At 34.9% G+C, this 144,179-nt stretch overlaps 2 protein-coding genes, 1 long non-coding RNA gene, 2 other non-coding genes and 3 pseudogenes across 7 annotated transcripts; 6 read left to right on the top strand and 2 right to left on the bottom strand.

Annotated features, from left to right (window-relative positions):
- Nucleotides 1–5,133: 5,133 nt before the first annotated feature.
- Nucleotides 5,134–5,241, top strand: LOC148575152 (small nucleolar RNA R71). The gene has a single exon (XR_015905743.1). It is a non-coding gene; the product is annotated as a small nucleolar RNA R71 (small nucleolar RNA).
- A 13,108-nt stretch (nt 5,242–18,349) lies between these two features.
- On the bottom strand, nt 18,350–18,457 carry LOC148575151 (small nucleolar RNA R71). The gene has a single exon (XR_015906874.1). It is a non-coding gene; the product is annotated as a small nucleolar RNA R71 (small nucleolar RNA).
- A 10,434-nt stretch (nt 18,458–28,891) lies between these two features.
- LOC107628459 (uncharacterized) lies at nt 28,892–52,536 on the top strand. Its single transcript, XR_015904840.1, has 4 exons — nt 28,892–30,612; nt 30,710–30,872; nt 31,096–31,217; nt 52,222–52,536. It is a non-coding gene; the product is annotated as an uncharacterized LOC107628459 (long non-coding RNA).
- An 866-nt stretch (nt 52,537–53,402) lies between these two features.
- On the bottom strand, nt 53,403–55,891 carry LOC148575150 (proline-rich receptor-like protein kinase PERK3). Its single transcript, XM_088506080.1, has 4 exons — nt 55,825–55,891; nt 54,656–54,768; nt 53,987–54,295; nt 53,403–53,630 (listed from the first exon to the last, which is right to left on the bottom strand). The coding sequence occupies exons 1-4, from the start codon at nt 55,889–55,891 to the stop codon at nt 53,403–53,405; spliced, it is 717 nt and encodes a 238-aa protein (XP_088362206.1).
- Nucleotides 55,892–65,779: 9,888 nt separating this feature from the next.
- Nucleotides 65,780–77,430, top strand: LOC107625711 (disease resistance protein RPP2A-like; annotated as a pseudogene). The gene is made up of 13 exons (XR_015904837.1): nt 65,780–66,435; nt 66,757–67,798; nt 68,033–68,502; nt 69,314–70,409; nt 70,793–71,085; nt 71,167–71,850; nt 72,083–72,159; nt 72,254–72,338; nt 72,433–72,519; nt 72,598–72,711; nt 72,793–72,927; nt 73,152–73,255; nt 77,034–77,430. The product of XR_015904837.1 is annotated as a disease resistance protein RPP2A-like (transcript).
- LOC110268975 (uncharacterized) lies at nt 77,057–81,906 on the top strand. 2 transcript variants are annotated; one of them, XM_088503724.1, is made up of 5 exons: nt 77,057–77,171; nt 77,988–78,171; nt 80,408–80,434; nt 80,780–80,890; nt 80,989–81,906. In XM_088503724.1, exons 4-5 carry the CDS (start codon nt 80,792–80,794, stop codon nt 81,760–81,762), a joined length of 873 nt encoding a protein of 290 aa, XP_088359850.1. In that variant the 5' UTR covers nt 77,057–77,171; nt 77,988–78,171; nt 80,408–80,434; nt 80,780–80,791; the 3' UTR covers nt 81,763–81,906. The 2 variants fall into 2 exon arrangements, with proteins under 2 accessions (XP_088359850.1, XP_020971828.1); XM_021116169.2 differs by lacking the exon at nt 77,057–77,171 and having other exon boundaries at nt 77,564–78,171.
- Nucleotides 81,907–89,541: 7,635 nt separating this feature from the next.
- On the top strand, nt 89,542–103,234 carry LOC107627635 (protein NRT1/ PTR FAMILY 8.2-like; annotated as a pseudogene).
- Nucleotides 103,235–107,778: 4,544 nt separating this feature from the next.
- On the top strand, nt 107,779–108,442 carry LOC148575149 (uncharacterized; annotated as a pseudogene).
- The last annotated feature ends 35,737 nt before the right edge of the window (nt 108,443–144,179 follow it).

The raw sequence follows: 144,179 nt of genomic DNA, 5'->3' as shown, positions 1-144,179 counted from the left end.
GCTCCAGAAATTCCACTTTGAGTGCAGGGAGGTCAGAATCCAACAGCATCAGCAGTCCTTCTTCAACCTCTGAATCTGATTTCTGCTCAAGTCCCTCAATTTCAGCCAGAAAATACCTGAAATCACAGAAAAACACACAAACTCATAGTAAAGTCCAGAAATGTGAATTTAATATAAAAAATAATGAAAACATCCCTAAAAGTAACTAGATCCTACTAAAAATATACTAAAAACAATGTCAAAAAGCGTATAAATTATCCGCTCATCACAACACCAAACTTAAATTGTTGCTTGTCCCCAAGCAACTGAAAATCAAATAGGATAAAAAGAAGAGAATATACTATAAATTCCAAACTATCAATGAAACATAGCTCCAATCAAATGAGCGGGACTTATAGCTTTTTGCCTCTTGAATAGTTTTGGCATCTCACTTTATTCATTGAGGTTCAGAATGATTGGCATCTATAGGAACTTCAGATTTCGAATAGTGTTATTGACTCTCCTAGTTCAGTATGATGATTCTTGAACACAGCTTCTTTATGAGTCTTGGCCGTGGCCCTAAGCACTTTGTTTTCCAGTATTACCACCGGATATATAAATGCCACAGACACATAATTGGGTGAACCTTTTCAGATTGTGACTCAGCTTTGCTAAAGTCCCCAATTAGAGGTGTCCAGGGTTCTTAAGCACACTCTCTTTTTTGTTTTTTTTGCTTTGGACCTTGACTTTAACCGCTCAGTCTCAAGTTTTCACTTGACACCTACATGCCACAAGCACATGGTTAGGGACAGCTTGGTTTAGCCGCTTAGACCAGGATTTTATTCCTTTAGGCCCTCCTATCCACTGATGCTCAAAGCCTTGGGATCCTTTTTATTTGTCCTTGCCTTTTGGTTTTAAGGGTTATTGGCTTTTTCTGCTTGCCTTTTCTTTCTATTTTTTTTCTAAATTTTTTTTCGCCTATTTTTTTTTTCTGCAAGCTTTGTTCTTTGCTGCTTTTTCTTGCTTCAAGAATCATTTTTATGATTTTTCATATTATCAAATAACATGTCTCCTAGTCATCATTCTTTCAAGAGCCAACATATTTAACATTCTTAAACAACAACTTCAAAAGACATATGCACTGTTCAAGCATACATTCAAAAAACAAGAAGCATTGTCACCACATCAATATAATTAAACTAAGTTCAAGGATAAATTCGAAACTCATGTACTTCTTGTTCTTTTGAATTAAAACATTTTTCATTTAAGAGAGGTGATGGATTCATAGGACATTCATAACTTTAAGACATAGTTACTACTACTAATGATCATGTAATGAAGACACAAACATAGATAAGCACATAACATAGAAAACAAAAAACAGAAGAAATAAGAACAAGGAATGAATCCACCTTAGTGATGGTGGCGTTTCTTTCTTGAGGAACCAATGATGTCCTTGAGCTCTTCTATGTCTCTTCCTTGTCTTTGTTGCTCCTCCCTCATTGCTTTTTGATCTTCTCTTATTTCATGAAGCATGATGGAGTGCTCTTGATGTTCCACCCTTAGTTGTCCCATATTGTAACTCAATTCTCCTAGGGAGGTGTTGATTTGCTCCCAGTAGTTTTGTGGAGGAGAGTGCATTTGAGGCATCTCTGGGATCTCATGGTGATGAGCTTCATACGCCTCTTGAGCTCCATGAATGGGCTCTCTTGCTTGCTCCATCTTTTTCTTAGTGATGGGCTTCTCTTCCTTAATAGGAATGTCTCCTTCTATGAAAGCTCCAGCTGAGTAACATAGATGGCAAATGAGGTGAGGGAAGGCTAACCTTGCCATAGTGGAGGACTTGTCAACCACCTTGTAGAGTTCTTGAGGTATAATCTCATGAACTTCCACCTCTTCTCCAATCATGATGCTATGGATCATGATGGCCCGGTCTATAGTAACTTCAGACCGGTTGCTAGTGGGAATGATTGAGCATTGAATGAACTCCAACCATCCTCTAGCTACAGGCTTGAGGTCCAATCTTCTTAGTTGAACCGGGTTGCCTTTGGAGTCAATCTTCCATTGAGCTCCTTCTACACATATGTCCATAAGGACTTGGTCCAACCTTTGATCAAAGTTGACTCTCCTTGTGTAGGGGCGTGCGTTCTCTTCCATGTTTGGCAAGTTGAACGCCAACCTCATATTTTCCGGACTAAAATCTAAGTATTTCCCCCGAACCATTGTAACATAGTTCTTTGGATCCGGGTTCTTACTTTGATCATGGTTCTTGGTGATCCATGCATTAGCATAGAACTCTTGAACCATTAGGATGCCGACTTGTTGGATGGGATTTGTTAGAACTTCCCAACCTCTTCTTTGAATTTCATGTCGGATCTCCGGATACTCATTTCTTTTGAGTTTGAAAGGGACCTCAGGGATCACCTTCTTCTTGGCCACAACATCATAGAAGTGGTCTTGATGGGCTTTGGAGATGAACCTTTCCATCTCCCATGACTCGGAGGTGGAAGCTTTTGTCTTCCCCTTCCCCTTTCTAGAGGATTCTCCGGTCTTAGGTGCCATCAATGGTAATGGAAAAACAAAAAGCTTATGCTTTTACCACACCAAACTTAGAATTTTGCTCGCCCTCGAGCAAGAGAAGAAAGAATAGATGAAGAAGAAGAAGAAATGGAGGAGAGGGAGAAGGTGATGTGGTTCGGCCAAGAAGGGTATAGAGGGGTTGTGTTGTGTGAATTTGAGGAAGAATGGAGGGCTTTATATAGGGAAAGGAGGGGGGTTAAGGTTTCGGCCATATGGGTGGGTTTGGGTGGGAAATTGGTTTTGAATTTTGAAGGTAGGTGGAGTTTATGAGGTAGGTTTATGGGGAAGAGTGGATGGATGTGAGTGGTGAAGAGGTGATGGGGAAGAGAGATTGAGGTGATTGGTGAAGGGTTTTTGGGGAAGAGTGTTTATGGGGTTGTGTGAAAGAGAGTGGTGAGAAGAAGTGAGTGGAGGTAGGTGGGATCCTGTGGGGTCCACAGATCCTGAGGTGTTCAAGGATTTACATCCCTGCACCCATTAGGCATGTAAAAATGCCTTTGCACACAACTCTGGGTGTTCAGCGCCAGGTCGGTGGCCATTTTGGGCGTTCAACGCCCATTTGTGTGCCATTTCTGGCGTTGAACGCCAGAACCATGCCTGTTCTGGCGTTCAGCGCCCAGAAGCTGCCCATTTTGGGCGTTCAGTGCCAGAACCATGCTCTGTTCTGGCGCTGAACGCCAGACAGATGCTCCTCCAGGGTGAGATTTTTCTTCTACTGTTTTTGATTCTGTTTTCAATTTTTCTATTTATTTTGTGACTCCACATGATTATGAACCTATAAAGACATGAAAAATAATGAAAATAAAAATTAGATAAATAAACATTGGGTTGCCTCCCAACAAGCGCTTCTTTAATGTCAGTAGCTTGACAGTGGGCTCTCATGGAGCCTCACAGATGTTTAGAGCATTGTTGAAACTCTCCAACACCAAACTTAGAGTTTGGATATGGGAGTTCAACACCAAACTTAGAGTTTGGTTGTGGCCTCCCAACACCAAACTTAGAGTTTGACTGTGGGGGCTAGGGTTGACTCTGCTTTGAGAGAAGCTTTTCATGCTTCCTCTCCATGGTTGCAGAGGGAGATCCTTGAGTTTTAAACACAAGGGAGTCCTTATTCCATTGAAGGACTAGTTCACCTCTGTCAACATCAATCACAGCTCTTGCTGTGGCCAGGAAAGGTCTTCCTAGGATGATGGATTCATCCTCTTCCTTTCCAGTATCCAGGACTATGAAATCAGCAGGGATGTAAAGGCCTTCAACCTTTACTAATACGTCCTCTACTTGTCCATACGCCTGTTTTCTTGAATTATCTGCTATCTCTAATGAGATTCTAGCAGCTTGCACCCCATAGATTCCCAGTTTCTCTATTACAGAGAGGGGCATGAGGTTTATTCCTGAACCAAGGTCACACAGAGCCTTAAAGATCATGGTGCCTATGGTACAAGGTATTATGAACTTCCCAGGATCCTGTCTCTTCTGAGGCAATATCAATTGATCCAGATCACTTAGTTCATTGATGAACAAGGGAGGTTCAACTTCCCAAGTATCAATGCCAAATAATTTGGCATTTAGCTTCATGATTGCACCAAGAAACTTGGCAGTTTGCTCTTCAGTAACATCCTCATTCTCTTCAGAAGAGGAATACTCATCAGAGCTCATGAAGGGCATAAGGAGGTTCAATGGAATCTCTATGGTCTCTAGATGAGTCTCAGATTCCTTTGGTTCCTCAGAGGGAAGCTCCTTATTGGTCACTGGACGTCCCAGGAGGTCTTCCTCCTTGGGATTCACGTCCTCCTCTCCCTCATTGGGTTCGGCCATTTTGCTTATGTCAATGGCCTTGCACTCTCCTTTTGGATTCTCTTCTGTATTGCTTGGGAGAGTACTAGGAGGGATTTCAGTGATCCTTTTACTCAGCTGGCCCACTTGTGCTTCCAAATTTCTAATGGAAGACCTTGTTTCATTCATGAAGCTCACAGTGGCCTTGGATAGATCAGAGACTAGATTAGCTAAATTAGAAGCATTTTTATCAGAGTTCTCTGTCTGTTGCTGAGTGGATGATGGAAAAGGTTTATTATTGTTAAATTTGTTTCTTCCACCATTATTAAAGCCTTGTTGAGGCTTTTGATCCTTCCATGAGAAATTTGGATGATTTCTCCATGATGAGTTATAGGTGTTTCCATAAGGTTCACCTAAGCAATTCACCTCTGCTATTGCAGGGTTCTCAGGATCATAAGCTTCTTCTTCATAAGAAGCCTCTTGAGTACTGTTGGATGCAGCTTGCATTCCATTCAGACTCTGAGAGATCATATTGACTTGCTGAGTCAATATTTTGTTCTGAGCCAATATGGCATTCAGAGTATCAACTTCAAGAACTCCCTTCTTCATAGGCGTCCCATTATTCACAGGATTCCTTTCAGAAGTGTACATGAACTGGTTATTAGCAACCATGTCAATGAGTTCTTGAGCTTCTGCAGGCGTTTTCTTTAGGTGAATGGATCCACCTGCAGAAGTGTCCAGTGACATTTTTGATAGCTCAGATAAACCATCATAGAATATATCCAGGATGGTCCATTCTGAAAGCATGTCAGAAGGACACTTTTTGGTCAACTGTTTGTATCTTTCCCAAGCTTCATAGAGGGATTCACCTTCTTTCTGTCTGAAGGTTTGAACATCAGCTCTAAGCTTGCTCAGCTTTTGAGGAGGAAAGTACTTGGCTAAGAAAGCCGTGACCAGCTTATCCCAAGAGTTCATGCTATCCTTAGGTTGAGAGTCCAACCATATTCTAGCTCTGTCTCTTACAGCAAAAGGGAAAAGCATGAGCCTGTAGACTTCAGGATCTACTCCATTAGTCTTAACAATATCACATATCTGCAAGAATTCAGTTAAGAACTGAAAAGGATCTTCAGATGGAAGTCCATGAAACTTGCAGTTCTGCTGCATCAGAGAAACTAATTGAGGTTTCAGCTCAAAGTTGTTTGCTCCAATGGCAGGAATGGAGATGCTTCTTCCATGTAAATTGGAATTAGGTGCAGTAAAGTCACCAAGCATTCTCCTTGCATTATTATTATTTTCGGCTGCCATCTCCTCTTCCTGTTCAAAAATTTCTGAAAGGTTATCTCTGGATTGTTGTATTTTAGCTTCTCTTAGTTTCCTTTTCAGAGTCCTTTCAGGTTCTGGATCTGCTTCCACAAGAATGTTCTTATCCTTGCTCCTGCTCATATGACAAAGAAGAAGGCACAGAAAAATAATAATAATAATAGAGATCCTTTATACCACAGTATAGGGATCCCTGCGTGAGTAGAAGAAGAGGGGGAGATAAAGAATGTAATGTAATGGAAGAAACACAACTGTGAGGAGGGTTGAGATGTGAGATGAGATGTTAGTAAATGAATAAATAAATAGAATAAGATGGGAGAGGGAGAATTTTCGAAAAATATTTTTTTGAAAAACAGTTAGTGATTTTCGAAAATGGTTTTTGAAAAATGTTAGTATTTTTCGAAAATTTTTAAAATCAAAAAATAAAAATAAAAATAATTAGTTAATTAAAAAGAAATTTTTGAAAAAGAGGGAAGATATTTTCGAAAATGAGAGAGAGAGAGTTAGTTAGGTAATTTTGAAAAAGTTAAGAAACAAACAAAAAGTTAGTTAGTTAGTTGAAACAAATTTTGAAAAGATAAGGAGTTGGGAAGTCAGAGAAGATATTTTGAAATCAAGTTTTTTTGAAAAAGATATGACAAGAAGATATTTTGAAAAGATATGATTGAAATTAGTTTTTGAAAAAGATTTGATTTTTAAAATCACAATTAATGACTTGATTCACAAGAAATCACAAGATATGATTCTAGAACTCAAAGTTTGAATCTTTCTTAACAAGCAAGTAACAAACTTAAAATTTTTGAATCAAAACATTAATTGTTATTGTTATTTTCGAAAATTTGTGATAAAAATAGGAAAAAGATTTTTGAAAAATATTTTTAGAATTTTCGAAAATAACTAAGAAAAATGAAAAAGGTTTGATTTTTGAAAAAGATTTTGAAAAAGATGAGAATTTCAAATTGAAAACTTGATTTGACTCATAAGAAACAACTTGATTTTTAAAAATTTTTGAAAAAGTCAATCCAAATTTTCGAATTTGATGAGAGAAAAATGGAAAGATATTTTTTTTTTTTTTTTTTGAAATTTTTATGATGAGAGAGAAAAACACTAAAAAGATGCAATGCATGAAATTTTTAGATCAAAACATGTGATGCATGCAAGAATGCTATGAATCTCAAGATGAACACCAAGAACACTATGAATGTCAAGATGAACATCATAGACACAATTTTGAAAAAACTTTTAATGCAAAGAAAACATGCAAGACACCAAACTTAGAATTCTTTAATGTTTAGACACTAAGAATTCAAGAATGCATATGAAAAACAATAAAAGACACAAAACAAAAAATCATCAAGATCAAACAAGAAGACTTACCAAGATCAACTTGAAGATCATGAAGAACACTATGAATGCATGAATTTTCGAAAAAAAATGCAAGATGCATATGCAATTGACACCAAACTTATAACATGACTCAAGACTTAAACAAGAAACAGAAAAATATTTTTGCTTTTTATGATTTTCTAATTTTTTTGGATTTTTTTTTCGAAAAATTAATTGAAAAAAAGAAAATAAAGATTTCAAAATTTTTAATATGAATTCCAGGAATCTTGCATTCTTAGTCTAAAGCTTCAGTCCAGGAATTAGACATGGCTCACTAGCCAGCCAAGCTTTCAAAGAAAGCTCCAGTCCAAAACACTAGACATGGCCAATGGCCAGCCAAGCTTCAGCATGTAAATCAGGAACAGTAGCAGGTGGATTAACAACAACTAGCTTGCTCTTGATAACAAATTGCTGCCTCAGTCCAAATAATTTTAGACATGGCTTTACAGCCAGCCAGGCTTCACATGCTTCATGAAACATTAGAATTCATTCTTAAAAATTTTGAATCTAAAATTTTTTTCGAAAACAGGTGAGAAAATTTTGAAATATTTTTGAAAATTTTTGAAAAGAAAACAAAAAAGAAAATTACCTAATCTGAGCAACAGGATGAACCGTTAGTTGTCCAAACTCAAACAATCCCCGGCAACGGCGCCAAAAACTTGGTACGCGGAATCGTGATTACACTTTAATTATGTAAAATTCATTGTTCTTTCTTTCCCTGGAAATGGCGCCAAAAACATGATGCCAAGACCATGGTTCAAAACTCCGTGTAACTGACCAGCAAGTGCACTGGGTCGTCCAAGTAATATCTTACGTGAGTAAGGGTCGAATCCCACGGAGATTGTTGGTATGAAGCAAGCTATGGTCACCTTGTAAATCTCAGTCAGGCGGATATCAAATGGTTATGTGGTTTTCGAAATTAATATATAAAAGAAGGGATAGAAATACTTATGTAATTCATTGGTGAGAATTTCAGATAAGCGAATGGAGATGCTTTCGTTCCTCTGAACCTCTGCTTTCCTGCTATCTTTATCCAATCAGTCTTACTCCTTTCCATGGCTGGCTTTATGTGACACATCACCACTGTTAATGGCTACTTTCGGTCATCTCTCGGGAAAATGATCCAATGCCCTGTCACGGCACGGCTAATCGTCTGGAGGCATCACCCTTGTCAATGGCTTCATCTTATCCTCTCAGTGAAAATGGTCAACGCACCCTGTCACGGCACGGCTATTCATCTGTTGGTTCTCGATCATGCTGGAATAGGATTTACTATCCTTTTGCGTCTGTCACTAACGCCCTGCAATCGCGAGTTTGGAGCTCATCACAGTCATTCATTCATTGAATCCTACTCGGAATACCACAGACAAGGTTTAGACTTTCCGGATTCTCTTGAATGCCGCCATCATTCTAGCTTACACCACGAAGATTCTGGTTAGGAGATCTAAGAGATACTCATTCAGTCGAAGGTAGAACGGAAGTGGTTGTCAGGCACGCGTTCATAGGGAATGATGATGATTGTCACGTTCATCACATTCAGATTGAAGTACGAATGAATATCTTAGAAGCGAAACAAGATGAATTGAATAGAAAACAGTAGTACTTTGCATTAATCTTTGAGGAACAGCAGAGCTCCACACCTTAATCTATGGAGTGTAGAAACTCTACCGTTAAAAATACATAAGTGAAAGGTCCAGGCATGGCCGAATGGCCAGCCCCTCTGATCTAAGAACCAGGCATCCAAAGATGATCAACAGATTCAAAGATGGTCAAAAAGACGTCTAATACAATAGTGAAAGGTCCTATTTATAATAAACTAGCTACTAGGGTTTACAGAAGTAAGTAATTGATGCATAAATCCACTTCCGGGGCCCACTTGGTGTGTGCTTGGGCTGAGCTTGAGTGTTGCACGTGTAGAGGTCCTTCTTGGAGTTGAACGCCAGCTTTTGTGCCAGTTTGGGCGTTCAACTCTGGTTTTGGCTCCTTTTCTGGCGCTGGACGCTAGATTTGTGCAGAAAGCTGGCGTTGAACGCCAGTTTACGTCATCTATTCTTGGCCAAAGTATAGACTATTATATATTTCTGGAAAGCCCTGGATGTCTACTTTCCAACGCAATTGGAAGCGCGCCATTTCGAGTTCTGTAGCTCCATAAATTCCACTTTGAGTGCAGGGAGGTCAGAATCCAACAGCATCAGCAGTCCTTCTTCAACCTCTGAATCTGATTTCTGCTCAAGTCCCTCAATTTCAGCCAGAAAATACCTGAAATCACAGAAAAACACACAAACTCATAGTAAAGTCCAGAAATGTGAATTTAACATAAAAACTAATGAAAACATCCCTAAAAGTAACTAGATCCTACTAAAAATATACTAAAAACAATGTCAAAAAGCGTATAAATTATCCGCTCATCAACGACCCAGTACACTTGCTGGTTAGTTGTGCGAAGTTGTGACAAAGAACTAAGATTATGACGTGCATATTAAGTTTTTAGCGCCGTTACCAAGGAATGAACGATCACGATTTCGTGCCCCAAGTTTTTGGCGCCGTTGCCGGGGATTGTTCGAGTTTGGACAACTGACGGTTCATCTTGTTGCTCATATTAGGTAATTTTATTTTAATTTTAAGTTTTTGTATTTACTCTTTTTATTTTCGAAAAATTTTCAAAAAAAAATTTCAAAAAAAAAATATTTTCAAAAAAAAAATTAAATTATTCTATGACTTCAGAATTTTTCAGAATGAATTCTAGAGTTTCTTTATGATCTGTTGAAGCTTGGCTGGCTGTCAAGCCATGTCTAAATTTTTGGACTGAGGCTTCCACTTATCATGGCAAGAGTCCTTGAACTCTCATCTAATCAGTTGTTATATGCCTGATTTGTATCTGCTGAAGCTTGGCTGACCATTGACCATGTCTAGTGTCTTGGACCGGAGCTTTCACTGAAAGCTTGGCTGGCTAGTGATCCATGTCTAATTCCTGGACCGGAGCTTTAGACTAACATTGCATGATTCCTAGAATTCTCATTAAAAAAATCCTTATTTTTCTTTTTCCAATTAATTTTCGAAAAATACAAAATTTTTTTTAATAAAATCATAAAAACAAAAAAATTTGATATTTCTTGTTTGAGTCTAGTGTCAATTTTTAAGTTTGGTGTCAATTGCATGCTTTTAATTTTCACTACAAGAAAAAAGGCATATGGCCACGCTTTTTTCTTGCCACGCTTTAAAAGTGTGGCCAAAAGTGGTCAATGGCCACGCTTTTATGAGGGTGGCGATTGAATAGAGATTTGGCCACGTTTTTTCTTGCCATGCTTCAAAAACGTGGCGAAAAGGGTCAACGGCCACGCTTTTTGAAGGGTGGCAATTGATTAGAGAAACGGCCACGTTTTTTTCTGCCACGCTTCAAAAGCATGGCCATAGAGAAAAGAGGGACGTTTTAAAAACGTGGCGACAGGGTTTCATTACGGCCACGCTTCAAAAGCGTGGCCATATCCTGGTACTCTTTTGGCACGCTTTAAAAGCGTGGCCAAAAGGTTTTTAAAAGAAAACCCTAATAACCCGGCCCCCAACCCAGTAACTCCTGAATCCTCCTAATCACCCTCAAACTTGGCCAAAAGCTTCGATCGGGACTCTCCCACTCTCAACTCTCACCGTCACTCTCATGAATGGCAACCCTGGAAGAGCTGAGATCTCCGCCATCACCAGCACCGCCCTCGCTGCGCCGTTAGCCTCCCCTCCGCCTTGTCTCTTGTCGCCTCTGCCCTAGCATCCAACAGCGTCAGCGTCATTAGCCTCTCACTGTCTCCTCGTCGTCTCCTTGTCGTTTACGCGCCAGCGTCGTCGTTTCGCCGCTCTCCTGCAATCTTCCTGCTCTGGCCACCATTGCCTTCCTTGTCGTTCGTGTTTGGACAGAATGAAAACGGTAATGGAAGAAAGCGAAGAGAAGGACGGTGCTTCAGTGTGTGTGTGGCGGTAGCTCCTCACTCTTCAACCTTGTTTCTCTTTTCAATTTCTCTCAGGTAACGCTTCTTCTTCCTCTTCGCCACGTTTTCATGTGAATTCTCGTCTTTAATTGTAACTGCAATCCCTCACAGTCTCTCATATCATACTTGCAATAGCTTAGCTGGTTTCCGCATCTTTCTAGGGTTTTCAGAAACGATTCCCGATCTGAATGTTTTCCATTATTAATATTAAAAAAGGACGATTTTGTGTGCTCTCTCAGCAATGGTAGCTGCAAGTAAGTGTCTTTACTTATGAGCTTCGAGATTGAACCTATTATCTAAATTTATCGGTTGAAAAGTTCTTTAATGATTTATCTCAATTTTGCATTTCATAGTTGCAGTTGCTGTCACTTTCAATAATCTCATAATCAGAATTCCGATACCTTATATCAATTTACCATACTATTTTGATGGTTTCTTGTTCTAGTTTCCTTGGAGTAGGGGAATGCTTGACAATAGCCATAGTTGCTTCTTAAGCATGATTAGCTTATATTTCACTTTTACTTAACTGAGAAATCAAATATAAGTCGACGTATTTCTATGTGCTCATGCAGATTGTTTGAGCTGTATGGTAATGAAACAAAAATGAAGCTATTGGCCAAAGAACTGGCCCCTCTGCAGAATATCGGTTCTCAAAACTGCATTACTTTTAGTGTTGATAGATCTAAATTTGCCACCGGTGGTTCAGTAAGTATCGCTTTGAAATCCATTCGATTCAATTGTGTTTCTTTGTTGTGTGGCATTTCTAGCGTTCGTTTCTAGAGTTTGATCTTGTATGTTTGAATTCTGTCTGGAACAAGTATAGGACGGGCATATCAGAATTATGGAGTGGCCTAGCATGAACAACATTTTGGATGAACCAAGAGCACACAAATCTGTGCAGGATATGGATTTCAGGTAGATATACTCAACGAGTCAAATGGATGCATTAACCCTTGCAACCAGTAGAATAGCAATTAAAACTTAATTAGTAGCTAGTGAAATCTTATTTGGAGTTCATCCCGTGTGGTTCATTTTTTGTGCATGTTCATCCTTACCATTGATAATTTGATTATGTAGAGATATTTTTTTAACAAGTCTTATATAGTTTCATAATAAATATCTTATTCCCAATACTGATAGTAAAGCCAATTACTGACACTAATTACAAGATATATTTCCCAGTTTAATTTGCACTTTAATACATTACTTTCAGCATTGGAAAAATGTTTTTGAGATTTACGAAACTATTATTCATTTGTGCGTGGAATATTCGTGGATGAGTCCAATATTTACGCTCTCATTTGAATGACTCTACCATGTGGTTGAGAAAAGTTCTGACCAATTATATATATAGCACACACAAAAAAAAAGTACACTAGAATTACAATTTACAACTAAAAAGATTGGGTCGTGACAATACTCTGCAAAAGGTATTCAAGCTACTAAAATAGGAAAATAAACTAACTTGACTTTGGTGAAAATGAAATGAATAATGCACATGATATACATCAGCCGCAGAAAATTGCTAACTTGACTTTTAGCATTTTCTTTGCATGGAACCTTGCAGGAAATAGTTGATCATGAAACCTCCAAGATGACAAGTTAGATATATTTTGCTAGTTGCTACACATTTTCAAGTTAGTTGCAAGTTGCACTAGATTATTAAATGATTAACTAAATGTCAATCTTCATAATGTATTTTAATGAATAGATTATGCTCATACAACACTATAAAAGATTCTGCAACCTACTTTATGTTTAATTGGCAGCATGCTTACAAAAACCACATCTTCAACCAAACCAAGAGATGTATCAAGTATCATGGCAAATGAGCAGAAAATAGTAGCACCTGATTTGTGGTCATTAATGGCTGCCCTTCAATTCTCTTAAGTTGAAATTTGTAGACTGTAAATCCAGATATTCCCTTCTCTGCCCAATACTTGATCACCTGACACAACAGGGCAGAAATTTTAAATTTCACCTATAAAATAGAATGCTAATTGATCTCCATCTTTCATGTCTCACTAGTTAAAATAATCAATTAATAGGCATATGTAAATGCCATTTAATTTAATACAATCATAAAGGTAAAGCATACAAGACATAAATTAGAAACTTTGAAATATGGCAAATATCAGAAGGAATTTTAAAAAGGATGCACTCCTCTTGAAACTAAAGTTGCTTACAGATTAACTTAAAAATAAATTATGTAAAGAAAACAATTTTAAGAGATTTTCTTGGTAGGTGACTATTTAAATCTTATAGTATATAATTTATTTATCCAGTTGTTATATGGATCTTTCCTAAAGTATGGGCAATACAACAAATCATGTATATTATATGCACCTTATGATTTTACTCAATCTCAAATATAGTCTCTTTCCAACATGGCAAACCTGATTGGAACTAAAGTTTGTAGGTTCAAAGACCATATAAAGTTATCTCCCCTGATATGCATGTTAGGAGTGGGGCAAAATAAAAATCAAATCCAAATCAACTTACATTGTCATTTGTTTGTGTTTCTATTTAAAACCTCTTGTATATTTTGAAGAATGTTAGGCCTGTCCTACAACCATGGTTAACTTCATCCTCTTGACTAGGTGTGATTATTTTTTGAAGTAGGAAACAGGAAAATTCATTCTGGCACTATGCAACATACATTATTTGAACTATTTGGTTGATGCACATTGCACACACCTTCAATGGCAAATTTTCTAACAACCAAGTTTTATTGGATACGACTAGGCATCTAACATCTACTTTGGATAAAGCTCATGATCATTATAAAGGACTTGACCATTAAAATTTGTTAAGAAATCAGAAAGCTACGATTTATAAATTACTCTGTTAGTTGCCTTTTGCTCCCGTATAACAAAAACTCACCTCCTTCCTATACATTATTCTCTCCATCTTAACAAAATTCTTCGTTTATAAAAAATAAAGGAATTTTTTGTGGTAAGTGGTAAGATGTGAAATTTAACTGTTTTTCGAAATTTCATTGCTGTGTGCGGACTCATAAAATATATGAAACTGGTGCCCCCTAGATGTCCAATTATAGTTAAGTATATGGTTTTAAAAAATTATTTAAAACAACTTGATTTTGGATAAACCAAATTGATTCTACCCTTATTAACACTTACAATTAGTAGTGGGGGGGAAAAAGGCATTCAAGAAGCTGCAATTCTGGATGTCTTAGCGCTGGGTTATGTGGCTGTTGGACACCTAAAAACTGTTGCTTCTCTGTTGAATGTGGTATGTTTTCCTTTTTATCCAATTTTCCCATTTCTAAGTATTTGTTTTTACTTTCGATTTTGTCAAATTTATCATGGTTTTAGTCAATGAATCTTTCTCTAAGTGTTGTTTATGTATGTTCAACTTTAATTTGTGGGAATTGGGAATTGTTTCTTTCATTAACTGTTCTGTTTCTTTGTTTATCAGTGCCTTGTATTAACTCCATCTTGTGAAGGCAGAGAAAGCTAGAAGATACATTCCAAGAGAATTCAAATTGGCTGAAGCTTTTGGGTAGGTCAAATATTGTAATTTCTCTCTTTAGATTATAAATGCAGCAATTCTTTTATGGGTTTGAGTCTTTAGGCAATTTGTAAATATTGAATCCAAGAAATGTCGTCAGTTTAGAAGACTAACTGTTGCTGACGTGAACTCAGGGATATTTTTGTTTGGTTAATTTTCAAGACTGGTAAAATCATTCTAAAATCTTTTGAATTTTGATAGGACTTGTAAATTATGTTAAACTTTGAAATTAAACAGAGGCTGCATTAATTATTACTTGATACAGAAACATTTTGGTTGCTTCTTTCTAGCTAGCTATGAGGACAGTCCCGCCGGTGTCTTTGATGAGGTACGGTTCTGTTTTCATTCTTGCTCTTTTATCTTTTTATTTAAACGAAAATGTTAGAAAACCAATATTTTTAATAAAAAAAATTGAAAATTTGGTTTATAGTGACTCAAACTCGAGACAAATTTGCTAAGGTTTGGACTTAAATTCACATCTTCTGATATCGAAGTGGCTAAACCTTATAAAATTTTCAGGATTTTACATTATGATAGGTATACTTGAAGAAAATTCAAATTTGTTTATCATAGATTTAAGGTTTCCTAATGACTATTCTTTTTTAAAAGACCATGGAAACTAGTTTGGAGGGCCAAAGCTATCTAGATGTTCCTGCAACACAAATGCCAAATCTTGCATGCAGCTTTTGAGTTTTTTTTAATATATATATATATATATATATATATATATATATATATATATATATCTTACATTACAGGCTCAACCAGTGAATGTTCCAACTAGTTTTAAGCAGAGGGCAATGCTGGTGGATGAGATTTGGCATGCTGCAGGTGACAATGCTTCTGATATTGATTGGTATACCAAGCGCACTGTCCTGCAGGTGACAATGCTTCTGATATTGATTGGTTAGATTCCTTTCTCCCTTTTGCATGGTAATTCAATGGTTCCTTTTGCCTTTTTTTTGTTTCTTTTTTGCAAAAGAAAAAAAAGCACTGAGCTTGCTTGCCAATGGGGTTATTCCTTGTTTCTTCATTGTTATGTCTTTGGTCGGTGATTGTCAGCATTTTCATTATTATGTTATGTGAAAAGGAAATGAAATCATTTTGTTGATGTTGGTGTTATTTTTTTCAGCTCCACCAAACATTGCTGGGAATCATTCTGATAGGGGGATATTGAGCTTGGTTATGTACTTGTTGGACACAAGGTTGTAAGAAAAATATAAAATACAGAAAATGAGGGACCCTGACGTGATTTTGAGACCCCAGACCTACTATTAATTTTCCATTGCTTTTGTAATTATACATGCGTTTTGCTTAGTTAGTGAATTTCGGCTGGATAGGAGGTTGAAGGGTTTTTTGTTACTGAAAAAACCTGGAAAGTTTTGTATAAGGATTAATGTATAAAATAATTATACCAAAAATTGTCACTAATTACTGTTTAATTTATCTTGTAATAAAAATTGCATATTATATTTATAGGTTTGGTAATACAAAAGGATTGAAAATAAAAAAAAAAATTTTTTTTTTAAATTTGACAAGGCTATCGCCACGCTTTTAAAGCGTTGCTGTATCTCTCTATCGCCACGCTTTTAAAGGGTGGCCGTATCTCTCGCTATCGCCAGGCTTTAAAAGCGTGGCCATATCTCCTGCTATCGCCACGCTTTAAAAGCGTGGCCGTATCTCCTGCTATCGTCACGCTTTAAAAGTGTGGCTGTATCTCTCTATGGCCACGCTTTAAAAGCGTGGCCGTGTCTCTCGCATATGGCCACGCTTTTTAAGCGGGGCAATCTGCAAAAGCGTGGCAAAAAATAAAGCGTGGCGATAGGTCACCAAAAGCGTGGCGATAGAACAACCGCCACCCTTTGATAGGCCACCCTTTCAAAAGCGTGGCAGTAGCTCAAAAAGCGTGGCGAAAAGCTATCGCCACGTTTTTTCAGCTTTTCGCCACGCTTTAAAAGCGTGGCAATAGAGCTGTTTTCTTGTAGTGTTTCCTTTAAAAATTTCGAAAACTCATGCATGTGTTCTTCATGATCTTCAAGTTGTTCTTGATGATCTTCTTTGTTTGATCTTTAATTTTTTATGTTTTGTGTCTTTTCTTATTTTTCATATGCATTTTTAATTTGTTAGTGTCTAAACATTGAAAATTTCTAAGTTTGGTGTCTTGTATGTTTTTCTTTTCTTAAAAATTTTTAAAAAACATGTTCTTGATGTTCATCTTGATCTTCAAAGTGTTCTTGGTGTTCATCTTGACATTCATAGTGTTCTTGCATGCATCTTTTGTTTTAATCCAAAAGTTTCATGTTTTGAGTCATTTAGTTGTTTTTCTCTTTCATCATTAAAAACTCAAAAAAATCAAAAAAATATCTTTCCCTTTTTATTTCATAAATTTTTGAAAATTTGATTTGACTTTTTTAAAAATTTTTAAAATCTAGTTGTTTCTTATGAGTCAAATCAAATTTTCAATTTAAAAATTCTATCTTTTTCAAATCTTTTTCAAAAAAATCAAATCTTTTTCATTTTTCCTTTCATAATTTCGAAAATTTCAAAATTTATTTTCAAAATCTTTTTCTTATTTCTATTTCATATTTTCGAAATTAATGCTAACAATTAATGTGATTGATTAAAAAAATTTTTTTAGGTTTGTTACTTGCCTAGTAAGAAAGGTTCAATCTTTAAACTCTAGAATCATATCTTTTTAGTTTCTTGTTAGTCAAGTAATTAACTTTAATTTTCAAAATCAAATCTTTTTAAATTTCTTTTTCAAATCTTTTTCAAAATAAATTTCAATCACATCTTTTTCAAATTCAATTTCAAAATCTTTTCTAACTTATTGTCTTTTCAAAATTGATTTTCAAATCCTTTTCAATTAATCTTATCTTTTTGTTTGATTCTTATCTTTTTCAAAACTACCTAACTAATTTTCTCTCTTTAATTTTCGAAAATCACTAACCTCTTTTTCAAAATTCATTTTTAATTAACTAATTGTTTTAAATTTTAATTTAATTTAATTTCAATTTTTAATTTTCGAATTTTAACTTTAATTTTTTTTATTTTACTTACTTTTCGAATTCTTCTCTTTCTCATCTCCTTCTATTTATTTATTCATCTACTAACACTTCTCTCCCACCCAAAATTCGAACCCACTCTTCTCCTCTGTGTTCGAATGCTTATCTTTCCTTCTTCCATTCTTCACTTCTTATACTTACATAAGGAATTTCTATACTGTGACATAGAGGATTCAATATTTTCTTTTGTGTTCTCTTCTTTTTCATATGAGCAGGAACAAGGATAAGAACATTCTTGTTGAAGCTAACCCTGAACCTGAAAGGAATCTGAAGAGGAAGCTAAGGGAAGCTAAAGCACAACTCTCTGGAGAAAATTTGACAGAAAATTTCGAAAAAGAAGGAGACATGGCCGAAAATAATAACAATGCAAGGAAGATGCTTGGTGACTTTACTACATCAAATTCTAATTTACATGGAAGAAGCATCTCAATCCCTGCCATTGGAGCAAACAATTTTGAGCTTAAACCTCAATTAGTTTCTCTGATGTAACAGAACTGCAAGTTTCATGGACTTCCATCAGAAGATCCTTTTCAGTTCTTAATTGAATTCTTGTAGATCTGTGATACTGTTAAGACCAATGGGGTTGATCCCAAGGTCTACAGGCTTATGCTTTTCCCGTTTACTATAAAAGACAGAGCTAGAATATGGTTGGACTCTCAACCTAAAGATAGCCCGAACTCTTGGGATAAGCTGGTCACGGCTTTCTTAGCCAAGTTCTTTCCTCCTCAAAAGCTTAGCAAGCTTTGAGTGGATGTTTAAACCTTCAAACAGAAAGAAGGTGAATCCCTCTATGAAGCTTGGGAGAGGTACAAGCAACTGACCAAAAAGTGTCCTTCTGACATGCTTTCAGAATGGACCATCCTGGATATATTCTATGATGGTCTGTTTGAATTATCTAAGATGTCATTGGACCATTCTGCAGGTGGATCCATTCACCTAAAGAAAACACCTGCAGAAGCTCAGGAACTCATTGACATGGTTGCAAATAACCATTTCATGTACACTTCTGAAAGGAATCCTGTGAGTAATGGGATGCCTCAGAGGAAGGGAGTTCTTGAAATTGATGCTCTGAATGCCATATTGGCTCAGAACAAAATATTGACTCAGCAAGTCAATATGATTTCTCAGAGTCTGAATGGATTGCAAGCTGCATCCAACAGTACTAAAGAGGCATCTTCTGAAGAAGAAGCTTATGATCCTGAGAACCCTGCAATAGTAGAGGTGAATTACATGGGAGAACCCTATGGAAACACCTATAATCCCTCATGGAGAAATCATCCAAATTTCTCATGGAAGGATCAACAAAAGCCTCAACAAGGCTTTAATAATGGTGGAAGGAACAGGTTTAGCAATAGCAAGCCTTTTCCATCATCCACTCAGCAACAGACAGAGAATTCTGAGCAGAACCCATCTAGCTTAGCAAATGTAGTCTCTGATCTATCTAAGGCCACTTTAAGTTTCATGAATGAAACAAGATCCTCCATTAGAAATTTGGAGGCACAAGTGGGCCAGCTGAGTAAAAGAGTCATTGAGACTCCTCCTAGTACTCTCCCAAGCAATACAGAAGAAAATCCAAAGAGAGAGTGCAAGGCCATAACCTTACTTGGTGTGGCCGAACCCAGAGAGGAGGAGGAGGACGTGAATCCTAGTGAGGAAGACCTCCTGGGACGTTCAATGACCAATAAGGAGTTTCTCTTTGAGGAACCAAAGGAATCTGAGGCTCATCTAGAGACCATAAAGATTCCATTGAACCTCCTTTTACCATTCATGAGATCTGATGACTATTCATCTTCTGAAGAAGATGAAGACATTGCTGAAGAGCAAGTTGCTCAATATTTAGGAGCAATCATGAAGCTGAATGCCAAATCATTTGGTAATGAGACTTGGGAGGATGAACCTCCATTGCTCATCAAGGAACTAAATGCCTTGGTTCAGCAAACTCTACCTCAAAAGAAACAGGATCCTGGTAAATTCTTAATTCCCTGTAACATAGGCACCATGACCTTTGAGAAGGCTCTGTGTGACCTGGGGTTAGGAATAAACTTAATGTCACTCTCTGTAATGGAGAAACTAGGAATCTTTGAGGTACAGGTTGCCAAGTTCTCATTAGAGATGGCAGACAAATTCACGAAACAAGCTTATGGACTAGTAGAGGACGTGTTAGTAAAGGTTGAAGGCCTTTACATCCCTGCTGATTTCATAATCCTAGACACTGGGAAGGATGAGGATGAATCCATCATCCTTGGAAGACCCTTCCTAGCCACAGCAAAAGCTGTGATTGATGTGGACAGAGGAGGGTTGGTCCTTCAATTGAATGAGGACAACCTTGTGTTTAAAACTCAAGGATCTCCTTCTGTAACCATGGAGAGGAAGCATGAAAAGCTTCTCTCACTGTAGAGTCACCCAAAGCCCCCACAGTCAAACTCTAAGTTTGGTGTTGGGAGGTCCCAACAATGCTTTGAACATCTGTGAGGCTCCATGAGAGCTCACTGTCAAGCTATTGACATTAAAGAAGCGCTTGTTGGGAGGCAACCCAATGTTATTTAACTATATCTATTTATTTTCTATTGTTATTTTATGTTTTTTAGGTTGATGATCATGTGGAGTCACAAAAACTACTGAAAAATAAAAAACAGAATGAAAAACAGCATTAAAAATAGCACACCCTGGAGGAAGAGCATTCTGGCGTTTAAACGCCAGAAACAAGCATTTGTCTGGCGTTTAACGCCAGAAACAAGCACCAAGCTGGCGTTTAACGCCAGAAACAAGCATCAATCTGGCGTTAAACGCCAGAAACAGGCTACATTTGGGCGTTTAACGCCAAAAACAGGCAGCAGTCTGGCGTTAAACGCCAGGATTGCACACTAAAGGCGTTTTACACGCCTAATTGGAGCAGGGATGCTAAATCCTTGACCCCACTGGATCTGTGGACCCCATAGGATCCCCACCTACCCCACCTCTTCTTCTTTTCTCTTCACACCTTTTCATAAACCTCTTCCCCAAATACCTTTAACCACTCACATCCATCCACTCTTTCCCATAAACCCCACCTACCTCCAAAATTCAAATTCTTTTCCCTCCCAAACCCAACCCTAATGGCCGATACCTACCACCCACCCCCACCCCTATATAAACCCCTCAACACTACTCCATTTTCACACATTACAATCACCACTTCTCCCCCTTGGCCGAATACATCTTCTCCCTCCATCTCATCCATTTTTTTTCTTCTACTACTTCCTTTCTTCTTTTGCTTGGGGACGAGCAAATCTCCTAAGTTTGGTGTGGTAAAAGTATTACTTTTTGTTTTTTCATAACCATTAATGGCACCTAAGGCCAGAGAAACCTCAAGAAAGAGGAAAGGGAAGGCAATTGCTTCCACCTCTGAGTCATGGGAGATGGAAAGATTCATCTCTAAGGTCCATCAAGACCACTTCTATGAAGTTGTGGCCAAGAAAAAGGTAATCCCTGAGGTCCCTTTTAAGCTAAAAAAGAGCGAATATCCGGAGATCCGACAAGAGATTAGAAGAAGATCAAAGAGCTATGAGGGAGGAGCAACAAAGACAAGGAAGAGACATAGAGGAGCTCAAGAGCACCATTGGTTCTTCAAGAAGAGGAAGATGCCACCCTCACTAAGGTGGACTCGTTCCTTAATCTCCTTGTTCTTATTTTCCTATTTTTCAGTTTTTGAGCCCTATGTTTTATTTGAGTTTGTGTCTTTACTATATGATCATTAGTATTTAAGTGTCTATGTCTTAAGGCCATGAATGTCCTATGAATCCATCACCTCTCTTAAATGAAAAATGCTTTTAATCACAAAAGAACAAGAAGTACATAATTTTGAATTCATCCTTGAAATTAGTTTAATTATTTTGATGTGGTGACAATACTTTTTGTTTTCTGAATGAATGCTTGAACAGTGCATATATCTTTTGAATTTGTTGTTTATGAATGTTAAAATTGTTGGCTCTTGAAGAATGATGAAAAAGGAGAAATGTTATTGATAATCTGAAAAATCATAAAATTTATTCTTGAAGCAAGAAAAAGCAGTGAATACAAAAGCTTGCGAAAAAAGAAAAGAAAAAAGAAAAGAAAAATGGCGAAAAAAAAAGAAGAGAAAGAAAAAGAAAAAGCAAGCAGAAAATCCAAAAGCTCTTTAAACCAAAAGGCAAGAGCAAAAAAGCCAATAGCCCTTAAAACCAAAAGGCAAGGGTAATAAAAAGGATCCAAGGCTTTGAGCATCAGTGGATAGGAGGGCCCAAAGGAATGAAATCCTAGCCTAAGCGGCTAAACCAAGCTGTCCCTAACCATGTGCTTGTGGCGTGAAGGTGTCAAGTGAAAACTTGAGACTGAGCGGTTAAAGTCAAGGTCCAAAGCAAAAAAAGAGTGTGCTTAAGAACCCTGGACACCTATAACTGGGGACTCTAGCAAAGCTGAGTCACAATCTGAATAGGTTCACCCAGTTATGTGTCTGTGGCATGTATGTATCCGGTGGTAATACTGGAAAATAGAGTGCTTAGGGCCACAACCAAGACTCATAAAGTAGCTGTGTTCAAGAATCAACATACTGAACTAAGAGAATCAATAACACTATCTAAATTGTAAGTTCCTATAGATGCCAATCATTCTGAACTTCAAAGGATAAAGTGAGATGCCAAAACTGTTCAAGAGGCAAAAAGCTACTAGTCCCGCTCATCTGATTGGAGCTAAGTTTTATTGATATTTTGGAATTTATAGTATATTCTCTTCTTTTTATCCTATTTGATTTTCAGTTGCTTGGGGACAAGCAACAATTTAAGTTTGGTGTTGTGATGAGCGGATAATTTATACGCTTTTTGGCATTGTTTTTACATAGTTTTTAGTATGATTTAGTTAATTTTTCGTATATTTTTATTAGTTTTTAATTAAAAATCATATTTCTGGACTTTACTATGAGTTTTTGTGTTTTTCTGTGATTTCAGATAATTTCTGACTGAAATTGAGGGACTTGAGCAAAAATTTGATTCAGAGGATGAAGAAGGACTGCAGATGCTGTTGGATTCTGACCTCTCTGTACTCGAAATGGATTTTCTGGAGCTACAGAAACCCAAATGATGAGCTCTCAATTGCGTTAGAAAGTAGACATCTAGGGCTTTCCAGAAATATATAATAGTCCATACTTTGCCCGAGTTTAGATGACGCAAACTGGCGTTTAACGCCAGCTTTTTGCCCTATTCTGGAGTTAAACGCTAGAAACAAGTTGCAAAGCAGAGTTAAACGCCAGAAACAAGTTACAAACTGGCATTCAACTCCAAAGAAGACCTCTACACGTGAAAGCTTCAATGCTCAGCCCAAGCACACACCAAGTGGGCCCGGAAGTGGATTTCTGCATCATTTACTTATTGCTGTAACCCTAGTAACTAGTTTAGTATAAATAGGACTTTTTACTATTGTATTAGACATCTTTGGATTATCTTTTGATCCTTTGATCACGTTCATGGAGGCTGGTCAGCCATGCCTGGACCTTCATCACTTATGTATTTTCAACGGTAGAGTTTCTACACACCATAGATTAAGGTGTGGAGCTCTGCTGTTCCTCATGAATTAATGCAAAGTACTATTATTTTTCCATTCAATTCAAGCCTATTTCTTCTCTAAGATATTCATTCGCACACAAGAACATGATGAATGTGATGATTATGTGACGCTCATCATCATTCTCACTTATGAACGCGTGCCTGACAACCACTTCCGTTCTACATGCAAACAAGCTTGAATGTGTATCTCTTGGCCTCCTGATCTACGATCAGAGTGTTCGTGGTATAGGCTAGCATTATTGGCGGCCATTCTTGAGATCCGAAAAGTATAAACCTTGTCTGTGGTATTTCGAGTAGGATCTGGGAAGGGATGACTGTGACGAGCTTCAAACTCGCGAGTGCTGGGCGTAGTGACAGACGCAAATGGATTACTGAATCCTATTCCAGCAGGATCGAGAACCGACAGATGATTAGCCGTGCGGTGACAGCGCATTTTGGACCATTTTCACTGAGAGGACAGGATGTAACCATTGACAACGGTGATGCCCAACATACAGCTTGTCATGGAAAGGAGTATGAGTGATTGGATGAAAGCAGTAGGAAAGCAGAGGTTCAGAAGGAATAAAAGCATCTCCATACGCTTATCTGAAATTTTCACCATTGAATTATATAAGTATCTCTATCCTATTTTATATTTTAATTATATTTCAATCATCAAATCTCCATAACCAATTGAATCTGCCTGACTGAGATTTACAAGGTGACCATAGCTTGCTTCAAGCCGACAATCTCCGTGATCGACCCTTACTCACGTAAGGTTTATTACTTGGACGACCTAGTGCACTTGCTGGTTAGTTGTGCGAAGTTGTGACAAAGAACTAAGATTATGAACGTGCGTATTAAGTTTTTAGCGCCGTTACCAAGGAATGAACGATCACAATTTCGTGCACCAAACGGCACTATCTTTCCTGTACCATCATCACCGAAAGTGGCAAATCCTCCATCATACTCATCAAGCTTTATGAAGAAGGTTTTCTTTCCGGTCATATGCCTAGAACACCCGCTGTCCATATACCACATATTCTCCTTCCGTTTGGATGCTAGGCACACCTGTTCAACGTGGTCAGCCATAAGACATGGTTGAGACTTGGTTTCGGATTCTTCATCATCTTTAGAATCATTTTCCAAGTCCTCCCAAGAAGCCATCAGACCTTTCTTCTTTCCCTTCTTTGGCTTCTCTTCTTTCTTCAACTTAGGGCAGTCTGACTTGAAATGCCCAGTTTCTTTGCAGTTGTAGCATGTCACCTTGCTGAAATCTTTCCTTTGTTTCCTAGAGCTGCTTCCCTTGCTTCTTTCCTTGAACTTCACCATTTTCCTTTTTGAATCCTTTTTCAAATAAGTGTTTTCAAAAGCAAGTAGGTTTCCTCTCAAGTCATCATATGTCATGGAATCTAGACCACTACTCTCAGATATGATTAAAGCTTTTGTTTCCCACTCTTTAGTAAGACATCTTAGAACTCTCCTCACAAGCACAGAATCAGAATACGTAATTCCCATAGCATCCAAGCCAACAATGATGATGTTGAATCTTTCAAACATTTCATCAATTGATTCTCCTTCCTTCATTGAGAACATTTCATATTCTCTGTTCAACATGTCTATCCTTGTCTTCTTTACTATGGTGGTTCCTTCATGAGTGATTTGAAGTTTGTCCCAGATTTCCTTTGCTGTTGTGCATCGTGATACCCGTCGGTACTCCTCGAAGCTGATAGCACAGTTGAGCAAGTTGATAGCTTTGGCATTGAGCTCTACCTTCTTTCTGTCTTCTTCGGTCCAGCTAGCTTCTGGTTTAAGTGAGATTACTCCTTCAGCACATGTAGTGGTTGGAAACTGAGGACCCTCCAAGATAATTTTCCAGAGTCTGTAATCTACTGCTTGCACAAAGATCTTCATTCTCTCCTTCCAATAGGTGTAGTTTTTCCCATTGAAAAGAAGAGGTCTGTTGCTTGACTGTCCCTTTGTCAGATTGTAGGACACCAGAGTTGAGCCACTGTTTTCTGCCATCTGGATCTTTTCTCTAAGTTGCAAAGCTTGATCTCTTTGAGACCAAGCTCTGATACCAATTGATGGTTTTAGTGGCTAATAGAAGGGAAGGTTGAATCTTAGCCCCTTTTTCACTTAATAACACTTTCTGGTCTTTAAAACAACTTCTGGAGACTTTTTGATTTTTGTCTCGTACCCAGCCACGAGACTTTTTCTTTTTATCTCGTGACCCGGCACGAGATATTTTTCAGTTTTATCTCCTGTGCAGTAGAAACAGAAATGGAGTAGAAGAGAGAGAAAATTACACCCAGATATATCCTGGTTCAGCTGCTAAGTGTAGTGCAGCCTACATCTAGTCTCCATCACAATGATGATGGAATTTCACTATAATCATCCTTGATTACAAACACCAATTCTCCCTAGGAACTACCCTTCCTATCCGGGACAACTCCAGAATTTAAACTCCAATCCTGAACTTGACTTGGTTACTGCCAAGCTTTCAACTGCTAAGTGCTAACTCGACTTGCAAAGGGATTTCCACAGAATCATGAAACACAACACAACACAGATGTACAAAGGACATCTATGGCTTTTTCTTTTAATTTTGCACTCTCTGTCTTTTTTCGCTCTATGGCTTTTTTATACAAACCTCACTGTTTGCCTTTTTCCATGAGACTCAAGACAGACAAAATAAAACAGAAAAATTACAAAATGAAAACATTGAAGGAGAAGAACTTCTGTTAGCTTAGGTAGCTATGAGAACTCTGTGCCTTGCACTCTCACTCCTTGCTTCAAGCCGTGGCTGTTCACCCTTGCTTATAGGGAGAAGCCTCCATGATTGAAACCAAACAAACCAAGCTAATCATCTTCTTCTTCATGCAAACCGGTTCAGCCAGAGAGAGAGGAGAAGTAACCGAATGCAATAACCAACATGCAATTACCTCTGGTTCTTCCTTGGTCACCAAAAATCATCAATCCGAGCCTTTCATCTTGCCTTGCACTCCAAGATGAACTCCTAGCCCTTGATGTATGCTTGATGATGATAGCTTCATCTGCTCCAATCTCTGCCTCTTCCATCACGTAGCCACTGTAGCTACCTCCTGTGGTGGTTGAGCAAAATCAGAGTCAAGCCATCCCTCCAAGGATCTTCTTCTTCTGACCGATATCTTCTTCTTTCACTTTTGGTATGGAGAAGCTAAGATCTCTTCACCAAATCTTACCATAAGTGATGAAAATCTTAGCCACATCATACATTTTGTTTTCTTTTTCTTGCCATCATTACAATGGTCTTGTAACTTGCTTCTCCTTCTTTTCGGTGGCTAGGCTTAGCTTCCATGGTTTCCTCTGTGATATGACCGAAGAGAAGGAGCAAGATGAGAAAGAGAGGAGAGAGAAATTTGAGTACTAACTAATGGGTTTTGATAAAGGATTTTGGATTCTCTAAATTTTAAATTTGTACTTTAGAGGGTAAAGTGTGATCTTCTACCCTTAAATAGTTTCTTTTTCATATTTATTCTTGGTCCCACCTATAAAATAAATGGTGAGAGGTCACACTTTATTCTCTAAAGTGAAATTCAAACTTTAGAGAATCCAAATCCTTGATAAAGTAAATTAAATTTCCACTTCCCTTGCATTAGGTAGCGTGTAGCATTGATGATGTCCATCAAATCAATAGCTAACTCTCTCTTATGTTTCCAATGTAAGTTTAATTCAAGTTAAATGAATTTGAAGTCCATCAGATGATGAAAATAGGATCCGTTGGAAGCAATGAAGCAAAGCATTTGTTTTCTCTTTCTCAATTGGTTTCGGACCAAGCATTGGATCTTTAGTTAAATATAGGCTAATAATAATGTGAATAGAATCTGGCCCAACTAAACAATTCAGCCAACATTCATATCATAATTTGCATGAGGCTGAATTTTTATTTCATACTGGGCTTTGGATCTTTTCTTTTTATTCGGCCCATGAAAAATCTGCACAAACAAAATTATCAATCAATACATATGAATTAAAATCAAATTGACAATTTTGTAATTTAATTAAATTAATAATATTTGTTCATCATCAAATTAAATTTAGAATTTTTCAAACTCATCAGATTTTTATTAAATTTATACTATTAAAATTTTATGAATAATAACAATATGTATTTTCAACAATATTATTATAATTAATGATATTAAAAAATATAAATTGTTGAAAGAAAAAAATGACATATAAATAACAAAGATATTATATAATTTATGAATATAATTACACAAAAAATAAAAAAATTAATGAATGTATACACATTTAGCAAATTAAAAAAAAACTGGTAATACGATCGGTTTTTCTTGTGGACATATTTAAATAAATATTTGATTAATGGTACCACTTGATATTTATATGATCTCCATATCTTAACAATAAAAATCTATTGTGTGCTACAATATAACGATTATCCAAATCAACTCCAGACACCTCAATTGTGTGACCATTATTGCAGCGTCTGTAAACCAGATACTTGTCTTGGTCGATCGTAGTGTTCTGAACAAACTTCTTCGGAAAATGATGTATCCAACGACCATCTTTTATGCATAGTGAATTTTTCTTTGCTGATCCACATGGCCCATGCATTATTGAACTCTTTATAGCTTGATAATATTCATAATCAATTGTTGGATCTAGAATCTCTGCAGAAATGATTTTATCAATGTTGTCCGAAGTAGGATACTTGTGCTTGGGACGAAGGTGTTTTGATTTTCTCTCGGCGGCTTTTCCAATAATTAATAATGGATGCATTTTCAATGGTCCATGATAGACTAAAATATGTGAAACAAAAACAATTTAGAGCACAAGCATCTTCACTTGGCAAGCGAATCGTTCTAGCAGTAAGCTTCACAAAAGGTCCAAGACACACAATTTAAAATTATCAAGATGCAATGGTAATCTCTACAACGATTGGTTATTCAAATTTATTGCAAAGAAAGCAAATTGAAACCAAAAAATCAACCTGATATAATTTGTAGAATGTTCAAACTGAAGTTGAAAATGCTCATTAGAGATATTGATAATAACAAAATATTTGGTAGATCAAGAGCAGATAATTTCTGAATTAGTAATTTATTTAACATTAATAAATTAGAGATAAAAAGTTATAAAAAGTTATTAAATTAAAAGAAGCGTGAAGTAGTAACAAAAAAAAGCGTGAAGTTGATGGGATAAAAGTATAAAACAGAGGCCATGAAGGCTCATTCTTTTGGATATGAGAAGTGTGTTGTGTATTATTGTGAAAAATGTGAGTGCTAGACATAGATGTGGTAACAGTTTTTTCTGAAACAGGGATGAAGAAATCGGACCATCCGATTTTTTTATAAAAAAAATTAAGCTTACTAATCGGACAGTCCGATTAGTGTGGAAGAGAAAATTTATATTTTGGTGAAGGTAATTGGACCCTCCGATTTGTATTTAAAAAATTAAAAAAATTTGGAGTACACAAATCGGACGGTCCAATTTTTGCTCCTGACACCACACTTGTGTAAAGCACCTATACACTCCATATCTGCGTCCTACACCATTTCCCCTCCCACATCTAAATTAAAAAGTGGGCCAGGGATTTCTTACTCCCACTTTTACATAGGAGTACCATTAACCCATCTAAAAATATTTACAAATTGAACCCTATTTTTTAATTTTTGAAAAAACTAATAATTAAAATTTTGCCTCTCTAATTTTATTTTTCACACTTTTTCCCTTTTCTTTTAACCATAGTTTCAGAGATGAAAGATGTCTCTGCTAGAGTTTTTTCACTAATGCTCATGTTCTTCTCCCATCTCTTCTACCATTGTCGCTATTGCTGCTTGCACTCAGCACTGCCACCACCACTTCTACTGCCGCCACACCACACTTTCCGATCTCTCTGCGTTGTTGTGCTTCGTCTCTGCCCCTGCAAACTACTCAGGTTTCATTTTATTTTATTTTGTTTTAATGCTTTTTCTATGGCAATTCTTGTGAATTTGGAGGTTTTTCTGTTGTCTTTTCACCACAGTTTTTATTTTATTTTATCCTTCTGCCCTGCTTTTTTCTTTTTCGAAAAAAATTGCGGTAAGTCGCTAAAACAATCTTAATTATGTGAGACATGAGTCCGAGAGATACATCATGCAGAATTGGTCTTTCTTTATCAATTAGAAGTTAAATCTTGTTGCCTATAGGATTGTTAGATTTAATAATTGATTAATTATTATTTTGTAATGTGTTTGCATAAAAAATTAATTGATCGAACATGTCCCATGAGAATTGAAAATCTTAATCTTTTCTAACAAAGAACTATCTTAATTAATTTTGGATTCGTTTCGTAGCATCTAATTTTAGTTATACATAATCAAATGTACTTCCTATCATCCTAATGTAGTAGAGTTATGTTCAATATTCAGTGTTAGTAAAGAAGAAAACAGGCTTTAGTTGTGAGCAAGGAGAATAGGCCCTGTTCATCCTCTGCATTCCTAATTCACTGTTTGTTATTTAACGGAATTTGAAAGTTCTTGTTCTGGTAGGATCCCACAATAATCTTTATAAAATTATTTGCCAGTGTATGCCTTTTGAGAATTGTGCAAATGTGTAATTTTGATTGGCAATAAATTTATTTGAGTTTAATAGTTTTACATGAAAGTTGTTTTGATTTCAAAAGAATTGTATAGTAAATCAGTTTTCAATTAAAAGTTTCTCGTCTTTATATGTCGGTGATGATATTTTGCATTTGTGAGAATCATGATAGTTTGCACTACCTTTGCCCATAGCCTTCCACATAGAATACATACCACAACCAAAAGAAAGCTGTAAATTTGATGACATGTAACATGGTTAGATTAGATGTATCCATATATCTAGAATGTGCACAATATAATAATCCATGTTTGTGTTTGTTGGTCATCAATCTTAAATTTTGTGCATAAAATGCAGTGTAGAGTGAAATAGATACCTGAGTGATTTCCTTACTATGGGTGAGACCATGATTTATGCCTCTCTCACTACTTTATAAGTCTTTCCTTCTCTTAATAGCTTCCTCATCTTGGTAGAATTGATAATCTTGATACTCAGGAAGCATTAGGAGTCACAATATCAAATCTATTAGTATAAAGTTGTGACGTATATAGTTTAAATTTCTTAACATTAACTTTCTGGTTTAATTATAGTCATGCTAATTGTGAAGTGCAAGTTTACAAAGTTTCTGATAAAAAACTTACCAAAATTTCCTTAATTTTTTTTTGTTCTTCAATCACCTAGCATTTTCATCTTTTGTGCAAGATTTGAAATTTTCTGCACATCTCAGTGTTCTTATCTTTCCCCCTTTAAATCATTGCTGCAGAGAAAGACATCAAAACTACTGCTTTTGATAATTCTCAATGACACAGTGGACTCTTTTATGGTGCTGATAACTCTAGTTATAATAGAACTTACTATCAGGTAGTGACTTTAATTAACTATGCTGTTTGGCATTTTATATTTTGTTCAAAGTAGATTCTTGACTTACTTGAAAATTGTGTCTTTTTTTATTCTTTAGGAGTCAATATATGCTCAAGCACCACATAAGATTTCTGGTGTTCAATATTCTGAAAACTATCAATACCAATTTGATCCTAGATATGGAAGAGGATATGGTGTTCCTACACCACACCAGCAATCTCAACAGCCTAATTTTATGTGTTCCACCACAGACTGCTCAGGTTCCCCAACCTCTCCAAATATTTTAACATATAACAACTTAAACCATTAAGAAACTAACAGTAGCAGCTTTTTGTGTCTTCCTTTGGAGTTGGTGTTCAATTGTTTCATGTTTTTGTCATTGTAAACAATCACCTCTAGATTGTTTTGGAAAACAGAATTATGAACTTGTGTATTATATATCATTTAAACGACATTTTTCTTCTGTTTATACATGCCGAATAGATTGTGATGGAGACCAAATGTTATTGAATGTATTTTTTACTTCTTTGGTACCACTATCTTTTGTCAAATTTGGTCTGAAGCATTAGAAGATTTCATAGAGTGATCATTGCCTCGGCATTGATGTTACAGATAACCTCTGATTTATTCCATCATTATTTTCTTTTTGTGCTTAATTTGTGACATGCTGTGATTTTTAGGATCATTTGGTTTTGAAGTATGGAAGTTGTTCTTGCCTGTAGAATAGGTCGGCTCCTTATATTGGATATCTGCCGAGCTATCTCTTCGAGAGGCTGAACTGCTAACTCGTCGATTCTGAGCTTTTCCCTTCGACTTGTGAAAGTGTGGACAACGGAAAGAAAAGGGGGGAGTGTACCTGCAAAGGCACTCCAATGCTTAAGTCAGTATAGTATTCAAATCGGAAGTGTCTAGAAAAGATACTTTTACCTTGCTTTTATATGGTCGGTTCTTTATCAGTAACGGTTTTCCTGCAACGTCGGTTTTGGCGAGGATTGATAATGTATCTGGTTATTATGTCGTCTTTAATCAGTAGTTTTGGTTCATAACGTCAGTTTGCCGAGTTATAACTCATAAAGACTGTGTTTGTAACGTATATTGCCGAGTTATGGCCGAGGTGTAACGTGTGATGCCGAGTTTTATAGGTGTTACGACCATATCACAGCCCCCAAGCTTAGCATGAGAAAACTTTTTAATGAAGCAGGTTGAGCTTCTTGATGAGTTATAACTCGGTTAGATTGATTAGTTATGGAGCCCCCAGTTCAACGTTCTTCATTAAAAAGAATGTTAGTGGGAAAAATGGGGAGTCGTGTCAGTCTATTAGTGAGGAGAGAGAAGGATGTTATGTTTATTAAATGCCTTTTTATGTTTTCAAAGCAAACTGCACCGTTTGATGTGATTGAGTTTTGAGGGTTAAGTTTCAATTTGTTTATCCCTGACCCTTGGTATTGCTTCTTTGGAAACAGTATGAGTAAAAGAGGTATGCATGTTTGGTGCACGAATTGTGAATCACACTTTTCACAACTCGTACCACTAACCAGCAAGTGCACTGGGTCGTCCAAGTAATACCTTACGTGAGTAAGGGTCGAATCCCACGGAGATTGTTGGTTTGAAGCAATCTATGGTTATCTTGCAATTCTTAGTCAGGAAGTCAATTGTATTTATCAGTTGAATTGCGAATAAACAAGGGAGCATGGGTTAAAGGTTACTTGTTATGCAGTAATGGAGAATATGTTGGAGTTTTGGAGATGCTTTGTCTTCTGAGTCTCTGCTTTTCTTTGTCCTCTGATTCACACGCACGTCCTTCTATGGCAAGCTGTGTGTTGGGGCATCACCGTTGTCAATGGTTACATCCCCTCCTCTTGTGAAAATGGTCCAAATGCTCTGTCACAGCACGGCTAATCATCTGAGGTTCCCGATCATGCTGGAATAGAATTCACCCTCCTTTTGCATCTGTCACTACGCCCAGCACTCGCGAGTTTGAAGCTCATCACAGCCATTCAATCCCTGAATCCTACTCGGAATACCACAGACAAGGTTTAGACTTTCCGGATTCTCATGAATGCCGCCATCAATCTAGCTTATACCACGGAGATTCTGATTAAGGAATCTAAGAGATATTCATTCAATCTGGTGTAGAACGGAGGTGATTGTCAGACACAAGTTCATGAATTGAGGAAGGTGATGAGTGTCACTGATCATCACCTTCTCCATAGTTAGGCGCGAATGGATATCTTAGATAGGAACACGCATGTTTGAATGGAAAACAGAAATACTTGCATTAATTCATCGAGATACAGCAGAGCTCCTCACCCCCAACAATGGAGTTTAGAGACTCATGCCGTCAAAGAGTACATAGTTCAGATCTAAAATGTCATAAGATACAAAATAAGTCTCTAAAAGTTGTTTAAATACTAAACTAGTAGCCTAGGTTTACAAAAAATGAGTAAACTATGATGGGTGGTGCAGAGATCCACTTCTGGGGCCCACTTGGTGTATGCTGGGGCTGAGACTTAAACAATTCACGTACATAAGGCTGTCTTGGGCGTTCAACGCCAGGTTTGGATCCATTTCTGGCATTGAACTCCAGCTTTTAATCCTTTTCTGGCGCTGGACGCCGGAATTTGGCAGAGAACTGGCGTTGAACACCAGTTTACGTCGTCTATCCTTGAGCAAAGTATGGACTATTATATATTTCTGGAAAGCCCTGGATGTCTACTTTCCAACGCAATTGGAAGAACGCCATTTTGAGTTTTGTAGCTCCAAAAAATCCACTTTGAGTGCAGGGAGGTCAGAATCCAACAGCATCAGCAGTCCTTTTTCAGCCTGAATCAGATTTTTGCTCAGCTCCCTCAATTTCAGCCAGAAAAATACCTGAAATCACAGAAAAATACACAACTCATAGTAAAGTCCATAAATATGAATTTTTCCTAAAAACTAATGGAAATAGACTAAAAACTAACTAGAATATACTAAAAACTATATGAAATTAACCCCAAAAAGCGTATAAAATATCCGCTCATCAATGTTCTTTGTATCCTTTACTGATTTCTCATTTCTTTCTTCTTCTTTTTGTTTTCATTTTCTGGGTTTTCCTATGGGTTTTGAGAAGGATAAAAAGAAGGATATTGATTGGTCTTATGACTGGGTTAGTGAAGATGTTAAGTCTCGGGTATCTTTGTTTTATGATGAAGCAGCTGTTAAAGAGATTGATGCTTGTAAGGTTGTAAGGGTTGGGTCTGGGGTGCAGGTGGAGTTGTTGCCGTGTAGTGTGGAAGATAGGATTTATCACAGGGGTCAGGGATTTGAATATTTCTATATGCATAGTTGCGTTTTAGAGGAACTAAGGGTTATATTATCTTTTACTGATTTTGAGTGCCAAATTCTGAAGCAACTAAATTGTGTTGCTTCACAGCTGCATCCTAATGGGTGGACGTTCTTGAGGTGCTTTGAGATATTAATAGAAATTCTTGAGGAAAAGCCTTCTGTGGATTTATTTTTTTCCTTGTTTCAAGCTAAAGGAGTTTGGAAAGGGGGTGGGTTAATCTGAACAGTACTCCTGGGTTTGGTATATTCAAGTTGTATAAATCTTCCTTTAAAGAATTCAAAGAGATGTATCTGAAAGTGAGGAGTGTGGAGAAACAATTTCCTTTTTATATGGATGAGTTTGTAGCTGAGAGATTTCCATTATGGTGGTGTTCGGAACCTCAAAATATTCTTGGACCCGAGGTGATAACTCTGAGGAATGTGTGTATCATTGAGTTCCTCGTGGAGCAAATTGATCGGAAAGATTTGATATCTATGTTTGAAATTTTAAAGTGGGAGGAAAATAGAGATGCGGTTATAGAGTATTTGGGTGAGTTTTGTTGTTTTGTTTGTTTTATTTTTGCTTGAAATATTGCTGATTTCGTTTTGTCTGTTCGTGCAGGGGGTAAGTATCCTGGTGTTTCAGCTGCTTCATTAAGGTCCAGGTTCAAAAATAAGAATCTGGAAAAAAAAGTGTCCTCGTCCAAAAAGGAGAAGACTACGGTTTCCGCTGAGGTCAGTAAGCCTATATCTGGTCGGAGGAAAGTCCTTGTGAAGAAGAGAAAGGGTGATGTTGTTGATCTGTCTGAGGAATCCAGTCAAAAGGGGGATGACATTTTGTTGGAAGAAATCCATGCATTTCTGATGAACCAGAAGAAACTTCATGAGGTTTCTGAACATAGTGATGGGTTATCGGTTTGGGGTGGCAATTTTCCGTACATGGCTGTGGCCGATGATATTTGCCAATCATCGGCCGATGTTTCATTGGCAAATGAGGTTGGGGAAATAGCCATCGGGAAGTATATGCATGTAATTGTTTTTCATGGTTAATTTTATTTTATTTTGGAATTGTATGTGGTGCCTATTTTGAATCAGATTTTGTTGAACCAATAGGTAGTTGGATTTCGTATGGCGAGCCTAGGTCGTAGTCGAGAGGTGAAATATAAGAGGTTGAGGCTTTGAAGGAGCAGTTAGGCCAGAGTAAAGGTATAGTTTCTGAGTTACAGACTAAATTGAGTGATGTTGAGAAGCGACTAAAAGAAAAAAAAGATAGCTATGCTAAGGATGTGGAGGACTTAAAGAAAAAGGAAGCCGACTTGGCGAGTGCGGAGACTCGGTTAATTGAAGTTACTGCTCAGTTGAAGGACATAGAACAAAAGAGAAAAAATGAAATTTTGGATTCGTTTGTTGAAGGATTTGAGAGGGCTTCAATTCAGGCAAAATTTATCGCTCCTGAAGTTGATTTTTCGGAGATGAATCCTGGGAAGATTGTCAGAGATGGTAAACTGGTTGATGACGATGGTGTTGCGGAGGATGAAGTTGAGAACACTTAGTGTTTGTTTGAAATGAACTATTGTTTTATTTTGTGATGTTTGTAGTTTGCTCTATTGTTTTGAATTTGTTTGTTATGTTTACACATTTTGTGTTATGGACTTGTTTGCTTTTAGACAAAAATGGCGCTGTATTTTGAGATGGATTAAGTGATAATTCCTATTTTGGTAATTTGCGCTCTGTAATTTGTATTCGTCTATTGTGTGGAATACAATATTAGATGTATTGATAGGAACATCTTTGTAAGATGTGAATTGATTTGCCGAGCTTTATTTCAGTAGTGTTAGCGAAAATGCTTGTTCCTTTTGGAATGAAAGCTTTTCAAATTTTAAACTCGGTTAATGATGGGCAAATAGTATTGGAGTAAATATCTGGAAAATACTTGATTGATTCCTGAACCTTTAGTTACAAAGGCGCAGGTAGGCTAGCTTCATTAAAACCTCTCCAAGCAAAACCCTTTGTTTGGGAAAAAATCTTGGTAGTAGGAAAAAGAGTACTAGCCTGGCCCTGACTTTTAACTATAGAATTTCTTTAAAGAAGAAATGTTCCAGGTATTAGGTAAACTAGTACCATCTATAGATTCCAGTTTGTATGCTCCTTTGTCGAGGACCTCGACAATTCGGTAGGGCCCGTCCTAATTTGTGGCGAGCTTCCCGTGGTTTGGTGGTTTCTGAGCAGTTTCTGTCTTCCGGAGAACTAAATCTCCTTGTTCAAATGATCGGCTTCTGACGAGCTTATTACGTCGCCGAGCTATTGCTTGTTGTACCGCATGGAGTCGGATAGTTGTCATATCCCTGACTTCTTCGATGATATCTAATTCGGCTCGCCCAGATTCTTCAAGGTCGGAAATTTGTGTTCGGACCGAGCCCTGTGAAATTTCTAAAGGGGATCATTGCCTCAGATCCATAGACAAGTCTGAATGGGATTTCTTTCGTTGATGATTGAGGTGTAGTGTTATACCCCCAAAGGACTTCAGGTATCAGCTCGGCCCAAAGGCCTTTGGCGTCATCTAACTTCTTTTTTAAAGTGTGTAATATTACCTTATTTGCTGCTTCAGCAAGTCCGTTAGTTTGTGGATGTTCAACAGACGAGAAGTGATGATTGATTTTGAGGTTCTGCAAGAAAGATGTGAATTTCTAATCGACAAGCTGGCGACCATTATCAGTAATGATATGTCTGGGAAGACCAAAACGACAAATAATGTTCTTCCAAATAAAAGATGTCATATGTTGTGAAGTAATCTTAACTAAAGGATGGGCTTCCACCCATTTTGAGAAATAGTCGATTGCAACAACAAGGAATTTTACCTGACCTGGTGCCATTGGGAATGGTCCAAGAATGTCGAGCCCCCAGTGGTTGAAGGGCCAACTGATGTTCGAGTAATGTAACTGTTCGACGGGAATGTGTATTAGTTGCGCATGCTTTTGGCAATTGTTGCATGTCTTGACTTTATGGTTGGTATCTTCTTTTATGGATGGCCAGAAGAGCCCTGCCCGGAGAATTTTGGAAGCCAAACTTCGAGCTCCTGTGTGGGTTCCGCAGATTCCCTCATGAGCTTCGGATAATGCTATTTCTGCCTCACTTCTGTTGAGGCATTTCAGGAGTGGTCGGGAGTATCCTCGGCGATATAAAGAGCCATTTATTAAAGTGAAAAAGGACGCTTGTCGTCGAAACCGTTTTGTATTCTCGATATTGTCTGGTGTGTTCCCTGTTTGCAAATAATGTATAAACGGAGTTTGCCAATCTATTTCCTATGTAACACTACCAACATCGGTTAGAGTAATACTTGGAGATGTTATTGTGGACTAGTGTAATATAGATAAGTCGGCTTGTGTGCTGCCGAGCTTAGAAATAATGTCTGCCCTGTGATTCTGTTCTCGTGGTATATGATTTATTTCAAATTCAGTGAATTTAGAACTTGAATTCTTTACGAGCTTTAGATATTTAGAAAGAAGGGGATCTTTTACTTGGAATAGATCGTTTACCTATTGTACTACCAGAAGCGAATCGCAATATACCTTAACGTTGGAAATTTGGAGATTTAAACAAAGTCGGAGTCCAGCAATGAAAGGCTTCGTATTCCGATTGGTTGTTGCTAGCTTTGAAGGATAGATGTATTGAATGTTCTAGGATAAAGCCATCACTGCCCTCAAGTCGGATGCCTGCGCCACACCCTTGAATGTTAGATGAACCATCAACGTATAATGTCCATTGTATTCTATGGTCGTCTTCGGTAGGTGTTCTGAGGGTTACCTGAAACTGTAGGTCGATCTCGGACGAGATCTTCTGTACTGGTCGGAGCTGACGTGTTCGGATGGTGAATGGCGGCCGGAGCTGTCGCGTCCGACTTGTTGGACTGGCTGTGCAGCTGGTCCTTTGTCACCGGAGGATGGGGGTACCTGCAAGAGACTCCGATGCTTAAGTTAACATGTGTATTAAACAGGTTTTTAGTGTAGATTAGAGTATGAGTTATAGCTGGGTGCTCCAGTGTATTTATAATGGTGTAGAGTGACCTTTTTAGATAAGATAAGTTAGTTATCTTATCTTATCTTATCTTTGAGCTGAGGTCTGCTTATCTTCAAGGGAAACTGCCTTTATCTCTACAAGCTTGGACTGCCTTTGAATTTGGGTCGTGTTCCTCTATTTGGGCCCTTTACTGGGTTTCCCTGTCGATTTGACCGATCTCTTTAAAAGAGGTCGGATAGTCTTACCTGAGGAGGTCGGTCGCTTTGTCGCTAATCATCCCGGGTCGGATAGCTTGACCTAGGGTATGAACAGTGCCCCTGCTTGAGATCGGTCTTCTGCTTTTGAGGTCGAGTCCCTGACTTCAATCTTTCTCTAGTGAAGCCGAACTCGAGCATTTTGTCGATTTCTTTCTTTGTAGAGCCTTTTTGAATGTGGAACATTTTCTTCTAAAAGCGCACGCTTTTATATCAGCGCTTTGTTTCTTGGGAATGTGCGAGGGTTTAATACCTTCATTAATTGGTATTAATTATCCCGTTTCCCTAGGCTTTATTTTGAATTTTGCAATTTAGAAACGGTTTCTCTCCTTCATTTTTCCTTGCAGCTTCTCCCTTCGTTCTCTCGCTTTCTGTTTTTTGCCTACACCTTGCCTTTTCTTTGCGTTGCGGCGTCATTCAGTGATCCAGCGATTCCGTCTTTCCATCTTCAACTCTTCTAAAGCTTTCCACTTTTTTCCAGGTTGGTTCTATTTACAGTTTCTTCACTTTTTCGTTTGCTTTGTCTTTGGTTTTCTGGTAAATCTTTGATATTTGACTGCATGTCGAAAAAGCTTGAACCTTTCTGTGATCTTGTGTTTACTTGTCGCTGTAATGTGTTTTTTCTTTTTTGTTTTTATGCATACTCCTGGTATTTCTGTTTGAGGTTTCCTAGGGCTTTGTATGTTCTTCTGTCGCTTTTGGCTGATCACAAAAAACTGTATCTTGCTCATAATTTCAAAATATTGCCCCTTGATTTCTGCTCTGTTTGGTGGCTTTCCTTGTTGATGTACCTATGTAGAAGATAATGATTCCCATAATTTGATTTTTACCTTTTGTTCGGAGTGTATTTTCTTGACTTCCTCTTGATGCTTTTGTTGCTTGTTAGTTCTGTCTGAGACCGTGGATTTTGGGAGGTAATTATTTTGATGATTTTGATTTGCTTTTCTTCTCAAAATGTTGTAGAGACGTAAACTTGAAGGTTTCCTCGAGTCCTCGCTCCCTAACTTGCCCCCAAAAGGATGCCCCTGGATCTTTAGTATGGGTCCTGGGGGTTTCCTTTTGTTTGTATTGCTCCGTGTCGTGCTTGTGCGAGCTATTCTGAGATGTTCTGTTTTTTATTCGAGATGTTTTTGGGTTAGTAATCTATTTTTCTTCTCTTCTTGCTGTAGGACTAGTTGACCTCATGTCTTCTTGCAAGAACATTGTTGAGACATCTTCCCAGGTCCCTGAGGGCATGGCTGATTGGGTGGATTCAATGGTCCTTTTGTGTGTTTCTTTGGTTGATTCTGAGTTTTGTCAGCAGCTTAGGCAGTTTTATAGGGTTTGTAGTAGTGTTGGTGAGGAAAAGAATTACGAACTTGTACCTCCCACTTCTGAAGAGAGAGTTTGTTTCTCTACTCGGGTTGCTGGAGATCGCCCTTTTTTCTATGCTTACGATTTCTTTTTTGGTCAAATGAGTATCACCCTTCCTTTTACTGATTTTGAAACTAACCTGTTATGGTCCTGTAATGTTGCTCCTTCCTAACTTCACCCCAATTTCTGGGATTTCATAAAAATCTTTCAATTGTTGTGTGATGGATTCGGTATTCCTGCTTAGCAATCTGTTTTCTTCTATCTCTTTGTTTTGACGAAGCCTGGGGTAGTAAAGAAGAAAGCAGCTTGGGTTTCTTTCCAAGCTTCCCAGGGGAAAGAAGGTCTTCTCCATGTTTGATGAATCTTTTCGTGATTTTAAAAATTACTTTTTCAAGGTCTGAGCTGTTGAAGGAGCTCGGCCCTTTTTTCTGGATGAAAATGACGAGCCCGCCTTTCCTTTGGAATGGCAAAAGGTTGTGAGAGTATCTAGATATACATGGGAAATGTTGGATGAAGCTGAGCAAGCTTTTGTGACTGTCTTGGAAGAACACTGGGGTCAGCCTCCCCATCTCGACACAAAGAAATTTTTAACCAATCCCTCTCTCCTCCAAACTGAGCTGGGTAGTTTATATTTTTGATTTTCCTCTATTGTCTGCAAATTCTTTTTCGATTTGTGACTTGATTCCTTACTGTTCTGTTTTTCTTGCAGAGATGATTAAGAATAAGGAATCTATGAAGGCCTTCAAAAGGTTGAGGAAAGCTACCGCCGCCCAAAACGTCTCGGCCAAGGCGGCCGGGGAGGGATCATCCCAGGCTCAGTCAAAGCCGGCCATTCCAAGCTCACCTGGGGTGAGGAAGGTAATCCCGACTCCCCGGGTTCGTTTGGTTGATCCTCCCCAAGCCTCTGTTGCCACTTCTAGTGCTCCTCCCAACAAAAAGCAAAAAACAATTGAGCCTTTTAATCTTGATGCCCCTGATTTCGACGCAGTCGAGTTCGTAGATCAGCAGATCGGTCCTTACGGTGTCCTCCCTATGGATGATGTATCACTCCTTCGCCATTTGGACTTTATAACTCGGAGTAGTGTTAAAATGGCTCATATGGGGCTGCCCTGTACCGAACTGCTCAAAATCTTCCTCTCCATGCCACCAAAGCCTTCATAGAGGAGGCTAAACAGGAGTTTGATTAGATGAAGAGCTTGAAGGAGGAACTTGAGGTGAAAGTGCCCAAACTGGAGACGGAGCTGAAAAATGAGAAGGCTAGCTCCCTTGCTTTGGCGGCTTCTTTGAGATTGGCCGAGGATACGGCATTGAGGCATAAAGACAGCTACATCACAACCTATCGAGAAGTGATGCATCTTAGGGAGGAATTAGCGTCGGCCCGGGTTGACTATTCCGAGCTCCAGGGTCACCTTGTGGGCAGCGTAAATGCTGCTTATGAGAACCTAAAGGAGCAGGTTCGAGTTCTTGCTCCTGAAGTCGACCTTGCTCTCTTCAGCCTAGACAATATTGTGAGGGATGGTAAGATTGTCCCTGACGACCAGGATGATGATGATGTCGAGCCTTCTCCTGCGCCTGCTGCCAAAGTGTCAACTCCTACAGTTCCTCCAGTTGAGGTCGATCATCCCGTATCCGATTCAAAGTGTCAAATCCTGAATCGGGATGATGGGACCGTGGATGCTGTGCCTATTCAGACTCGCCCTCCTTCACCCCGTACTGATGCTACTGAGAAGGCTTCTGATGTTTAGCTGATCTTTTTATCTTGATTGTGTAGACAGCCCGGCTTGTGGGCTTTTAAACTCTTTATTTTGTAAATTTTATTTTGCTGACTGTTGACACTTTTTAGTTGCTTGTTTAGCAACTTTTATTTTGAAAAACAAAAGTATCTTCCAAGCTTTTGGGGCAAATTTTGGTGGCCTCTGAAGCTTGTTAAAACTTTGTATTTTTATATCATGCTTATTTGCACTTGACTTGGTATCTTTCTGGGTTTTAAGAATGTTGGAGCCTTGCTGTTCGACCTCCTTTGTGCTTCTGGCTTTGATTCCTTTGAGGTGACAGGCAAAAATTCCTGTTTTGTGTGGACCTTTGTGAGGTCTCTGCCAAGCGTAGTTTTCACACTTTTGTGCGGGTCGACTTCGTCATGTCGGGTCCTTCCTCATGTGGACCGACTTCGTTATGTCGTATCAAGTTATTTTGTAATCCTCTTTCTTGGACCTTATTCAGGTCTCTTTCAGGGATTACTTTGATAACTTTTATGTTTTGGGCCGACTTCGTTACGTCGGGCCCTTCTAAGTTATTTTTGTAATCCTCTTTCTTGGACCTTGTTCAGGCCTCTTTCAGGGATTACTTTTATAAATTTTATGTTTTGGGCCGACTTCGTCATGTCGAGCCCTTCTAAGTTAAAGTAATCCTCTTTTATAGGATTGGCTAGACCTCTTTCCAGGGTTTACTTATAACTTGGTTTGACTTGGTCCGACTTCTTAACGTCGGTCAGTCTTTAAGTTATTATTTAGAAATCCATTAAGACCTCGTCAGGTCTTTTCTCCGGATTATTTTCGATAACTTCTTGCATTATTCTGTTTTCATCTTTGCCGATTTGTAGAAGGTGGGTTAAATCCTCGTTTCGTCGACCTTTAGATGAATCTGGTTTTCATCTCTGTTGGTCTTTTATTGTGATCGTGCAGTGAATTCGTTTTTCACTTTCTGCCGATCAGTTGCTTTATAATCGGACGATGAATGTTCAGATTAATGCATCTTGAAAACTTGTAGAATCGTCTCATATATTTTATTTAAAATAAAATGAAAATATGTACATATATATATTTTTTATCCTTTTGAATCGGATAATTTCTAGATCTCAACATGGTGCCTCATTAAAAAATCCTTTCAGAAAAAAGAGTGCGTCTCACGCTGAGATCCTTTATCATTTCTAGCTATAGTACCTTCTTAGGTTGCAGGCGTGCCACGATCTAGGAAGCTCTTGCCGGTCGAGTTCGGATAGTCTGTAGTATCCCTTCCCGAGTACTTCTATGACTCGGTAGGGTCCTTTCCAGTTTGCTGCTAGCTTTCCTTCTCCGGGTCGAGATGTTCCGATATCATTTCGAATTAGAATAAGATCATTCTTAGCAAAACCTCTTGGCACTATTCTTTGATTATATCTGGAAGCCATTCGTCGCTTTAGTGCTTCTTCCCTGATCCGAGCTCTTTCTTGGATTTCGGGAAGTAGGTCGAGTTCTTCCCTTTGAAGTTGGGAGTTGGCTTCTTCATTGTAATAGACTACTCTAAGCGACCCTTCCTTGATCTCTACTAGGATCATTGCCTCCATTCCGTATGCCAATCGGAAGGGTGATTCCTTTGTGGTGGAATGTGGCGTTGTTCGATATGCCCATAGGACTTGTGGGAGTTCTTTGGCCCAAGCTCCTTTTGCGTCTTGTAATCTTCGTTTTAGTCCAGCCAATATGACTTTGTTGGCCGCTTCGGCTTGTCCATTGGCTTGGGGATGTTCGACAGAGGTGAACTGGTGTTTTATGTTCAAGTCGGCCACTAACTTTCTGAAGCCTGCATCTGTGAATTGGGTGCCATTGTCTCTGGTGATGGATTATGAGACCCCGAACCTTGTGACAATGTTTCTATATAGGAATTTCCGGCTTCTTTGAGCAGTGGCGTTGGCTAGTGGCTCTGCCTCGATCCACTTTGTGAAATAGTCTACCCCTACTATGAGGAATTTAACTTGTCCCGATCCCTGGGGAAAGGGTCCGAGAAGATCAAGTCCCCATTTGGCAAATGGCCAAGGTGAGGTTACGCTGATGAGCTTTTCTGGCGGGGCGATGTGAAAGTTGGCATATTTCTGGCATGGTGGACATGTCTTTACAAATTCTGTAGCTTCCTTTTGTAGAGTTGGCCAATAAAATCCCGCCCGGAGTACTTTTTTGGTGAGAGCTTGTGCTCCGAGATAATTGCCATAAATGCCACCGTGTACTTCCTCTAAAACTTCCCTTGTGTTAGAGGTCGGCACACATTTTAATAATAATGGTATTGAAATCCCTCTTTTGTATAGGGTGTTGTTTATGATAGTGTAGTATTGTGCCTCCCGTTTTAACCTCTTTGCCTTCTTTTCATCTGTGGGGAGTGTTTCTATTTTGAGGTAATTAATTATGGGGGTCATCCATCCTTGATCCTGACCTGTTATGGCCAAGACTTTTTCCTCTTCCGAGATTGACGGGTTTTATAGCATTTCCTGGATGAGACTTCTATTGTTGCCCTCTGGTTTGGTGCTGGCTAGTTTTGAGAGTGCGTCAGCTCGGGCATTTTGTTCGCGGGGTATGTGGCGGATCTCATATTCCCTGAGTTATCCGAGTTGTTCCCAGGTTTTATCCAAATACTTTTTCATGGTGGGATCCTTGGCTTGATAGCTCCCTGTTATTTGTGAGGTGACTACTTGTGAGTCGCTGAAGATGATGAGTTTTTGGGCTCCAACCTCCTTAGCCAGCTTCAAACCAGCTAACAGTGCTTCATACTCCGCCTGGTTGTTGGAAGCAGGGAACCCGAACTTGAAGGAAAGCTCAATTTGGGTTCCTTGGTTGCTTTCAATTATCACACCTGCGCCACTTCCAGTTTTATTCGAGGAACCGTCCACGTAAATATTCCATTCTATGGGGGTCTCCAGGGTGTCTGTAAATTCCGCAATGAAGTCAGCTAAGTACTGTGATTTGATGGCTGTCCGAGCTTCCTATTGTAGGTCGAACTCAGACAACTCGACTGCCCATTGTAGAATTCTGCCTGCTAGATCTATTTTCTGCAATATCCCTTTTTATGGGCTGGTTGGTCCAAACCTTAATGGTGTGAGCTTGGAAGTATGGGCGAAGACGTCGAGATGTTAGTATGAGCGCATAGGCAAATTTTTCTATTTTTTGGTAGTTCAGCTCAAACCCCTGTAGTGCTTTACTAATGAAGTATACAGGTCGTTGCCCATTATCGTCTTCTTGAACTAGTGCTGAGGCCACTGCCCGACTCCCTACTGCGAGGTACAGTATGAGTGGTTCTCCTTCTCGTGGCCGAGTTAGGATAGGTGGTTGTCCCAGGAATCTTTTGAAATCTTGGAAGGCTTGCTCGCACTCCCTTGTCCATTCGAACTTTCTTCCTTTCCTTAGAGTGGCATAGAAGGGGAGGGATCTTATCGCTGATCCCGTTAGAAATATGGACAAGGCTGCCAACCTCCCGTTGAGTTGTTGTAACTCTTTGACACAAGTTGGGCTCTTCATGTTGAGTATGGCTTTGCATTTATCCAAATTTGCCTCAATTCCTCTTTGTGTGAGCATAAAACTCAAGAACTTGCCAGCTTCTACTGCAAAGGTGCACTTTGCAGGATTGAGTCGCATGCCATGCTTCCTTATAGTGTCGAATACTTGGACCAAGTCGGACAATAATGTCTCTTCACTTTGTGTCTTTATCAACATGTCGTCCACATAGACTTCCATGATTTTCCTGATATGGTCTGAAAAGACTTTGTTCATCAGCCTTTGATAAGTAGCTCCCGCATTTTTAAGACCAAAAGGCATTACGATGTAGCAATAATTTGCTTTTGGTGTTAGAAACGAGGTTTTTTCCTGATCAAGTGGATACATTGGGATTTGGTTGTATCCAGAATATGCGTCCATAAATGAGAGGTATTTATATCCGGATGAGGCATCCACTAGAGCGTCGATACTTGGGAGTGGATAAGGATCTTTTGGGTAGGCTTTGTTGAGATCGGTGTAGTCGGTGTACATTCGCCACTTCCCATTTGATTTTTTCACCAAGACGACATTAGCTAGCCACAGTGGGTACTTGACTTCTCTTATGAATCCTGCCTCTAGTAGTGCTTGTACCTGCTCTTCCACAGCTTTGGATCATTCTAGACCGCCAACTTGTGGCACATTAGTTTGGGGTCTATGCCTGGCATGTCTGCAGCTTTCCACGCGAAGAGATCGATGTTATCTCGTAAGAACTGTACTAGTGATTCTTTTGCGTCTCCACTTAGGATCGTGCCAATATTAGTTGTTTTGTCCGAGGTGTCTCCGATCTGAACTTTCTCTACTTCTCCTTCGGGTTGTGGATGGACTTCTTCATGTCTCTAAACTCCACCAAGCTCAATTGTATAGAATTCTTCTCCTTTGCATCTGAGATTTAGGCTTTCATTATAATAGCGGCGCACCATCTTTCGATCCGCTTTTATTGTAGCTACCCCTTCTGCAGTTGGAAATTTCATGCACAGATGTGGAGTTGAGACTATTGCGCCAAGTTGATTCAATGTTGTTCGACCTATTAAGGCATTGTAGGCTGAACTCACGTCGACCACAATGTAATCTATCTTGAGAGTTCTGGATTGGTTTCCCTTTCTGAACGTTGTGTGTAGCGAGATGTATCCAAGTGGTTGTACTGGGGTGTCTCCCAGTCCGAACAGGTTGTTTGGGTATGCTCTAAGATCTTTTTCTTTTAAGTCGAGCTTGTCGAAGGCAGTTTTGAATAAGATATCGACAGAGCTCCCTTGGTCTATTAATGTGCGGTGGAGATTGGCGTTTGCTAGTATGATGGTGATGACCATGGGATCGTCGTGTCCTGAGATGATACCGGATGCGTCTTCTTTGGTGAACGTAATTGCAGGGATGTCGGGCGCTTCCTCCTTTCCTTCGACATGATATGCTTCTTTGAGATATCTTTTGCGGGATGATTTGGAGATTTCCCCTCCTGCAAATCCTCCATGTATCATATGGACATGTCTTTCTGGCGTACGAGGTGATCGCTCGGTTTGTCCGACCTCCTCGTCTCTCCTCCTTTTTCTTTGCTCATCGTCTCGAGTGACCAAATACCGATCTAGTTTTCCTTCTCTCACTAACTTCTCTATGACATTTTTCAGATCGAAACATTCGTTGGTGGAATGTCCCCGGACGCGATGGTATTCGCAATATTTGTTTCGGTTTCTTCCTCCCCTTTTGCCTTTGAGTGGTTAAACTGGGGGTATTTTTTCTGTGTGGCAAACTTCCTTGTATACATCCACAAGAGATACCCGGAGGGGGGTGCAATTGTGATATTTTTTAATTTTTTTCCCTTGTCGATCTTCCTTCTTTTTGGGCTCTTTATCTTTATCCCGGTAGGTGAATCTGGGTTTTCAGGTTTCCCCTAGTCGAGAATTTTCCTCCATGTTGATGTATTTCTCTACTTGTTCTTGCACTTCGTCCAGGGATGTGGGGTACTTCTTTGATATGGATTGGCTAAAAGGTCCCTCTCGTAGGCCATTGATGAGGCCCATAATGGTGGCCTCTGTTGGCAAGCTTTGTATGTCTAGGCATGTTTTATTGAATCTTTCCATGTAGCTTCGAAGACTCTCCCGATCTCCTTGCTTGATTCCTAGTAGGCTGGGGGCGTGCTTAGCCTTGTCCTTTTGGATGGAGAATCTAGCCAGGAACTTTTTGGCTAGGTCATCAAAGCTTGTGATGGACTTCGGAGGTAGGTTGTCGAACCATCTGATTGCTATCTTCGTGAGAGTTGTTGGAAAGGCTTTGCAGCGAACTGCATTTGAGGCGTCGGTGAGGTACATTCTACTTCTGAAATTGCTGAGATGATGGTTGGGATCTGTAGTGCCATCGTACAAAGTCATATCCGGAAGTTTGAAGTCCTTAGGAATTTTGGTCTTCATGATTTCCCTAGTGAATGGATCTTGGTCTTTGCGTGAGTTGTCCTCTGAGGCGGTTCGAGTATCTTTTGCTTTGAGGTCGGCTTCGAGTTTTAGAAGTTTATCTTCTAATTCTCGACGTCGCCTTACTTCCCTTTGTAGATCCTTCCCGACTTCTCGTTGATGATGGGTTTCTTTTTCAAGTTGCTTTAAACGATTTTGAAGCGCTTTTATCACTCCCATATTTGATGAGTTTTTATCCCCGTTAGATTCCGGAGTATCTTTTAGCGTAGTGTCTGCGTTCTTGTGCGGCGTTCTATCTTCCAGACTTGAACCGTGGTCGTTGTCATGGTCGTCTGCCATGGTGACGGGATGACTTCCAGGTTCTCCGGCAACGGCGCCAATGTTCTGAAGGTTACCTGAAACTGTAGGTTGATCTCGGATGAGATCTTCTGTACTGGTCGGAGCTGACGTGTCCAGCTGGTGAATGGCGGCCGGAGCTGTCGCGTCTGACTTGTTGGACTGGCTATGCAGCTGGTCCTTCGTCACCGGAGGGTGGGGGTACCTGCAAGAGACTCCGATGCTTAAGTTAGCATGGGTATTAAACAGGTTTTTAGTGTAGATTAGAGTATGAGTTATACCTGGGTGCTCCAGTGTATTTATAATGGTGTAGAGTGACCCTTTTAGATAAGATAAGTTAGTTATCTTATCTTATCTTATCTTTGAGCTGAGGTCAGCTTATCTTCAAGGGAACCGCCTTTATCTCTACAGGCTTGGACTGCCTTTGGATTTGGGTCGTGTTCCTCTATTTGGGCCCTTTACTGGGCTTCCCTGTCGATTTGACCGAGCTCTTTAAAAAGAGGTCGGATAGTCTGACCTGAGGAGGTCGGTCGCTTTGTCGCTAATCATCCCGGGTCAGGCAGCTCGACCCAGGGTATGAACAGTAGGCATTGTTAATTCTGCTATGAAGTCGGCAAGGAATTGGGATTTGATCAGTCCTCTGGCTTGGTATCTGATATCAAATTCAGACAATTCTACTGACCACTTTACAAGCCTGCCAGCAATTTCTGGTTTGTGTAGCACCTGGCGTAATGGATGGTCGGTTCGAACATAGATGACATGGCTCTGAAAATAAGGTCGGAGTCGCCTTGCCAAAAATAGCAGTGCTAATGCTAATTTTTCAATCCTCGAATAGTTGATTTCAGCGTTTTGTAGTGTTTTGCTGACGAAGTATATTGGGTGTTGAGCTTTGTCCCTTTCTGTAACAAGAGCGGAGCTTATCACCCAGTCAGTAACTGATAAGTATAAGTATAAATCTTCCCCTTGTAAGGGTTTTTGTAGAATTGGCGGTTGTGAGAGAGTTGTTTTCAAATTAACGAAAGCTCGCTCACAATCGTCATTCCAGTGAAAAATAGTTTTCTTTTTAAAGGTTTAGAAAAAAAGGAATAGATCTTAGGGCCAAGCATGTGACGAATCTTGATAGGGCAGCAAGTCTTCCTGTTAAGCGTTGGACTTCTTTTAATGTCCTCGGGCTTGCCATCTCCAATACAGCTTGGCACTTGTCAGGGTTTGCTTCAATACCCCTACTTGTTAGTAAAAAGCCGAGGAATTTGCCACCTTAAACGGCGAAGGCACATTTTTCGGGATTCAAGCGCATGTTGTAGGATCGTATCTGACCGAAGATCTCAGTTAGGTCGTCGATGTGGTTGTGTCTGACTTTGGTTTTGGCGACCATGTCATCAACGTAGACTTCTATGTTGTGGCCGATCTGTTTAGCGAATACTTTATCCATGAGACACTGATAGGTTGCTCCTGCATTCTTTAGTCCAAAAGGCATAACTTTATAACAATAGTTACCAAATTCAGTGATGAATGCCGTTTTATTTTGGTCAGAAGGGTGCATAAGGATCTGATTATAGCCCAAATAAGCATCCATGAAACTTAAGGTGGCATAACCAGAGGCGTTGTCCACTAAAGAGTCAATGGATGGTAAAGGATAAGAATCCTTCGGGCATGCCTTGTTTAAGTCAGTAAAATTGACGCACATGCGCCACTTACCGTTTTGTTTCCTTACCATGACGACATTGGCGAGCCAAGTAGTAAATCTGATCTCCCTGATGAAGTCGGCATTAATCAGCTTTTGAGTTTCCTCTAATGATGCTCGTTTCTTTTCTTCGCCTAGGTTTCTCTTCTTCTGTTGAGTGAGTCAGACAGAAGGGTTGATAGCCAGTTTGTGGCTGATAATCTGGGGGTCGATGCCGGGCATATCAGAAGGCGTCCAGGCAAATAAATCGGCATTTGCTTGTAGGAATTTTTTTATCATAGCTAATTCTTCTTTGTTTATTGCTGTACCTACAAAGGTGTACTTGTTAGAATCTTCATTGAAATGTACTTTTTGTAGCTCACCTGTTGGTGTAGGTTGTTCAAGGAAGTCTGCTCTAGGATCTAGATCGGCAAACTCCGAGTTGCTAGCTGTGACGAGGACATTGTTGATTTGAAGTTGTTTTGGTCCGTTTTGAAACTTCATTCCGATGTTGTAGTACTGCCGTGCCTCTTTGTGGTCTCCATGAATGGTTACAATGTGTTCATCCTGCACAGAAAACTTGACACAGAGGTGAACTGTAGATACAATTGCGTCAAACTTGTTTAAGAAAGGTCGGCCAAGTATAAGGTTATATGGGCTGAAGCAATCTACTACTAAATATTGAATATCACATGTTTTGGATAGAATATTCAACCACACTGATCCTAGTATTGGGACTCGTTCACCTGAGAAGCCGACGAGGTCTCCCCTCGTTGGTTGCAGGTTGTTGTTGCTTAGCTTCATTTTCTGAAATGTAGAGTAAAATAGAACGTTGGCGCTGCTTCATGGATCTAGGAGTACCTTTTTTACTAATAAGTCTCCCAATTGAATTGTGATGACCACGGGGTCGTCTAAATTTTGAATATTGGAGTTGAAATCCGCCCGTGTGAACGTCATTTGGGGGAATTGAGGCGTTAGTTGGTGCTCGGGCTGTGCTCCTTCGACCGAGTATATTGCTCGGAAAGATCTTTTCCTAGCCGAATTTGATGAGCCCCCACTGGCACCTCCTCCTGAAATACAATTAATGATACCTCGTGGTTGTTCATATTGGGTCGAGGATGTCTTGTCCTTTCCTCGGCTTAGTTGTTCGGATGGAGCATTGCCTGTAGATGTTGGAGTACATCTCTGGATGTGGCCTCCAATATATTTGTCAAGGTGACCTTGCCGAGCCAACCGTTCCAAGAGGTCTTTTGCGACCACGCATTCATCAGTTGTATGGCCGTGCTTCTGATGGAAGGCGCAGTACTTGAATTTGTCGACGTTCTTTGTATCTTAATATGTGCCCGCCTTTCTTGGTAGTTTGATTAATTTTGAGTTCAGGATCTCTTTGATTATATCCTCCTGCTTGGCGTTAAACTGTGTGTAAGACTCAAAGGAAGGGGTTAGTTTAAAATTTTTCTCACTGTTAAGCACTTTTTCTTCGTCTCTGTAGTTTGTTTTGTCGGACTTCCGAGCTTGTCTAAGCTCCTCAATATCAATCTGGCCCTTGGCCTTCTCTTGGAACTCAGCGAGTGTTTTTGGTTTGGATACGGCGATCGTCTCCTGGAACTTCCCAGGTCGGAATCCGCTTTTGATGGCATGAAGGTGGACTTCAGGGTGGAGATCAGGTATGCTTATGGTGACCTTCGTGAAACGAGTCATATAGTCCTTCAGGCTCTCATTTTGTCCTTGCTTAATTGTATTCAGATAATCTGAGTCATGCAGATAAATTGTAGATCCAGCGAAGTGGTCCTCAAATAGCTTGGCCAGCTGTTGGAATCGCGAAATTAAACCTGCAGGAAAAGCACAAAGCCAATCAAGTGCAGGACCGTCTAAATAATTTGGAAAACAACGACACAAAACGGTATCAGATGCACCGTTGACGATCATTATTGATCGGAACTTCTTGATGAACTTTTTTGGGTCTCCGAGTCCGTCGTAAGGTGTGAGGGTCAATGGTAAAGTGAATCTTCGTGGTAATTCAAAATTCATCACTTCTGGTGTGAAGGGTCCCACGAGCTCGTCCGGTTCCTCATCCTCGTCCTCGACTCGAATGGTCTCAGACACATGAGTGGGGTCTGAATGATGTTCGGCATCCTCTGGTTGAGGCTGATGAGCGTTGTTATTTTCAATTCGGCCATTGTTCAACTCGGTGATTTGGGCGGCCATTCTCTGATTTTCTTCTGCCATACGTTGATTAGCCTATTGTAGCTCGGTCACCATCCAGAGAAGTTCGGACAGGGTAGGAGGTAGTACGTCAGCCATAGGTACAGGCAGAGGGATCGAGACCAAAAGAGGGAAAAATTTATCTCTTCGGCCCCACGGTGGGCGCCAATTGTTCTTGCTTATAGAATAGGTCGGCTCCTTATATTGGATATCTGCCGAGCTATCTCTTCGAGAGGCTGAACTGCTAACTCGTCGATTCCGAGCTTTTCCCTTCGACTTGTGAAAGTGTGGACAATGGAAAGAAAAGGGGGGGGAGTGTACCTGTAAAGGCACTCCAATGCTTAAGTTAGTATGGTATTCAAATCGGAAGTGTTTGGAAAAGATACTTTTACCTTGCTTTTATATGGTCGGTTCTTTATCAGTAACGGTTTTCCTTCAACGTCAGTTTTGACGAGGATTGATAACGTATCTGGTTATTATGTCGTCTTTAATTGGCGGTTTTGGTTCATAACGTCAGTTTGCCGAGTTATAACTCATAAAGGCCGTGTTTGTAACGTATATTGTTGACTTATGGCTGAGGTGTAACGTGTGATGCCAAGTTTTATAGGTGTGACGACCATATCAGAAGCAAAAAAAGTGATTCATTGGTGTAATAAAGATAGTCTCACAATCTGAATTATAAAACAAAATTTGTTTATCTGTTAGTGCTTTCTCATTTTAAATCCATTTATCTGGTGAATGAACTAAATATTACTTCACTGTATTGGCATTCATCTTACCCCTTTTGTTTGTTCTTTTGTTTGCAGAAAATAAGTTTTGCATCTTTACAAGTGCAAGATGAAAGCAGGAGTTATTATTGAACCAACAATAGATAATTGTATTCTAAATATAAAGCTCTAAAGTATTTCAAGTAGAATGGTCTTGAAAAATAAGTTTATTCATAATTGCTTTATGAACTTGAAGCTGACTGGCACACAATGACTTTTACTAGGGAAAGGTGCAATTGGTTCTCAAAAATTGGAATAATATTTTGGTGTAATAATTGTGTGACTTTATTTTATGATTGATGTTGTACTTTGTAGCTTTATAGAATTATTTGTAATAAGTCATATTGTATTATATAACTTAAAATAGATCAATTATATCTTATAAATTCAGGATATGTTTGAAATTTGCTATTATTCATTCTTTGGATTAAGTTATATTGTATCTATTATACCCAGCAATAATTAGTTACGATAATATAAAAATCACTAATAACTTATAAACCGAAGTTAAGTTCTTCTTTAAGAATTCAATGTTTTAGTTTAGAAGAGGTGGTTGCTCCCTCGGCAAAAGAGCATAAGGGAAAAAAATTTGCAGCAAACTGAATGGTTGTAAACCACTAAACCATTTACTTGCACAATTCCATACTACTAAACTATTATAATTAGTGGATACTTTCTGTAGGACTCTTCTATCATACAAAATATGGGAGAATGGATGATGCATATAAGGTGTTTGATGAAAATTGTCAACGGAGAATTTGTGGCTTATACCACTATGATTCGTATGCTTATAGTGCAGATTCTTGCCTCTATCTGACGTTGGTATATTCATGCTCTTATTTTGGAAACATTTAAATTGCTTCCACCGAGATTATTAACAATTTAATTCATTATTTGGAAGCTATTTGATTTTCAATAAAGGAACATCCTTCAACAATTTCAGTTGTGTGTAGAAATGAAGCAGCATGATTCCATTGAAGTTCACAACAATTTAGCAATGGATAATTCAGTGAATATGCTAAAGAAAACCATGGTCATGAATGAATTAAATGTGTTAGGAACTTATGAAACCCACTGAAAGTTCTAGATCATGAAGAATGAGAAGAATACATGCTTAGTTCCTGAATCACCTCTACCATGTTTGGCTTTTGCTCAGAAAGCTCATGAGTGCACATGACTGCAATCTTTGAAAGAATTGCTGCTTCTGATTTCAAATATTTTCACTTTATATTTGTGTCCACAAAATCATCAAATCTGAAAAACTCAACTGCCATTCTGATTGAACCCCCTACTGTTGTCTTCCCAGACAGGACTTGAAGAACAATGACACCGAATGCAGAAACATCGCTCTTCTCGGTGATGCGTCTAGTGGTAATGTATTCAGGAGCTAGGTATCCCATGGCAGCACCAACTTTCAGTGCTGAGTAAACAATGTCGTCTGCTAGAAACTTGGGGATCCCAGCATCCAGATCAATGGGTTAAACTGATTGTCAAGAAGAACTTTTTCGACTGAAATATTTTGGTGAACTATTGTAGGTTTGCTTGCTTCATTGCTATGCAGATATCCAAAACCTGGTTAGAAAGGATTAGCAAATACTCAATATCAACCAGATAGATACTTATGTTCATTCTGCATAATGATTATAGTTTAATCTTTACTATAGGTTCATAATAGTCGTCTTAATTCATGTAACCAATGTTAAACACTAAATAGTTGAAAAATACCTTGTTGTAAGAAAGAGGCAAATTTTCTAATATACAATGAGTTTCTTAGAAAATATTGGGTGTCAAAAAAAGAACTAACCTTTTGCATTGCCCTTGCTGATGGAAACCCTTTTAGACGACTCAAGCACATTTTCACTTCCATCTTCCATATCAAGATATATAGAGTGCCACCGATTACAAAATCGTAGACAATGTAACATTCACCTCTACTACTTGAGCAACAAAAACCTCTCATCTTTACAATGTTTTTATGTCTCAGTGAGGTTAGCAGGCTCAATCCCTTCAAGAATTCAACTTCCTCAGGTATGCAACATGTCACATTAATACTTCTGATGGCCACATGAAAACCATCTCTGAGAACTCCTTTGTAGACGGCGGAGAATTTGCTCTTACCCAATAAAGATAGAAGCAAGTGAGAAAGTATTCGTATGAAGCTGAACAAGATTATGCAAACACATTACAAAATAATAACTAATCAATTTTTAAGTCTAACAATTCTATAGACAACAAGATTTAACTTCTAATGATAGAGAAACACCAATTCTGCATGATATATCTCTCGGACTCATGTCTCACATAATTAAGATTGCTTCAGCGACTTACTGCAATTTCTTTTTGAAAAAGCAAAAAAGCAGGACAGAGGGATAAAATTAAATAAAAACTGTAGTGCAAAGACAGCAGAAAAATCTCCAAATTCACAAGAATTGCCATAAAAAAAGCATTAAAACAAAATAAAGTAAAATGAAACCTGAGTAGTTCGCAGGGGCAGAGACAAAGCACAACAACACAGAGGAACCAGAAAGTGTGGTGTGGCGGCAGTAGAAGTGGTGGTGGTAGTGCCGAGTGCAGGCAGCATGGTAGCTACAGAGATGGGAGAAGAACATGAGCATTAGTGGAAAAAGTGAGAAAAACCCTAGCAGAGACATCTCTCATCTCTGAAACTATGGTTAAAAGGGAAAAAAAGTGTGAAAAATAAAATTAGAGAGGCAAAATTTTAATTATTAATTTTTTCAAAAATAAAAAATAGAGTTCAATTTATAAATATTTTTAACTGGGTTAACAGTACTCCCACATAAAAGTAGAAGTAAGGAATCCATGGCCTAAAACAGAAAGTAGAAGAGATAACTGATTAAATTATTGAGAAAAAAAGTGGAAGAGATAATCGTTTAAATTGTGCCCATTTGCCATCAACTTCACGTTTCTTTTAATTTAATAACTTTTTATCTCGAATATTCTCTCATTTATTAAATATTAATTTTTTTTTCAAATGTAAATTCCCCCAATTCGAATGGATTATTTTTAGAAAAATAATGTATTGATTTTAAATTTTAATGGATTAATTTTTAAGAAAATAATATATGTTAGATTTTTTTATAAAACCAGTAATTTACGTACCTCCAGCCATTGCCAATAAATTCTTTGATTTAATTTGGAACTTCCAATTCTTGAATCACAGAGAGCCAGATGGAATCAAGGTGTATTTTTTTTTCTTATGATCAGAATTGGGGACCCAAATCTTATAAAGTTTATGATGAACAGTCGTGTTCTTTCCATCAAAGAACAGACCAACTGTCAATATAATAATGAATAATTACAACACCACCCAAACTAATTTCTATATTAACAAATTGGACCACAATTAGAATAAAAATTCTAACATTCTCCCACTTGGTCCAACATTTGTTACGTATAGTTTGTAATTACATACTATGCTTAAACAATTAAGACAAATTACACGAATCATAGCGGTAGTTTCTCATTAATCGAGTATTACCTTCTATGTATTACAATGTAATATCTCCTAACTGAATAAACTCTTCATGTGGTATTTCTGTAGGAATAAGCCCAATGCTTATTCTAGATCATTCACTGAATTTTATTTGTCATTCTCAATCATGTATGCGCATATATACTTACCAAATGAGAAACAAACAATAATAGGAATTTCATATCCAAATATGTCATAGAATATAACATAAGTCATATAAGTGATGTTACAGAATATAAATCCATACTAGTAACATGATCCTTAAACAATCCTGGTGGTATGCCTTTTGTCAAAGGATCAGCTATCATCTGTTTAGTACTAATATGCTCTATCTGTACCTCATTAGACCTAACTCGGTCTTTAATGGCTAAGTACTTAATATCGATGTGCTTACTTCGACTACTACTTCTATTATTCTTAGCCATAAATACAGCAGCCGAATTGTCATAATATATTCTCAATGGCCTAGAGATACAATCCATAATCTTAAGCCTAAAGATAAAATTCTTTAACCAAACACCTTGTGATGTAGCCTCAAAACGAGCAATAAACTCGGCTTCCATGGTAGAAGTGGCTACAAGTGATTGTTTTGCACTCTTCCAAGATACTGCTCCATCAGCAAGCATAAAGATGTATCCTGACGTTGACTTTCTAAAATCAACACATCCCGCCAAGTCTGAATCTGAGTATCCAACAATTTTCAAATTGTCGATTCGTCTATATGTAAGCATGAAGTCCTTGGTCCCTTGAAGGTACCTTAAGACCTTCTTTGTAGCTCTCCAATGGATAATTCCTGGATTACTTTGATATCTTCCCAACATGCTAAGAGCAAAAGCAATGTCAGGTCTTGTACAAACCTGAGCATACATTAGGCTTCCAACGGCTGAAGTATAAGGAATATTTTGCATTTGTTTCTTTTCAAGTTCATTTTTGGGACATTGATCTAAGCAGAATTTGTCACCTTTCACAATAGGTGCAACACTTGGTGAACAATTTTGCATTTTAAACCTCTCAAGAACTTTATTAATATAGGCTTTTTGAGATAAACCTAAAATTCCTTTATGTTTATCTCTATGAATCTTTATGCCAATGACATAAGATGCATCACCCATATCTTTCATATCAAAATGTCTAGAGAGAAATTGTTTCACTTCATGTAACAACCCTAAATCATTTGTTGCAAGCAAAATATCATCTACATATAAGATGAGAAATATGATCTTGCTCCCACTAACCTTGTGATATATACATTGATCAGAAATATTTTCAATGAATCCAAATGAAGAAATCACATTGTGAAACTTCAAATACCACTATCGGGAAGCCTGCTTAAGACCATACATTGCTCTCTTAAGCTTGCAAACTAACTCCTTACTAGCACTTGAGATAAACCCTTCGGGTTGTCTCATATAAACCTCTTCTTCCAAATCTCCATTAAGGAAGGCCATTTTCACATCTATTTGATGCAATTTCATGTTAAAGTGTGCTACCAATGCCATAATGATGCGGAAAGAGTCTTTCTTTGAAACAGGAGAAAAGATTTCCTTGTAGTCAACTCCTTCCCTTTGAGTAAATCCTTTAGCAACAAGTCAAGCCTTGTAGCGCTCAATATTGCCTGAGGAATCCTTCTTGGTCTTAAAGACCCATTTACAGCCAATGGCCTTTTCCCCATCAGGCAATTCTACAAGATCCCAAACTTGGTTATCTGCCATAGAATTCATTTCATCCTTCATAGCATCTAGCCATAAATTGGAATTACAACTTTTCATTGCTTGTGAAAACGTCGTTGGGTCATTTTCATCACAAACATCATAGTCAGACTCAGCAAGATATACTAAATAGTCACTAGAAATTGCAGGCTTTCTAATTCTTGTTGATCTTCTTAATGTTGCATCATCAACCTCTTGTAAAGGTAGTGGCATAACAGGTTCTCCCTCTTCTTGAAGTTGCTCTTGAGCAATATGTTCTTGAACAACATTTTCATTATGAAGAGTTTGATCCTCCACCATATGATCTACTTGAACATTATCTTCATGATGTGGAACATCAGTAATAGGTTGTTCTACATTGACCCTATCTGTATGGGCATTGTATTGAACAATCACTCTTGTACATGGAGAGGTTTGACAAACATTATCATTCTCAACAACCTTAAGAGGATGATTTCTCCCACTTTCTACATCATGCTCTAAAAACCTTGCATTTCTAGATTCAACTATTTTACTTGAATGGGAGGGACAATAAAATCTATAACCCTTAGACTTTTCTGCATAGCCGATAAAATAGGCACTTATCGTCCTTGGGTCCAACTTCCTTTCTTGTGGATTATAAACCCGAACTTCAGTAGGACAACCCCAAATGCGTATATGATTCAAACTAGGTTTCCAACCTTTCCATAGCTCAAATGGCGTTTTAGAAACTGCCTTTGTTGGAACTCTATTTAATATATACGCAGCTGTCTTAAGGGCTTCACTCCACAAGGATAAAGGAAGATTGGAGTTGCTAAGCATACTCCTCACCATATCCAGCAAAGTCCTATTTCTTCTTTCAGCTACACCATTTTGATCTGGTGTACCAGGCATGGTGTATTGTGCCACAATTCCATGCTCTTGAAGATACTTTGCATATGGACCAGGTGCTTGTCCACTTCCAGTATATCTCCCATAGAATTCTCCACCTTTATTTGATCTCACGATCTTAATTTTCTTTCCGCATTGTTTCTCTACTTCAACTTTATAAACTTTAAAAGCGTCCAATGCCTCATATTTATTATGAAGTATATAGAGATACATATATCGTGAATAATCATCAATAAAGGAGATGAAGTATTTCTGACCACTTAAGGACATATCAGGACAACATATGTCAGTGTGAATTATTTCTAATATGTCAGAACTCCTCTTAGCACCTTTTTGAGACTTTTTGGTTTGCTTTCCCTTAATGCAATCCACACAAGTATCAAAATCAGTAAAATCTAGAGTTTCAAGAACTCCATTACTTACTAATTTCTTTATTCTCTCAATGGAGATGTGTCCCAACCTTCGGTGCCACAACATGGAGGATTTTTCATTCATACTGTAACAGCCCAGACCACCCGCTAGCACGATATTGTCCGCTTTGGCACACAAGGCCCCACGATTTTGCCTTTGACGATAGGGATGATAGCCGAAGCCCCCACACTCACTCGTTAAAACGCGTCATACTAGGGAGAGGTATCCACACCCTTATAAGGCATACTTCGTTCCCCTCTCCAACCGATGTGGGACCTTACAATCCACCCCCCTAAGGAAGTCCAGCGCCCTCACTGGCACATCGATCCGTGCTCCGGCTCTGATACCATCTGTAACAGCCCAGACCACCCGCTAGCACAATATTGTCCGCTTTGGCACACAAGGCCTCACGGTTTTGTCTTTGACGATAGGGATGATAGCCGAAACCCCCACACTCACTCGTCAAAACGCGTCATGCTAGGGAGAGGTATCCACACCCTTATAAGGCATGCTTCGTTCCCCTCTCCAACCGATGTGGGACCTTACACATACCATTACCATGCATAACCATAAGATTAGATGGAACATTATTAGCTAAATGGACTTTAAATAAATCACCAATTAAATTATCACGTCTAATAATATTAGAATTTTTAATAATGTCAACAGAATCATCATAAAAATTTATACATAATCCTTGTTTTACAAGCTTAGATAAAGAAATCAAATTTTTAGAAAAATCAGGAATATAAAAGGTTCTTTCTAAATCTAAAATACAACCAGTACTTAATACAAGCCTAAATGTTCCAACAGCTTCCACACGTGAACGCATCCGATTGCCCATATAGATGCTCAGTTCACTTCCTATCGGTTTCCTTTTTCTTATGAAACCCTGCATGGTATTTGAAATATGAATTTCAGCACCAGAATCAATCCACCAAGTGTCATGACATATTTCAACAAAATTAGATTGAAAACACACTGAAGGAATAAGATCATAAAGGTTAGTACCTTTCTTTTCAAGCCAAACTTTAAATTTTGGGCACTCCTTCTTCATGTGTCCTTTCTTTTTACAAAAGAAACACCGTGCACCTTCTTTCTTCATAGGATGGGATACAATACCCTTTCCTTTCTTCTTATGAGCTTGCTTTTTACCACCGTCATTTGTCACTAATAGTGCACTTTCACCAAATTCCTAAATTAGCCTTCCTTCTTCTTGCACACACATCACCAGTAATTTGTTAATGGACCATTTTTCCTTATGTGTGTTATAAGAAATCTTAAATGGTCCGTACTGGGCAGGAAGAGAATTCAGAAAAAGATGCACCATAAATGAGTCAGAGATCTCAACCTCTAAAGCTTTCAGTTGTGCTGCAATGTCTCTCAACCTCATGATGTGTTCACGCACACCTCTTATGCCAGTAAGCCTCATAGATGACAATTGTGCCATTAGGGTGCTTGCAAGTGTCTTACTAGAAGACTCAAACTGTTCATCAATAGCCTTCATATAATCCTTGACATTCCTACAATCAGGAATTGAACCTCGGATACTAGCTGAAATACGAGACTTAATGAACATCATATTTAAACGATTGGATTTCTCCCACCGTTCGTATAATGCTACCTCAACTTGAGAACTAGCATCAGTAGGTGTCGGAGGCTCTTCCCTACGAAGAGCATAGTCAAGGTCTGCACACCCTAAGTGAAAGAGAATCTTATCTTTCCATTCTTTATAGTTGTCACCACTTAACAAATGAACTTCAGATACAGTTTCAGATATCATTACTGCTGCAAATAATAAATCATGCTAACATTATTCAACTTTAAATAGGCACATCAAAATCTATAATATATGATAATACATGCCAATGCAAGTCATATCAAAATAAATATGAATCATATTGATTGTCATTAAAATCTACCTGTGGGCAAAGATTTTAACACATAATATTCACTATACTAACTAAAGTATTGAAACTAGAAAATAAAATACTGCTTCTTAATACCTGTAGGCTAATTAAGAAGTAAGAAATATTTTCTATTTCAATCTAATTATATGTGAATAATATAATAAATTTCTGTGGGTAAGTTTATTATATAATTCACAATAATTACAAATATATCATATTAATATTTATGTGATCTCTTTAAATATAATTATTATCAAGGATGTTGTGGCTACTCCTCAATAAATCATATATTAATCACAATATGATATGCAGCAGGAGAATTTATATTGCATGCAAATATAATCATCAAATAAATAAATTGAGTAACATGAATAATATTAAAGGGGAGACGATCTAGTGGACAAATATTTTGGCAATATTTAGAAGATCCAAGTTCAAACCTCACTCCAACCAAAATTTGAATTTTTATAATAAAATTTAAATTTTGAAACACAACAACTTCAACGTGAAACAAGTTCATTCTGTCTTCTCTCTTCCACCGTCTTCCCTTTCTTCTTCTTCTCTTTTGTTTTTTTTTTTTATTCAAGAATAAGAAAACTTATGAAAATCATGAAAATTATACTATTATGAAGAACAACTACCACACAAATTTAGAAGATTCCTTCTGAGAATATTATTTATTATTCCCTCTTCTTATGGTACGTCAATTTTAATTTCAATAGTTTTTCTTACTTATTTCAAAATTCATACTATATATCCTTCTTTTGAAAATAATTTATCAAAATAATGCACAGTAATTAAATTTTGAAAATGGCAAGGCAGAGACAATTTTGCTCTGATACCACATGTTAGATTTCTTTATAAAACCAGTAATTTACGTACTTCCAGCCATTGCCAATAAATTCTTTGATTTAATTTGGAACTTCCAATTCTTGAATCACAGAGAGCCAGATGGAATTAAAGTGTATTTTTTTTCTTATGATCAGAATTGGGGACCCAAATCTTATAAAGTTTATGATGAACAGTCGTGTTCTTTCCATCAAAGAACAGACCAACTGTCAATATAATAATGAATAATTACAACACCACCCAAACTAATTTCTATATTAACAAATTGGACCACAATTAGAATAAATATTCTAACAATATATTGATCTTAAATGGACGGTTTCAAATTACTAGTTTTAGTCACCAAAAATTACTAGTTTTAGATTAAAAAAATTAAAATTAATATCATTGTATAAAATTAAATTGTATAAAATTAAATTATATTAGAGAGGCAATTTACAAAAAATTTTAATTTTTAAAAAATTGAATTAATTTAAAAATAAAAATTAAATTGATATTATTTTAATCGTAAATTTTTTAGTAATATATATATATATATATATATATCTCGTTTGTAAACGAGATACAACTAACTAAAATCGTATTATATTTCGTTTACAGTGTAAACGAGATATAAGTATAATAATTTTGTTTACATGGTAAATAAAATATGTAACGAGATCTAAAAACGTAAATAGTGTCCAAAATACCTATTTCAATTAAATATTTATTTAAAAAAATCCCACCAAAGGTTTATGTTGTATTCTAAATGCAAAAATACCTCTCATGCTAATGTATCCTAGTCCATTGGTCAAATTTTTGGGTAGTTTGTTCAATAAAATCTTTTCTCTCCAACTATTTTTCCCTTAAGAAAAAAGTAGTAGATATTATAGACCCAAGTAAGCTGGATTCAACTTAGATATATGTTTAAGTAATCTTAATTTTGTTTCAATGACAATATCTCTTTTTTGGGTTCATCCATCAAAATTCGTTACAAATAAACCTACAACTTTATTAACAGATGATAGATTGTACCGTCTTTTATCTCTGTCTCTTTTATCAAATAGTCGAAGTTGAATATTAGTTTGTGGATTACTTCTAATCAATTTTCTTACAATACAGAATGATTTTGTAACGACATTGTGCATATCTAGCATGTTAATTAGATCAGAAACAATCTCGACATTCAATTGATTGGACTTTTCATTTGAGCTGCAAATAATATAACAATTATTAATTAACATCGTAAATAGTTCAAGTAATAAATATCTGGTGAAAAAATATAATTTATGAATTAAATTTGAATACTAATTTTACAATTGAAGTTCAATTGTTTATCTCATTTTTTGTGTCGTAAATATAACAAATTTTGCAGTAATCTCTTTTGGTGATAGTAAACTACCCATGAGATGATAATTTTGACCGTATAATATGAATGTAGGAGGTGTTCGGCCTTGGTTAATAGATTTGCCTATTTTACCACTAAATGAATTAATGCAAACATGCTATTGTATGTTCCAGTATTTTTTAAAAAAGAGTTGCCATAACACTACCGCCAAAGAATAGATCACCAAGCATTTCGAGTGCTGGTTGCAAAAAAGGTAATTGAACCTAACCTTGTTGATAAGATAATGTAAATTTTGGATTTACAACATTAAAGTGTTTGTCAATATGCTCTTCGTACTTAAAAGGGTGTTACAATGCTGACATATTAGGTATCAGAATTAATAAGGACAAATAATGGAACTAAAATTTGTGGACGAGAAATAGATGGAATTAAACAGAAATTTAAACAATAGTAAAAATAATATGATAAAGTGATAAAATTACAATTTCTCACAATAAATAGAGAAGTCTATAATACTCTTTTAGATATTATAGAAATTTATACAAAGGAATTATACATATGAGAGACCTTATTATTTTTCTCTTACTCACTAATTCTAAGCAAAACATGACATACATTAACAAATGCCTTAATCCTATGTATAGTATTTTGTGAAGGTGCATTTGGTTTATAAGTTGATTAAGTTATGTACAAATTGCACATTATGAACCACTTACACAAATTACACAAGTGTGTTTAATAGAGTCTTCTTTTACATTCATATTTTCTAAGTTATATGAGAAGTTGATAAATATTAATTTATATAACTAATAACTCATTCTTTGAGTAAGTCAAAGATTGTAACTAAACTAACTTATCTTCAAGTCGCAATTTTTTACTAGAACTTTTGACTATGCAAGTTGAACAACTTACTAATAATTTCATGAGTCTTCTAACTTGATAAGAATCTACTTGATTCTAGATAAAGTTTAATTCTATAATATTCTTTAATCTTCTACAAATCTCAACTTGCTCCACTTGTATTACTTGTAACCTTTAGCCATTTTTGTTGATTTTGAATTAAAAGAAGTGTTCGTACCTAACTGATGATACGTAGATGAGTGAAAAACGAGATCCTAAAGTGAATTGATTTGACCAGGCTTAGTGGACAACCTACAAAAGCATTCCAAAACTTAAGTCAATAGTATACTTGCTAAGAAATTTAGAATGCCTTTACCTACTTTAGAACCCCTGTTTTTTATGTTAACCGTATATTCATTGAGTATTTATTGTCAGATATACATTTATATTATTTGCTAGTCGTTTTGCTGACTTAGCATTGTATTTGTATTTGAGCCATCCGCCTAACGTTGATAACGCCCTATTTATAGTAGTTGAAATCTTGTTTGTCCGTTACTTGTCCACAACAATGCCCTCAACTTAGGTTTCATGACTTTGCGACTTTGTCATGTGTGCCCAAGTTTAATAGATCGGGCCTGTTCCTTTGGGCCTTCAAAAGGGGGGGGGGGGTTTGGGAATTTTTGGGCACCAACAAATTCCTATAAAAAATCGTTCAATAAGGGGTTTTTTGTATTTGCAAGAATGGTGTTTTATTAATACTAATGAGAAATGAGAAATGATTTTCTCATATATACGAGTGAAACTGACTTCGTGGGGAACTTGGTTTGATAGCTATACACAATCAATATTATTATGCTCTGATATATGCTCCTCATTTGAACCTGTAACAAATATCATTTGGCCCCATCTTTATTTTTTGATCAACATAGGGGCCAAAAGCCCAACAAACAAAAGAAAAACTACGGTGGAACTACTCTAGTGAGCTTCGTTCCCATGGCGTCACTGATTAGGCCGTGAAGGAGGAAGGCCGGTGGAGCAGAGAAGCACACTAATCCTCTGGGTATGGGTGTGCGCTTTTTTGGCAAGAAGATCGGCACAACAATTTCTCTCTCAGTATATGTGGGAGATCGTCACATCCCCTGGCTGAGCAAGCCACAACTTGGTGGCGCGAATGAGCGAAGAACCCGCTACCCTCCCCAGCGAGTTACTCTGGATGAAGTTGAAGGAGTGTAATTATTGATACTTCAAAACGGACAAAAATTATTATTTATATATATAAGAGAAAATAAGTGATAACTACCTTAAATAAATTTATCAGGATATAGAGTATGTATAGTAGACCCTTTAGTTTGTAGAGCTACAATATTGCTTAACAATTACTAGCAGGGAGCTTAGTTAAGATTAGAGGTGCCTCCCAAACTTTTGGTAAAAAAATTAGTAATATTTTTTTAAAAAATAAAAAATTAGTTTAGTTAACTTAAATATCTTGTTATGACTTAAAATATTAAAATTCAATCTTTATCTTTTGTTTTTATTACACAATAATTTTTAGTTTTAAATTTTAAAACATGTTGAATTTGGATTTAACTGAGTGTATTCATATTTCGCAGTTCTCTATTCAATAAGCAACACTTTCTCTACCTTTGAGTTCAAATATAAAAAATTAGGTATTTTTTATTTATGTAATTTAATATTATTTTACATTTTACATTTTACTGTTTATTTAAAAAATATTAGAATATTCAATAAGTATTGATATTATTGTATTTGTATAAATTGATAAAAAAAATTTAATAAATATTATAAATTTTAATATTTGTCATTCTAACTTCTTTTTTAAATATTTTACGGGATATATATTCAAATTTTTATATAAAATAATCATGAAAAATCAAAGAATTGATGCATTTTTTAAGAAGAATGCTAATATTGAAGAAGGAGAAGATATAACTTTTACAATATCAACATCTGTAGACAGTTCTTCTACTTTAATGAATCACGAAAAAAGTGAGATACAACCTCCAAAAGTTCAAATCAGAAAGATGAGGTTTGACGAACTAATCTTAAATGGGTCTATATTAGAAGCATTTTGACAATTATCTTCTACCTGGCTCCCCAAAATTTTGTTTCAAGCTCCGCTAAAAATAATCTAATCTTTATTGTTTGTTACTACTGTACATGTACTAATCTCTAATCTCCAACATATGAACAAAAAGTTAAGCAGTATCTGTAGATAGAGCTGCATATGCAAATGCTGTGATCTGATTTGTGCGTTGACTTTATAATCATATAAAGTTTCTTCATCAGTTACCCAACGAATCCCTTTGCTCTTCATTCTAATCCATCATCGCCCATGTCTTACTACCAATCAGCAGAAAGAATCCCCGATCCATCATGGAAGTACGATGTGTTTTTCAGTTTCCGAGGCCAAGACACTCGCCACGGATTCACCTCACATCTCTATGACGCTTTGAGGAGAGCTGGGATTTATGTTTTCATTGACGATGAGGTGGTGCTTGGGAGAGGAGACCAGATGACATACACACTGATTCAAGCAATCGAAGCTTCTAGACTTTTTGTTGTTATTTTGACAGAAAGTTATGCTGGTTCTAGATGGTGTCTGGACGAGTTGATGAAAATAATGGAGTGTAGAAGCACTATAGGTCAAACTGTCATTCCGGTATTCTACAATGTTGATCCCGAAGATGTACGCCACCAGAGTGGTCCTTTTGAAGAAGCTTTTCAAAGTCATAGATTCTCATATGAGAATGAGATAGTCCACGCATGGAGGGCTGCGCTCACTGAAGCTGCTAAACTTCCTGGATTTCTAATCACTAGAAACAGGTAATTCCATATCTGCTATTCTGCTTGTTTTGTTTCAATTTTCAAAATAGGAAGCAAAACAATGAAATATGCATTTTTTTTTCTTTCTTTTTATATTTTTTATTTTGGAAATGTTCCAAAATAGACAATTATATCACAAAAAATCAGCTACTAAATTAATTACAAGTATAAAAATAGATATTCAAATATAAAATACACATTAAAAATAAATTAAATAATTTATATATTTATCCACAAATACATTAGTTTCATTAGTTTAGTTGAATTCATTGGAAAAAGTTACAATCGTTACTTACGTAAATCGTTGGTTGATTTTTGCAGTAATGAAGTTGAAATTATCGGAGAGATTGTTGAACATATAACTACTCTACTTGCTTCGGAAGACTTGTTCATCGCAAGGCATCCAGTGGCAGTGCAATCTCGCACGGAAGATGTGATTCAACAGTTACATTCGCATAAACCAGAAGATGTCGTGTTAATGGGGATATGGGGGATGGGAGGAGTGGGTAAAACAACTATTGCGAAAAGTGTTTATAATCAAATTCGTCACGATTTTGATAGGCCAATGTTCCTCCCAAACATTCAGGAGATGTGGGAGAATAACCAACAGGTTTTTCTGCAAGAACAGTTATTGAATGGTATTTGCAAAGCACAGATAAACATACAAAACATCGCATCAGGAGTAGCTTTATTAAGGGAAAAACTTCGCCTGGAAAGCGTATTTCTTGTACTTGATGATGTAAATAATATAGACCAGTTGAATGCCTTGTGCGGTAGTCGAGAATGGTTTGGTGCAGGGAGTATAATAATCATCACAACAAGAGATAGAAATCTGCTTCATATGATTGGAGTTGATTATGTGTACCAAATGACAGAAATGAATTACGATGAAGCTCTTGAACTTTTTTGTTGGAATGCATTTGGGAAAGCAACTCCTTTAACAGAGTTTGCTAGACTTGCAGATGATGTAGTTAAATATTGTGGGGGATTGCCATTGACCCTTAAACTAAGTGGTAGTCAATTGTTTGGAAAGATGAAAGACGAGTGGGAGAATGTATTAGGTCGACTGAAAGGGTCTTCCCCTAAGGATATATTAGATGTTTTGAGACTAAGCTTTGATGCCTTAGATGATGACAAACAGAAAGAAATATTTCTTGACATAGCTAGCTTTTGTATTGGCATGGAAAGGGAGGAGGTACTGAAAACACTAAATTATGGCTTTGGAATTAGAGAACATGGAATTAGTTTCCTTGAAGAGCGGAATTTTATAAAATTTGATGAGAAAGACAGAGTTCAAATGCATCCTTTGCTGCGAGAGATGGGAAGAAATATCGTTCGAGAGCAATCACAAACTGATGCTCCGGTATATATAAGAAATGCTAGACAGTGATCATAATTTATTGGTTTTAGCATCACTTTTAGCCATTAATCCAAATCCTTTAGTCTATTAATCCAACAACATACTTTAGTCCATATTTTTAAACATTAAGGGCTAACTAATGTGATGACCCTCTAGCATTCCTTGGTATACATTACTATGTTTTCTTATTATCCAATATATGATTTTAACCTTTTTCTTATTATAATTATTTTGCAGCGAAGGATTTACGATGTTTTCGTGAGTTTTCGAGGCAAGGACACTCGTACAACGTTTACATCACATCTCCATACATCTCTCCAAAATGCTGGAATTGCTGCTTTCAAGGATGATGATGATGTTGATGGACTTCAAAGGGGAGAACGGATTTCAATTGCATTGTTAAAAGCAATTGGATTGTCTGCATGTTCTGTCGTTGTTTTCTCAACCCACTATGCTGATTCAAAATGGTGCCTGCAAGAGCTTGAGAATATCATGGTATGCCATAGAACAAAAGGTCAAGTGGTTTACCCTATATTCTATGAAGTAGATCCCTCAGATGTACGTTATCAAAAGAAAGAGAGTGACTTTGGGAAAGCTTTTGAAAGTCTTATAAGTCGAAGATCAGTTGAAGAAGATAAGGTGCAAAGTTGGAGAACAGATCTTCGTGAAGTTAGTAGCTTTTCAGGGACGACTGTGATCAACTCCAGGTATTTGTATTTAAAAGTCTCATACACACATACATTATTTGGTAGCTAGTTTAGAGTTTTGTAATCGATTATTTCATCTTGTGCTAATGTGATAACTGTTAAATTTTTGTAGAATAAGAAGATAATATTATGTTTGAAGTTGTTGTTACATGGTACAAGAGCCATCTTATTTACAAGGATATTATTAATTAATCTCATAAATATTGATATGCTAACTAGTAACTACTAGCCATTACTAACTTAATTTCTAACTACTAACAACTCTAATAATATTTTAATATGCCCCCGCAAACTAGTCAATAATCTCCAACTTTGATAAGTTTCGATGAGACGGTTGAGGAAGAGGCGTGCAGTGTCATAACGCAGAAGAAGAGGTGTGTGACGCAGACGCAGAGGAAGACAAAGGAAGAGAGAGGTGCAGCGTGGGCCTCTCATGACGAAAAGGAGGAACAGGACTTCTGCTCTGGTTAGGGAAGATGTGAGCGGTGTGCGGTGACGCAGAGGAAGAAGGAAGACGCTTGTGTCTTGGACCAGCGTTTCTGGTCATGTCGAAAAGGAGTAATAAGACTACTTTGAGAGTGAGGCAGGAGTGAGATAGTAGAATAAAAAGATAATATTATGTGTGAAGTTGTTGTGTAAGTTGTTGTTACATAATACAAGAGCCATCTTATTTATATGGATATTACCAACTAATCTCTTAAATATCCATCTACTATTACTAACTTAAATCCCAACTATTAACAACTCTAATAATATTTCCTTTTAATAATGACTGACTTTGCTGCTTATCTCTGCTCTTTATATTTTATAGGAATGAAAGTGAAGATATCAAAAGAATTGTTGAACACGTTACTCGTTTATTAGATAAGACAGAGTTGTTCGTTGCAGCACATCCAGTGGGAGTAGAACCTCGTGTGCAAAAGTTGATTGAAGAATCAAACATTCAAAAGACAAAAGATGTTCTGATACTTGGGATAAAAGGCATGGGGGGCGTTGGTAAAACGACTATTGCCAAAGCCATCTATAACAAAATTGGTCGCGATTTTGATGGCAGGAGCTTCCTCCTTAACATTAGAGAAACATGGCAGCAAGATAATGGAAAGGTTCTCTTGCAACAGCAACTTCTTGAGGATATATTCATTGCAACAAGGATACACATACGTAACATTGATTCAGGGATGCAAATGTTAAAGGAAAGGCTTGGTGCTAAAAGGGTACTCATTGTGCTTGATGATGTGACTGATTTGGACCAACTCAATGCTTTGTGTGGTAGTGGTGAATGGTGTTGTCCTGGGAGTGTAGTAATCATCACAACAAGACATGATGATCTTCTTCGAGTGTGTAAACTCACATTCAATCTAGAAGAGATGAATGGGGCTGAATCCCTTGAGCTTTTTAGCTGGCATGCATTCAAACAAGCATGTCCAAAAGAAGAGTTTGTCAAGCTATCTAAAGATGTAGTTGAATATTCTAATGGATTGCCACTGGCTCTGGAAGTTCTTGGGTCCCATTTGTTTAATATGGGAATAAAAGAGTGGCAAAGTGCATTGAATACTCTGAAATCAATTCCCCCTGATAAAGTCCAGAAGAAACTACAAATAAGTTTTGATGGTTTAAGTAAGAATTATGAAAAGGAAATATTCCTTGACATTGCATGCTTTTTTATTGGGATGGATCGAAATGATGTTGTGAAGATATTAAATGGTTGTGGACTCCATGCAGAAATTGGAATCAGTGCCCTCAAAGAGCGAAACCTTGTAACTGTTGATAACAATAATATGCTTGGAATGCATGACTTGTTAAGAGATATGGGAAGAGCAATAATTTGTGAGCAAACACCTGAACTTGAAGAGCGAAGTAGATTATGGTACGATGAGAAAGTGCTTGAACTATTAGAGAATCATGAGGTATGATTTACATTTTAGATAGAGATAAGATGCAATATTTATGTTCGTAATTAACTATCATTGTCAAAATCGTAGGTAACTAGTACCAAAAGTGTATGATTAATTTTTTCCTCTGCCAAATTCAATCTCTTACTAGACTAAATTGTGTTCAACAATGATCAGTATCATGTGATAAAGAAATAACTTCTTTCACATTTATAAAGGGGCGAACCAATTAGTTTCAATAAAAGTGCTGTCAAAACTAACATTAAGAGTTCCCTTGATGGGGGAGACTCATTAAAAAATAAATAAGCATTATTTGTTGAAAAAGTAAATCTAATTGTTATACTGCTTTTGCTAATTTCTAACTCCAATAACTAATATTCCATTTTCATTTCATTTAGGGAACAGAGTTAAAGGCTAAGGGATTGAGTTTGAAGTTGCCAATGACCAATTCCATTTGTTTGAGTAAAGAAGCATTAAGAATATGACTAAACTTAAATTGCTTCAACTCGCCGGTGTACAACCTAATAGAGAGTTCAAACATGCCATGGAGTTCAAGCATTCAAGATATCTTAGATGGATGAGTTGGCATGGATTTTCTTTGAGACACACTCCCATAGACTGCTATCAACCAAATTTAATTTCCATTGAGTTAGAAAACAGCAAACTCAGAGTTCTGTGGAAGAGGTCCCCGGTAAGAATCCTAACGCGTACATATAATTCATAAGCTTGTATTGTATTCTAACATAAGCCTTGAAATTTTCTTTTCTTGTAGTTGTTGAAGCAGCTGAAGATTTTAAATCTTAGTCATTCACATGACTTGATCAAAACCCCAGATTTTTCATACCTACCTAATCTTGAGAAGTTAGTACTCAAGGATTGTACAGAGTTGTCTTCGATTTCGTATACCATTGGAACTCTAAAAAACATCCTTCATATCAATATAGAAGGTTGTACAAACCTTTCTGTACTTCCAAGAAGCATATACAAGTTGACATCTCTTGAAACTCTCCTCCTCTCTGGGTGTTCAAAGATTGATAAGTTAGAAGAAGATGTGGAACAAATGGAATCTTTGGCAGTGCTAAAAGCTGATAACACTGCCATAGCACAAGTGCCCGGTGCGCTAGCAAGATTAAGAAACCTTGGACATGTTTCTTTGTGTGGCTATGAAGGATTGGCATGTGATGTGATTCCTTTAATTATGTTTTGGTTATGGACTTCACCAAATAATATGTTGTCGTCAGTTATACAAAAATGTTCATCAAATGTTTTCACTTATGCAAATTGGGGTCCACGGCTTCAGATAAAAGGAGATGTATCTTTGGATACTGACAATGTGTCAACTTGCAATGAATTGGTGATGCATATTTCTGAATCAAAATCTTCTTTGAATTCCCTTTTGACTCAAATGGGGGTGGACAATTCATTTACAGAGATACTTCAAAAGACCATTTCACAGGTTTGTCTCTATCTTTATATATCATTTTTTTTGTTTCTATATGTTAAAAGATGAATTAAACGATATTATGTACTCTATCGTCATCTATTTGTGGATGTCTTTGTTTAATTAATTGATTATTATGATTTGATAGATTTTTCCATAAGCACCAATAATGAGCAGGACAATTTTTTTGTTGCCGGGTGATAATTTTCAGTGTCCCTCATGTGCATGATTGTATGTTCTTTTTCAGCAGATGCATGATCCAGATGCAGTTAGTGACATGATATACCAGTATGCCATTGCTCAAGATGAGTTTACAAAGAACGAGTATGGTTTTCTACGTGCTATTTTTTTAAATAATTAATTGCTTTGCTTTATTTTGTTGAGTTTTCTTTTTTTATTTGTTTCTTGCACTTATTAGGAACCTCATCATGGACGTCTCTGGAAACTTCCTAACCCGTGCAGAGGCTGCCGCAGCAGCACCTGGTTCTTGGATAGTTAACAACGTATTTATTTTATGATTTCCTTTTTTTTTTCTTTGGTTGGTGTTGCAACCTGCTATAACTGTTTTTTACTATTGGACTGACATGAGTTCCACAGTTGCTTCACTTTGCATCTATGTTTTTGAACACGAAGGGTAGCGACGTGAGAATGAGAGAATGCTATTGCCTTAGTCCATATATCATGGTAATGTTTTTCGGGTTTGTGGTATGCAACTGTGTTGCTTGGTAAAAGCAGGTTTTGACATAATCTTTGTACTTGCAGGAATCTCTAGCAAGCAAATTTGAAGAGTTTTTGGCCGGCGAGTACTTCCATTTGAATTCCATTATTGGCGACAACCCATATTGGAAAGAAAACAATATAAGGGATCAAAACCTGGTATATACTAGCCTTTGTCTAATAGTGCGTAGATGTTTTGTGAATAGTTTATAGCAGGCATAATTCATGACATATTTGCAGCTTATGGGGGCCATTTTGTGGAAGCACCATTGGTGGTGTTATGCACTAGATAGGTCACAGAAGAAATTGTACGTGCTCGACTCAATACACTGTGAGCCACCAAACGAGGATAGCAGGAAGTTGGATAAGCTTGTGGTAAGAACATCCCTATTTCATTAGTCTAGCAATAGTAGATGCGTTGATGATAGTTTTGTATGCTTGATATAAGAAGCATGACCCAACTTTTCTTGTTATTTTATGTTTGTTGAGTGAAGACTTTTTGTTTAAAATTTCTAGGGGGTTTCGTATTTAATTCGGGTGTGTTATAGTAGTGAAAGTATAAGGTTTCAGGTTGATTAATCTTCCTTATTTATGTGCAGTCGTTAAGGTTGGAAGAGTTGCTTGAAGTAGTAGACCCAAAGTATAAAGTCTCCAACAAGGGATTCTCCATAGTATATGCAGACGTACCAAAGCAGAGCAACGGGTGAGTTTATATTTTTTTATTTATATTAAAAAAATAATTTTATATTCTCAATAAAATTTATTATTTTTAGTCTGACATTTTAAATCTTAAATACTAAATTCAAAATTTTAATCTCTAAATCACACTTCTAACAGTATAAAAATAATATGCTGGCTAATATTGATAAAAAGTAGGTATGACTGTGGTGTTTACTCGTACAAATACATGGAGCTATGGAACGTTGGCAAACCTTTCATTTCCCTTAATTGTCCAACATGGTTTTGGCTTTAGGTAACACACGATGGCGTGTGGAGTTAAATGAATTATATTAGAGAATGACTTAGATAAAAATGTCTAAAATATTTTTTTTTAAAGATATTTTTTAATAATTAAAATTTAATATATATAATTAATTAAATTGTATTATTTTTATTAAAATTAGCTCAGATAAATTGATTTAATAAAAAAATTGGTGAATCAAATATTAAATCAATTTAAATTAATATTTTTATATAAAATGATTATAATATTTTTATTATAAAAAATATATATATATACACATTGAGAACCCTAAATCCTAACTCTTCTCTTCTTTTTATGTCGTCATAAAATTAAGATTTAGGATTCTCAATATATATATATATATCTAAGTTTGACCTACAAGTAAAATATTGACACATTGCATAATAAGTGCTTGTTTGGGTGCCATTATTTTGATAAATTTTTTTTTAATGAAAAAATATCTTTTTTTTATTTTTTAGAGTGTTTGGTAAATTTCTAGTAGTAAAAGTAAAAGCATTAGAAAAATAAAAAAAAAACTTTTTTTTTGAGAAGATGTAATTTACATCTTTTTTTAAAAGATCTTTTTCTCTTAAAAAAAAGATATTTTTCATGTAATAAATAAACAAAAAAGTACTTTTATATTGTTATACCCAAACATAATTGATAGATAAAAAGATATTTTTGCATGAGATACCCAAACATAAAATTATTTTTACTTTTCCATAAGATCTTTTAAAAAAAGATAACTCGAAAAAAGATTTTTTTTTTAGAAGCTCACCCAAATAAGATCTATGACCAACATGATTCTCTTTCTCTTATAATTTCTTATGATTATTTTTATTAAAATAATTTCTTATAATTATTTTTATAATTATAAAATTTTTTTAAAAAAATTAAATAACAGTAAAATATTTTTTAATTATATTTATAATAATTATTTAACTAAAATAAGCTTTTAGAATTATTTTTATTTTTTAATTATTTTTTATTATTATTATTTTTAATAATTTCTAAAATAACACCAAAATTATTTTATAATTATTATTATTATTATTTTTACCAAAAGAATTTTTTTATAATCATTTTTTTTTGTAATTTTGAGAACCTAACATTAAAATAATATTTTTTCTCTTGGTGTTAGTTTAAAAATAATCATAAGAAATTATAAGAGAGAGAACATTATTTTGGTGTTAGTTTTTTAAAATTACAAAAAAAAAATAATTATAAAAAAATTATTTTAGTAAAAATAATAATAAAAATTATTATAAAAAATTATTTTTTAAAATAAAAATAATTAAAAAAATAATTTTGATATATTTTAGAAATTATTAAAAATAATAAAAAATAAAAATAATTATAAAAAATTATGTTAATAAAAATAATTATAAGAAATTATTTTTTAAAAACAAAAATAATAATTATAAATATAATTAAAAAAATATTTTGATAAAAATAATCATAAAAAATTATAAGAGAGAGAGATAATAATTTTAGTCTTAAATTTAAATTTTTTGTACAAATAGTATTTTTAGTTAATATTTTACTTGTAATCCTTAGGCTGGGTTTGGTAAAGTTTTTTGAAGAGGTGCTCGTGCTTTTTAAAAGCTCAAGCTCCTCATTTTGTGTTTGGTAAATAAAAAAGATTGGAGTACTTTTGAAAGCACCTAAGATAGAGCTTTTCAAAGTTGACTTGTGCTTTTCAAAATTTAAAGTCTAATAACCTTATATGTTAACTAATTTTTAAATTTAATGCTTGCATTTATGTCTATTATAGTATTTTTAAATTTTAAAAGTTATTTTACCAAATGCAATTGTTGTTGCTTGTGATTATTAAAAGTAATTTTTAATTTGATTTATCAAACATAAATGCTACAACTTTTAAAAAGCCATCTTTTAAAAGTTAACTTTTATAAGCTACTTCTGAAAAGTAAAAGCTTTACCAAACTAAGCCTTAGTCACCAAAACTAATGCCACCATAGAACTTCGCTATATATAATAGTAGTATTTTAATTGATTTCTATAATAGAAATATTATAGTCATTTTCTATATAAAAAAAAGTATTAATTTAGATTGGTTTAAGATTTGGTTCATTAATTTTTCGACTAAATCAGTTTATTCGATCTAATTATAACAGAAATAACATGATTTAATTGATTATATATATTAAATTTTAATTATTAAAAATATATTTAGAAAAAGATATTTTAGATGTCTTTATTTGAGTGACTCCCCGTTATATTATACAATATAAAGTTAAAATTATTATATTAATTAGAAATTAATTAGATAATATATAAATTAATGTTAAACTTAAAAGATTCATTTATAAAAGAATTTGTAATTTGTATATAATTCAATATTATTATTAAAAAGAAAGTATAACAACCACAAAAATCTTCTAAAGTTAGCTTCTTTGTTAAATATTGACTTATATGTATTTTTTAATATTTTTATATAATAAAATTTTTTTATATATTTTATTATAAAATATATTCAATTCAAAAAAAAATATTTTTTTTATTTATTGGTATGAATATTTTTCATAAACAAATTATTCGAATTTTGAAAAACAAAGTATATTTATTTGTTGATATTTTTTTAGTAGATGTCTAGATGGTGCTTTATAGTATAATTTTAATTTTTTTTTGTCTATTTGGAGATATTTAAAATAAAAAAGAAAGTTAAAAAAATAATTGAAAATGAGAATACAAAAAATGTGGTATAACATTATAAATATATTTTATTGATCATGATATATTAGTATATATAGTAAACAAATATTGTTGTGTCATTATACACTTTAAATATTTGTTACTGAAAATTGTTATTATTATAATTTAATGTAAATATTAATTATATTTAATCGTTATTTTTTAATTTAATTGAGTCATGATAGTTATTAAATTTAATCACTTTTGTATCATTATTATGTAAAAATTTACTATTTTTATTTTATAAAACTGTAAATTGTTATTTATGTAAAATTACTGATGTAGCACAACTATAAAAATTAATATATCATAAATTTATTTTATAATATATTTGTATCAACTTTTATATAATAAAAAGGAAGAAGGGACAAGATTACACTGAGACACAAATGCACTTCAATCATTTAATGAGTCACGCATGCACAGTAATTATACATTTCTTCCGACACATTCACCTTTCCGGGCGTGTTAGTTTGAGTGGACACGTGGCTCTCTTTACTTCTTGCTGGCACCTTTAGTTTGAGTGAGTTGTCCATTTAGTGCCAACTCAAAAAAAACCTTTTATTTTAATAATTAATTAAACAAAATTAAGTCTGATGGTCGGAAGGATGAATGTGTCTGCCGAACTGTATAATTACTGTGCATGCGTGACTCATTAAATGATTGAAGTAGTGTGTGAACTTTCAGTGTAATTTTGTCTCTTCTACCTAATAAAAATAGACATAAAGAAAAAAAATAGACGGATAGATAAATGGTTTGGAATTTCAAGCGTTGTTTATTATTCTTTACATTTGTTATGTTACAGGAACAATGTAGAATTTTTCGCAGGGATATTGTAAGCTCGTGTGTGTTGTATGGTCAGAACCAAATCCAAAGGAAATTGTTGTGCCATATAGAGAATTGCTTTGAAGGTCGAATGTTAGCAGTAGAATCCCCACTTCAGGTGAAGCTTGCAGAGGGCAGTGATATCTTAAATGTTTATGGTGTCAGAAATAAGGCAACAGATAAGAATGCTACTCGTTTAGAATGCTCCAAACAAGGTGGTTTTTACTTTATTTCATTATAAAAACCTAGTGGTCTCTTCTGGTTAATCATATTTTGAATTGGTAGTCACTATTTGTGATCCATTTAAGATTTTCCAATCAAATGTGGATAAGTGGATTTTTTTTTTCTCCTATATTTTAATAAGGATTTTTCCTAGTTATTAGAGATATTACTGCGTTAGTTAAATAGTGATAAATTGATTACTAGTTAGTTTAACTGCAAGCAATTCTGCTCAAACCCAAGACTTTACTTAAGGAAAATCAATTATCCCTGCTGATAAATTTTAAGACTATGCCAGGTGTACACTAAAATCAGTTATTAAAGTAAGTCACCAATATAAAATACATGTTACAATAAAATTCACATTGAAATATTTATACACAAATACATTGGTGGCTGATTTTAGTGGTTGAATTTGGTGCACAAATAACTTTTATAAATTTTAAGTTTGTTTTAATCACAGTTCTGTGTGTTTTTGCCCACGGGAAATTTAATTTATAGATTAGACACTATCCTTATATCTTCACAGTTCACATATGTCCATGATTTTGCTTATGGTCAGCTAGTTGACAGGTTTCATAGATGCGTGTATTGCCATCAACGTACTAATTAACACACATTAATTACAAGTGTTATTCACTCTTGATTAATTAGAGTTTCATTTTTCAATGTCTAAATTATATTATTTACCAATGACATCTCTATTTTGTTCTAGTGAGTCAGTCCAGGCTACCTTTCACAGAAGTTGATGTAAGTCCCACTGAGCGAACAAAGAAATGGTTTGAAGAGGGAGATACAAGTTTCAAAAAGAAGAGAAAAATCTCCTCGTCTAATCTTTTTGTGAACCTTGTGCCAGAAAGTAAAAGATTTAAAAATTCAACCAAGATTTTCAAGCCAAAGTGATACGGAAATAAAAGATAAATAAGAAAATAAGGATTCAAACTGAATAAAAAGATACATTGAAATTAAAATAGGAACAAAAAAGATAAGTTGAAATTGAGTACAAAGAGAATCACTCTACTTTCTACCCAATTTCTTGACGCAACAAGAAAGGGACTCCTCAACCTAACTTATCAACGCCATAGTTTGGAAATTGAATCGAAGGGACTCCTCAACCTTCTATTCAATTCCCCGATGTAACAAGAGAGGGACTCCTCAACCTCAATTGTCCACACCATGGTTTCATCACGAAACCAAAAAGGGGTTTTCAAACCTCTAAAAATTCTATTCTACGACTACAATAGCTAAGGAGGTATTTATAACCTCTTATTAAGTTAAAACAAAGAAAACCCTAAAGCCCATAAACATAAGGCCCAATCTAGTAATTAAATAAACAAAATCAAAATACATTAAATAAGATATTCTAAAAATGTAAACTAAAATATCTTCTAAATAACTCTTGAACTCTTCATATCACGAACATTTGAAGCACGTATCATTCTCCTCCTCTTCAAAAAAGATTCGTCCTCGAATCTTGTAGGTGGAAAAAAAATAATATATGAAAAGGACAATAATTACAAGGAAGATAATTTCTTTTTTTTTTTTGTTTTTTTTTTCTTTTTTTGTTTTTTTTTTCACTTTATGCTTCTTCTTTTGTTTTTTTTACAACAATGAAACGCAAACGAAAACAAGAACACATGAACAAAAAGAAAGACGCGACAAACACTGGACTCTTTTTTTTATGATAAAAGAAGAACAAATATAGATTAATAAGAATTAATCTAATACCTGAGCTCTGATACCAAATGATACGGAAATAAAAGATAAATAAGAAAATAAGGATTCAAACTGAATAAAAAGATACATTGAAATTAAAATAGGAACAAAAAAGATAAGTTGAAATTGAGTACAAAGAGAATCACTCTACTTTCTACCCAATTTCTTGACGCAACAAGAAAGGGACTCCTCAACCTAACTTATCAACGCCATAGTTTGGAAATTGAATCGAAGGGACTCCTCAACCTTCTATTCAATTCCCCGATGTAACAAGAGAGGGACTCCTCAACCTCAATTGTCCACACCATGGTTTCATCACGAAACCAAAAAGGGGTTTTCAAACCTCTAAAAATTCTATTCTACGACTACAATAGCTAAGGAGGTATTTATAACCTCTTATTAGGTTAAAATAAAGAAAATCCTAAAGCCCATAAACATAAGGCCCAATCTAGTAATTAAATAAACAAAATCAAAATACATTAAATAAGATATTCTAAAAATGTAAACTAAAATATCTTCTAAATAACTCTTGAACTCTTCATATCACGAACATTTGAAGCACGTATCATTCTCCTCCTCTTCAAAAAAGATTCGTCCTCGAATCTTGTAGGTGAAAAAAAAATAATATATGAAAAGGACAATAATTACAAGGAAGATAATTTCTTTTTTTTTTGTTTTTTTTTTCTTTTTTTGTTTTTTTTTTTTCACTTTATGCTTCTTCTTTTGTTTTTTTTACAATAATGAAACGCAAACGAAAACAAGAACACATGAACAAAAAGAAAGACGCGACAAACACTGGACTCTTTTTTTTATGATAAAAGAAGAACAAATATAGATTAATAAGAATTAATCTAATACCTGAGCTCTGATACCAAATGATACGGAAATAAAAGATAAATAAGAAAATAATGATTCAAACTGAATAAAAAGATACATTGAAATTAAAATAGGAACAAAAAAGATAAGTTGAAATTGAGTACAAAGAGAATCACTCTACTTTCTACCCAATTTCTTGACGCAACAAGAAAGGGACTCCTCAACCTAACTTATCAACGCCATAGTTTGGAAATTGAATCGAAGGGACTCCTCAACCTTCTATTCAATTCCCCGATGTAACAAGAGAGGGACTCCTCAACCTCAATTGTCCACACCATGGTTTCATCACGAAACCAAAAAGGGGTTTTCAAACCTCTAAAAATTCTATTCTACGACTACAATAGCTAAGGAGGTATTTATAACCTCTTATTAGGTTAAAACAAAGAAAACCCTAAAGCCCATAAACATAAGGCCCAATCTAGTAATTAAATAAACAAAATCAAAATACATTAAATAAGATATTCTAAAAATGTAAACTAAAATATCTTCTAAATAACTCTTGAACTCTTCATATCACGAACATTTGAAGCACGTATCACAAAGTCTAAGGGATTTATTCCTCCTGGTCAGGTATATATTTTCCATGTTAAAAATATCTCTTTTGTTGTTTTCATTCTTGAAGTTTTTTGTTCCTATAAAATTAAGAAATTATGGTTTTAGTCTGTGAAAAACTATGTGGTTTTGGTCCAAAAGTTTCAAGAGAAAATTAGTCTCAATTATTGTCCCACAAACAAATCAACTATATGCATATAGTTCATAGCATCATAAATATTCTTCTCCAAATTGCTCTGTATGTGAGGTGACACTAGGGATGGATTTGATTTGCTTTTGAAAACTTTTAGACCAAAACTATCAGTTGTTAATTTTATGGTGACAAAATTTATTTAACCGTAAAACTTTATTTCATGACTCAAGACTTTTTCCATTATGGTTCCAAGTGCTTCCTTCTTAAACACTCAAAAGGTGTCAGACAACTTAGGCTACAAAAGCATAACTCAAAACCAAGAAGATCAACAGCTTCTAGAGGTCAAATCTTGTTTAAAGATCTTTGAATCTAGAGCCATTAACTAAAAACATGAGATCTTAGTTTGATTCCTTTTCTCTAAATTATTTCCCCTGTACAGAGTCCTTCTGTTCCTAACACTGAAGAAGTTGAGCCAGTCAGAGTTGAAGAAACTAATGGACCTGAAGATGTTGATGTACTGTTAGAGTTAGATAAAGTCTTATTAGAGAGTTATAGTTTGTCCCCTACAAAGTCTGCCTCTGATGGTTCTGGATTCGAATCTCAAAGTCTCTCGGTGATTGATATCCTTTACAAGATACAACAACTTTTTGATAATCAACTACAAGTATTGGTGGCTGATGGTGGCATTAGAAGACAGTTTGTTGACTTCTTAGCTCAGCTAGAACAATTGAAGTCACAAGTCCCTACAGATCTTAAGCCTTTGGTTAATGATATTAAGAAGTTCTACGAAGATGTTCTCAATTATTTTCCGTCTATTCAAGAAGTCTGTGGCAATCATCTAAGGTTAATTGAATCCAAGAATCAACTTCAAGAGAAGTTAGAAACAGCTAAATCCAGGCAGGCCCACTTTTATTCTTCAATTTCCAAAGGAAAAGAAAGGATCAATGGGATGTCGAATGAAATCAATGACTTGGAGCTGAAACTGAAAGCCCTGTATGAGAAGAAGGACAAGTTAGAATCCACTGTGAAACGTTGTGAGGTTGAAACTCTCAGCATCAATACGAAAGCTGCCACTTGGGTGAAAGAAAGCGAAGAGGTTGATAGCGAACTCAAAGCTTCAGAGTCTGCCTTCAGAAACGCTGAATCATCAAAACAGAATTATGCGAGGAAGTTAATTGAATTGAAAAGAGCTCTTGGTAACATTAAACATTAGAATTTTCTTCATTTTGTAAATATTCCTGGATTGGTCTTAATTATAACTGTGAGCTGAGGTGTCTAGTTTGTTAGAGTGAGAAAATGTCATAAAAGCAATAATGGAACCAGAGAGAATCATCAATATACAGTTCACTCATCCTTACAATCTCAGTCCTACTTATTGCTTCTCAATTCCTTCATAATTCTAGTTTATCAATCAAATAAACTTACACATTCTGAACCTTACAACAAGCGTTTTCTCTTAGAATATGTAGAACTTGATCAGGATCAAGAAAATTTGATAATGGTTGAGCAAGCTTGAAGCTTCTCTCTTTGAAGTTTGAACAGTAATTGTAAGTAGGCTAATAGATATTTGCATTGAAGCTTCTCTCTTTGAAGTTTGAACAGTAATTGTAAGTAGGCTAATAGATATTTGCATTTCTTGTTGCTCCATCTTTGGAAATCAACACTCTCATATGCCCAAACTTTCTGTCCATTCCTACTTCACAATTCATTCAAATAAGGTATACTAATAATAATCGTTATCTAGAAGAAGCTTTAAAAGAAGTAGGTCTAAAGTTAGAGACAGAGGAAACCAGTATTAATTTTAAACCCTAAGCCATAACTTCTACCTTTCTTTGGCCTGCAATTCAATTACCCAAAGTTTTGCGAGATGTATCATCATACTCTGAAAAGTCTTCTCTTTTTGGGAGGCCTATAATCTTCCTGAGAATATGATATGAGAGTTAGTTTATAGTCCATGATAAGCTATAAAATAAAATAAAAAGACAATAATTTTAAGCAAACTAACAGAAAACATTGCGTCCGTCTTCAACCAAACAGAATAGGAATAAGCCAAGAAAAAAGCACCATAGTACATCACGATTGTCCATTGTAATTTTATTCCAACGGAAGTATTACCAGGCCAATAGAACACAATGACAAGATCATAATGAACAACAAACACGAATTTATCCATCTTTCTAAATATCAAGCAATCAATTCTTTAACAAGCTGATCAAGAACATGTTGCGATAGAATAAATAAACCACATCCCCTTTTCGATAATTACAGTAACTTTATTATTTGTTTATTTTGGCATATATATGTTAAGTTTGATAACTACAGTAACTTTATTATTTTATTAAAAAAATATGTGAAACAATATATATAAATATACAGAAATATACGAGGTATTTTTATACTTCTTCAGGGGAAATTTTGTATTATTTTAAACATTACAAAAAATGATTTATTATTTATTTTTCTAATTTTTAATGTTTATTGTTGTAAAAAAAAATACTTACATGCATCTAGTACAGAGAAGGTCTCTATTATTATTATGTATTTTTAGGTTATATTTTTTTGTTTCAATATATTTGTTATTCTCACATTTTTTATTATATTTATTTATTGAATATAATTATATCCTAAATTTACAAGTGTTAAAAATTATTATATTATTTTCATTTTTTTCTTTCCCCATTTAATCATTAATTAAAATTAGAGTAATTACCCAAATCAGTCCCCAAAGATTTTAGAATCGGACATTCTAGTCCCCAAGAAAAATTAATACACAGATCAATCCCCAAGGTTTTACTCAGTCCCTAGTTCATTTTCCGGCAAAGTAATTACCCAAATCAGTCCCCAAAGATTTTAAAAACGGACATTTTAGTCCCCAAGAAAAACTAATGTACAAATCAATCCCAATGTTTCTCTCTGTTAGACATAATAGTCCTCCGTCCAAAAATAAAATAAAATAAAATTATTATTATTATTAATTACACAATAATATTGTACTATATTTTTTTGTATTTTTTGGACAAAAATAATGATAAATTTATTCATTAAATTCTTATATATATATATAGTCACTCAATAATAATAATAATAATAATAATAATAATAATAATAATAATAATAATAATAATAATAATAATAATAATAATAAAATTATTAGAGTATATTTTACAAGAAATTTATGGTTAAAACTATTTGATATTTTTGTATTTAATATAATCAAAAGATGTCCTATGTAAAAAAAGATATATGTTTGTATTAAAAAATATGTATTAAAAGAAAATATTTTAATTTAAATTTATGTTAAATACATATTTTTTTAATACAAACATATTTTTTAAAATAGTACATCTTTTGATTATATTAAATACAAAAATATCAAATAATTTTAAACTTAAATTTCTTGTAAAATAATCTCTAATAATTTTATTGATTATTATTATTATTATTATTATTATTATTATTATTATTATTATTATTATTATTATTATTAATTACATAATAATATTGTACCATAATTTTTTGTATTTTCTAGATAAAAATAATAATAAATTTATTCATTAGATTCTTTTATATATATATATATAGTCACTCAATAATAATAATAATAATAATAATAATAATAATAATAATAATAAATAAATAAATTTATTAGAGATTATCTTACAAAAAATTTAAGATTAAAATTATTTGACATTTTTGTATTTAATATAATCAAAAGATGTACTATTTTAAAAAATATGTTTGTATTAAAAAAATATGTATTTAATATAAATCCAAATTAAAATATTTTCTTTTAATGCATATTTTTTAATACAAATATATTTTTTTATACATAGCACATTTTTTAATTATATTAAATACAAAATTATCAAATAATTTTAACTTCGAATTTTTTTAGAATAATCTCTAATAATTTTGTTATTATTATTATTATTATTATTATTATTATTATTATTATTATTGAGTGACTATATATATATATAATGAATAAATTTATCATTATTTTTATCTAAAAAATGCAAAAAAATATAGTACAATATTATTGTACAAATAATAATAATAATAATAATAATAATAATAATAATAATAATAATAATTATTTTATTTTATTTTTGGACAGATGACTGTTATGTCTAATAGAGAGAAATGTTGGGGATTGATTTGTACATTAATTTTTTTTGGACTAAAATATCCATTTTTAAAATCTTTGGGGACTGATTTGGGTAATTGCTTTGTCGAAAAATGAACTGAGGACTGATTTGTCTGTCGGAATAAAACTTTGGAGATTGATCTTTGTATTAATTTTTTTTGGGGACTAAAATGTCCAATTTTAAAATCCTTACGACTGATTTGGGTAATTACTTTTAAAATTATTTAATAATATTATCTTTAAACACGATTTGGTTATCTTTATTTAGCTTGCATAGAATGTGTAGTGCCTCAATTTTCATTCAACCAAAGCTGGGAGAATCAGAGCAACAAAAACCAATACTCTAACCCAAGAAGTGTTACCATGGTACAAAGAGTTTAGGAAAGAAACGAAGAATTATTTAAAAAAATATTATTTTTATTATTCATATTTCTCATCTGTAATTACAAGGTTCTTATCAATATATAAACCAAAAGTATACGCTAAGAGTACGTTCGTTATGGAATAATATCCTAATAAATTACATTAATTTTTTTCTAATCCTCTTTGATATTTTTCTGATTTTGTTCTCTAATTATGATATTCTAATACTCCCTCTCAAGGTGAGTAGTGGGATCACCAATATTCAACTTGATTAGAACTTTAGCAAGGGGCTTGTCTTGAAACTCCTTTAGTAAGAATATCAGCCAACTGATCTTCTGATCTCACAAATAGAAGCTCAATAATGTCATTCTCAATTTTTTTCTTTGATAAAGTGTCGATCCACCTCAACATGTTTTTTTCTATTATGTTGTACGGGATTCTCTGAAATGCTAATTGCGGCTTTGTTGTCACATTTCAACTGGCTTGCCAATTGTGGTGGAAACCCAATCTCAGTCATCAATTTTTTTATCCACAATACTTCAGTTATGCCTTTAACAATCCCTCAAAATTCTGTCTCTGCACTTGAAAGAGCTACAACTTTGTGCTTCTTGCTTTTCCAAGTTACCAGGTTGCCTCCAACAAGTGTAAAGTAACCAACTGTTGATCTTCTATCATTTGGGTTGCCCGCCCAATCTGCGTCAGTGTATGCCTCAACCTTCAAATGGCCATTCCTTTTAAAAATGATTCCACTTCCTGGAGCTCCATTCAAATATCGAACTATCCTCATGGCAGCTTCCATATGATCTTCTTGTGGCTTATGCATAAACTGACTTACTATTCCCATAATATAAGCTATGTCAGGCTGAGTATGTGATAAGTAAATTAGTTTTTAAACAAGTCGCTGGTACCTGTCCTTATCTGATAGGGGTGGCACCTTCTACTATCTTCAATTTGTGATTAACTTGCACGGGCGTATCTATTGGTTTACAATCCACCATTCCTGTTTCTGTCAGAAGGTCCAAAATGTACTTTCTTTGGGAGATAAAGATTCCTTTACTGGATCGTAGAACCTCTATTCCTAAGAAATATTTTAGTCTTCCCAAATCCTTCATTTCGAAGTCTGTAAATAGGTTCCTTCTCAATTTTTCAATTTCTTCGGTATCACTTCCCGTTATGATCATATCATCCACATAGATGATTAGGAAAGTGATTAAATCTCCCCGTTTTTTCAAAAAAAAGGTATGATCAGAGTTACTTTGCTTGTACCCATACCTTTTCATGGCATCCGTAAATCTTCCAAACCAGGCACGTGGAGATTGTTTAAGTCCATAAAAAGCCTTCTTTAACCGGAAAACTTCATGTTTTCTAAATCCCGTTGAGAAACCTGGAGGAGCTTCCATGTACACTTCTTCTTTCAACTCTCCATACAAGAAAGCATTCTTGACGTCAAATTGATGGAGTGACCAATCTTCATTTGCTGCTATTGAAAACAACACCCTGATAGTATTAATCTTTGCAATCGGTGAAAAAGTGTCAGTGTAGTCGATACCATAGGTCTGTGTATAACCTTTGGCCACCAACCTTGCCTTGTACCGTTCAATAGTGCCATCTGCCTTGTGTTTAATGGTGAAACTCCATTTGCACCCAACTGGCTTTTTTCCTGTCGGTAGGATACACTTCTCCCAAGTTTCGTTTTTCTCTAGAGCTTGCATTTCTGTATTCATGGCTTTTCGCCATTCAGCTTTCTCATTGGCTTCTCGAACAGTTCTTGGAATGTCTTCTATTAAGAGTCTGATGGAAAAAGCCTTTGCAACATCTGCTATTCCTTCTCTAGCCACTCTTATCGGGTATCTTGAGTTACGGGGAACATGTTCTGGTGAGTACCGATCAGGAGGCATCCCTCTGTTTCTTCTTGGAGGAAGAATAAAAGTATTGGACTCTGGTTCTTCATGTTCCAGTGCTATACTGTTATTGTTAGTGGCCTCATTAAAAACAGAGAATAAATTATCAGATTGACAATTACTTACCTCTTGTCTGACATTCTCAAAAGGACTCTCACTGATTGTATGTATCGAGTTGTTTTCTACGTTGAGTGAAGTATGTTCGGTGGCTCCATCTACTTGCTCTGTTTGAACAGTTTCTAGGCAACAAAGGTTATTTAGCCAACTTGGTGGTTCATTATTGTTCTCCCCCTGAATGCCATATTGGCGGCTGAAGTAAAATTCGGATTCTAAAAAATCACAATCCATGGTCACATGAATACGACGAGTGATTGGATTGTACCACCTATACCCCTTTTGGTGCGAAAACACATTTTTCTGCACAAAGATCAAATTTGGTTCAATTGGCTTTGGGAATATGGACAAAGACGGAACATCCAAATACTCGAGGTGGTAAGGTTAGAATAGGCAAGTCTGAGTAGCCAAGACTTGTAAGGGTGTTTTGTGGTGGAGAACTTGGGTAGGTAGGCGATTTAGTAAGTAGGCAGAGGTCGCTATAGCTTCAGGCCAAAAAGTTTTTGGAACTTGTGCATCAAAAAGCATGGCTCGAGTCATCTCAAGTAACTTAAGGTTTCGCCGCTCAGCTACACCATTTTGTTGGGGTATATATTTGGGCAGGAAGTTTGATGAATAAGACCATTTTTCATAAAAAAAAATCGCGCATTGATTGGTTTATAAATTCCCCACCATTATCTGAGCGAAGTACTTGGATTTTCTTGTTGAACTGAGTTTGAATCATTTGGAAGAAAGCAAAGAACTTATCAGGTACTTTAGATTTGTGTTTAAAAAATATACCCAAGTCATGCGAGAGAAATCATCCACAAATAACACAAAATATTAAAAATTATTATGAAAAATAGGAGATGGACCCCACACATCAGAGTGTATTAGAGAAAAATTGGAATTGACTCTAGTGTTGGTTGGAGGAAAAGAAACTCTGTGATTTTTTGTACGAATACAAGTTTCACATTTGAGGGTTCAGTATATACTACTTGTAAAAAAACTAGGAAATAGTAACTTGAGGTACCCAAATGAAGGATGTCCAAGACGCATGTGCCATAATCAAAGTTGCCTAGTAATCGTTCCGTGAGCAAGCATGGCATGACCCTGGTGTGCTACTTCATCAACATAGTAAAGTCCTTCTCGCTCAGTACCACGCCCAATGATCTCCTTCGTAAGAATGTCCTGTAAAAGACAAAAGGTAGAGTACATGAGTACTACACAATTTAGTTCCTTTGTTACTTGACTAACAGACAATAATTTTGATGATAGTGCAGGGACATAGAGGCAATTTTTTAATTTCAATTTTTCTGAAAAAGTAATGGAGTTTCCTCCTTTAACATCAATTAATTCTACACTAGCTGTTTCAATATGAGCTTTTGAGGGTATAGTCAAGCCGTTAAAATCATGAAGGTCATGAGTCATAATATCGGTAGCCCCACAATCGAAAATCCATTCATTTATCTTTTTAATTGGATTCTGATTTTGGGTCTCCCCTTTATATTGAGCCGCGGTCTGTGCTGAGCTGCCAAGGAGTTCAGTAGTCCTTACCCTTACTGCCGCTGCTGCCTTGCCATCGTGACTTGCTTCCTCTCTCTTCTGCCCTCGCCACCGCTGCTGGTGACCTCTGGGATGCTCACAGCAGCGGCTCTCTTATTCTGATTTTTTGAAGATTTGGGATTGTTTTTCCACCAATCTGGATAACCCACAATCTTAAAGCTGTTTTTTTGTGTGTTTCTTCTTTCTTCTTCCACCAATTGCTTTTTCCATCAGAGTTGTCCATAATGAATAATTATATCTATTTAGTTTGAAACCAATTGACAAATTATCAGAATTAGTTTGTGAAGATTGCATGCCAAAACTATTGCGTGACATATTTGCAATTTGTAATGTGAATTCGTCAGAATTTATACCATAGTAACAAGAAGAACCCATTTCACTATCAGTTCCTTCTTTTAATTTTCTTTTCTAATTTGTTGTCGTAAACTCGTAATACAAACACCGTTCTTTGTAGTGTATGTTCCATTATATTCATAAATGACATTCCAAAATCGAAAGCAAACTTATACAGCATGAATGAAATGAAGCCAAGCGATTGCTACCACGTCATTTTAGCTTGGTTAGGTAAGTGATGGATGCATCCTTGGAAATTAAGACTTAGATCGATGATGTTATGAAAAGGACTAAGATGTAACCATGCTATCTCATTATATCTTGCATGTCACATAAAGTTGTACGGATAGTGGGAATTTAATCCCATGTATTTTGGAGTTCAAGCTAATGAAAAGCATTAATATCCTTAATTAATTATTGGTCATATATATATATTGCTAGAATTATATATATAATTTCTGAGATTATTTGATTGGTTGTGTTATATATATGACTATTAAACCTCTCTGGGTCTCCCACTAATTAGTGATAACTTTATTTTTATATTTCTACTTTTACTCACACGCAATAAAGAGGCAGGGTTATATGCATGGCAGGTTTTCAGATGAAAATAGTATGTGAAATATTACCAGAAATGGTATATGGTGTTCTAAATTGAGGTTGTTTTAGTCACAAAAACAGAAAAAATTGAGATTGTTTTGTCTCTTAAGCAAGTTTCTTAGCTTTCTCGATTTCTATATATAAGATCTTTTATCTTATCCTTATCACGATCTCCTATTTCTATGTAGTCTTAATTACTTTATTATTCTAATCATATTATATCTTTCAACTAATGTCTTTGGTGGGTATAACTGTATAACAGACCTACACACATGTAAGTAATAACTTCTGCTAATAAGATATTGATAATACAAACGTTGAAAAAACATGGTGTGTATAAGTGGCTTTTGGACCACAGCTTATTATTCCATCTCTTTAATGATCATAAAAGAGAAATGAAAGAAAAAAGATTGTCACTTCATGCCAAAGGTCCACACCAATACTGAAAAATCAGCATTTGGAATTTCATTCCTTATATGTCAATAGTACTTTGCATTTTATCATTTCTTGATGGGGATTCTCAACTGGGGGCTTAATATATATATAGTTCTGTTTAACTTATAATTCACTTGATTCCAACTCATTATGTTTTCCCATTTATGATTTAACTTTGTATATCTGATTATCTGTTTGTTATTTTCAGGAACCTACAAACCAAGCTTTGTAGGTAACAAACAAACATAACAAGAATCAAAAGTGATACTATGGCAGAAGCGCAGAAGAACCCTTGTATACAGATGATGGAACACTTGACATTCATAAAAGACCTGCCAACAAGAAAAAAACCGGAAGTTAAAAGGCGTGCTGGTTTGTTCTTGGTATCCGATTCTCTTTTGTTTTTTCATTGAGTCATTTATGGTTAAACTTATATCAATCCATGTAGTGGAGTTCGATGATCTTAAGATGCTGAAAAAACTTATGGCAGGTAATGAATGCTGCCAAAGGTTGGCATATTATGGCATGATGAGCACGAACCTTGTGAACTATCTACATGACCGTTTTGGCCTAGGAAATGGTGCTGCCGCGAACGCAGTCACAACATGGTGGGGAGATATTGGACAATAGCTAGCTTCTCAACCATCTATGTCATTGTAAGTTTTGTTCAATATCAAACTTTTTTGTTGAAGTTCATATTATAGTGAGGCATTTAGCCTGAACTATTTTTCTTTGTTCTTTCCGTCATAGTTTTCATAGTTATAGTTGTTTATTTACTTTGTAGGGAAAGTTGGTGTTAACATTTTCTGCTGTAGCACCTGGACTGAAGCATGTGTGTCATGGGGCAAGTGATTGCCATCCAACAACAGGACAAACTGCAGCTCTCTTCATCGCACTCTACTTGATTGCTCTTGGAACCGGCGGTATCAAACCGTGTGTTTCGTCTTTCTTCAACTGGTTTTACTCTTCTATCAACGTGGGTGCACTCATTGCTTCGTCAGTGCTGGTTTGGATACAAATGAATGTGGGATGGGGATGGGGTTTTGGAATCCCTGCGGTTGCCATGATCATTGCAATTATATTTTCTTCATCGGTAGTCGATGGTACCGCCTGCAAGTACCCCGTGGCAGCCCCCCTTTACTCGGTTGCCATGAGACTTCGGATGCTGAATCTGCCATCAGAGGATGCGGCAAACTTGAACACACAAGAACTTAAAAGTGAGTTATTCACACCATGCTGTCATTACTTAATTATGATAAGGAAAACTACAGGTAGACAATAAAAATATTAAACAATGTAAATAATATGTTCATTTCACTAGTGTACGGATGGTTATTTTAATATTAAAATTTAGATAGTTAATTTAGCGGTGTAATGTGTTTTTATTTGATTAGTGGTTGTTCATATTGTTCAACAAAGTCATTGTCCCTCTGGCATTCCCCTTATGATAAACTAGAATGAGATGGGGCGGTAAATTAATGATAGTATATAATAAATATTAAAAATTGTTATATTTTGTAGAATTAAATTAAATGTGTAAATTAAAGTTAAAAGGTATTTTATTTAAAATAATTTGTAATAAAAGATTTGAATATTAGAATTGTATGTACAAAATGACATTTTTATTTGATGGTTTGATTTTTACATTTATTTTAATTGATGAACTTAGTCTTCGTATGTGGGGCTCATCTTCTTTTTTTTTTTTATTTGTTGTTGTTAGAGTTGTTATTTTCTTCTTTCTGTGTAGGTTTTTGTGAAGGCATGTTCTTTATGAATTGTTAAGTTATATGCATTTTTTATTGTGTTGTTTGTTCCATCTTTGCAAGTATGTTCTTCTTCCGAAGATGTGTCTTGAATTTGTATAGTTTTCTTTTTTCTTAATTTCTTGATGGGTATGTGATCTTCATCTAATGATATTAGTATTGGCGAAGTTAGTTCCTATAATCAATAAATAATTTAAATTAGAAATAAAAATTATATCTAAAATAAGTGATTTTTTTTAGTATTACCTGTTTTATTTGTTGTAATGAGTGTTGAGGTTCATTGTTTTTGGTTGGAACAAATGTCATGATAAGAGTGTATTGTTTAAAACTTTCTTTAAGATTAAAATCATTTACATTGACTTCAAATATAAATAAGGTTGCACAAATTTTTCAAATGGAATGGTGCTTCATGTCATTACTTTTCTAAAGTGCCATTACATTTGAAACAGTTGTACCCAACAATTTTTTTGCTTCGTCATCAAATAGTACAAAAGTTGTTGTACCACTTTGATCTGAAACCTTTAATTGAATTTCGAACCTAAAATAAGTATTGAGTTAGTAACTAATAATTTGATAGATGAGATTATGAAAAATATATAGAATTACCTTATTGTTGGATAGTGTGATGTTTGATTATATGTGCCACAAATGTAGTTATCTCCTTTTTCATATGCTTTCTTCTTACACTTTTTACATTCAACATAATTATCTCCCTTGAATAAGTTTGAGATGGTGTGTAGTTCGGAAATAATTTTTTTGTGCTAAATTTGATGTTATTTTAAGGAATAGTAATAAGAGACTTATATAAGTAGTTCAAATAGTATGGAATTTGAATATTTGTAACGTAAAATTTATTATGATTAATAATATTATTATGACATTTGTAATATGGATATTTATTACATTGAATGAGTTATTTATAAACATTAATAAATTAATTATTAGAATTATAAATTTATTGTATTGTTTACAACGGTAAAATATAATATATATAGGAATATGGATTTAATGTCTTTGTAAATTACAAATTTAGTTAGACGCTATTAATTTCTAATTATTGTTGGTAATTATTGTATTGTTTTTTGTATATTTTGTTTTTTTTTTCTGATTTGAAAATAATAGATGATTTGACAAAAATTGAGTAGTTGATTCTAAAATTTTGCCAAGTAAGTAATGTTGTTGACATGGCATTAATAGGAGAAAAAAATATTTAAAAATAATATAGGTAAATTTATGTATCTACTCATATATTAATAAATAGATTATTTTGGGCAACCAAAACTGGTTGCATCCAACATATACATAGTATTAGTTAATTATGAGGTTTTAAGTTAAGTTATCAAATATTCTCTAATAAAAAAAATCTTAAAGAAAACAGTAATTGGATAATATGTTGTAAAATGGTGGTAATTTAGTAAATAGTTTTTAAAATAGTTAAATTTTAATTAAAAAAAATCATCAACTATCACATAAAACAACTAAATTGTGAATTTAAATGTGGTTTCAAGTAAATATATATGTATTAAACTATTAATAATGATTATTTTCAAGAATTTGAAAAGAATATACGCTTTCCAAAATAAAAAACTTTAACACTTAAAAATTATAGGTTTTTCTAAATTCTTCTAAGTTAATTTTTTATTAAGGTTTTATTTTTTTATCTTGGTAAAATTTTATATTTAAAAATAAAAAATTATCTTTCAAATTAGATTTTAATAAATATTGTCAAATTTTTTATAATCTATCGTCATTAAAATTATACAAAAATATTGAACTATAAATAAAATTATAAAAATATTGAATTGAAGTTTATTCATTTGACTTCATATAATCTTTATATTTATTTTTTTAAGTACTTAATTTTATTTATTAGTTTTATATCTTTTTTAGCTTACATTTAAATATATAGTATAAGAATTAAAGTATTAAATGAAAACTAAGTACGACTGTAACGTTTCCAATTTATTATATTTTATTTTTCATAAATCTAAACCCCATTTATTATTCTCTTTTGTCTTTTATTCTTATGTTTTTCTAAATGTTTGGATAAGGCAGCAGTAGAGACAGATTCCGACCGCATAAAGAATTTGCCAAATTCATGCATTCATTATTTAGAAGGACAAAGTAATTTTTATTTTAAAAAAGGTCGACTCCTATTTTTATATTTTATGAGACATGGCAGCTCTTTTATGTTTTTTGGAGTTAAAAACAAACGGAATAAGTATACGTATTACTAAACGGTAATGAATGCTAAATTGGTACGTGAAAAATAGATAGGGATTGATCTATTCTTAATTCTCAAACAAAAACGTTGTCATTTTAAGTGGAGATTAAAATGGTGCGTATAATACGTGCTTTGGGTTTCCATTTAACCCTTCTTTCTTTTCTCCTAATTACAGAATACCCAAAAATCTTTTCATGTTCTCTCAAAGACGACAAAACGACGACCCTCTACTTGATTGTGGAGTTGAGTAAGACGCTGATAGAGTTGCTGACAACGCTCCAAGTGAAGCTTCAGACGGCACCACTAACGGACTCCCTGACCACATTGACAGAATTTCCTTGTGCAAGTCTTCGAGGTAAGTAACGGATTATTCAACTAAAATATTAGTGACATTGTGTATTGTTTAATTAGTTTTGGGTAATGAGTGTTTGCATTTTTTTTTTGCTGGCTTCGTGTCGCATTACACATATAGAGTTTGGTTAGAGTTCAATGTTGCTAATTTTGGGACATTTTGCCATCAAAAGATAAAGATGTTTTTCTTTCCTGCAATGAAATTCATATATAGAGAATAGGGTTCAATGGAATTCATATATAGTTTGCAAGTGGGTTCAGAATGCATCAATTTTCTTATATTAAAATCACAAACTCTATATATAACAACAAATCTTACCGATATAGTTATCTTTATTCAAATTTTAATATTTTATATATATATATATATATAATATTATATAGAATAAAATATAGTTTTTGTTCCCAACGTTTGGGATAAGTCCCAAAGTTGTCCTTAACGTTTCAATCGTCCTGTTTAAGTCCCTAACGTTTCAAAACTGACTCAATGTTGTCCTGTCATTAGGGATCCGTTAACATAATTGACAGCGGGACAAAATTGAGACGATTTTAAAACGTTAGGGACTTAAATAGGACGAAAACGTTGGGGACAAAAATGATACCTAGAAATAAATTTTAATTTTATCCTTCAATAATATCAATTTTTTACTATACATAGTATTCAATTATTTTTTAATCACATCTAAGTAAATTACACTTAATCATATTACTTTCATTTTAAATAAATTATTTTTTTTTATAATTTTACTCTTAAAGATTTTTAGTTATCATGAAATGTTTGTAGAATGACTAGTATATAAACTTGCAGAAAAAAAATAATATATATACAATAAAATATAAATTATACCTTTTGTTTCTAATGTATCAAAATTTTTTAAAATTATAAAAAGATAAATTTATTTAAAATGAAAGTAATGTGATTAAGTGTAATTTATTTAGATGTAATTAAAAAATAATTGAATACTATGTACATTAAAAAATTAATATTATTGAAAGATAAAATTAAGCTAAAATTTATTTTTATGTATCGTTTTTGTCCCTAATGTTTTCGTCCTATTTAAGTCCCTAACGTTTCAAAATCATCTCAATTTTGTCCCACCGTCAATTCTGTTAATGGATCCCTAACGGCAGGACAACATTAAGTCAATTTTGAAACGTTAGGGACTTAAATAGGACGATTGAAAAGTTAGGGACAACTTTGAGGCTTACCTCAAACGTTGGGACAAAAACGATACTTTACTCTATAATATAATATAAACATTGCTATGATTAATGTTTATAAAAGAGTTTACAGCAACTTTCTATTAAAGTTTAAGGCAAATATATACCTTAGCAAATGTTGATGTACTCTATCGAAATTTGATTTTCCCATGAAAAAAGAAACCAACAAATATATACCTACCTACTTTGACTATATTACATCATGCATAGTAGTGAGTTTGGATTTTTTTTTCTTGTATCTCCATATATGTAATACTTCATCAAAATATATACCTACTTTGACTATATGTACTCTATTAAAATATATACATGCTTTGACTATATGTACTCTATTAAAATCACAATTATTTCTGTAAAGGCTGTAATGTAAAATATTGATTACTTTGTTTGTCTCAGATGGATAATTTTATGGTTATTCATGTATTTCATTATGGAGAAAGTTTTAAGAGAAATTCAGAAGGGGTATTATGTTATCTTAATGAAAAAGTGCATAAAATATCCACCCACGGATTTAGACTATATTAACTTTTTTATCTAAAAACTTTATTTAAGGAGTTAGGGTATTGGTGCACGAAATTGTGATTTCTAAAACGGCGCCAAAAACTTGGTACGCACGAATGTAATCTCAACTCTTTGTCACAACTCCGCACAACTAACCAGCAAATGCACTGGGTCGTCCAAGTAATAAACCTTACGTGAGTAAGGGTCGATCCCACGGAGATTGTCGGCTTGAATCAAGCTATGGTCATCTTGTAAATCTTAGTCAGGCAGATTCAAATGGTTATGAGGTTTTGATAATTAAAATATAAATAAAATAGAAGATAAGATAGAAATACTTATGTAAATTCATTGGTGAGAATTTCAGATAAGCATATGGAGATGCTTTGCTCCTTCTGAATCTCTGCTTTCCTATTGTCTTCATTCAATCATTCGTACTCCTTTTCATGGCAAGCTGTATGTTGGGGGATCACCGTTGTCAATGGCTATCGTCCGTCCTCTCAGTGAAAATGGTCCAAATGCGCTATCACCGCACGGCTAATCATCTGTCGGTTCTCACTCATGTTGGAATAGGATCCATTGATCCTTTTGCGTCTGTCACTACGCCCAACACTCGCGAGTTTGAAGCTCGTCACAGTCACCCCATCCCAGATCCTACTCGAAATACCACAGACAAGGTTTAGACTTTCCGGATCTCAAGAATGCTGCCAATTGATTCTAGCTTATACCACGAAGACTCCGATCTTTCGGAATGGAGGCTAAGAGATACACGCTCAAGCTATTGCAGATAGAACGGAAGTGGTTGTCAGGCACGCATTCATAGGTGAGAATGATGATGAGTGTCACGTATCATCATATTCATCAGGTTGAAGTGCGAGTGAATATCTTGTAATAAGAATAAGCTTGAATTGAATAGAAAAACAATAGTACTTCGCATTAATTCATAAGGAACAGCAGAGCTCCACACCTTAATCTATGGGGTGTAGAAACTCCACCGTTGAAAATACATAAGTGAAAGGTCTAGGCATGACCGTGAGGCCAGCCTCCAAACGTGTACAATAGTCAAAATAGGAACATAAGATGGTCAAAAGACATAAAATAAATCTCTAAAAGTAGTTTTTATACTAAACTAGTAGCTAGGGTTAACAGAATTGAGTAAATGATGCAGAAATCCACTTCCGGGCCTACTTGGTGTGTGCTTGGGCTGAGCATTGAAGCTTTCCATGTGTAGAGGCTTCTCTTGGAGTTAAACGCCATGTTGCAGCCTGTTTGTAGCGTTTAACTCTGGTTTGTAACCTGTTTCTGGCGTTTAACTTCAGAATATGGTAGGAAGTTAGCGTTTGAACTCTAGTTTGCGTCATCAAAACTCGGGCAAAGTATAAACTATTATATATTTCTGTAAAGCCCTGGATGTCTACTTTCCAACGCAATTGAGAGTGCGCCAATTGGATTTTTGTAGCTCCAGAAAATCCATTTCTAGTGCAGGGAGGTCAGAATCCAACAGCATCTGCAGTCCTTTTTCAGCCTCTGAATCAGATTTTTACTCAGGTCCCTCAATTTCAGCCAGAAAATACCTGAAATCACAGAGAAACACACAAACTCATAGTAAAGTCCAGAAATGTTAATTTTGCTTGAAAAATAATAAAAATATAATAAACATTAACTAAAACATACTAAAAACTACCTAAAAACAATGCCAAAAAGCGTATAAATTATCCGCTCATCAGGTATACAACATATAAAGAGATGTATTGGTTTGACAACACTGCTAATGATATAGAAGTTGGACTACATGTTATTAAAGGTGATGCTGAGATAAACGAATTGAGGGATGCTTAGAGGAGAAATACGGACAATAATGAATTTTATCTTTACTTTAATCACCTGATAGATGTTCCCGAAGTTTTTGATGATGGTGTGGAGTGTGATACTATTGTACTGAGTAATTCATCATCATCTTCAGATGATGGATATGAGACCACAGAAGATGGGCCTTATAAGCCTCCTCCTCCTGGTTTTGAAGATACAGACATCAGTGATGAGAGTTTGGAAAAGAGAAAATATTTAGAAGAAGAAAAAGAGAGTTTCACCTTAAAAAAAGCTAGTCATGGCCCAAAAGTTCAAGATAAGGCTGGCCCAAATGTGGAGGTTGGCACTAGCCCAAATGTGGAGGTTGGGGCTGGTTCAAGTGGAAAGGATAGTATGACACAGCTAAAAAAAAGTCTGTCCAAAAAAGTCTGTCCAAAGCAGGCTATGGAATACATGATCGAAGACTACAACATCTAACTGAGTGGTAAAATGATAAGCAGGGCACTTGAGGCAGCTAGGGAGGAGGTAATTGGCGACGAAGATGCACAGTATAGTAAGATTATGGATTACCTGATGGAACTGCATAGGACAAACCCTGGTTCAACTGCAAGATTAGATGTGATACCTCAGCCAGTCTCTTCCTTTGTTTGATAGACTATATATAAGCTTGAATTCTTGCAAGAAGGGCTTTATAGAAGGATGTAGGCCTTTGATTGGATTAGACGGTTATTTTTTTTAAGGGCTATTACGGCGGTCAACTACTGTCTGTAGTGGGTCAAGATGGCAATAACCATTTTTTTGTTATTGCATATGCAGTTGTGCCAAATGAGTGTATGGACACTTGGAAAATGGTTCTTAACACAATTTTAACATGACTTAGGTGATAGCACGGAAAGAGGCTAGAACTTCATTTCAGACCAACAAAAGGTAGTAAAAAATAGCTGTTTCATTTCATACATTGTTATTTATTGATATGCATTGTTGGTACATATTGTGAGAATCTCATACCTTGTTATTTATTGATATGAATTGTTGGTCTGAATTGGTTTATTGGCATTTGTTATTTATTGATATGCATTGTTGGTATATATTGTGAGAATCTCATACCTTGTTATTTATTGATATGAATTGTTGGTTTGAATTGGTTTATTGGCATTTGTTATTTATTGATATGCATTATTGGTCTGAATTGGTTTATTGGCATGCATTGTTGGTTTACTGGTAGGGATTGGCATTAGTCTTAAAGGACATATTTCCAGGGGCTTTTCATAGGAACTGCGTACTACACATTTGGAAGAATTTCATTAAGCAATTTAAGGACCAACAGACCAAGCAACTTGTATGGGATTGTGCACGTTGCACCACACAAATTGAGTTCAAGGCAGCTATGGAAAAGCTGAAACAGATCAGTGTTCCAGCTTGGGAATATCTTGATAGGTTTGATCTAGCTGCTTGGTTGAAGGCATTTTTCAGTCCCGGACCCAAGGTTGACAATATCACCAATAATATGTGCGAAGTTTGGAATGCTAAAATAGTGGCATATAGAGGTAAGCCAATATTGACAATGTGCGAGGACTTAAGATGTTATCTAATGCGGAAGATGGCAGCACACAAAAAGAAGCTAGAGAAACATGTTGGCGCTTTAGCTCCAGTGCAGCAAAAAAGATTGGACGACTTCATTAAGCCAAAATGCCATAAATGGAAAGCTATCTGGGCTGGAGATAGTAAGAGAGTTCTTTTTGAAGTGCACTTTCGAAATCACAAGGTTAGGGTTAATCTTGAAGAAAGAACATGCACATGCAACCTGTGGCAGCTAAGTGGTAAACTTGTTTTGAATATTATTTTGGATTTGAAAAACTGTATATTTGTTACATAGGATTGATTGCATGTGATAAATTGAATTCATGTCTATAGGTATGCCTTGTAGACATGCAGTGGTAGCCATGTCTAAGATGGGTCTTAGGCCTGAAGATTTTGTGCATAAATGGCTGACAATGGAAGCAGTAAGAGCTACATACTCACATTAAATCAAACCGATTAATAGTGAAGAGTACTGGGTACAATCGGATGTTCCTAAGACTCTTTCTCCTCCAATCAAAAGAGCTGCTCATAGGCCAAAGATGAAGAGAAGAGCAGACCCGGTTGAGAAAGAGATGAATCCAGACAAATGTAGAAAAACCTTTCAAGTCACTTGCTCAAAGTGTGGTCAGCTAAGACACTACTACAAGACTTGTACCAATGCACTTCAAGACCCGAATTGGAAACCCATGACAAAGAAGGAAAGAAGGGCAAAGAAATGACCTTTGCAATTTGTAGAGTCAAGCCAAGCTAACACTGAGCAGGTAAAATTCAACAATTGATGATTCGCTTTAAAAATATATTTAATATGCTAACTGTCCTATAAATATATAGTTAAGGGATTAAGTGTCCTAATTGGTTGAGCCTTGTTGGGTTCCAATCTTGTGATTTGACGATTAAACAAGTTCAGCAAACAGGAGAGAACAACTCAACTGCCAATGCTGAAAAAACTACATTAGATGGTGCTGTGAGTTTATGCCAATTTAAGGTCTTCATTTGGCATAATACTAATTTATTTGTTACCCTAACAGTTACCACTTATGATAGGCTAAGGCAAAGAAGAACAAAAAGAAGCTTCTCAAAACATCCGCAAGAGGACAATCTGTGGACCATAGTCAAGGGGAGAAAATTAATGTCTCCCAGTCTGCACCCCAAGCAGATGAGGTAAAAAATGGTCTTAAATTAAATTTGCAATCTCTATTTAATTTAATTATGACATTTGCTATTATCTTTTCCGAGGATAGCCTACAACAAAATTCAACACCATATCTACACCATGCTTTAGAGAGTAGCAGCAAATTGTGAAACCCACTGCTCCAATAGCACAAGGCTCAAGTCGGATGAACCTACGGCCAACTCCATCTATTGGTTCAGGTCAATCTACTTCAACGAACCAAGGTGTATCAACAGGAGTATCAGTAGAGACTATGGCTGCAGCAAGACTTTTTAAGTTCATCCCCACTTTAGGGATTAGGCCTCCCAATAAGAATTGAGTAATTAATCTAGTTTTACAAGTTTTGGGCTAGGAATAATAGATAATTTGAACAATATCTTGTTAACATTGTGTCTATTTTGGTTATCAAATTACTTGCTAGGACAACTATGTTGATTAGGGACCTTGTGTTGCCCCTACTTTTGTTATTATATAATTAGATGCTAAGACATGCAACCAGTGATATAATTGGTTGAATACTCTTTTGGATAACTATATTATTAAGGGCTGTTATAATGCTTCCCTTATTTTATTATTATGGCATCATATGTTAAGTTTTAACTTTCAACAGATGGCTTCTTACTTTATTCAACAAATTCATAATGCCTTATTTTATTACAAAATCATGTATACTACTGCATTCTTTAAAATTGAATAAACAAACATATAAAAACAAAAGCAGGTTAATTATATTCATGCATGAAAAGTGATCAATAGCAACAAATGCCATAGCGTAAACAACTTAACAACCATGATCACCATGTTTCACAATACTCCAGAAGCAACATTTGATCTCTCTAAACTACACCACTAAACAGGTTTCCAACTACAATTCTAGCAACAAATGCCAACATAACACATCCAAGACTAGTGCACTTAATTTGACTGAAATTCAATCTAGTTTTCTTCAAATGAATTTTTAAGCCAACCAATCTTTCCTCTAGCTCCCTAACTTTGTTATCATCTGCAGAAGAATGACCTTCTTTATGATTCTGATTCAGCTTCAAACCTCCAAACAAAAGAGTCTTCGTAGCATCCTTATTGAATGATGCAACATAATCATAAAGCCAACAAAAGTACTTGCAATAAGGTGTTGGAGTCTACAAAATAATATTCTTTATCAAGAATCTAATGGAAAACAAAGTGAACATAATTTTAATTCTTGATAAACCTACCTTGAAGTATGAGCATCAATGGAAAACAAAATGAACAAAATTTTAATTGTTAATAAACCTACCTTAAAGTATGAGCATTGAAAGAATATTATGTATGGGTTCATATCAGTTCCGGACATGAACAAAATTGCATAAATTTCACAATTACACTCTGGAGCAACCCACTTCTTCTTCCTCCTTGATCCCACACTCCCAGTAACATTCAAACTCCAACCTGATTCGTTTTTAACTCTCCCACTTTGCTGATTTGATGTCGACCCATGTTCTTCACTCTCAACCATGCCGTCCTAGGGTTTACAATCAAACACAGTGACATATTTCCAGAGTAGATAGTGAAGAAGCGCAGCATTTGAACCTCCCATCCCACTTAAAATGACAACATTTTTGTTTGGGAGGTAGGACAGATCGACCCCTGTCTATTTTTCACTTTCCAGCTTGGCACTTAATTGACACCTGACAGCCAGCTCATCACCGTTAAGTGATACGTATACTTATTCCGTTTGTTTTTAATGCCGAAAGGCACAGAAGGGCCGCCCTGTCTCACGGAATACAAAGACAGGGGCTGAGACATACTTTTTTTTTTGACAAGGATCGCTTTGTCTTTCTGAAAAATGGACAGGGATCGGATTGGGTGTTTACTCCCATGAAAACTCTGCACGGTAACACAAGTTGAAGAGTTCAAATCCGTGATTCGCTTGCTCCAAGTTTGGGCTTTGCTTATTGCCTTTGGAATTGTGTACTCTCAAATAAGCACCATGTTTGTTCTACAAGGAAACACAATGGACTAGCACATTGGTCCAAATTTCAAGATTCCATCAACCTTCCTCTCCCTTTTCGACGATCTGAGCAGCATCATTTTGGCAGATGTGTATGACGGCATCATCGTCCCATTCGCAAGGAAGTTCACTGGACACAAACGCAGATTCCCAGAACTTCAACGGATAGGCATTGGCCTCATCATCTCCATTGTGTCCATGGTTGTGGCCGGAATCCTAGAGGTCGTTCGCCTCAACATGGTCTGGATAAACAACTACTATGATCTGGAGACCATCCCCTTGTCCATTTTCTGGCAAGTGCCGCAGTATTTCTTCATCGGAGCGGCGGGAGTCTTCGCAAACATTGGTCAGATCGAGTTCTTTTATGGTAAGGCACCTGATGCTATGAGAAGTCTCTGCTTGGCTCTGTCACTAATGACTAATGCCTTGGGAAATTACTTTAGTACCCTTCTTGTTACCATTGTGATAAAGGTCACCACAAGTCATGGAAGGCTTGGTTGGATACTGGACAATCTGAATAGGGGCCATCTTGATTACTTCTATTGGCTTTTGACCCTCCTCATCTTGCTCAACTTCCTTGTGTATCTTTGGATTGCCAAGAGGTACAAATACAAAATAGTGCCAACAAATGGTCGTTGAGATACTGGCATATCATATTCCACAACTTCGCTATCTTCTAACTGGTTGTGAATTTATAGGTTTTTCTTCAATGTTTTTTGGAGTAATATTTTTTTTCTCTTGGAGTTTAGTTTTACGTGGTTATTGCCATCTAGTTCTCATTTAAAATGGGAAATATTTGCTATATGTATATTTTACATGAGATATCAACTCATCTATAATTATTTAATAGATATAATGGAATATGAGTATATTTAATATAACTCATTTCAATCTTGATGACTTGGACCAAAAGAAAAACAATAATGCAGCGCGATTATTTTTGTGACTGAAATCTCATAAGAATGAAGGGCTAGATGAAAACTCCTTTCATGTCCCCGTTCCTGACAAATGAGTATGTTAATAGGGAGGAAAGTCTACGGACTACGGCACAAAAGCCATTAGCGGAGGTGTATTACCGTTTGTAAACAATGTGAACAATGAGTTCTAGAATTGATTCAATAAAGTAGAAAAATACTTCACCGCCAAATTACCTCCTAAATCTGAACATTAGGATAACCATCGGTACACCTAATGAATTGAACATCCAGCTATTATTAACCGTGCATGAGTAAATCGAATAAAAAAAAATAACCATCCAATTAAAAATAATCAATATAATCATCTGCATATCTATTGAATTAAACATCTGATATATCTATTGTTCATATTGTTTAGTATTCTCATTGTCTCCCTATACTTTTCCGGTGTATTATCACTCTTTTGTGGCAATCCGCCACGCTGGAAGTTTGTTATGTCAGCAACCGTACAAAACAGAGTTTATTTTACAAATCAAAAATATCCTATACTAGTTAAAATTAGTGATAAGTGTAAAATATATATTAGAATATAAAATATATATTAAAAATAAATTAAATAATATATAAATATGATTGTATGCGCACACTCAAAAATTTTTTTTGGTGACTTATGCACGCTCAAGTTTGACATTAGGTAAGGTGTTTTTTACTTTTTATTTTAGTTGCCAACAATTTTTAACAAAAAAAAAAATTAATTAGGTGTCAAAGCATGGTATCTAATACTTTTGTTGTGTAAATAATTTTTGGAATGATAAGTATTTTCGTTAAAAGAGTTAGAAGGTGGATGGCTAAAGTGTAAAAGGTGAAAGTAGAATTTTTGGAGGGTAATTTTTGGATGGCTAAAGTGTAAATAATTTTTGGAATGATAATTATTTCTATGAGTTGGGAGTGTAATCTATTGTTCATGTTATTCACAATCTTTATTGTCTATCCAGTGGAATTGTTCTCTAAATGGTTTTATTTTTGGTTCGCTCAGAACTTTGAAAAACACTAACACTCATTAGCAAAAAATTTGTAATATTAAAAGACTAATGACAACAACCTTAAATATTAAAAGGCTTTAATAAAGGCACCTACTCAAATGAAGATGTTAAAAACATCTTTTTATGAAGAGTCTTGTATTAAAAGTGTACTTTGTTTGTTTGACTACACTTTAAAAAAAGATAACACTTTTATAGCATATCAAATCAAACCCTACAATTCATCATCTAATGGTAAAAAAGATGCATCTTTATATACATAAAGACAATTATAAAATCTTCATGATAGTATGCACATTAATAAAACTCTTTTATTTTTTCTCCCGGTATAATCTATTATATATCTACTTAATATACTAAAATTGAATTTTTCCCCAACTTATGGAAGTGAGGTGTCAATTCCTCATGAATCCATTTTTCTGCCAACATGAATGCACTATTTTCTCTTCTAAGTTTATTTTATAAAAATATCTTTATTATAATTATGCTACAAGTGTAATAACCTATGCCATGCACGTGATAAGATTAAAACTATAATTTTTAAGTTGTTTTATTAAAATTAATTTTAATTAATTATAATAATTTGATTAATAAAAAAGTAACATGTTACGCATTGTTCATTTTTTTTTTAATCTAATGTTAAGTTTATCAACTCTAAAATAGTTATTAATCGGTTTTAGTAATTAATTTTTTTCAATAAATCAGACATATATACCCAATGTGACCATAAATAACCTAGTAATACTTTTCACCAACAAATTTTTATTTGTTATTTTACCATGAAGTAAGAACATATCAAAATCAGTTTAAAATGAACAACAAATTATTAGAGAATTCTAATGCACAAAATTTTCTAATAAATAATAAATATTTTAGAACCACTAATATTATTTAATACAACATATGCTAATACTAAGAGTATTTTCTAAAAAGATATATTCGTAAAAATAGATATAATATGATTACAAATATAACATAAACAAATATGTTAAATAAAAAGTTAAACCAATATACTTACCAATGCCTTTATTAAATTTTGCAAATTGGAGAATAAGTATGTATTCGGTTGTTTTGTAACCACATAAATAATTGAATAATTGAGTTGTAAATTGATTTCACAGTGTGCACCTTATTTTTTATCATTTGTAAATAAAATCAAGAATGAAGTGAAATAAGTAGTAATATTAATAATATAGAATGAAAAAGATAAAATATTTTGTATATGTATAGATAATTGTTACAAAACAAAATCTTATTGTGAAATATTAAAATTTTACATACTCCAAATCATGAAGATGAACCACAATGTAATGGTCACTTTTTTCTATTTTTGATCATGATATAAACTCTTCTGTTTTAGTCAAGAGTCCAATAACATCTAATTGAAAAAAAAATTAAAAGTATCAAATTAAGGACAAATAAATGAATAACATAATAAATTACTTAAAAATTAAAGAAATTTTACAATTTATTTTATATTAAACGATAAAACTAACAATATATTAATAAAATGCTATACCTTTAAAAAAATCGCAATACAATTTTAAACAGTTGCATAATTTAAAACCTCTAATATTTATTTAATACACCATATGCTAATAATACTAAGAGTATTTTCTAAAAAGATATATTCGTAAAAATAGATATAATATTATTACAAATACAACATAAACAAATACGTTAAATAAAAGGTAAACCAATATGCTTACCAATGCCTTTGTTAAATTTTACAAATTGGAGAATAAGTATGATTCGATTGTTTGGTGATCAAGTAGATAATTGAATAATTGGGTTGTAAATTGATCTCATATTATGCACCTTATTTTTCCTTATTTCTAAATAAAAGCAAGAATTAAGAAAAATAAGTAGTAATATATAATGAAAAAGATAAAATATTTTGCATATGTATAGATAATTGTTACAAAACAAAATATCATTGTGAAATATTAAAATTTTACATACTCCAAATCATGAAGATCAACCACAATATATATAATGATCACTTCTTCCTATTTTTGATGATGATATAAGTTTTTCTTTTTCAGTCAAGAGTCCAATAACATCTAATTAAAAAAGAATTAAAAATATGAAATTAAGGACAAATAAATGAATAACATAATAAATTACTTATAAATTAAAGAAATTTTACCAATTTATTTTATATTAAACGATAAAACTAACAATATATTAATAAAAGGCATACTTTTAAAAAAGTCGCAATACAATTTTAAACAATTGCATAAAAAAACTATTAAAATTTATGTTATCGATAAAATGACGCTATTATATAATTTCTTGGCAAAAATTAAAAAAAATATTTGTGTAGATTAATACAAATTAACTATGTACTAAATAAGTTGGATTGTTCATATGTTTGTTTCAATATATCAGCATGAGTAAGAAAATTGAAATGATTGTCAGGAATTTTACGATCATCGACCGTATTTATTATACGCGACTCCTTCTTAAAAGTTATTCTTGTAACATTCCAGACCACCCGCTAGCACGATATTGTCCGCTTTGGCACACAAGGCCTCACAGTTTTGCCTTTGATGATATGGATGATAGCCGAAGCCCCCCACACTCACTCGTCAAAACGCGTCATGTTAGGGAGAGGTATCCACACCCTTATAAGGCATGCTTCGTTCCCCTCTCCAACCGATGTAGGACCTTACAATCTACCCCCCTAAGGGAGCCCAGCGCCCTCGCTGGCACATCGATCTGGGCTCCGGCTCTGATACCATCTGTAACCAGAGAGATGTTGATTTCTTAGAGCAAGACCTTTGAACGCAAAACGAACCTGTGACATTACTAGCATGCCTTATAATGGTGTGGAGAGGGGAACGAAGCATGCCTTAAAAGGGTGTGGATACCTCTCCCTAGCATGACGCATTTTGACGAGTGAGTGTGGGGGGCTTCGGCTATCATCCCTATCGTCAAAGGCAAAACCGTGAGGCCTTGTGTGCTAAAGCGGACAATATCGTGCTAGCGGGTGGTCTGGGCCGTTACATTATGGTATCAGAGCAGTTCGTTCCTATAGAGCCTGAGGACGAACTGATTATGCTTCTGTGTATTCTCTGTGTATGTGTCTATGTGCTATTAGGAAATCTAACTGATATATTTGGCACAAACGTCCATGAGTATGCATTTGGAACTTAAAGCACTAGACTTGCGATATTGAGACTGATCAACTTGATATCACTTGGTTGGTGTGTATATAGACCAGATGTCGACTCGCAGATGCGGACGTGGGCGAGGTAGAGGCAGACTAGGCAATGTTATGCCTGAAGCGACAGGGAATATTCCTAATCCTGTAGACTTCATGGCTGCTCTAGGGAATATGGCCGCGACGATGCAAGCGACAGCCGAAGCCCTGGGAAACCAAATAAATAATGGTAACAATGGCAACAATGGCGATAATGGTACTATGACGCTTTCCTCCTTCCTGAAGGTTCATCCTCCGACCTTCAGAGGATCCTCGAACCCTACTGATGCGGATAATTAGGTACAAGTCATTAAGCGAGCATTACAGGCTCAGCAAGTTCCTGAAGAATAGTGGGTTGAGTTTGGGACCTACCAGCTGCAAGGTGAAGCTCACCATTGGTGGCAGGGCGTGAGGCGCATTCTGCAGCCTGATGGGGTTGTGATCTCTTGGGAGTTGTTCCGAGAAGAATTCTATAAGAAATACTTTCCCAGTTCAGCCAGAAATGCTAAGGAACTTGAACTGCTTCAGCTAAAACAAGGTCAGATGACCATCACTGAGTACACTAGCAGGTTTGAGGAATTGTGCCGTTTCTCACGGATTTGTCAGGGAGCTCCTGAGGACTTTGCTGAGTGGAAATGCATTAAGTATAAAGGAGGCCTTCGGAGTGACATTCAGAGCTTTGTAGCACCTATGGAGATCCAGGTGTTTTCTGAACTTGTGAACAAGAGCCGGATAGCTGAAGAACGTGTGAGGAACGTAGCTGTGGCAAAAAATGATAACCGGGAGACCCACCGAAGAGATCACCATCAGAATTTAGCACCAAGGAGTCAAGAATTCAAGAGGACTGAGAACTACCGACCCAATAGGCAGCATAAAAACAAGCAAGGTATGTGTTACCGGTGCGGATCACCTAGGCATCTAGTTAAGGACTGTCCTAATCCACGTGGTGGAAACTCATGATGCAGATAGATCACAATCACCAGGTTAAGGTAAATGCAATGATTGGATTTGAGAAGCAATGAATTATTCTAGCATACCATCATTACTCATAGTCTAAGATAGAGAAGAAAGACCTAGGTTAAAACTTAGAACCAAACTAAATCGTTCCGAATAGGGTATTGTCGTCAAAGCCTGCAGAGTTTAGTGAAGTTTTTCGTTGGCGTTGGATGAATAATCAAGACTCTTAGAGATAAGTGAATCAGGGGAATGGAACAATAGTCTATTCACATAAGAGGGCCCAAGATGATGGTGGGTCACAAGAAGGAAAAGGTAAACTGAAACTGATACCTGAAATTTTATTTGCATATAGGAAGTGAGACATCACACTAATCCATACTATCAAATGTTTTTGGTCCGGTTTTCTTTCTTGAGATGCATCTAAATTCTTCTTCTTGTGCATTCTATTATTTTGATACAACTCTGATTGACCGTATATAAAACTCTTTCTATTTTCTCACGAACATTGTTCACACTATTCATTCGTCTTTCAAGCTTAATATTTCTTTGAAAATCAACTCGAGCCTATATTAGTATTGCATATGAATCCCAGCTGTAACCAGAGAGACGTTGATTTCTTAGAGCAAGACCTTTGAACGCAAAATGAACCTGTGACATTACTAGGAAATTTAGAGCCTTAATCTTCACCGATCGTATCGCACGTGACTAAATAGATGCAATGAGGTACACCATGGGAATGAATTACCAGGATCTGATGAAAGCATTTGAGCCATAGAAAGAAGATTGACCTTCATGCCAATGCTCGTATCACTTGAGCCTAAAGAACCGTTTAGGGAATGACTACGATGTATTATTGAAAAACTTAAGATGCATGCGGATGCAACGTCGTGAGGTTGTGATAGACGCCCTAAGCAAGAAGTTTCTAAAAGATTCTTGGACGTTAATTCCAAAGGAGAAAATGTTAGATGAGTTAAAGTTCTAAGTTGGAAGAATGAGAGTGTTGGAAGTGTTGGCCTAAATCCATTGCTAGGTTACAACATGGAATCGATGAGGTACGGGACGCGTAACGAGATAATAAGGAGTCGTCAAAGATGTCGAAGATTGGTAAACAAAAGGAAATTAAGAAGAGATTTATATGTCCAATGCCGGAATAGAGATCATGGAGTCAAGGACTTAGGGAGCGCAATAATGGTGATAAGGAGATACTAAGAGTATTGAGACATGTTGAATCAGGAAGATACCAAGAGAAAGTTATGTGTCGAGATTGGAAGTTGAGATGAGAAACTATTTTCCGGAACTTACGAGACAGGATTTTCAAACTTACCCTGAAACTGCTAAGACGTACCATGAATCAAAGAAGATATTTTTGGGTAGCCAAAAATAAAGAATAAAGCATAAATCGGAATGCTGCAACCATTGGAGGTCCTACACCGGGAGTAAAGAAGAGTAATTACCGATTTCGACATAGATCGTCGAGGACTAGGATAGAGGATGGAGCTTCACAGAGCACTAAATGCCCCTGTATTACTAGAGCATCGAATACCTTAGTTCCTAAATTTGATAGCCGAGATAACAAAGAAAAATTTACGCAAATCTGAGTTAGAATTCTTACTATGAAAGCCGACAAAGAGTTAGACAGATTTGAGAAGAAGACTTTTCAAGCTGGAAGGAAAAGGACACCTATCTCTAAAGATTACTTCAACGACTAGAATTGGATGAGCAATCAAGAACAAGAAAGTTAAGACCCGCTAAGTTAGCCTATTTCAACTTTTGGAGAGTATCAATGGTCAGAGGCGTGCCAAATAGATTTTTGCTGTAACTTTCGAACCTATTCGACGTATTCCATATTTCGTAACTTCTGAAACACGCTTCTAAAACAAATTCATGTCTTACAACCTAAGCCAGTTAAATGAAAGAAGATGGACATTTCGAGTAACAAGGCTAGCTTCAAGAAACTCTAACTATACCGAAGGACTACCCACATCTCTTTTCAGATAACTGAATCTGAATTTTGAAGGCAAAATTCCTAATTAGGTGGGTAGGATGTAAACTCCGCTAAAATCGGTAAATAATTAGTCAATAATTTAAATTTTAATTAGAAAAGTTAAAAATGCAAAACTAATATCAAAATAGGATAGAGCTTGTCGAAACGAGAATTTTGATACCAATTTCAAAAATTTGGCCCAAAATTGGACCGAAAAGACCGAACTGGTTGAACCGGGTCCAAATCGGACCGTGGGTCTAACCGGACCCATACTTAAAAAGGGGACAGAAGCTCTTCTTCCCCATTCTGCATCCAACACGCCAAACAGGTTAGGGGAGGAAGAGAGCTCCCTAACCCTCACTCAAACTTTAACTCTCAATAACTTTTGATCCGGAGCTCCGATTGACGAACCGTTTACGACTACACGTTCACCGCGACGAGCTCTACGAAACCCATGGAACAATTTGGTAGGTAACTCATTATTTCCTTCTCAACCAGCTTCCCCTAATTTCGGAAATTCATGAACGATTAAGTTAAAAATTGTTCAATTCTTGTGTTTTAGATTCAAGTTAGCTTCCGGGATTTATGGGTTCAAGCTATTGAGCATATGGGTATGGTAAGGATACCCTAACCCTAGCTTAATCTTGTATTTATTATGGGAAAACTGAAATTGGAATATGTATATATATTAGGTGTAGATTAAGTGGGTATATATGCATTGGAATTTAATTGAGAATATTTGGAGGCTTGTTAGTGATCAAAGCTTAGTTTGTGGCTGTTTTACTTGAGCTTGGAGGGGCTGTAATTTTGTGTTGAGAGGCTGCCTTGGGTGAATAAAGTGATCGGCCAAGGTATGGTTTAAGTTTCACACGTTTAATATTTACGGTGTTGTGAAAACTTAGGTTAGAGGAACCATAGGATAAGTTGAATTGTTTGTTGTATTTAATGATTAACCTTGTAATGTTGTTGGAATAGATTTGTTGGTAGATATATATTGGAATTATGAGGTGTGGAAGTTATTAATGGTGTGCTCTTATATTTATTTATGATGGATTAGGATTGGTGTTTGTTAATGAGGATGTAGAGTTGTGTTATGGTGGTATTGCATATGCTGTAACTAATTATGTAATGATCGGAATTGCATGAAACTAAGTTTGGGCTAAACTTGGGAATATAAGGAATTAAACTGAAAATTTTGGGACTTTTTTGTTAAATATACAATTTATGGAAAATTGTTAAAGTTAGGTTGTTAAATCTGTCCTGCAGCAGTAAAGGTCAAACAGGGCAGCAACTTGTTTGTCTTGTTGCGACTTCTACGAGTTGAGTTTTGGAGCGAAACAAATTTTGTTATAAAATTTGATTAATTTTATTTATTGCTCTAAAACTTCAGAATTTTAATAGTTGAGGATTGGGAGTTGTAAATTTTTGAATATTGGTGGTCAAAGCTAAAAAGAAACAGATTTCAGCAAGCTATGCACCAACTTCCAATACTTGTAACTCTTAGAATTGAATAGCAATTGGGTTGAAACCAAAACACTTGTTTCTAGATGAGCTAGGAGTTCCCAAACCAAAATTTAGCTTAATTGGAGTTTTGTAATAAAAGTTAGACAAATTGAAAGGTACTAAGCTTGTTGGTTTCTAAAACAGATTTTGACTCATTTTTACTTAATTTTCAAGTAATGTAACTTCTTCATTAAAAATGGTATTAACTCAGAACTAATTGAAAAAGAAACCTGGATGAGTAAAGTTTAACTACATTAATTTTTAAAGTCATTGGATTTAACTTGGATTTTATATTGAATTTTGAATATCACATGCTGCTGTTGTTTTTCTGGTTTTATACACTGCAGAGCAGTCATGATTTTTTCTTTATTCCTGAGGCTAGAGAAATCAGAAAATTATGATCTTTGGTTTGTTAGAAAGATTATTTCAATATAAACGCTTGGACATAAAGTTTGTGCAATTCCAAGTTCATTTGTTATATTAAAAACAGAAAAGAAAATAGAGTGTCGAGGATGTCTTAGTGATAGTCATGGGTTCGAGAAGTTAAAGTTTAATCTTCGTGTGATGTGATTGATTTAATGTTAGAGTTGGGTTGATTTTAAGATTATTCGATACTAAAGAGGTTGAGAAGAGTTTGATAAATAGTTTGGTCGGGACCCGAAAAGGGTAAACGTGATGAATTATAAGAGAATGATGTGAAAGCTAAATGAATACATGTTGTTATGGCTATAAAGAACGAATGTAAGGAAATAATGATGATAAATGATGAGATTTGGGAATGACTGTGTGTGGCCGAAATGGTCGATATGGCAAGTTGAGGACGGAAGTTTCCTCTCTTGTCGTGATGCAGATGTGGGGAAGGTGGAAAGGCACTCTCCTTCGTATTATTTCCCCCACATTCTTCTCTGATTCCAAAGTTGAAAGGCACACTCCTTCGATGTGGAAAGGCACTCTCCTTCATTTATGATCCTCCTGGAGATGCGCAACCTAGAGACCAATGTCTGGATTAGCTACCAAATGTGTCGAGTTCTGGCAAAATAACCGGCACGTGAGCTCACGGCCAGTAGGATAGACATTCATCATATGCATATGTGTGCTTTGTTTGCTATACCTTAATTGGGAATGCCTAATTGATATATATCACCTGCTACTTGTATATTTGCTACTTGTATTATCTGCTCATTACTTGTGCTTGAACTTGTTTGGTTGTTTGTTCCTGTTGCATTATGGATGATGGATGGAGGGAGGAAATAGAGAAATGGTTTGGTGATAGGTGTGGATTGAAATTGAGTAAGTTAGGTAGATTTAGAATACCTACCCCTGTTTATGGCATTCTTAGGACCTTATTTATTATACACGTGGCACTTTTACCATGCTGAGAACATCCGGTTCTCATTCCATATTGTATTGTTTTTCAGATGCAGGTCGAGAGGCTCCTCGCTAGGCGTCTGGATCTTGGAAAGCGAAGTAGTCCTTGGGTGTATTTTGGCTTTTGGCTGTATATATGTATATATGTGTTTAGCTTACTCTCCAAGTAACTTATGTATGCGGCTCCTCTTAGAGGTTGAGGGAGAGATAGGAGTTATTTTGATATTATAGTGTATTTTGGGATATTTTGAGAACACTTATGTATATTTATATGTATATATATACTCTCCGGCTAGCCTTAGCTTCGTAGGCTGAGTCAGGGGCTAGTTATGCTGCTTCCTTGGTTGTCCTTTATTCTTTTGCTTATCTTTATCATGTTCCTATTAGGTTTCTTAGCACGCAAGTATTCCTTTCCTGAGCGTTGCGCTTTTTATTTTGCAATTTTGTTTTACCCATTTTTCAAGGCTCCTAGTTAAATATCTTTTTCTTTATTATTATATATGTATTACTATTCTTAGAGGTCGCAATACCTTACTATCTTAGTCTTATGACTTAAGCATAATACTAAGTATGGTAGGGTGTTACAATTCTACACACGTGTGCAGTCGGAAGATAAATTCTGCTTGATTCCTCAATCACAAAATCTGAGAAGACATAGACCTTCTCCTCAATCAGTTCATTCTCAAACATCTTTGCCAAATAATTCTTGATTGAACAATGAATTTTATCACACTGTAAAACAAATTAAATATAAAAATTATTAGCACTTATAAAACTATTAAATGGCAATGTCTTTGATTGTAAGGGTTTAGTTATCAAATAAATTTAAAATACGAACAAAAAATATTTATAAATTGGACCTAGCATCACTTGAAAGAATCATGGAAAATAATCAACTAACTTTAACAGCCATTAGAACCATTTCTATGTAAGCTGTCTTGCTCTTGTCAAATTTAGATGGGACTTCCCATAACTTTATAATTCTTGCATTTATTTTCCAAACTTTTTCATCACATAATCTACCATAGGAAATATTATTGATAGAATCGTAACTAGTAGCCATTAGGTATAAAAAATAAAAAATAGAAAAAGAATAATATCTGAATTATAAATTCTCTAAATGATAAATAATTGTAAAAATTCACTATTACTCATTATATATATATATATATATATATATATATATATATATATATATATATATATATATATATATACACACACACATTAATTATACACGGTAATAATTAGCCAATATTTTTAACGGAGATACTTGCTATAATTAGGTGAAAATTATGCCATTATACTTTATTAACCTTTATGATTAATTTAATGGAGATACTTGCTCAATATATATGTTGTCTACATTAATTATATGCCAATATATTTAGGAAAGAGCTAAAAGAGGAGATATATAAATATATACAATATTATTGCTATATAGGAAGCATATATAAATTGCTACGTTCTTTTTTATTATATTACTAGTGTATGTTCCCGTACCTTGTACGGGATAATACATAAAATTATATTAAAAAATTTATTAAAAAATCAAATAATATATATAGTAATTATTATTATAAATATTTTATAAAGTTATAATTAAAATCAAACTCTCAAAATTTTTAATATTAAAATATTAAAAATAATTAGTATTTATCTTAATCAATTTGAGTTTGTTAAGTGATCATCTCACTCGTCCGCTTAAACAACTATTAGGAGTTAGAATCTTGCTTTGCGTATATAGCAATCCATTGGCTAGCGATAAACCTTTAATAAAAGGAGTATCAATACGTGGTTAGACTTGGCAGGAGTTTTCGAATACGCAGGTACCCGACCCGTCCATACCCGAATGAAAAGGGTAATAACTTGACCGAGTCGGGGCAGATTTTGCTCAAGACAGGTATCGTTGGGTTTAGGGTGTACCCGCCCCGAATATATACATATAAACACTTTTTAGAAATTAAGATTTGCCTCACATCACATATGATTCATAGCTTCAGTCTATACTCTACATGCAAGATAAACTCAATCATCCTCACCTAAAATCTTCTTCTTCTCGACTTCTTCACAAAAAAATCGCATAGCTCCTGTCATGTTGTTGCTGAGTCCATCACCGCTTATCTATTCACAACTCCCATCTTCCTTCACAGCCAGAGACGGACCCACGTTTAATATAGAGGGGGCATTTGCCCCCACAAATTTTTTTTTAAAAAATTAATACTTATATACATATATACCACTTATTATATTATATTTGTCTCAAAATAAAATATAAATAGTTCTTTTATATTTTATGTTAAAAAATATTTGTTAAACTTAACACATAATAATAATTATATTGTTAAATTTGATTTAGTATGAAAAATAAATAAATACACTAAAAAATTAGTGATAATTAATTATATTATATTAGTTAATTAATTAATAATTAAATTAAAACTTAGTTTTCTAATTAAATACAACTTAAATTATTAGTGATTTTTTAAAAATTGTTTAAGATAAAAAAATATATTATCTATGTATTAATATACTGTAATTATTTTGGTTAAAAAATTTATTTATACTATAAAAATTATAATAAGTAGATTTGATAATTAAGTAAAATAATTGTTTAAAAATATATATAAAAAATAATATTTAATCATGTTAAAAATAAAAAAAAAGGTCCTTATAAATATTTTTTGTTATTTTAAATATTATACTATGTGTATGAAATTATATTTTTATTATTTTAAATATTATAATAATGATTGTGTGTATATTTCTAGTTCTTATCAATATGTATTAGATAGTTCTAATTTTAAATTTTGAATATATCTAAACCAATTTAGATTGATCAAGTGATCAACTTAGTCGTCCGCTTAAATAAGTATTGATGGTTCGAATTCTGTCTCGTATGTATAGCAACTCGTTACTGGCCAATTGTAGATTCTTAAATGGAATTCAAATTCACGACGGATTAGTCCTTAACTTGTTGAATATCGTGGGAAGCAAAAAAAATATCGATACCTAAATTTTATTATATTTTTGTCCCCATTACTAATTCTCTCTCTCTTTCTCTCTCTCTCTGAGTCTGTTAAGTTCTTCCATTCAAACATTGATATTTAAATTATAAAAAAAAATTGATTTTCATATTTTATAAAATATCATACTGGCGGTAATTGTAAATATGACGCTACTTAAAATTAAATAAAGTAACATAGATAAAATAAATAAAAAAATAAAAAAAAACTTAATTTTGTATAAAATTTACCTATAAAATTCTGTACTGAAAAATGAATTTAATTTTAGTATATTAATAATATAAAATATTTTATATAATCATTCAATTCAATTAAATTTATCTATTTAGGTCATTATTAAAAATAAATTTAAGATACCAACATACAATTACTTTAAATTAAGCAACAATTATCAATACTATATAAGGGACACACTATTCTACTAAGAATGATTGCCATAAAGAATAATTTTCTCATTTTCTATACTAATTAATATTAGAAAGTTTATATAATACTATATAATAATATTATCATTATCAATACTATATGATATCAAAATAAAAAAAATCACCGTGCTAATATAATATTATTAATATTATATAAATCATCTTTGTATCTATTTTTTTGTGCGTATATAATATTTAATTAACACATTAAGACATATATAATATTTTGTTAATACATATATAATATAAAGTGATTTACAAATTATTATTAATTCGTATATAATGTATAATTAAATTTAATGAATTTAATTAGAATAAACAATAAATTATTTATTTTATTTCAGACTTTATAAATGAATAAATTAATTAACTAATATAACAAATTACAATTAATGTAGTAAAATTAATTAAGTAATATATATTATAATAAATTATATTAATATTTAAATATCTAATCAAATCAATTAGCTGATATAATTAAGTCATGGTAATAAATTGTATTGAATGAGTTAAAATAATTAAATCGGGAAACACTCTCCAGAGCATGCTACGTCAGCTCCATCATTAAGTACAGACATCCGATTTTTATATAATAGAATAGATATAACTTAAAATTATAGTATCATGTTACTATTAATTGTAGATACTTGCTACAATTATATCGAATTTAATTATGACTTTAAAAAAATAAAATTATTACATAATGAATGAGAATTAGAATTATATCAATATAATTAAAATGATTAAAAATATTTTCGATTGATAATTAGTTTAATAATGCATTAAATATTGATTTTATATAATTATGATAAAGATATTTTCCTAAATTAGTATAATTATGCATTATTTATTAAATGCTAATTGTAATATAATTATAATAAAGATATTTTCTAAAAAATAAATTTAGAAGAGAAAATAGTGCATTCATTTTGGAGAGAAAATAAATCATGTGGATTTGACACCTCACTTTCATTAGTTGATAATGTATTAAATATTGATTTTATATAATTATAATAAAGATATTTTTCTAAATTAGTATAATCATGCATTATTCATTAAATGTTAATTGTAATATAATTATAATATAATTATAATAAAGATATTTTTTAAATATATTTAGAAGAGAGAATAATACTTTCATTTTGGGAAAAAAATAAATGAGGAATTGACACCTCACTTTCATTAGTTGGGAGAAAATCCAGTTTTAGTATATTAAGTAGATTTTTGTAGTATTAATTTTATATTTAATATTAAAATATGACAATTTACTATGTTATTTTACTATTAATGTAGGTAGTATTATATTATAAAATTTAAAAATTGAAGTGATTATTATATAGCTTAAATAGATTGGACTAAATATAAAAATATAAAACAGAATTATATTATTACATTTTAGTAATTTTAATTAATTAATAATATAAAATAAGATAGAAGTGACTATTTGTAATTGAATAATTTTGGTTGATTAGACTAAAAAAGTTGAAAAATACTCTAAATAAAAAGCCAAATTAACTTTAATATTAAATTCATTAATACGATTTTAATTTTATATAATTGTTAGATAATAGATTTGTAAAAGCAAATGGAAGGATGACTTTAATTAGTATTGCATAAAATCTTCTTTTAGAATAATTAAAAAAGTAAAAGTATGATATTATTAAAAATAATACATTTTTATGTTTAAAAAATTATATTTAAATAAAATATTTGTAAAATATAGAATTTAGAGTAACATAGTTTCATGAACATCAATCGTTAATCATTTATGAACTAATATAAAATTATAATACAATTTATTTATGAAAAAATAATCAAAAATTAATATTAATAAATATAAAAATTATCCAAACACTTTGATTAAAAGTATGAGTGGTTAATTATTATTGATTATTAATAATATTTTATTCATAACAAAAAATAAAAATATAATTATTCAGATTAAGATTTTAGAAGAATTAACGTTATAAGTTACAAATGATCTATTTTATCATGCATATTATAAATTAATGAATTAAACTAACTAATATAATGAATTATAATTAAGTAATTGATATAAATTATAATAAATTATATGATATTTAAAAAGAAAATAAAATGAATAAGAAGAAAATAAAAAAATAGAAAAGATAGAAAACTACAATAAAAAAAATTGAGTGTAAGAGTTTTTTTTTTGGTAAATTCAAGGTTCTGAAAACCGAACCGGTCATCAAACCGCTCTAGGCACTGGTTCACTGGTTTATAGGTTCAACTGGTTTGACCGTGGTTGAACCGTAAAAACCGTTTTATAATAAAATAATAATTAAAATATAAATAAGCACATGAAAATATAATTATAGTCTAATCTAAACTTTAAAATATCATTCAAATTAAAAGTACTACATAAACCAAATGTTATAATCTCATTCAAATACAAATTCAAAGTTCAAAAGTCAACAAACAACCAATCAAACCTAACATAGCATCATCAAAATGATCCAAGTTTGTCATGAATCATCAAAATCCTCCATAATTTGCTGCAGATTTGCCTCATTGATTTCATCACCTTCATTTCCACTACTTGGACCAGAAAAAGCAAGTGGTGCAGCATAAAATGTACTAGTACTACTACCACCACCACCTTGATCTAAATCAGCATCAATCTCATCTAAGAAAATATAACACATTATCAATAAATTAAAGATAAAAGTTATTGTAATTTATTGTCTGATCAATAAACTATAATACTCACGAAGCAAGTCTTCAATATTACTTGGAAGATCAGGCTCTTTTTCAACAACTTCTTCCGTCACCCAAAAATCAACCTTATCAATAGTTTCAATATCGATTGGATCATATTGCGACTTTTGCTTTCTTTTTTTTCTTTCATTCCTAACAAATTAAATACAATAGATGATAAGCCTAGTATATTAGCTATACAAAACCTTAGAACACTTCTTAATGTCTCCACCTATCTTCGCCAAATGCTTTTTCATTCTATTAATTCCCCCGCCCCCAAAAGTACTCAGACAAAATAAGCATTGGTAATGCGGTTTTCCATTTATATTCTGTAAAGCAATGTATCTCCAAGCAGGATCAGTTTTCCCCCTACACTACAAGTTTGTGATTGATTTTCGTTACTCGCGGGAGGAAGAGAACGTTCATTCGAAGCAGAATTATTTTCAGCATTATTATTCCTAGGTAGGTCTTGGTTGATACTTTCTTCCATACCTAAATATTACCAGCAATCCAACCCAAAATCTCAACTCTCAAGTTCACAATAAATGAACAAAAAACATCCAAATTCCAAAATCAGAGTATACAAACAAGTACAACATCTCAGGTTCAATAAAATTCTTTGTTCACAAAATCAGAATTTAGTCATTCATACAATCATGTCACAAAATCAGTTCATATTTCATCACAAAATCAGTTCATAACAGTTTCAGAGAGTAGAGACTCAGAGTTCAGTTCATCAGAATCAATGAAATCACAAAATCAGTTCATAACAGTTTCAGACAATAGAGACTCAGAGTTCAGTTCATCAGAGTTCAGTTCATCAGAATCAATGAAATCACAAAATCAGTTCATAACAGTTTCAGAGAGTAGAGACTCAGAGTTCAGTTCATCAGAGCACAGTTTCATCAGAATCAATGAAATCACAAAATCAGTTCATAACAGTTTCAGAGAGTAGAGACTCAGAGTTCAGTTCATCAGAGTTCAGTTCATGAGAATCAATGAAATCGTAAAATCAGTTCATAACAGTTTCAGAGAGTAGAGACTCAGAGTTCAGTTCATCAGAGCACAGTTTCATCAGAATCGGATTGCATCACAAAATCATGTTCATAACTAAATTAAAAATTACCTGGAAATGAGGAAATTTGTTGCTTTGTCTCAGAGCTCGAAGGACAACGCTTCAACGCTTCAACGCTTCTCTATTGCTTTCTCAGAGGCAGAGCTCGACGGAGGTGACATGCGAAGTGGCTGAGGGCACGACGGAGCTGAGCGCGCGACGGAGCTGACGGCGGGAAGGTGCTGACTGTGCGAGGTATCGGAAGGCACGACGGACCCAACGGCGCCAGGGAGCTGACGGCGCGACGCTGGTGACGGCGTGACCGTGCTGAAGGCGCGACGGAGGTGAGTGCGTTGAGGTGAGTGCGACGGCGGTGAGTGCGTTGAGGGCCTCCTGGAGTCGTGGGTGACTGGGTGGTGTTCTGTTCTGTGGGAGGCTGGAGTTGAGAACTGAGAAGCAGAAGCTGGAGGAACGAGGAAGTGGAGGCTACGAAGGAGAAAAGGGAATTAGGGTTCCCTCAGGCCTCAGCACAAAACGGCGGCATTTTGCTGCAATGTTAAAAAACCGGCTAGGTCCCAGTTCGGTTCGACCGACCGATAACCGGCCGGTTCGTCAGTTCAAGTCCGGTTTTCAAAATCTACAGTTTTTCTTATTATCCGAACCGTTACAGCGACCGGTTCACGGTTCGACCGGTTTGACCGGCCGGTTCGAACCGGTTTTCAGAACATTGGGTAAATTTCATATCACATCCGTTTCAATAATAATCAATAAAAATACGTCAAATTGATATCTAAGAGAAAACGATGAAATAAAATCATAACAAAGTTCTAAAGTAAAGGCTTACATTAGACCATAATATCATTGCACAATACAAATTGAAAGTAATTTCACACTACAATATACCACATAAACAGATAAATGACTTAATTTTAAATACGAAATTTTGTTTATTTATGCATACATGATAATACCATGGTTTATAAATGCTTCATGAATAACATATCATATATTGCTCTGAATGATGAGCACGGGAGTTGGAGAGTGTGTGGTGGTTTGTGTTCACGATAGTTGCCTTCTTGCGACAACGCCTCATAAGAAGAAAAAGAATTGTTATAAAAACTACCCTATGAAAGAATAATTGGTAAACAAATAATATTTTCTTCTAGCATACATGGTCTTTTATAGTGATAAAATAAAAATGGAAGGAATAAAAAAATAATTAGTATAATTGATTTTATTTGATTTATTGAATTTAAAAAAATAAATTAAGAAATAATTGATTGAATTAATTAGTTAATATAATTAATTTATTATAATTGACTGGATTTAATGAATTAAAAAAACAAATAGGAAAACATAGAAGATAATGATTTTTTAACTAAGTTAATCTGTATTTATTGTATTTAATCAGTATAAGTAACAAATCATCTATGTTATTATGTATTTAGTAACAAATCATCTAATATAAAAAATTGATAAGTAGTTTAATAATGTATCAAATATTGATTTTATATAATTATAATAAAGATATTTTTTTTAAATTAGTATAATTATGCATTATTCATTAAATGTATTCATTCTAGAGGGAAATGAATTCACGAGGAATCGACACCTCACTTCCATTAGTTGGGGAAAAACCAGTTTTAGTATATTAAGTAGATAATTAGTATTTTAAGTAATAATACATAATTAAACTAATTTAGAAAAATATCTTTATTATAGTTATATAAAATCAATATTTAGTGCATTATTAAACTACTTATCAATTATCAATCAAAAATATTTTTAATCATTTTAATTATATTGATAATAATAATAATAATAATAATAATATTATTATTATTATTATTATTATTATTATTATTATTATTATTATTATTATTATTATTATTATTATGATATAATAATTATATGATAATGGCACCAATTATTAATAACTAATTTATATTTCTCTAAATAAATTTATTCTGAAAAAATATCTTTATTATAATTATATTACAATATTACAATTAGTATTTAATGAATAATACACAATTATACTAATTTAAGAAAATATTTTTATTATAATTATATAAAATCAATATTTAATGCATTATTTAACTAATTATCACACAAAAATATTTTAATCATTTTAATTATATTGATATAATTCTAATTCTTATTCATTATCCAATGATTTTATTAATGGCAAGTTGTTACCTTAATGGTGATCCATTTATAATAATAATAATAATAATAATAATAATAATAATAATAATAATAATAATAATAATAATAATAATAATAATAATAATAATATGATATGATAATGATATGAAGTTGGCCCCGATTACTTTATTCATGATAAAAAATAATGATTCTAATCATGATATGATATGATAAAATCATATAATTTTAACAAAACAAATATATGATGTATAACTAACGTAAATAATAAAAAATTACCTTAATAATAACTAATTTACATATATTTTTTTAGTAAAGCCTATATATAGAGTTTTTTTTGTGATACACGAGCCTAGATCCGAGAGTCAACTCATTTTCTTTAAATTTATTATTCTTCTTTTACTACTTCATAGAATGTATTCTTTATTTTTCATTGAACTGGATCCTTTTAAGGTACAATTTATAATTTTGTATAGTATTTTTTATATCACTACTAGAAAACTAGTTATTACAGATGGATATTTCCAACGAATTTTATCCCACGGAAATATAGAGGAAATTTCAAAAGGTTTTTTTGTCGGAAAACAAAAAAAATGAATTAGCATAAATTACAGACGGAAAAGAGAATCTGTCGATAATTCTGTCGGAAAAATTAATTTTTTTCCGTGGAAAATGATTACAGTAACTCCTACTTTTGGTACGATCATGAGAAAGAAAAGAAGCGTAGCTTATAAGTATATATATATATATATATATATATATATATATATATATATATATATATATATATATATATATATATATTGATATATTCATGACACCTAAACCCCCTATGTGTAACCTTTTGATGACAAGTCATCCTAGCCTATTTTAGCTAGTCTTTTTCTTTTGTTTTCATTAGAATTATGCACTTTCTTGAGCTACAAGCAAGCTAATTGAGTAGATTTTCATGTTTCCCTTGATTGAACCAACCATATATGAATTCATGCCATTTCATGAGGTCTTATGCTATATTTGTTACATATTATGAAAGAATGAATATCTCATGGTTTTGAGCACAGCTTTGATGAGTTTGGTTGATTAATGATAGGTGAAGAAAGCTTGGAGAAAGGTTGAAGCAAGAAGCTGGACCTAAAGTTAGCATCAAACTATTGCACAAACTTTTGGTTGAAAAGTTAGCTCCAACGTTAGCCCCCTAACTTGGAGGCTAACGTTGGAACTTGAAAATTCTCCCCTGGGCTCCAAAAGTTTGCGCCAACGTTAGCCCCCTAACTTTGAGGCTAACGTTGGCACATGAATTTCTCCCCTGGGCACCAAAAGTTTGCGCCAACGTTAGCCCCCTAACTTGGAGGCTAACGTTGGCACATGAATTCCTCCCTGGCCATCCAACGTTTGCGCCAACGTTATCCCCCTAACTTGGAGGCTAACGTTGGCACATGAAAATTCAATGAGGAAGGAGCAAAAGTTTGCGCCAACGTTAGCCCCCTAACTTGGTGGCTAACGTTGGCGCCACTAGCACACAAGGCAAGGCCAACGTTAGGGTCAAAGTTAGACCCCTAACGTTGGCACCAACGTTCATACCAGCAAATTGTGCTGGCTGCTATGAAAAGTTGGAGCCAAAGTTAGACCCCTAACTTTGGCTCAAACTTTTGGTCCAACTTTTGCTAACCTCAAAACCGGTTCAATTGGTTCACTTTGGTTCTTCTCCAAACTTCAAGAGCAATCAACCAAGGCCTCTTTCAACCCAATTCCACCAAGAGCAAAGGCCCAACTCAAGGCTTGAAAATCATTTGAAGAAAGTGTATAAATAGGATAGAATTCAAGTTCTTTAGGGAGCTTGCTTTTTGGAATTTTCATAATAGTTTTCGGAAGAGCTTTTGAACTTTAATTTCTTTGTTTCCATTGCTTTCAATTTCATTTACACTTGTCTTGGATCTTGGATTGGAGAATTGAAGAAATTCTGTTTCAATCTCAATCTTGGATCTCTCTGTTTCTTTACTGTTAATTGAATTTCATTTCCGGTTAATTGCTCTTCATCTATTCTCTTTGCAATTTACAATTCCCTTTCAATTGTTCTTATTGGATCTAGGAAGGCATTGAGATCTAGACTTGGTTTTCTAGTCTCTGGGTCCTGAGATCCAATTTCCCATTTCATTTCTCTGTTTACTACTTTCTATGTTCATTTACTTTTCTGCTTCATATCCGGTTCAAGTCCAAACACCTTTTACTCTTCTGTTTGATGCAAATTTACTTTTCGTTGTTTAATTTCTGCAAATCCACGTCCCAATCCCCTTTACATTTCAAGCAATTTACATTCCTTGCACTTTAAGATTCCGCAATTTATATTTCTTGCACTTTAAGCTTCTGCCATTTAATTTCTTGTTCTTTAAGATTCAGCAATTTAATTTCCTGCTCTCTTTACTTTCATGCAATTTACATTCTGCAAATCACAAATCCCCCAACCAACACTCAATTCGCTTGACTAAATCGACCACTAAACTAAAATTGCTCAATCCTTCAATCCCTGTGGGATCGACCTCACTCCCGTGAGTTTTTATTACTTGATGCGACCCGGTATACTTGATGAGATATTTTGGAGGAAAAATAAATTTCTCCAAAAACACCCAAAATTAACCGGCAAGTGTACCGGGTCGCATCAAGTAATAAAAACTCACGGGAGTGAGGTCGATCCCACAGGGATTGAAGGATTGAGCAATTTTAGTTTAGTGGTCGATTTAGTCAAGCGAATTGAGTGTTTGTTGGGGGATTTGTGATTTGCAGAATGTAAATTGCATGAAAGTAAAGAGAGCAGGAAATTAAATTGCTGAATCTTAAAGAACAAGAAATTAAATGGCAGAAGCTTAAAGTGCAAGAAATATAAATTGCGGAATCTTAAAGTGCAAGGAATGTAAATTGCTTGAAATGTAAAGGGGATTGGGACGTGGATTTGCAGAAATTAAACAACGAAAAGTAAATTTGCATCAAACAGAAGAGTAAAAGGTGTTTGGACTTGAACCGGATATGAAGCAGAAAAGTAAATGAACATAGAAAGCAGTAAACAGAGAAATGAAATGGGAAATCAGATCTCAGGACCCAGAGACTAGAAAACCAAGTCTAGATCTCAATGCCTTCCTAGATCCAATAAGAACAATTGAAAGGGAATTGTAAATTGCAAAGAGAATAGATGAAGAGCAATTAACCGGAAATGAAATTCAATTAACAGTAAAGAAACAGAGAGATCCAAGATTGAGATTGAAACAGAATTTCTTCAATTCTCCAATCCAAGATCCAAGACAAGTGTAAATGAAATTGAAAGCAATGAAAACAAAGAAATTAAAGTTCAAAAGCTCTTCCGAAAACTATTATGAAAATTCCAAAAAGCAAGCTCCCTAAAGAACTTGAATTCTATCCTATTTATACACTTTCTTCAAATGATTTTCAAGCCTTGAGTTGGGCCTTTGCTCTTGGTGGAATTGGGTTGAAAGAGGCCTTGGTTGATTGCTCTTGAAGTTTGGAGAAGAACCAAAGTGAACCAATTGAACCGGTTTTGAGGTTAGCAAAAGTTGGACCAAAAGTTTGAGCCAAAGTTAGGGGTCTAACTTTGGCTCCAACTTTTCATAGCAGCCAGCACAATTTGCTGGTATGAACGTTGGTGCCAACGTTAGGGGTCTAACTCTGACCCTAACGTTGGCCTTGCCTTGTGTGCTAGTGGCGCCAACGTTAGCCACCAAGTTAGGGGGCTAACGTTGGCACAAACTTTTGCTCCTTCCTCATTGAATTTTCATGTGCCAACGTTAGCCTCCAAGTTAGGGGGCTAACGTTGGCGCAAACGTTGGATGGCCAGGGAGGAATTCATGTGCCAACGTTAGCCTCCAAGTTAGGGGGCTAACGTTGGCGCAAACTTTTGGTGCCCAGGGGAGAAATTCATGTGCCAACGTTAGCCTCAAAGTTAGGGGGCTAACGTTGGCGCAAACTTTTGGAGCCCAGGGGAGAATTTTCAAGTTCCAACGTTAGCCTCCAAGTTAGGGGGCTAACGTTGGAGCTAACTTTTCAACCAAAAGTTTGTGCAAAAGTTTGATGCTAACTTTAGGTCCAGCTTCTTGCTTCCTGGTTCAATTTCACTTATTCCATTGTCCTCTCTTCACTCCTAGCCATTCCTTCTTGCTTCAACCTTTCTCCAAGCTTTCTTCACCTATCATTAATCAACCAAACTCATCAAAGCTATGCTCAAAACCATGAGATATTCATTCTTTCATAATATGCAACAAATATAGCATAAAACCTCATGAAATGGCATGAATTCATATATGGTTGGTTCAATCAAGGGAAACATGAAAATCTACTCAATTAGCTTGCTTGTAGCTCAAGAAAGTGCTTAATTCTAATGAAAACAAAAGAAAAAGACTAGCTAAAATAGGCTAGGATGACTTGTCATCACAACACCAAACTTAAAGCTTGCTTGTCCCCAAGCAAGAAAAGATTTATTGAGAAGAAAGAATGAAATAGAAGAGGATGTTCATGCTAGCAGAGTATTATTGATAGTTCATGGGGTTTTGTGTGGATATGCCAATACTCACTTCTTATTGACTCCTAGGCCTAGAAAGTCTCCTTCAAGCTTCAAGTGACATACTACTATGACCTCTCATTATTCCTTTATCCTTGGCTATTACTTTGTTCATAAGCTTTATTTGAGTGTCATGTGTAGCAAGTTCATTTTCTTTTCTTTATACTTGACACATTATTCACCATAGACACTTGGCTCACATTCCTTCTTAAAACATTGATGCCCAGCACCTCTTTGGGTTACTAAATGCCTTGTAGTTAGGTTGCTCTTGATAGTGGACTTTCAGCTGATGATCCCGGATTAGTTAACCCAAGTCACCAAGTGTTGAGGCACTCCTAAGAGCTTACTAATCCAAGCAGATCCTAGTACAAAGACATCACAGGCATATATTTCAAAGTTCAAGCTATTGGTGTCCAGCTTTGTTTCTTTTTGTTTTTCTTTTGTTCTGCCACTTTTTGGCTATCTTTTTTTTTTCCTTCTTTTTGTTTTTCTTTCTAACCAAGGAATTTAATTCAATTGAGATTCATAGACAGTGGGCCACTCTTTACTTAGAAGAAGATATCCTGGCTCTTTATTCATTCAAAGTGAGCCATTATACAATCACACACATACCACCACTTACTTTTATTCCACTTCTATCTAACAGAAACCATTTTACTTCACATTCAAACTGTTCTTTTATTGAATTTAAAGATGCAGGGGACAACACATGCTTCTTGTCAAGTGAAAATAAACACACAAGCACACACATAAACTAGCCTACTTATTTTAAAAGAAACAAACATAATGCAAAGACTTTTAAATGACTACTTAAAAATGCAAAGACAACTTAGAACAGGTAGATTTTGTAGTGATGAATAAGGAGCAAGTCCACCTTTCATTTGTCATGCCTTTTCTTTCTCCTTTCATACACTTGGCTGCTAGTGTTCCCACCATCCTTGTTTGGTGCCTGTTGATCTTGCCAAAAGCCAGCCTTATTCATAGCCTCCTCCACTCTATCTTCAAGTCTCATAGCCCTGCTTACTTCTACCTCACTTCTCATTTTGAAGAATTCATCAAAAGTTGGGAACGCCGGATCCATGTTGTGCAAATGTTCTCCAATATAGTTTAGTTTGATTTGGCTATTGACATTGTAATCGGCTTGTACTTCATACCTTGCATCTTGGAGTGTTGTGAACTCCTTGAAAGCCTTCAAACTTTCAGCTTGCATTTGTTCCAACTTCCCAAAAGATTCATGAGATTGAAAGGCATGTTCTTCTTGCATCATAAGGAATCTTGACTCGAATTCACTTTGTTTGCTCATTATTCTTAGCTCTCTTTCTTCTTGTGCTTGTTGGTTCTTCATGTACAGAGAATGGTATTCCTCTTGCCTTTCTTGGATTCTCGTGTACTGTTGAGACAATCTTCCTATTGCTTCTTGCATTTGAGTCATATCCATATTACCATGTGGGAAAAAGTGTGGTTGTTCCTCCTCCTCTTGTGGCTCTTCTTCTATGTGTGGCTCATCTTCTTCCATTGGTTCTTCTACTTCCCTTCCTCCATGTGGCCTTCGGCCTTGATGTGCTTCAAGGGGCATCATCATCCGTTCAATGGTTATGGGCATGCCTTGGCTTAACCACATTGGATTCTCCTCTTCCATTGGAACCTTAGCCCTTGCACACAACCTCCAAATGGTGCTCGGATAGTACAACCAAGATCCGGCCGAATTCTTTTCAGCTAGCTTTTGAATGTCTCTAGCAAGGATTTCATGAACTCTTATCTCTCCTCCCACAATGATGCAATGCAGCATCACGGCTCTCTCCCTGTTAACTTCTGAGGTGTTCACTGTGCCCAGAATTGACCTTTTCATCAACTCATACCATCCTTTTGCTTCCGGAGTGAGGTTACATCTCTTTAGGAACTTGTATCTGTTCTTGTTGTCTCCTTCCCATTCTGAGTTCTCAAAACAAATGTCTCTCGCAATCTCCTCATAATCCTGATCTTCATTCAATCTTTGTTGGTATCCCGGTTCATCAAAGCGGACTGACTTTAGTTTCAAGACTTTCTTGATTGCGTCCGGGCTAAAGTCTACTTCCACCCCACGCACATAGCTCTTGTACGTTGGGGGTTCACGCATGTCAAGCCTTGGGACATTTACATAGAACTCTCTTATGATATTGGTATTAATTCGGGTGGCTGGTGATGTAAGTTCCTCCCATCTCCTCTTCCGGATTTTGTTCTTCATTTCTTGACATCCATCATCCGGCAACATGAATGGAATTTCAGGATAGATTCTTTTCTCGTTCATCCATTGAATTTGCATTTGATGAAACCAAGACTTGAACCTCCGTTGGTCATATTCATGTGTTTCTTCCTCCACTATTGGATCTTTTCCTTTTCGTCGTTTGGTTCTTGAGGAGGATGCCATGATCACTTGGTTGGTTGAGAGGGAATGTGAAAAATGTTGGAGAGTTTGATGTGTGTTTGGAGGAAAAAGAGATTAGGTCCGGACTTGCTATGACAAGAAATTAAGAAGAGAAGTTTAAGTGGTTGGAGTTTAAAGTAAGAGAAAGGTTGCACAAAGCTTGTTATGTTGAGAAGTGATTCGGTCATGTGCATGGCTTGAAGGTGGTATGCTTTTAAATGAGCAATGAAGGGCTAGGATGCAATTAGACACTATGGGGATCAAAGGTGTGCATGTATGGATGAATGAAGACAAAATTTGCTCCTCCCCTTGCCTTTGCCGTGATCATTCTCAAGGAGTGGCAGATTTCTTTCTTGAAGCATGTGATGGGATTTTGTCCTTATGCTATGCTTTCCTTTGTCTTGTCTTTTTCTTTGAAGATTTTTTGACCTCCTAGTCACCACAACAAGACAACATACATTAGTCTTATCCAACCGTAGCAAGGGTGTGCTTTTTATTAAAACTTTGTGAACCATCAATTCTTATCTCATTTGAACCGTGACACTCTCTTTGGAGGACACCAAACTTAATGTTTGGTAATGTATAAAGAAATGAGTCTCTTCCTCCAACTAGTGAAGTTCAAATGTTACATGTTCATAAGAATTGTTTTCATTACACTTTTTTTTTCTTTTTTTCATGAAGGATCAATTGTATCCTTAAATCGGTGCATCAAAGTTTGATGAACACCAAACTTGTTTCTTGTCAAAGGGTACATCACAATTAATGCCTTCATTACCGAATAAGAATTTTTCTATTTATAAGGTTTTGGAAAAAAACAAATGTATGATTATTGATGCATGAGTTTCAAATTTTCATGAAGCTATGTGGACACCAAACTTAGTGTTTGGCCATATGCTTTATCAAGACATTTTAAGTATGTGAAACAAAATTCTTTGTAACATTGGTTTAGTGTGCTTGGAGGTACACCAAACTTAGTATATGTTTCATAACAGTGTATGCAGTCAATGGACATGTTCATGAAAAGAGAAAAGAATTCATGCTCAAATGATCATAACTTATTGAATTTAAAATGACATGAATCTTAAAGCATGGGTTGCCTCCCATGGAGCGCTCTTTTATTGTCACTAGCTTGACATTGAGACTTTCTTTTATGGTGGTTGGTGCTTGTAGGGCCTCAATTTGTCTCCCCTGACCGTGATCCTCTTCTTTGTTCTCTAGTGTTCAATTTCAGCATGCTCTAATGATAGTATGTTGCTGACAGTGTAGTAATCCTCGGTTTGTTGATTTGCCCCCAGCTGTTGATATATCAGTTGCACTTTGTCACCTTTAGAAAGCCCCTCTGTTGGAATCTTTCTATTCTTCCAGCCCCTTTTTGCTTTGTTTCTGCGCTTCATCTTTCCTTTTGTTGATTTTTCTTTTCTGGCTGTAGGCTTTCCTTGGGGACCTCTCTTCTCAGTGGCCAGTACTCTAATATCCTCTTGGGCTTTTTCATCAGTCTGCACAATCCTTAGCATTGGGATGTTGCTGTGACTTTCCTGGTCATTTTTCATATAGTCTTTCTTTTCCTTGCTAAATTGTGCCTCTGGTAACACCTTCAGAGTGACACTCTGGTCATGCATCCTGAGAGTTAATTCCCCTTCCTCTACGTCTATGATAGCTCTAGCAGTGGCCAAGAATGGCCTTCCCAGTATAACAGAGTTACCATCATCATCGTTTGATTCTAAAACCACAAAATCAGCAGGGTATATAAAACTGTCCACCTTGACCAAAAGATTTTCAATTACACCTCTGGGGTATACCATTGACTTGTCTACCAGCTCCAGAGACATTTGTACTGGTTTGACTTCCTCTATATGCAGCTTTTTCACCAAGGAGGATGGTATTAAGTTAATACTTGCTCTGAGATCGCACATTGCTTTAGTGATTGTCAATTCCCCAATGGTACAAGGCAACAGGAAGCTCCCTGGGTCCTCAAGCTTGGGAGGAAGCCCCTTTTGAATCAAGGCCCTGCATTCCTCAGTAATCATTATGGTTTCTTTTTCATCCCAGCTTCTTTTCTTGTTGATGAGATCCTTCAGAAACTTGGAGTATAGAGGCATTTGCTCAATTGCTTCAGCAAAGGGGATATTAATTTCTAGCTTCTTAAAGATCTCAAGGAATTTGTGAAAATGCTGGTCTTTAACCTCTTTGTTGAACCTCTGGGGATATGGCAGTAGAGGTGTGATGCTCTTTCCTATTTGCTGCTGTACCTGAGCTACTTCCTTTGAGCTATGTGGCTGGTTATTCTTCTCTTTAAGTTTCTCAGTGCTTTTGTTTGGCATCACAACTTGCTCCTTAGCCTTATCTGCCTTTGTTTGCTTCTCATCCTCCGTTGGTTCTTTGATGTTCTCTGCTTGCTTCTTTGTAGTGTCATTGTTGCTTATCAATGTTCTCTCACTCCTTAATTGTATTGCCTTGCATTCCTCCTTGGGATTTGGAATTGTGTCAATGGGCAGTGAGTTTGAAGGTCTCTCAACAGATACTTGCTTGGAGAGTTGCCCCATCTATCTCTCTAGGCTCTTCAGGGAGGCTTCCTGATTCTTGGTTACCATTTCTTGGTGTTTCAACATTTTGTCTATCATGGCCTCCAAGTGAGTGATTCTTTGGGCTTCAGGTGATACTTGAGGTGGGTTATGAGATGTGGGTGGTGGATGGTAGGGGTTTTGGTTGGTGGGTTGGTTATTAGATTGGTATTGGTTGAGGTTGGGGTAGTTGTTTTGAGGTTTTCTGTAGGGGTTTTGGTTAGTTTGCTGCTGGTTGTGGTTTTGGTTGCTTCTTGGGTTGTGTTGGTTTGAGTTCCTCTGCCATGGTTGTTGGTTTTGGGTATGGCTATCTCCCCATCTGAGGTTTGGGTGGTTCTTCTAGGATGGATTGTATGTATCACCATACACTTCATTTGGTCCTTGGTTGTGCATATACTGTACTTGCTCTTGTTGTTGTTCTTCTTGAGTTTCTTCACTCTGTCCCCAAGTGGTTGATGGTTGGCTAGTGTTAACTGCTGCAACTTGGAGACTATCAATCCTCTTGGCCATTTGCTCAAATTGTTGTTGAATTTGCTGCTGCATCATCTTGTTTTGAGCTAGGAATGAATCCACTCCTTCTAGCTCCATTACTCCTCTCCTTTGTGATGGTTGGCGGCCTCTTTGATGAGCAAAGAAATATTGGTTGTTGGACACCATATCAATGAGTTCTTGAGCCTCTTCTGCAGTTTTCATGAGTTGCAAGGAACCTCCAGCTGAATGATCCAAAGCTTCCTGGGATTTTAGTGTTAAGCCTTCATAGAAGTTTTGAAGCTTCTCCCACTCATTAAACATGGCAGGGGGACATTTCCTTATCAGAGCCTTGTACCTCTCCCATGCCTCATAGATGGGTTCGGCCTCCATTTGTGTAAATGTTTGTACCTCAGCCTTTAACCTTATAATCCTCTGAGGTGGATAAAATTTTGCAAGGAACTTAGTTACCAAATCATCCCAGTTGTTAATGCTGTCCCTTGGAAACGATTCCAACCATTGAGTGGCCTTGTCCCTGAGAGAAAATGGGAATAGCATCAGTTTGTAACTGTCAGGGGGCACTCCATTAGTTTTGACAGTGTTGCATATCCTCAAGAAAGTGGACAAATGTTGGTGCGGGTCCTCAAGTGGTCCTCCACCAAAAGAACAGTTGTTCTGAACCAAAGTGATGAGTTGTGGCTTGAGTTCAAAATTGTTAGCATTGACATTTGGAGCCAAGATGCTGCTCCCACAATGTCTAGGATTTGCAAAGGTATAGGAAGCCAAAACTCTCCTCTGGGGTGGGTTGCCATTGTTGTTGTCTTCTCCACCTGGTGGATTGGTTAAGTGTTCCTCCATCTCTTGGAATTCTTCGTCTGATTCCTCTTCTCCAACAATATTTTTCCCTCTTTTAGCTCTTCTTAACCTCCTGAGAGTTCTTTCGTCTTGTTCATGAAAATTGGGTATGGTTCTTCTTGTACCTGACATACAAGCAGAGCATGAGAAATGCACAAAACCAGTGACACTTCAATTTACTGCCAGATTGAAGTGTTAGTTAGTTTAAGCAAAAAATCAAACAGTTAGTGGGTTAATCAAACTTAAAGAAAAAATGCTTGATCTAGATTACCACCTCACTTAATCATTGTCAATCTAATCAATCCCCGGCAACGGCGCCAAAAACTTGATGAGATATTTTGGAGGAAAAATAAATTTCTCCAAAAACACCCAAAACTAACCGGCAAGTGTACCGGGTCGCATCAAGTAATAAAAACTCACGGGAGTGAGGTCGATCCCACAGGGATTGAAGGATTGAGCAATTTTAGTTTAGTGGTCGATTTAGTCAAGCGAATTGAGTGTTGGTTGGGGGATTTGTGATTTGCAGAATGTAAATTGCATGAAAGTAAAGAGAGCAGGAAATTAAATTGCTGAATCTTAAAGAACAAGAAATTAAATGGCAGAAGCTTAAAGTGCAAGAAATATAAATTGCGGAATCTTAAAGTGCAAGGAATGTAAATTGCTTGAAATGTAAAGGGGATTGGGACGTGGATTTACAGAAATTAAACAACGAAAAGTAAATTTGCATCAAACAGAAGAGTAAAAGGTGTTTGGACTTGAACCGGATATGAAGCAGAAAAGTAAATGAACATAGAAAGCAGTAAACAGAGAAATGAAATGGGAAATCAGATCTCAGGACCCAGAGACTAGAAAACCAAGTCTAGATCTCAATGCCTTCCTAGATCCAATAAGAACAATTGAAAGGGAATTGTAAATTGCAAAGAGAATAGATGAAGAGCAATTAACCGGAAATGAAATTCAATTAACAGTAAAGAAACAGAGAGATCCAAGATTGAGATTGAAACAGAATTTCTTCAATTCTCCAATCCAAGATCCAAGACAAGTGTAAATGAAATTGAAAGCAATGAAAACAAAGAAATTAAAGTTCAAAAGCTCTTCCGAAAACTATTATGAAAATTCCAAAAAGCAAGCTCTCCAAAGAACTTGAATTCTATCCTATTTATACACTTTCTTCAAATGATCTTCAAGCCTTGAGTTGGGCCTTTGCTCTTGGTGGAATTGGGTTGAAAGAGGCCTTGGTTGATTGCTCTTGAAGTTTGGAGAAGAACCAAAGTGAACCAATTGAACCGGTTTTGAGGTTAGCAAAAGTTGGACCAAAAGTTGGAGCTAAAGTTAGGGGTCTAACTTTGGCTCCAACTTTTCATATCAGCTAGCACAATTTACTGGTATGAACGTTGGTGCCAACGTTAGGGGTCTAACTTTGACCCTAACGTTGGCCTTGCCTTATGTGCTAGTGGCGCCAACGTTAGCCACCAAGTTAGGGGGCTAATGTTGGCGCAAACTTTTGCTCCTCTTCCTTGAATTTTCATGTGCCAACGTTAGCCTCCAAGTTAGGGGTCTAACGTTGGCGCAAACGTTGGTTGGCTAGGGAGGAATTCATGTGCCAACGTTAGCCTCAAAGTTAGGGGGCTAACGTTGGCGCAAACTTTTGGTGCCCAGGGGAGAAATTCATGTGCCAACGTTAGCCTCAAAGTTAGGGGGCTAACGTTGGCGCAAACTTTTGGAGCCCAGGGGAGAATTTTCAAGTTCCAACGTTAGCCTCCAAGTTAGGGGGCTAACGTTGGGGCTAACTTTTCAACCAAAAGTTTGTGCAAAAGTTTGATGCTAACTTTAGGTCCAGCTTTTTGCTTCCTGGTTCAATTTCACTTATTCCATTGTCTTCTCTTTACTCCTAGCTATTCCTTCTTGCTTCAACCCTTCTCCAAGCTTTCTTCACCTATCATTAATCAACCAAACACATCAAAGCTATGCTCAAAATCATGAGATATTCATTCTTTCACAATATGCAACAAATATAGCATAAAACCTCATGAAATGGCATGAATTCATATATGGTTGATTCAATCAAGGGAAACATGAAAATCTACTCAATTAGCTTGCTTGTAGCTCAAGAAAGTGCATAATTCTAATGAAAACAAAAGAAAAAGACTAGCTAAAATAGGCTAGGATGACTTGTCATCACCTTTCCCATAAATCATGATCATTAACACCCAATTAGCATTGCATGCTTCATTTTTTAGTAATGCCTTACTTTTAGCACGATCATGACATGCTAAAAGTTAGGGTGTTACAGTTACAGACGAAAAAAGTCTGTAATTAAATAGACAAAACACTGCATTTTATTAAATAATTACAAACAAAAAATCCGTCTGTAATTTAAATTTTTCGTCGGAAATATTAAGGTAACCCTAATTTTATCACCACCCATTAACACTCCATTCGAACGTTGCCAGCAGCCCTCATCCCTCGAACTCTTCTCCTCCGGTAGAAGGTGCTGTCGCCGCCGGCGGGGACAGATCGTGGGTGCCTTCGTCATCTGGGGAAGCTCTACTCGGCCCTCTTCGCATCGTTCCTCCTCTCCTCGCTGTCGCACGAAGTTCTGAGTTGAGCTCGTGGCATCGCCGTCGCGAAGTGTACCTCCCCTCCTCGCCGTGTGTTGTTTCTAATTCTTTGCTCCTTGCCGTTTTTGATTTAGGATTAAGCTAGCATTTGCCTTTGATTTTGTGATTTTATTTCCGATTTTGTGATATAATCTCTGCTTCCATTAATTCTCAAAGGTGCTTGATCTGCGCTTTTGCCTCTTATTTCCATTTCTCTCTCTCTCTCTCTCTCTCTCTCTCTCTCTCTTGTTTTCTTAGTAGCCAAACAACTTGTTCTTGTTCTTGTTCAGGTAGTAGTTGCTGTGTGTATTGGCTTTGATGTTTGTGCAAAGGAGTTGACGATTGACCAACCTTGAAGTTTGGTAAATGTGGTGATTCATATCTTCAAAATTTGCTTCAGATGCCACTCTTCACCACCACCGCTTTCAGTTTTTCAAACCTAATTTCTCTGTTTATTCTTTTGTTAACTGTTATAATTACTGTTTTTTTATTTTTTATTCATATTAATTTTTTGTATTGTTTGCTTGATGGAGTATATTTTCTTCTATGATGATAAGCTTTTTTTCTTTTTTCAAATTTTTTATTTTCCGATTTGATTTGATTTATTTTGGGGTTGATGGATGATGCTGCGGCTCCTAATCACTTAGCTTTGCTTGATTCATGCATCCAGCCATATCCAGTGAGGGAAAGGTTTTGATGTTGTCATGATAGGTTTTAGTGAATTACATCATAGTTTGATTTTATTACTAACTACTCCTAATCACAAATTACCATGATGTTGTTGAACTCTTCCTTCGTTATGATTTCTTTGAGATTCAAGTTGGAACTTCACCCTTGGGCTCTAAGATTACCCTCACTTCTCTTAAGAGAGCTAGCTTCTAAACATTCTAATAATTCAATTTTTAATTCTTGTATTTATTAGGATCTTTATTTTTTATTTTCATTTTGGTGTTAATCCTATATATATTCTTATGGTATATCAGTGGCTAATTAAAGAGATGAAGATCTAATTAAGCTATTTCTTGTATTGATTTTGTATAGTATTTTTTTTCATTTATTTAAAGTATTATTGTGTATGATTGGATCTGAAGATGAGTAGATCAAGTTAGGAACATGTGCTTCTTTTCTTGGCTGCATGTTCTGCTCAATATTATATTACTCTAACTTGTCTTTGCTTGATGCTCTTGCTTATTGTCACGTTGTTTTCTTTTAGATGAGTTATATGAATCTCTGACTTTGTTTTCTCTCTTGTTTGGCTAATGTATTACTTCTACTTTTACTACCAGTTGCAATTGGGCCTCAAACTGATCTGCTAAGGACTCAAATATACTCAAATAGCAATCTAGTGAGTTCCTCATCCTCTTGGTTAGTTTGGTTTATTAAAGATTATCCTTTGTATTTCACTTGTGTTTTCAGCTGCCTGGATGTTAAGTATATTGGTTAGAAGAACTGGGCCATTTCCAGCAATTTTCTGTCTTAGATAACTGATACTTTTAAAATATATTTTTAGAATTTTATGCTTATTTTTTATTTTTGATATAGGAAGAAGGCAGTGTTTTACAGTGTTATTGAAGTATATTGTGTTTAACTAAGATGTAGAAGACACAAATCAAACTATCAGATTTGAGAAGCAGTATCATCTATGAACCACAAAAAGTCTCACCTATTCCAAAATCTCTTCCAATTCAGGTGGATATGCAGTATTTGAACTTTGTATGTTATTAATTAATAGTTACTCGATGTTATTAATTAAATCTATCTCTTGATGCAGGGGATGGATGGTGTCCTTATTATAATTGAGTTACATATAAATACAAAATTTCATGTAAATATGATTTCCCTTGGAATTTTCATTTTCTTTTAGCCCTTTTCAAATGCTCTCCTTATTCTTTTTGAACTAATTTTGCAGCCATGATTTCTATTTTTCTGATTTTTTTTTACAGAGGATAAGAAAATACAATTGCTACTCAATGCTGGTGGACCTGATAAGGTATCGCGAGTTCAAATGGCCAAGGCTGTTGCACAGTTTAAAGGCCATGACACCTCAAAAATAAAACCAGTGTCTGCATCGCTGGTATGTAAACCACTTCATTTTATCACAATTTTCTGATGTAATTAGTAATTATTTATTGGTTGCTATAAAACTGAATCAACTAGAAAAAAATAGAGGGGAAAAACCTTTTTTTTAATATAGGTAGATGAAATGTTGCTTGTGTTGGATGATTTATATGTACTAAAAATATCAAATTCGTAAGAAATGTCTTGGCACCATCGAGTGTGGATGTATGATAGGTTGAATCCAACAAGAGGGGGTATTAAACCTGAGTTTTATGACAAGGTTGAGGAGTTTATAAAAACAATTAGTAAGTTAGATGTTGTGAAGTCGGAAGGAAAGTGTAGAGTCCCATGCGTTAAGTGTAGATGTACAAATTATAAAGAGCTGAACATTATTAAGATGCATTTGTGGGAAAAGGGGTTTATGCCAAATTATTGGATTTGGACAGAACATGGAGAGATTGATAGTTGTTATTTGGATTGATAGAACAAGTGAGAAACTATTTTAAATTTGGTTTAACACAGGCCCTAGTTTTCAATAGTAGCACCAATTTCTATTTGTAGCAATTTATAATGTTGTTCCTATTTTTGTTCTGTGTGTAATATAGTCAAAGTGAGAGAGTTATGTGCTTTTTGTTTTCTTTGTTCTTTCTTTTTTAATCATAACTTGTCTTTAATCATAACTTGATTGAATATTGTTCATGTGATTTGAATCTTATAAGTAGCAACTTGATGAGTATGTGCAGAGCCACTTTCTTATTGATCATGATGATGATGAGTTTTTCTGGAGGGCTTTCAAGTATAGGACAAGTAAGCGATTTAGCCAAATAATGTCAGATATCCATGAGGGTGTGGATACAACCCACGAATGGCTAATTCCTGCTTACAAAAAGGTGTTGGAAAGGTACTGGAAAACAGATGAGAAATGAAAAAATATAAGGAAAAAAGCAAGAGAGAATCGAGCGTCACTCTTAGGTGGTTCTGTCCATTGCGGTGGTTCTATTCCATTGAGCTCAACTATAGAGAGGATGAAAACATAATTTAAATGGCTTTAGATCTTATTTAATAGACATCTATTTATGTAAAATTTTTCTTATTTTGTGTTTTATGTGGAACAGAAGAAGTAGTTGGGCCGTACACCAACCCATGAGGAGGTCTTCAAAGAAACCCAGACACTTAAAAGTGACAAGTCTAAATGGGTGGACAAGCGCTCTCAAGACACTCATGTGAGATATAGCATAAATGTTAAATTAATGTACATGCTACCACTTGAATATTTATATACCCTTTTGTTTTTTTGGTCATGTTTTCCACAGTTTATACTTCCCTCTCACACGCATTTCTATTGATGTTTTTGATAAATAAATGTAATCACTATTGTTTGATTCCCTTTAACAAATACTCCTCCTATGTCAACATTCTTAACTAATTTCTAGCTGTCTGGCATTAACATTACTGTATTTAGTGGTCCTAACTATGTTCAACATTATTATTATTCAGCTTTGTGCTTTGTGATTTTATAGTTGGTTTCTTTTCTTCCAAGTTTATGCAGCTTACACGCCTGGTAAACCAATTCATTATTAATTTATTACTCGATGAGGAATGCTACAACTCATTTATTATTAGGGAGGAATAAAATGGACCATAACCATAAGAGATGTCAGCCATGTGCCAATTAGAGGAGAAGCCTTTTTCTTTTCTTTTTCCCGTTATATGTAAATTAAGTTTTCTATAATCTGCATTTGCTGCAGTGCGATATGTATGGCTATTTGTCTTAATAATAATATAACTGATATAATCATTGTGCAACAGGAGAAGTTTATAAAAAAGTTGGCAGAAGTTCAGGCTCAACATGCCGAGGTTCAAGCACAGGGAATGGAGCTACAACCAATTGATGAAGACTTGATTTGGGAGGAAGTGTGTGGTGGGCAAAAGAAGAATCGAGTTTACGAAAAAGAGTCATTCTTTTCTAGCTCTATCAAGTCTGGAACCACTTCTGCCAATTCTGTATCTGGAAGAGCACCAAGAATCAAAATTTTGTTCCTGATTTGCGAGAACAGATTCATAATCTCAATGAAGAGATTTTTCAGTGTGTTACTCAACAAACAGATGAGCGTATTAGTAAGTTGTTAGATACACGCTTGGCTCCTTTGGAAAAGACTCAAAAGAAGTTAGAAAAGTTGGAACGGACAATTGGAAAGGCCAAGAAGGAAAAGCTGAAACAGAAGAGATGGAATGAGGCTTATGTTAGCTAGCTATTATGAGAAGGTTAGAGCGTCAAGTAGTTCTAGTGCAGTTCCACTACCACCGCCATTGCCGCCACCCTTAATGTCTTCGGATGAGGGCTATGATGATGATGAGGATGAAGATGACACTGAAGACTATAGCTGATAGTTTTAGTATGGTTGAACAATATACTAGGAATTATAGTTGATGATCAATACATTTTGTTTATGTTTTGAATTATATTGACTTGCTTGTTTATAGTACTTTTCTTTTAGTTTGATAATACGATGAATTTGTTTATTTTTTGTAATATTATAAATATTCGAATACAAATTAGATAAACATTTGTATTAAATTTATATTTATTTTGTATGAAAATAAGTTTATTTTGCAATTAGAAAAATAAAAAAAAATTATATCTTACCTTACTGACGGATTTACAGATGGATTTTCTGCCTGTAATTAGAGTGTGAGATGATTTTCCAAAGTTCAAATTACAGACGGAAAATCTGTCAAAAAATCCGTCTGTAATTATAGACAGAAAATCCGTCTGAAAATTCATCTGTAATTACAGATGAAAAATTCATCGAAAAGTTCGTCGCCTTCGGAAAATGGATGGAGAATTTACAGAAAGAAAATCCGTCATTAACTGGTAAAAATCCGTCTGTAATTTTTTGACGGAAAAAATCCGTTGGTAAATAATTTCTGATGGGGCTTTTACAGAGGGACAAAATCCGTCGGTAATTTCGTCGGTAACAAAAAATCTGTCTGTAATAAAGACTAAATCTGTCTATAAATCTGTTTGTATTAATCCATTTTCTAGTTGTGTATACTCATTTTATTATATTATTCTTTTGATAATTTAATGATTGTTCATACTCCAACTTATTCTTTTCGTCTAATGTTCCAGTGCGGTTGTCTTTTGCCGCAATCGTTTACAATGCATCACATCCATGAAATACCTCATCGAGTTGTATTCACTGATTCGGGTACTAACTACATGGATATAAGCGTCCAAAGAAGATGCAGTAAACTCTATTTTACTGAAGGATGGTTGGATCTACTCACATATTATGACCAACCTAATAGAATGTGCGTAAAATTAGTTTTCTTGGGAGGAGCTCGATTTTTTATTGAGAAATTATTTCCATGGAGCTTTGTAGGCCAAGTTCAAGTTTCATCCCCTCCCTTGCTTTCTACGTATGCCCGGAGATTTTTGAAGTGGAGCACATAATGAGATTGAATTCCCTCAATTTAAGTTCAGTTTTGCTAAATTTGTGTCAAACTCGGATATGCAATTTCAACGATTGGTAATATATTTAAATTTTTTTATTTTAAGTTTTTCGTTATTAAAATAATTTTATAACATATTGTGGTTTTTTTCAGAAATTACTAGCCATCTTTTGCATCAATTCAATGCCATTGAGGGGAATAAGGGTCAATTTAGTTTCTCGGTGTGGCAATTTTATACTTTGCTGTATTGCATGGATAGCGGATGATGAAGCTTATTTAACAAGGGGATGGTCTAAATGCACGAATTCTAAATGTCCAAACTTATGATGTTTCAGTTGGTTGTCATTACGAGAATAACTATAATCTATACGTGTCTAAGGACTATAATATATTAAATATTATTTAAGTAATTTAGTTCTAATATTGATATTTGATTAAATTCATTTTACATTAGTTTAAATTATATTGTTGCCTCAATTTATATATTACGACTATTTTTATTGGATATGTTATTTTTAAATGTTTAATATAAGATTTCTTTTTTTTATATTTAAGTTTTTTTTCTTGGATATATGTATCACCTTTTTTTCTCTTTTTGTATTTTAGATTAGTAATGCAATTCTTAATAAAAGTGTACTTAATATATTAAAACTGGGTTTTTCCCCAACTAATGGAAGTGAGGTAGGTGTCGATTCCTCATCATGAATTCATTTTTCCGCCAAAATGAATGCACTATTTTTTCTTCTAAGTTTATTTTATAAAAATATCTTTATTTTAATTATAGTGTAATTAACATTTAAGTAATAATTCATAATTATACTAATTTAGGAAAATATCTTTATTATAGTTATATAAAATCAATATTTAATGCATTATTAAACTACTTATCAATTATCAATCAAAAATATTTTTAATTATTTTAATTACAATAATAATATGATATAATAATTATATGATAATTATATTAATAACCAATCTATATTTCTCTAAATAAATTTATTTTAGAAAAATATATTTATTATAATTATATTACAATATTACAATTAGTATTTAATGAATAATGCATAATTATACTAATTTAAGAAGATATCTTTATTATAATTATATAAAATCAATATTTAATACATTATTAAACTAATTATCACTCAAAAATATTTTTAATCATTTTAATTATATTGATTTTAATTATATTGATACAATTCTAATTCTTATTCATTATCCAATAATTTTATTAATGGCAACTTGTTACCTTAATGGTGATCTATTTATGTTGATAATAATAATAATAATAATAATAATAATAATAATAATAATAATAATAATAATAATAATAATAATAATAATAATAATAATAATATAGTATGATAATGATATGAAGTTGGCCCGGTTACTCTATTCATGATAAAAAGCCAATGATTCTAATCATAATACGATATCATAAAATCATATAATTTTAACAAAATAAATATATGATATATAACTAATATAAATAATAAAAAATTACCTTAATAATAACTAATTTACATAATTTTTTTAAATAAAGCCTATATATAAAGAGTTTTTTAGTGGTACACGAGTCTAGATCTGAGAGTAAACTCATTTTCTTTAAATTTATTATTCTTCTTTTACTACTTCATAGAATGTATTCTTCGTTTTTCATCCTAGTTGATTCTTTTAAGGTACAATTTATAATTTTGTATAGTATTTTTTATATACTCATTTTATTATATTATTCTTTTGATAATTTAATGATTGTTCTTACTCCAACTTATTCTTTTCGTCTAATGTTTCAGTGCGATTGTCTTCTGCCGCAATCGTTCACAATGCATCACATCCATGAAATACCTCATCGAGTTGTATTCATTGATTCGGGTTCTAACTACATGGATGTAAGCGTCCAAAGAAGAGGCAGTAGGCTCTATTTTATCGAAGGATGGTTGAATCTACTCACATATTATGATCAACCTAATGGAATGTGGGTAAAATTAGTTTTCTTAGGAGGAGCTCGATTTTTGATTGAGGAATTATTTTTGCGAAACTTTGTAGGCCAAGTTCAAGCTCCATCCCCTCCATGCTTTGTACGTCTGCCCGGAGATCTTTGAAGTGGAGCATATAATGAGATTGAATTCCCTCAATTTAAGTTCAGTTTTGCTAAATTCGTGTCAAACTTGGATATGCAATTTCAACGATTGGTAATATATTTAAATTTTTTTATTTTAAGCTTTTCGTTATTAAAATAATTTTATAACATATTG

This window comes from Arachis ipaensis, chromosome B2 (assembly GCF_059453495.1).
Source record: "Arachis ipaensis isolate K30076 ecotype BB chromosome B2, ASM5945349v1, whole genome shotgun sequence".
NCBI lineage: Eukaryota > Viridiplantae > Streptophyta > Magnoliopsida > Fabales > Fabaceae > Arachis > Arachis ipaensis.
Note: the sequence above shows the minus strand (reverse complement) of the source record. Positions and strands in the feature narration are given on the sequence as shown.

Coding starts and splice junctions, on each gene's coding strand:
- LOC148575150 (XM_088506080.1), bottom strand. CDS start 55,891: ATGACTTATGTTATATTCTATGACATATTTGGATATGAAATTCCTATT. Junction 54,769..55,824: donor TATTGTTTGTTTCTCATTTG/GTAAGTATATAT, acceptor CCATCTCTGTAG/CTACCATGCTGCCTGCACTC. Junction 54,296..54,655: donor TGCCCCTGCGAACTACTCAG/GTTTCATTTTAC, acceptor TTATTGGGTAAG/AGCAAATTCTCCGCCGTCTA.
- LOC110268975 (XM_088503724.1), top strand. CDS start 80,792: ATGGTTCCAAGTGCTTCCTTCTTAAACACTCAAAAGGTGTCAGACAAC. Junction 80,891..80,988: donor AAGATCAACAGCTTCTAGAG/GTCAAATCTTGT, acceptor TCCCCTGTACAG/AGTCCTTCTGTTCCTAACAC.